The 119999-nt window shown below is 37.3% G+C and overlaps 2 protein-coding genes and 1 long non-coding RNA gene across 6 annotated transcripts in view; all 3 read left to right on the top strand.

Moving 5' to 3' along the window:
- The first annotated feature begins 6441 nt into the window (after positions 1-6441).
- IFT57 (intraflagellar transport 57) lies at positions 6442-62110 on the top strand. 4 transcript variants are annotated; one of them, XR_014026437.1, is made up of 14 exons: positions 6442-6645; positions 11167-11329; positions 17749-17867; positions 30090-30180; positions 31738-31806; positions 32569-32688; positions 36688-36759; positions 38059-38190; positions 38397-38459; positions 45492-45558; positions 46557-46727; positions 48129-48462; positions 52265-52400; positions 62092-62110. XR_014026437.1 is itself a non-coding variant. In XM_081327649.1 (12 exons), the coding sequence occupies exons 1-12, from the start codon at positions 6473-6475 to the stop codon at positions 48221-48223; spliced, it is 1335 nt and encodes a 444-aa protein (XP_081183775.1). In that variant the 5' UTR covers positions 6442-6472; the 3' UTR covers positions 48224-49389. The 4 variants fall into 4 exon arrangements, 1 of the variants encoding a protein (XP_081183775.1); XR_014026438.1 differs by lacking the exon at positions 52265-52400 and having other exon boundaries at positions 62092-62109; XR_014026439.1 differs by lacking the exon at positions 62092-62110 and having other exon boundaries at positions 52265-52694.
- A 962-nt stretch (positions 62111-63072) lies between these two features.
- Positions 63073-64170, top strand: LOC308667179. The gene is made up of 3 exons (XR_014026244.1): positions 63073-63103; positions 63898-63945; positions 64099-64170. It is a non-coding gene; the product is annotated as an uncharacterized lncRNA (long non-coding RNA).
- Positions 64171-119911: 55741 nt separating this feature from the next.
- The window catches only part of LOC308667407 (rab-like protein 3), an 884-nt gene continuing 796 nt past the window's right edge, over positions 119912-119999 (top strand). The window contains exon 1 of the mRNA XM_081326617.1: positions 119912-119999. This exon is cut by the window's right edge and continues 796 nt beyond it. Coding sequence (XP_081182743.1) covers positions 119913-119999 — 87 coding nt within the window. The 5' untranslated portion in view covers position 119912.

The following is a 119999-nucleotide window of genomic DNA, read 5'->3' as shown; positions in this document are numbered from 1 at the left end:
ATAACAGTATCTTAGAAGTCTAATTTGGGTTTGGGTTCATGCTTGAATCCACTTAGGGTATGATAACAGTATCTTGGAAGTCTAACTTCCAGCATTCATTGGAGTTGAGGAAGGGGGAAAAAAGCTTTTAAAAGAAACTTGGCAAACAAGGAAAATCCTAGTGTAGTGTACTGTGATCTGTTAAAAAAAATCCTTAAGAAGTCTTTAAACAATAATTATTGCATTTCATCCACGTAATGATCACATAAGAGATAATAGACTAAAAGAAATAGCTCATTTCTTCATTAATTCACAAATGCAGAATGACACTATTTTATGCTAACAAAGATTGAGATTTAGTGCAGAAACACATTAGGAAGGATGTTTAAAAGAAAGTACTATTGTAAAAGTCATATATACTATATTTCTTAGTTGACCTTTTTCTATTTTCCCAACCTCCATTCCACTGAACTGGACATATAAACCTGAGATCTGCATTTTTACTGATGTCTGACCTACCGGCATATGGTCCACAGTTATATTCCTCAATGACTATAGAACTTCTCATAGATTAATTTTGGAAAATTCCTTCTCTTCTTATTATTCTTTTATCACTACAGAACAGATGCATTTTTGGCAGCAGTATATAAAGCACATGTTGGGCACAAGTACTACTGATATAGGTTATTCCAGTTGTATTAAATGTGCAACAATTCGCTTTGCTTGATGGTAACTGAATACTACTGATGTATTCAGTTATATTATAACAACAGCTGCTGCCACTCAGCCCTTATATATACCCTGAGGGGTTTCTTTATGAGGGAGAGCTGCAGAATTTTTATACTTAGGTTTTCGATCCAGCAGCCAATCCTGTTTGTAGCAATGGCAGCACACATTTCTTCCAGTGAATTGCTTTTGTCATTTCTAGAAGAATAAAGCCAAGAGGGGTGCAGTCTTCTGTCAATTGTATGGTACATTTTGACAAACTAAAAGGCAATATGCATCTGGAAAGCATTTACAAAAACATGATGGCAAACATCTTCTGCTACAATCATTATTCTGAATATGTACTGTCGATTGGAATGATGAGGTTTGAATGCCACTGGGTACATAATGGGTGTTTTAATAGGACATATGATGGAGATTCAGGCTCTTTATCTGACCACAACCCAGCTTTTAGACAGAAGGTTAGCTGGTCTGCTGATTGTCATCCTAATGGGCATTGCACAATTGGTATCAGGGAAATATCTTCTTCTAAGACTTTGAAGGATATTATATTATATATTTGATATATGTATATCAAGCGATAGTTGGGGGGAGGCTTTTAGAAACCAACTGGAACTGCTTTCCATTATTAACTGATCAGGATTCTCATGTTATTCTACTTTATGCCCATATTTACTGTATTTCATTAGGCTGTATTAAAATAAATACTAATACTCAAATCAGGTAATGAAAATTATATGAAACATAGTTGCTTTGATAATGCTTTATTTTTCTAATTTTGAAGGCAATTTCATATGAAGGGCATAAGGGAGTTGCATCATTCCTTGTTTCAATGTATGTATTATTCTTGGATCACAACTAGAGCATCTGGTAAAATTTTTAGGTCCTCTGTTTTTGTTTGTTTTGGTTCAAAGGCAGCCATCAGACACCGTCGGCACTTCCATAGTGCCATCATTTCCACTCTCCAGTCCTTCAAAAGCAATTTGAATTTAATGTAGGATCATTTTCATTAAGAAGTCAAAGTATGACTGCACTGTCCTAATCTGAAGAAACAAAATTCTTTCATCCCCGTTCATTACAAATGGGAAATTAAATTATACAAAATATATGCGGGTTAGTAGGAAAATCGTCTTGGAAAATGACATAAGGAAAAACATATAACAATTTGAAAAAGGTTATAGATCATTGACTAGTTTATTAGCATGCATCCCACATTTCTGCTAATTGTACATGTTTCTGATGTGTTTGTTCAAAAAACAAAAAATGTACAAGGTAAACCTGGACAAAATCCATATTGTGAGACTAGATTTTAGTCATACAATGGTACTTTGCATTGTGAATTCTCAGTACACATTTTGTTCATAAATCTGCTCCAGAGATCTTTGTCTTGTGGAAGAGGTGCATTTCAGAGGGAGCAAGGGAGGTCAAATGACAAAGCCAACACTGCACCACTACAATCCCAGCTCCGTTCCTTGTATAAGTCTATCATAACATTCTACAAACATATGTTAAGGGCAGAGATGATGGGACAATGTTTGTCATTTTGATAAAATTGCAGTTGGGAGCAGATGCCTCTTTGTACAAGAGGGAGATGGAATCTATTGCATTGTGTTCATTTGTAGCAGAAAAGTATTTGATTTTGTCCATTGTTAAGTGCTTCTCATAGTGATGTGAAGTTCTGATCATAGAAAGCAAGCTTCAATTACTTGAGAGAGTCTTATTATAGTAGCTTCTCACAGCTATTGTGAGACCTCTGCTGTTTTCCTAGTAAATATATTGAGGATCTGGTAGAAAAATTGCCCGCTCATCAAACCACTGATTGTTAGCCATGCCTACTTATCTATCAGAGCACAAATTACTTTGGCAGGCAAGGACAAATATTTCAGAGGCTTTGAAGAAATTATAAAGTGGAATTCTGAAATGAACAAGTAAGAATGTGATATTTGTAATGTATTGGCCTTTTGTATATGTTGTAAGTGTTTGCTCGTTGCACTGCTTGCTAATTGCTTGCATTTAATTGATAAGTGCTAGTTTACGTGTATGTTGTAACAGTTGCTAGCTGGCCCAGACTGGTTGTCTCCAGCCTGCTAAGTAGGTCTTTGGGCAGCAAACCTCTGCTTCAAACCTATTGGTCGCCGCCTATCGGCCAACTGTATAATTAAGCTGCACAGCAGCTCCCTTGTTGCTTCTGTTTGTTCTGACCTTCAATAAAGCATGTTGCTGGTTTGAACCTTTCGTCTCGCTCAATGCCTGCAAAGAACCGGCTACACAACTACTGGTGACGAAGGTGGGATGTGCTGCTTCATCGTAAGAGCCTGAAGTCACTAGGGGGTGAGACCAGCACAGAGCCTGGTAGGGAGCAGCATTCCCCCCCCTCGGTCTGCCTAGCAAGCCATGCTGGAGACCACCCCGCCCTGAGGATCAGTCCCAGGGCCTACGAAGAAGCCAGCAGCACGAGGCAATGCGAGACATGAACCATGAAGTCTTCTCACCATGGTGAAGGTCGGAAAGCTCGAAAAATTCAATGTAACACACTCGGAGAGATGGTCATCCTACATTTCCCGCATAGAGAACTACCTGTATGCAAATCAAGTCAGCAAAGACGGGCTGAAGGCCGCGACCTTCCTCTGTGTGTGCGGCCCAGCCACCTTCGATGTTGCAGAGAACTTGGTTGCCCCTGCGCCATTGGAAACCATCACATATGCAGACCTAAAGAAGAAGCTGCACGACCATTTCAAACCAAAGCTTTCAGTGATAGCGTGGAGGCACCTTTGAACAACGTGAACAACAACCCGGCGAGTCGGCGACAGAATTCATCAGAGCGCTTTGTCAAGCTTCGTGACTCTGCAATTTCTCTGACCTAGAGGAGTGACTAAGAGACTGTTTAGTCTGTGGACTCAGGAACAGAGAGCTCCAACAAAAACTCTTTGCGAAGGAGACTCTCTCACTTCAAGAAGCTTTAAAGGAAGTTATGGGAGATGAAGCCGCCGGAGGGGCCATGAAGGCATTGTGGCCCTCCAAAAGTGTGCCATCTACAGAAACCGTCCACCACAAGGACGCCAAACACATGGAAGACACAGACTCCGAAGTCGACAAAATTCAGTGGCACCACGAAAGAGGAACGAGGCCGGCTAACAAGGCAGTTCTGTTCCCGAGATGTTTGGGCTGCGGAGGCCACCATCAACGTGTGGATTGCCATTTCAGGACAGCCACGTGCCAGGCGTGTGGAAAACCAGGCCACATTGCCATCGTCTGTCGAGGTTGCCAGAGGGACTGCCAGCCGGACGAGACTTTTAGGACAGGTATCGGGGCAACACCGAGTAGGGTTCTGCTCCAGCCGCTGGAGCATTTTTCGCATGGGTGCCCATCGACCTCTTAAACAGAAGTTGCAACTGCAGGTCGAATTTCAAGGCGTTCCATGTAGAATGGAACTGGACACAGGCTCCACTGTAATAATTGTATATGGAGAAGGCAAAAACTGCTGTATATTTTCTTTGCATTAATGTTCTCTACTTCTGGACAGGAAATAATAAAACATATAAATACAGGACTGGGGAGATCTGACTTGGCAGTGATACATGTGAAAAATAATTAGAAATAGACCACTTACTTCTATTTGAAATGAACAAACAAAATGGTCAGTAAAATCTTGGGCTGCTTTAACAAAAACTTTGTGTCCATATCATGGGTTTGAATATTCTATAACACTATGGCTCACATAATACTATGTCTAGTTGATGATATGGACTTTACATAACAGGTTTATAGGAATAGGTTGGTGAGGACTGTAAAAGCTATGCAGTTATGAGAAATAGTTAAATGAACTGGTTATATTTACCTTGCAAAAAAGAAGACCAAGATATTGAGGTGGTCTAGAAATACCTGATAAGTTCTCATATGCAGGAGGGGTGATCCTATTCTCTGTTGAAACCAAAGTGGGACAAGGAACAATAGGATGAAACTGAAAGAAGAGTCAAGGTGACTATTTAGAGCTATTTACCTAAAATAGTGATGGATTCTCCACTTTAGAGGTTTTCAAACAAGGGCTGCTAGCCTTCCTTCAGAGATAATTTAGCTGAATTCTATAGTATGTCAAAGAACTGGATTTTATTTATTTTTTTTATTTTAATTCCATTTAAACCCACAAGGTTCCCTTCTAACATATTTTCTATCCCACTACAATGGAATGTGCCAGAGGAACACTTACCAGGATGCTATAGTTGAAAACAAATCAGTGTAGACTTTCAGTAGTTTAACTATTTACAACTTACTGGATAGTGTTTGTAACTCCAATTTAAAACTTACTATCATTTGATCCCTAAAGGGCTGCCATTAAGAATTCATTTAATTCAAATGTTAGATTCACTGTTAAAGGATTAAAGAAAGTTCTGTTTGAGATTCAAAGAAGTCTGAGATTCAAAGAAAGCAGTAACCTAAAGAATAGAAATCCTGCCAGTGTTCAAAATACCTGCTGGCAGGACAAAAAGTAATTAGCTTTGCTTTTCTGTCACGAATGTGAATGGTACCTTATGGGTCATCTGTTTAGCAGCCCTTTGTTTAGCTTACCATCCACTAGATCAGGGGTCCCCAACACCCGGTCTATGGACCGGCACCAGGCCCCATCCGCGGGAGGCAGGCAGTACACGAAACCACGCCCCCTCTGATCTATGGAAAAACTTCTCCATGGAACTGATCCCTAGTGCTCAAAAAGGTTGGGGACATCTGTACTAGATGCCTTATTAACTGTGCAGCTGATTATGTGGTCATATTGGAGGAAAGGTCTGAAATCTGGAAAGAGCTTTCTTAAATCAGATTCCAGCGCAAGATACATGCAGCTCAAGGTGTGATGTCAAAAACTATCACATTATGCCATTTTTTTTACAAAAGTTGCAAATGGTGTGATTTAATAACTGTAGGCCCAGCTATTATGTAAACACAGCCTGTATAACATCTGATTATCAGCAGGTTTCTCTCTCAGTAGCTTTGTTCTTTCTCACCTTCAGCTTAATTATTATAGGAACTCTTCTGAACCAGATTAGTTTTAATCTAATATAAACAGTGCTGTCAAATATAAGTTATGTTAGAGTCCTTTTTAACAAGAACTCCAAATGTAAAATCCATCACATCCAATATTAATTTCTGTTGGTTTCTCTCTTCAATTCTGTTCACAGTACACATATGCATGGTTTTATTAATATAATTTACTCATTATCCCAATTTTGGGGTAGCCACAATGTACTGAATAAATTCTGAGGGCTTAGATAGCACAGCCGTAATGGGCAGGCATCCAGATCTGAGTGGCAAAATCTGAGCCACTATCAGTCTCTCCGCACTCCCATCTCACTGCTCTTTATCCGGGTCGTCCGGATTATTGCAGCCCAGATCGGAGAGTTGTCAATTTGTATCTGATTAAAATTGCAGCTCCATGCATCACACATCAACCACTCCGGTTTCCAGGCGTGCCCTATAAAATCCCTGCGAGCCTTAGAAGTTAATAAAGAATTAAAGTTTCCGGGTTTTAGCTATCGTCCCGAATTTTCGCACCCAGAGCTGGAAGCCCTGAACGTACGCCGCCTCCAAGAATCACTTCGGGTGGAGCTGATTGGTCGGACCGATCACGGAAGGGCTGGTCGGATTAAGAAGCGATTGGAGGGCGAGCGTTTGAGTAGGCGGGGCTGGTTTCCCGGGTGACGCGGGCGGCCTTGATGCTCCTCGCGTCGTGCTGGCAACAAGTTGGAAGCGAGGAGCTGCAATTGAGGTGTGTGTCATGGCGGCCGCCGAGGAAGGGGACGCGACCGGGGAAGCAGCAGTGGTGGAGCGCGGGCCGGGGGCGCTTTATCACATGTTTGTCATGATGGAGGATCTGCTGGAGAAGTTGAAACTACTTAACTACGAGGAAGACGCGGCGTTGCGGAGCCACAACATGAGGCCGCCTTCCCGGTAAGGCAAGCAAGTAGGCCTTGGTTGTTGGTTTTCTGGGGCGTGTGTATGTGGGGGTGGGGGTGTGGGTGAAGGTTGGAGTGTCATAGAAGATAAATCCCGCTTTTTCCAGTTGGTTGAATACATTGTCTCTCTAATCCCAGCCAGTAACTGTGTCAAGGGCTTTGTGGATTTAATAGCTAGTGTTCACGTGTGTATTTAATTTAACGAGTGTGTCTTGGGCTTTTTGCGGGCAAAGCTGGGGGTTGGGATTGTCGTTCGTGAACGACCCAGTCCCAAGACTATCAGGCAGCAAAGAACATTGAAATGGTTTTCGAGAAAACCTTGGGGAACGGAAGTGTTTTGTGCTGCAAGTTCAGTGTGTAATAACTTTCGTCTGAGACTTTTTATTCAATGAGATCCGGTGCCGAGTGAAATCAAGACACTTTTCTGTTTATATAGGCCTATTTCTGTATAGAGTTAAGAAAAAGTAAGAAATATATATATATATATATATATATATATATATATATATATATATATATATATATATATATATATATATATATATATGTTTCAAATGTTAACTATTTAGATTACCTTGCTAGGCCCCAAACATAGCTGACTGATGACGACTAAGGAGTCAGAAATGCATCTCAGTTTCCCTTTAATTCTTTGTTAGTAATTTACACACACACATTATATATATATATATATATATATATATATATATATATATATATATATATATATATATATATATATATATATATATATATATATATATATATATATATATATATATATATATATATATATATATATATAATCAATCATACTGTGCTGTTTCAGAATAACAGGTGTTAATGCAAACTGCAGAAAAAGAAATAGTAAAAAAAATTAAAGATTTGATGAGAAAAGGAGACATGAAAACTACTGTGCTGTATCTCTACATCTCTATTAACCTGAGAGTTAATTTTGTTAAACTAGTTAGAATTTATGACTTGCTCAGGAAACTTCCATGAAATTGTGCTGGAATAATTGATGATTTCTTCCTTGTTTTATTTGTAATCTTTCAAAAATATAGTATCAGATATATGACAAGCCTTGTTTATTGCAAAGAAACTTTTCCTAGAGATTCCTCCTCGAATTATTGAACAGAATAATGATTGTAATTCAATAGATAAAGTTCTTTGGGCTAGAACTTTTTCTTCCAGACTCATTCTAAAAACGGAAACTACCAGTATTTATAAAGGCAAGAATAAATGAGAATTTTTTTAGAAATGTCTTTTATAGAGAGCTGGTGATATAAATGTATGCAGTCTTTTCTAATATACATCTGTGTTAAGGCCACAGGATAGGCATGCATCAAGCAAATGTGTTACATGTAAAGAATACTATTCATGTTATTTAGAGAAGTTGCATATTCATTATAATTTTATATTGGCAATATACCTAAATTTCTTTTTTCTGATTTCTCTAAATGTACTCTAAGTCATGGGATTCTTGAGCAACTATTTATTATTTACTTAGGGTTATAGAGCATTTGGGTAAAAAGCTATATATAACTCTTAAAAATGGACTATAGAGATATTTTCACATTATAAAAACTGAGTCTGCCAGACTATGGCTATGATTGCATTCTTCTAAAACATGTGACAGGCTGTGTAGCTGTAAGTTTAGGATTTTATCATGAATATTAAAATAGGTGCCATTTTTCAAGACATTCTCTTAAATTCTGGTATACATTAAATCCATCTTTAAAATGCAACAAATACTTTTAATTTTCTTTCAGTTATAATATTTTCCCATCTATAGGGAAAAACAATGATATACATATTAACTTGGTTTGCTTATGCAGTTTTTCTTCTGGGATAACATGGCAATAGTTTAAATGTTGCCAGTAAAAATTTCTTCCAATCACTGTCTACATTTTTGTCAGGCAAGTAAAAATTATTTATGGTGTATATTGTTTATATACTGTCAATATGGACTGCAGTTCTATTTTTGTGACTTGGGCGTCATATAATATTCATGTAACAGTCTCAGAATGTAGAAATGAGCCCATTTATTTTGTCAGGATTACTTGAGTAGACACATGTTTGTGTCTTGACTTGCATTTTGGTCTATAGTCCAATCCCTTTTACAACATAGGAATTTAAATTAAAACATTTCCAAGAGATGACTGTCCAGACTCTTTGCATCCAGTGAAACAAAGCTTGTCATTTTCCTGAGTAATTGGTTCTACTGTTGAAGTGTTAGGATGTTTTTCCTAACATTCAACTAGAAATATCCCTCAGTCAGAATTTGTATGTATTTGCCATACTGATTTCTTTCAACAATATAGAAAGCTGGTGAAACAGTGTTTTTAAATGTCTAGTTATAATTGTTTATTTTTAACAAACTGTATAATTTTAAATAATTGTTGTATTCTTAAGTCACAAAGATATATATCCAATTTTGTTACAACTTTAATGCAATCAGAATATATGAAGATAGATTAATAGGTACATAAAAATGGAAAAATCAAATTCAACATGATAAAACATGATACAGAATAACATTATAAAAAACATTAAAAAATGTTCCAAATCCTTTTTCTTAGGTATTAGATTAATATACTTAATGTGAAATTGCAGAATAGTGTAATGTCAAGGTACTAAAAAAGCAAAATAACTCCAATTTGGAGCTTTCTAATATTTCCTATGTAATCGATTGTATGAATTTCTTTGTTAAAAATATAACGTAGATAATAGATATTTTGGAATTGTTCTCAGAGAAGCTTCTTCTGAAGAAATCCAAATCAATCCGAGAACTCAGAGTAGAAAATTAAGTTTAAAAACAAATCTAAACTATTATGTTCAGATCCAATTATCCCCTGGTATTAAGCCTCTAATATTAAATCAATCAGCAAACCAATAGGCCCCAAATAGACAGATGAAGTAGATATTATCTTTGGATAACTGTTAACCTGCTATTTGGATATCACAAAAGATCTTGTTAAAAACTGCCTTAAATGAGTATTTGCTGATCATGAAGATATATGGAATTGAAAGTAAGTTATAAATTACAGTTAGATTTGTTCATTATTGTAATATATGTTATACGTTTAAGTTATCTTATGTTACATATTATAAGTTATGTATAGTATAATGTCTTCAATATTACTAAATAAGTATATTAAAATAGTTATTTTTTCTCTGGTCTTAATAAAAATTCTTATTTGTATGAATAATGAGCCATTTATTTGTATTTGTGTAGTACACTGGATGCTTCCATAGAAGATCAGATAACAATGTATTTAATAATCTGCTAAATAGCTTTATACATTTTGAACAAAGCTCCTGCCATTAATTATTGTAGAGTATGAGAGCACAAAAATATGGTAAAAGATGAAAACTGCTTTTAAAAGCTTTGATTTACATTATTTTTCTGTAATGTATACATATAGTTGTGACATAAAATTCTGAAAGCACTGCAAGGAAAATGGAAAGGTATTAAGAAAATTATCTCTCAGTGAAATATAGTATGTTAGAAAAAAGATTGTGGGCATAGATGATGTACAAATCAGGGTGGATAATCATGATTTTTTTAAAAAAATAAAATCAGATTTAAATCAGATTTTTTATCAAATTTATTTTAATAAAATGCTTTTGGAGTAAAAATCTATCTAAAGATAATTTTTTATTTAAGATACATTAATAATTTAGTTTATTCAGTATGAAATGGAGCTTGGTTATGTAGCAGGAGGCTGTATATTCTGCATATTTACATTTTTGGTAAACTCATTCAATGAATCCAAGCTCTGCAAGCTGAGATAACATGCAGTGCATTGATGCTTTCACACAATTTCACAGTAACCATGAGATAAATCATAAAACAAAGTTCAGAAATATTCCTTTATCCCATTGTTTTGCAAGTCTATGTACACTACAAACTCTATGATTGTTTGAAGTGAGTGCATGTGTACCAGGCTGTAAGTATTTTAGTTAAAGAATTTGAGTAGTTCTCCAACTATGTATGATTAACCTATCAACCTAAAATCGGTTCTGATATCACTGTTCTACTAACCCGACAGCTTATTATTCTAAATAGGAAACCTTCATTTTGTTTGCAAGTAATAATATTAAGGAATCTAACTACCAGCAAGAATGAGTCCTTACATTTAAAGAGCACCTGTCATTTCAGATCCATCATGGCAGCGACTGTTAGCAGACATCCACTCACTTGCTGCCCGCCACGTCCCTCATCTTGTGTCACTGCCGCATCACCAGCCATCCCATTAAAGTGAATGGGACTGTTGGTGAGTCAACAGTGGGTCAGAGGAGGAGCTGCTGCGGGACAGAGATGACAGTTGCTCTTTAAAAATTATGATTTAAATCAAGTTGATTTAAATCAAGCCTTTTTACTAGTGATTTAAATCATGATTTAAATTGACTTTTTAAATCAAATCCACCCTGGTACAAATAGAGAAATTGTCTTTTTAGAACATTTTTTTCAATACAGGCATACTAATTTCTGCTCCTTTTTCTTTTAAAACAGGCATTATTTTGCATTACCTATTAACCCGGGTGAACAGTTCTACATGTTTTGTACACTTGCTGCTTGGCTGATTAACAAGGCAGGGCATCCTTTTGAACAACCACAGGAATATGATGACCCAAATGCAATAATATCTAACATACTAGCAGAGCTGCGGTCCTTTGTAAGTAAACTAGTTTACCACCTCTGAATTGTTTTGATGATTCCTAATAACTTTGTAGACTGCAAAAGAAGCTTTTTCTTACATTTTAGAAAAAATATATTGACTTAAGAAAAAATGGATGACTATATAGAGTAGTGGTGAAGTATAAGAAGCATTATAGCTGAGCAGCTAACTGACCTTGAAAGCTAAAAAGATTGGACCTGATTAGTACTGGAATAGGAGCCTACTAAGAAATGAGCAGTAGGGTGAACTGGAAAATAAATAAATACATTAAAAATCACAGGAAAAGGCAGTGACCTGTAAAACTATATGGACGTTGATGAAATCATCTGGATAGAAGCTTGACTGGATGATTGAGAAAGCCAGAGAATATTAAAAAGTCAGTATGTGTTCCATTGATTATAGAAAGACCTTTGATTATATCAATCATGTCAAGCAGTGGAATGTTCTTAGAAAAATTCTAAGCATATAATTCTATTCTGAAATCGCAGAGCCACTGATTGTCCTGAAATATGTGAAATCTAGACACAGATCAGAAAGCCAGAGGCCAGTCGGAACATGGTGAAACAGAATGAGGCCAGTTGGCAAAGCAGTGAGAGTGTAAATTCTCCCCTTATTTATTCTATCTGCATACTGAGAGAAGTTGGCTTGGAAGAAGATTAGCATGGTTTTGGATTGGAGGAAGAAGGTCAGTAACCTGCACTATGCTGATAACACTGAAAGCTGAAAATACAAATCTACAGGGTTTGGTAATGAAAATCAAGAAGCACAATGAAGATAATGGGCTAATATTATAGGTAAATAATATCAAATTTATGACAATAAATAGAGCAATGAACAGTACAAATGACAATGAAGAGATTGAAATAGTGCATAGCTTCTGCCTTTTCGCATGGACTGTGAACAAGTAAAAGAACCATCGGTCCAGAAATACATTGCAGACTAGTATTTGGTAGAATGCTAATAAAGGACTTGAAAAAATTTATTCACCTACCATGATCTATCTATAGCTACAAAAGTCAGAATAGTGCAGGCAATGACTTTCCTTGTGATGAAAACAAGCTTTTGTTTGAAAAAGCAGTATATAAATTATATTGATGCTTTTGATTTTTTTAAAAAAACATTTGAGTGTCAAAACTTTAATAATAAAAGAACATCTTTGCTGTTGGAGAAGACTCATGAGGATATACACATAGCCAAGAAAACAAACAAATGGGTCATCAAATCAATCAGCCCAGAATTTTCTGTCAAGGCACAAATGACCAGATTCAAATTACCCTACTTGGATGCAGGAGGCTGCATGTTCATATTGAGTTTTTTTAATTGAAGCACACAGCATCAGTATCAAATAATGAACTGTGATAAGCTAACTTATTATAGAATGTAAACTAAAGGTGAAACTGCAAGTGTTTTAACTCACAAAAAATATTTCAGCTCTCTGAACTAACTGCAGGAGGATGAAAGAATGATTGAGAACATAAGAAGGTTGACTCCTATTATTATTTAAATACTTAAAATGTTCCTCACAAGATATGGCTATCAGTGATTAGGAATAAAATTGGAGTAGCAGAACATTATAAACATGGAGGAAGCCAAGCCATGATTACAGATTTTTTTTCTTTCAATGAGACTCACCTAACTCTTATTTAGACAGTGGTTTCATTACCCCAGTTGAAGGTATAGTGATCTCGTGACTAGTCATTAGGGTTTCACCGTATGTTTACAATAGAGCCAGTTGAAATTGTAGTAAACTTAGCCAGTTATCCTACTTTGAACACATTAAGATCTAGCTCTCTGGATAAGTCTACAATGCCAGAAAGGTGGAAGGAAGGGGGATGACCAGGTGTGTGGACTTAATTATAGTGGTGATAGGTGCAGTAGTGAAAAGATTAGCTACAGATTGTATTGGAGAAAATCTATGTTGTCAGTAATGGTTGCACCAATTCGATGCCATATAATCAAACTTGACTCAAATTAGACTTTAAGAAAATTATAGAAATAATTGGTTTTGCATATATTTTATTTATGATAAAAGATAAGTTACTAATTATACATAATCAGTGCAAAAGGTAAATACTATCAAACTATATTAAAACTTTAATGTAATTAAAAGAAATATAAATAATATAATACTTGTACCCTCCAAAACAGCAATCACTATAGAATATGATTTAGCAACTGTTCTAAAGATGACTATTATTTAGTTCTGTTAGTGATTGGAGAATATGCTACTCATTCAAGGTGTTTGATTAAGAAAGGTGTTATTAAAGATCTACCAAGCCATATACAATGGGCAGCATTTATGTATGAATAATTACCTTAGTTTCTCCCTCTAGGCATGTACATAAATCCTCTTGCACTGCAATATTAAAGCAGGGGCTTTTTAGTGAGGTGAATGCAGAATTTTAATTAGATAATTAACTGGAGCGAAAAATGTTCCAGACAAAGCCACCACCATATGAAATCAAACCATAGATGATAGTGCGGATCTTTTCTAATCATCAGTAACAATTACACATTACCCCAACTCATTATTGCTTTCTTAAAACCCACAATACCAGGTTGAGAGTCTATAATATCTTCGATTTTATAATGCCATTTTTCTAGGTCAATAAAAAGTTATCCAAAAAAACCTGAAGACCCAAATGACCCATTGCTGAAAATAAATTTTAGCCAGAATTTTATATGACACCCTTGAAACAAGCCTCTAAAGCAGGTACCGTATTTTCCTCATAAATAAACCGACCAGCCCAACTGAGGCTGAGGCTCCAGCTTACCGGCGTCCTACGGCAGCAACCCTTTTTTTTCTGGAAGGGAGCGGGAGTTAAGCATGTGCCGAGCCGCTGGCGCTCCACGAGCACAAGAGCTCAAGGGAGTGCAGGAAGCCAGGCGGAGGCTGACCTGACATGTTCGTGCAGAGCTAAGCTTCACCTAACCCTGGGAGTTTGACTTCAGGGTGTGGTGCCGCGGCAAACCTACAGCAACACCCACCCGGGAAGGTGCAGCTCGGGAATTGCGACAGGCAGACCGCAGCGGAAAGCTGGCGCTGGGGCTTCAGCAGCCCGGGGTCGCCCCTCCACCCTGAAGTAGAAGGCGGCCTTGGGGATGGTGTGTGTGTGAATCTTAAACTTGCGGCGCAGGGCTGAGCCCGTTTCTTTCCCCCCCCACTCCTCCGCCGCCCTGTTCATTAACTAACCTATGGAAAGAACCGCCTTCTTTCAGACCTGGTGCCTTCCCGAAGTGTTGGGCCACAATGCTCATCGCTCCTGGTTGAAACAGCCAGCGCATGTGACTGAAGTAGAAGGGGGTGCCAAGGCGAGAGGAGACGAGGTTTAGGTGAGGCAGAGCAAAGCTGATCTCGAGGCCAAAAGCTCTTGATAAACCTTCACCTAATTGAGAAGCAGCCCTGACTTCCTACTTACCCGTATTTTCCGGCGTGTAAGACTTTAACCCATGAAAATCATCTCAAAAGTTGGGGGTCGTCTTATACGCCGGAAAATACAGTATACCATGTTCCAGATATAATAATGAACTGGAAATTTTGAAGAATTTGGGGCATGACTTTTAGAAATATAGATGATGCTATTTTTCAAGGTCTTAAAATTCATTTATACAACCAAGTGGTTAATCACCTATGCCTTAGAAATGTAGAGCAGAAAGCATAGCTACCACTTCTGTTGCTAGCAAAATAGCATTAGCAATCAATAGCAGTTCTTATTTGACGTGTTCAAGCAATCCACAATTGTAAACTAACTTACAACGTTTAAATAATTGGCTCTGTGCAAGTATTACTGATTATCTGTAACTTGCATATCTCGTACTACTTTTGTTTCAGCATAACTGATGCTTTCCTATTAGCAATACAAAGCAAGAGCTGAAATGTTCTAGCTTACATATGTTGTAGAAGCATTAAAAGAAGTTTATTTGGCATAATTTGTCCAATTAAGTTATTTTCGTACTTTGTAGTATAGAACTTATGTAAATATTGAAAACTGGGAGCCCATACCACCTAGCCCTTGTTTGAATTGAGGCAGAAAAGCAGAAAAGCTACAATAGGTAGCCTGAATTCAAGTATTTTCCTGCCATCTGGTAATTAAAAGTTCAGGTAGTCTTAACAATCACACTTGGAACCAACAGTACTATTGCTAAGTGACACAGTTGTTAAATGAAATATCTTATGACTGATAGATTTACAACCCACTGCAATTGTTTAGCAAAACACCTACAGTTCTTAAGTGAGACCTCATGTGTCTCTGACCTGCAGTTTTACTGTTGACTTATCTATTATTGGAATGCAGTTGTGAAACATGCAAATGGCAGTCATGTGTTGCAGGAAGCTGTAATGTTTGTAAATGTCCACTGCTTGCTCAAATTTTGATCATGTCATTGCAGGGATGCTGTGATAAGTGCAAGGACTGGTTGTAAAGTTACTTTTTCAGTTCTGTCAAAACTTCAAACGGTTGCTAAGTAGGGCAGTTGTTAAGTGAGGATTACCTATAGTCCTTGAAAGTGAATAGAAAAGCTGTGGGCAAAAATTCATAGCCTCATATATCAGGACAGAGTCAGATGTCTTTAGTAAAACAGTAAAAAAAGAAAGAGGACCATGAAGGCAATTAAAACACCATTTAGCAAGATGCTGCAAAAACATGCATTAATCAAATGTTTTATGCATTCTACTCCAGACTGAGTTTACTCAACCGGTAGATGGTCCTGTACTAGCCAGAAACCAGTTTCTAATATATACGACTAGTGTATAATTTACTGATCTTCGTTAGACACTAATTGGGCGAAATTTATCAAATCATCTGTCTCATCTCTTATAAATTGGCCCTGTAATTGATTGATGCATCCCTTGGGAATTTGTAATGGGTGGTCAATATGAGTAAATAAAGATGCTAATATTGGAACCTGCATAATATTTCAGCTGAACCCAAGTGTAATCTAGTTTCTGTACTATTTTCCAGTTGCCAAGTAAGATCAGATATCTCAGAGGAGAGAACCAAATGCAGTTTCGAGATCAGATTTAATTCTGAGTTATTTAATTTTAATCTCATAATATACTTGAAATTTAAACAGACACAAATTTGTATTTAAATGACTTGCATCTACATTTCTTCTGAATCAGCTGTAATACAGAATTTTAACTACGGCATGAGCTTGCAAGTATACAAGTTTTCAGTAGCTTTTGTTTCTTTGCCTGTTTGGATTCATCAGTTGCTTTCTGCTTGCATAGTAAAACAGTCTGCCTTTGTCTATGCACTCTTCCTTTGCAGAGTGAAAACAATTTTAATGCACTTTGCAAACACAGTTAAAATCATGCCTAATTTTGATTTGAAAGCGAAAGCTTGATTCTTCAATTCTGACACCATATCAAATCATGGCTAAATTTTCCTAAGCATGTTGTGATGTAATGTATGAAGTAAGACTATGTTCTGGTTTGGTTGTGTTCCATTACAACAGGGTTGTCAAACTGCCGGCCCGTGGGCCAGATGTGTCATGTGAAAGCCACGCCTACCCCATTGCCACCAATGGCAAAACTGTCGCGAGGTGTTGAGCGACGTCATGTGATGTCCCGAGTTTGACATGTCTGCATTACAATGAAAAATCTCTAGGAAGCTGACCCAAATATTTTGAAATACTTTGGCTATTTCTTTTATTTTAGAATAGTGTATCCAGTTAGAAAACAAAATTAAAATAGTATGGATAATGACTATAATCATGAGTTTGCTTTGTACAATTTACTTGATTAGTGTACATATTGGGTTGGATTCTTATGATTTGCTATTTGCAGCTGAATGTATAAATTGAAAACTGCTGTATTTGAATTCATGCAAATTGCATATTTATTAAATTCTCAACAACTTTGGGTGACTCACAACAATCAAAACAAATAAATTGCAACAAACCTAATGAAAAGTAAGAATAAAAGATAAAAGATGGCAAAAACTATACACCAGATGGAAATGAAACGAGGTATAATTTCTTGTCTGCTTCCTCTTGTGCTAGTTGTATGAAATAATAAAGCTGGAACAATAGCAGTTCAGATCCAAATATCACTTCTCTTTAAGCAACAATAGACTAGGGTCCATCCAGATCTTGGGAGGAACTTTATTCCAGAGGGGAGGCACTGCTAAAGGGACTTCTGGCACTTCTGGGGCCCTGATAGATAACATTGTTTAATTGAAGGAACTGGTTTAAAGATTTAATTAATTCAACCCTGCAAGATCAAATCAGTGAGACAGTTTTTATAGTAGATGCGTTTCCTCAAGTAACCAGCCCTATGTGCCATATTGATAATATTTGGGGATTCACATGAACACATACTTTCTTGTGACAAAAAAGGACTTTAGAGAAGCTAGACAATATTACTTGATTGAATGCTACTTTGTCTCTATAAATGATGTTTACTTCTTCTTCAGGGAAGAACTGTAGATTTTCCTCCCTCAAAGTTAAAGACCGGTTATGGAGAACAAGCTTGCTACGTTCTTGATTGTTTGGCAGAAGAAGCCTTGAAATACACACCCTTTAGCTGGAAAAGGTATTGTATCTTACCCTGACTGAAATGGGTCTAGATAATCAGTTACATCCCAGGTCCTCTGAAGCTACCATGCAACCACTTTCTTTACAACCTTCCTAAAAAGGAAACTGGACAAAAACTGTCCAGAACAGTTGAGCTGAATGATGGTCCCTTGAAGAGAGGGTGCACCATTACTTCCCTAAGAGCCAGTGGACCTCTCCCTCCCTCAAGAAAAAAATTACATGTCCTCTCCCAGGCAGCCTTGAGTAGCCAGGAGGGGCACTCATCTAACTTAGGAGTGGCCAAATTAGTAGCTGTAGGAGCACATATACAGTAGACATTTTTGTAACTGCCCATATTAACACATTTTATATGGTATATAGAAAGATATACTATAAGCATCTCTAACACAGAGTAAAATAATTCCTGCACCTCCCCCAAATCTATATAAAAACATAGAAAACAAGAGAGAGCTTAAAGCCCTACATTGTTAAGCTTTGAAAATTGTTTTCACAGTCAAAATATCAGTAACAAGGCTAGATACATCTCTAGCAATAAGATGATCCAAATCATGGATCCCTGAAAAGACCTTCTCTAGATTACCTAACAACTGTCATTTTAAAGAAGTCATTTCTTATAACAACCAGGAGCCATGTTGTAATGCAGTGGATTGAGCGGTAGAAACCATTATTAGCAGGTGCTGAGAATGGAGGTTAGTAAAGTTAGATGTTAGGGCTGTTTTGTTTTAAATCTTACTAGATAGCAGGGGTAGCCAAAATTGTGGAAACCTTTTGGGAAAAGTATTTTTGAGGTTTGATGGCTAATAACACCACTGTTTTTGGAGTAGTACCATAAAATTATATATCAATGGAAAGATAATTTAATCAAGAATGAAATGCAACATAGTTTGTTCAATTATCTGTACTATATTCTATGAAAAGCTATAGCCAAATAACCAGAAAAAGGAAGCACAACTTGCTTAGGTTGATATCAGGTAGCTTTCCTTCATCTGATTTTAGCCAATGAGCATGAGTGTTTAGAGAGCCAATCAGGTGTCATCTTGTTTTGGCAATGGGCCAATCAGATCAGTAGGATTCAGTTATTGATGTCATGTATTGAAGCTGAGGAGAGGACATTTGTCAGTGTGTTATGTGATCGCTATCAAGTTGGTAGGTTCCCCCCCCCATTTCATTTAGTGAGTTTGTAAAACGTAATAAAATTAGAGTAATGGTGCAGAGTTGACTGGTGGCCCAGAAAGCGATGTAAAATAGTATTATTAAGTGAACAAGGCTATAGTTATAAAGAAATTAGAAGAAAATTGATGGAAACTTAACCAAAGATGGCATTTCTACTGTATACTTTTCTCAAAAGGTTTCCACAATTTTGGCCACTACTATATACATACAGTGAGGGGGGAAAGTATTTGATCCCCAGCTGATTTTGTACATTTGTCCACTGACAAAGAAATGATCAGTCTGTAATTTTAATGGTAATTTATTTTAACAGTGAGAAACAAAATAACAACAAAAAAAATTCCAGAAAAAGGCATTTCAAAAAAGTTATAAATTGATTTGCATTTTAAAGAGTGAAATAAGTATTTGACCTCTTCGCAAAACATGACTTAGTACTTGGTGGCAAAACCCTTGTTGGAATCACAGAGGTCACATTTCTTGTATTTGGCCACCAGGTTTGCACTCATCTCAGGAGGGATTTTGGCCCACTCCTCTTTGCAGATCCTCTCCAACTCATTAAAGGTTTTGAGGATGACGTTAGGCAGCTCGAACCTTTAGCTCTCTCCACAGATTTTCTATGGGATTAAGGTCTGGAGACTGGCTAGGCTACTACAAGACCTTAATGTGCTTCTTCTTGAGCCACTCTTGTTGCTTTGGTTGTGTGTTTTGGGTCATTGTCATACTGGAATACCCATCCACGACCCATTTTCAATGTCCTGGCTAAGGGAAGGAGGTTCTTGCCCAAGATTTGATGGTACATGGCCCCGTCCATTGTCCCTTTGATGTGATGATGTTGTCCTGTCCCCTTAGCAGAAAAACACCCCCTAAGCAAAATGTTTCCACCTCCATATTTGATGGGGTCACAGGCAGCATTCCTCTTCCTCCTAACACGGAAAATTGAGTTGATGCCAAAGAGCTTGATTTTGGTCTCAGCTGACCACAAAACTTTCACCCAGTTCTCTGAATCACTCAGATGTTCATTGGGAAACTTCAGACAGGCCTGTACATGTGCTTTCTTGAGCAGGGGATCCTTGTGGGTGCTGCAGGATTTCATCCCTTCACAGTATAGTGTGTTACCAATTGTTTTCTTGGTGACTATGGTCCCTTTTGCCTTGAGATCATTGACAAGATCCTCCCATATAGTTCTGGGCTGATTCTTCACCATTCTCATGATCATTGAAACTCCACAAGGGGTGATCTTGCATGGACCCCCAGACCGAGGGAGACTGACAGTTATTTTGGGTTTCTTCCATTTGCGAATAATTGCACCAACTGTTGTCACCTTCTCACCAAGCTGCTTGGCGATAGTCTTGTAGCCCATTCCAGCCTTGTGTAGGTCTACAATCTTGTCCCTGACATTCTTGGACAGCTCTTTGATCTTGGCCATGGTGAAAAGTTTGGAATCTGATTGATTACCATAAGTGTATTACCATTACCATAGGTGTATATTACAGGCCACCCAACCAATCAGAAGAAATAGATGAACTCTTTGCCAACCAGCTAACAAATGTATGTAGGAATCATACCATAGTAGTATTGGGAAACTTCAACTATCCAGATATCAACTGGGAGACAAACTCTGCAGCGAGCGGGAGATCAAACAGATTCCTAACCAACCTAGCCGACAACTTTTTCATCCAAAAGGTGGAGGAGGGAACTAGACGTAAAGCCATACTGGACTTAATTCTAACTAATAGAGAAGAAGTGATAGAAAGAGTTGAAGTTGCCGGAACCTTGGTTGAAAGTGACCACGTCATACTGGAATTTAATATAACGTAAACACTAGCAACAGAAAACAGTCCAACCAGTGTCTTGAACTTCAAAAGAACTGACTTTAACAAACTCAGAGAGAACCTAAGAAAGATCCCATGGATGAAATTCCTAAAGGGGAAAATGATGCAAGAAGCGTGGGAAACTCTGAAAAATGTGATCATAAAAGCCCAGACCAGCACAATACCACTGAAAAAAACAAGAAATTCAAGAAGAAACCAGCATGGCCACACAAAGACATCTCTGACAAACTGAAAGACAAAAAGGACAAATACAAAAATGGAAAGAAGGGCACATAACTAAGGCCAGCCAGAACATGCAAAAATGAAGTCAGGAAAGCAAAGGCTAAGAACGAACAAAGACTTGCAACAGAAATAATGAATAATAAAAACGTTTCTTCCAATATATTAACAACAAGAAAAAAGTCAAACTGTAGATCCACTAGAGAGAGAAGATGGCAAGGAAATAACAGGCAACAGGGAGAAAGCAGAGCTGCTTAACTCATACTTTGCATCAGTCTTCACACAAAAAGAAACTACAGCCCAACATACCAAAAAAAAATTGTAAAAGACAAATTAGAAACAAAAAATAAAACAAGCAAGAAAATGGTAAGAGAACACCTATCTGACTTTGACAAATATAAATCACCGGGGCCTGACAGATTACATTTCAGAGTTCTGAAGGAGCTGGTAGATGTTATCTCAGAACCATTTCACCACATTTTCAAAAATCCTGGAGCACCGGGGAAGTACCTGAGGATTGGAAAAGGGCTGATGTGGTTCCCATCTTCAAGAAAGGAAATATGTGGGTCAATACTGGAAGAAGGAGGAACTGCCGACTATAGAAGAATGGACTTTAAAAGTTTCTAACCTGGCGGAAATGGCAAAGATATCGGCTTATTTGAAAGACCATTCGCAACAACGTTATATTACAGAGTGGAAAAAGTGGATTGATTACATCCAGAACAAATATGGGACCAAAAAGTTTCACTTAGCATTTGCATAAGTGTCGACGTGATAATAGTATTGCTTGTCATTTTATATGAGCTAGAGTGCGATAGACTTAATAGCTTATTGTTGTTAGCATATGGTTGTTTATGTTTGCTTTTATTTTTATACCTTGTATTTAGCTCTGGGAAGTCGGGGAGGGGGGTGGGGGGAGGGGAGGGGGGAGGATTGGGAAGGGTTGGGGGGGTGGGGGGGATTGTTAAAGATAAAATGTATTGAAAAACTTTTCAATAAAAAAAAGAAAGGAAATAAAAAAAATGGACCCAGGAAACTGCAGACCAATCAGTTTAATATCAATACCTGGGAAGAACCTAAAAAAGATAATAAAAAAACAGATCTGCGAACAACTAGAACCAAACAGAGTTGTAACTAGTAGCCAGCATGGGTTTGTAAAAAACAGATCATGCCAAACCAATCTTATTTCATTCTTCGACAAAGTGACTAAACTAATAGACCAGCGAAATACTGTAGACATAGTATACTTAGACTTCAGTAAGGCATTTGATAAAGTAGACCACAACCTATTCCTTGGTAAGCTAGAAAAAGGTGGAATAGACAACATCACCACCAGACGGATCTGTAGCTGGCTGGCAAACCATATTCAATGATTAGTCCTCAATGGCACTACATCCACATGGAGAGAAGTAAGCAGTGGGGTACCACAAAGTTCCGTCTTTGGCCCAGTAGTCTTCAATATCTTCATCAATGACTTAGATGAGGAAATTAAAGGGGAACTCGTTAAATTTGCAGATGACATCAAACTGTCAGGAGTAGCCAACACCCCAGAAGACAAACTCAAGATCCAAAAAGATCTTGACAAACTTGAACAATGGGCACTATCCAACAGAATGAGTTTCAGTGTGGAGAAAAGCAATGTTTTACATTTAGGTAGGAAAAATGAAAGGTACAAGTACAGATTGGGCAAGACCCGGCTTAAAACAGTAACACTGAGAGGGACCTTGGAGTCCTAGTGGATGATCACTTAACTATGAACCAGCACTGTGCGGCGGCAGCAAAAAAAGCTAATACAATCCTGGGTTGTATAAACAGGCATAGATTCAAGATCACATAAGGTATTATTACCGCTTTATAAAACCCTAGTAAATCCACACCTGGAATACTGTAGCCAATTTTGGTCACCATATCAGAAAAAAAATGTTGAGAGTTTGGAAAAAATTGAGAGAAGAGAAACTTAGATAATTAAAGGCCTAGAGACGAAAACATACGAAGAACAACTGCAGGACTTGGGTTTGGCTACTCTAAAGAAAAGAAGAAATAGAGGAGACATGATAGCAGTATTCCAGTATTTGAGGGGCTGCCACAAACAAGAGGGGGTCACGTTATTCACCAAAGCACCAGAGGATAGGACAAGAAACAATGGTTGGAAACTGATCAAAGAGAGAAGCAACCTGGAATTAAGGAGAAACTTCCTGACACTGAGGACAATTAACCAGTGGAACAGCTTACCCCCAGAAATCGTGGGCGCTCCATCACTGGAGATTTTTAAAAAGAGGCTAAACAGTCACTTCTCTGAGGTGATATAGGTTCTCCTGCTTGAGCAGGGGGTTGGACGACCTCCAAAGTCCCTTCCAGCTCTATTCTATTCTAATCTTTGAGCCATCTAATTTACAAAAAGAAATGGTGCAAAGATAGAAAAGAAGGGAACAGATATTAGATGATTGATTGGTTCTGTGGACAGGTGTCTTTTATACAGGCAACAAGCTGAGATTAGGAGCATTCCCTTTAAGAGAATGCTCTTTTTTTAATTGAAAAGTTTTAAAATACATTTTTGAAACATATACCCCATCTACCCCACCCCTCTCCCCATCCCTCCCATCACAACACACACACACCCCGACTTCCCAGAGCCAAATACAGGGTATTACACCATACAATCTTACTCTAAAATATTCTAATTACTATAATTACTCTTTAAACCCTATCACACTTTAACTCTCCTTAGCCATAGAAAAGAAAAATAATATAGCCTCTAATTACAATAACTAATAACTATTCAAATGCTAAATGATACTTTGTAGTCCCATATTTGTTCTGAATAAAATCAATCCATCTTCTCCATTCCACTATATATTCTCTTGCGAGTGATCTTTTACATATGCCGAGATTTTAGCCATTTCTGCCAAGTTTGAAACTTTCAAAGTCCAATCTTCAATTGTTGGCAGGTCTTCCTTCTTCCAATATTGTGCTACCAAAAGTCTTGCAGCTGTTATTAAATTCAACATCAATTTAGTTTCTATAACAGTACAATCAGTGATAATACCCAACAAAAACAATTGTGGTAAAAAAACTTATCTTTTTCTTTAAAATCTTCTGGATGTTCCACCAAATTTTAATCCAAAAAGCTTTAACTTTTTTACAAGTCCACCATACATGATAATACGTTGCATCATCACAACCACATCTCCAACATTTTGGCTGACAATTTGGATGCATACATGCTATTTTTTTGGGATCCAAATGCCATCTATAAAACATTTTATAAAAATTCTCCCTTAGATTTTGTGCCTGTGTGAATTTAACATTCCTAACCTATATTTTCTCCCAAGTATCCATTATTATTGGTTCTTGAAAGTTCTGGGCCCATTTTATCATACAATCCTTAACCAGTTCTGCTTCTGAATCAATTTCTATAAAAAGTAAAATCCTTTTCATCCACGTTTCTTTCTCCAAATATCTCTCAATTCCAAATCATCTTTCAAATCAAAAAAAGATCTAGGCAATCTAGCATGATTAGGAGTATTTTTAAAAACTCCTTTCTTATCCTTCTGCGTGTCCATCACACCATTCCAATCCCCCATTAAAATACAAGATTTGTAATCCCATTGAATTATTTTGTTATGTAGCAATTTATAAAATTCTTGTTGTTGATTAGGAGCATATATTCCAATTAAAAGTATTTTCTTCCCTTCAATCAAAAGTTCAATAAAAATATATCTTCCTTGTATATCTGCTTCTATTAATTTGGCTATCAAACCCTTCTTCACATATATTACTACCCCATTTTTCTTCTCTGGAGCAGATGCAATAAATTGTGTACCTAGTCTCAAATTAATCAAATATTTCTGATCAGATACCCAAATATGCGTCTCTTGCAAACATACAACGTCATTTTTAAAATGTTTCAAATACTGAAATATTTTCTTCCTCTTTTGTGGTGAATTCAAGCCATTAACATTCCAAGTCAGGAATTTTGTCGCCATCCTTTACTACTTGAAGCCTCCGGAGCGCCGCCTGAAGATCTTCAGAAATCTGCCTCTTCGGCCTCGCTCCTCCCACTGCTTCACTTGATTCTTGAGTTGTAATCATCAAACATTGATCCTGTTGCCATTGTTGTTGTTGTGCCTTACGTCTAGATGCAGCCCGTGTTATTCTTTGAGTCGAAGTTTCTTCTACTAAAGCCAAGGGTTGCACAATTTCTGAAAATTGCTGTTTTTCTTGTAACTGTTGTTCTCCTTCATCCTTTCCTTCTTTATCTTCTGTAGAGGGCGGTGAACCTGCTTTCAATACATTAGTATAAAAAATCTCGTGCCTTCAAAACTGTATTAAGACGATATCTTATTCCAGCAAAATTCACCACAATCCCCATTGGTATCTCCCATCTGAACTGAAGCTGTTGTTTTTTCAATTCTTCTGCCAAAAAAGCAAATTCTTTCCTTTTTCTCAAAACTTTTGGGGGAATCTCTTTCAGAATCAACACCTCTTGACCAGCAATTGTAAATCTCTTATTATAAAAAATTTGGATAATCTCATTTCTTATCCTCCTCTTCGTAAAGTACACTACCACATCTCTTGGCAATTTCCTCTGCCTGGCAATCCAAGAGTTAACTCTGAAGACTTTATCTATCTCCCCAAAAAATTCTTCAGGTTTAAACCCCAAAATAGGTGCCAGAGCATCCACCAGCATCTCTTGCAAATTCTCCTGAGAGTTCTCCTTCAATCCTCTGATCCTCAGGGCAAACTCCATATCTCTGTACTGTATCATCAGAACCTCTTCATCCGTTTTATCCATTTTAAATTCAGCTTCACCCATTTTAGCCTCCAACATCAAATTATTTTGTTTCACTTCTTCCACCCGTTCATTCAGAGTCTCAATACATCCTGCCAGCCCCTGAAGTGCTAAGAGTATGTCCTCCCGCATTTCCGTGTTCTTATCCTCTATAAGCTCAGCCACCTGTTCAGTTATTTTTTCAGACTGAGTGGCTAAGACCACTTTTAAAGCATCTTGCAAGTCCTTTAACGTTACAGGTGGAGAAGCTGCGGGGGATGATGTCAAAGACTGCAGTCCAGATTGCTGAACAGGCGATGTCCCTGCACTTTTAGTAACAGGGATTCTAGGAGGCTTAGAAGCCATTTTATAGCCACTTATCACACTTTCACTTTTCTTCTCCTTTAACAACTAAAACCAAATCTTGTAAGTTCAGGCAGAACAAATTTAAAGTCCAGTTCCTCCTCAATCTCCCAGCAAACACTTTCACGATAAAAAAAGTGAGAGAGGGGAAAGAAAAAAGAAAAACCCCTTCACCTCTTATAAAAAAGGAAGAAAGGTTCTTCCCCCCTCTCTTCCCTCTTCACTCAGATGCCATTTTCCCTTTCTTTTCCAAATAATAAGCAAGACGAAAGAAGAATTGTTTTTCGAGGGTTAAAGCCTTGTACTTGCTGTTTATACGCTCCTGTCTCCGCTCTGCTGCAACAATGTTTCTAGATGTCAATCAAATCTGGCAGGAGTGGATTCAGCGTCTTGTTCTGCTAACAGCAGAAGAGTCCTCCGCTCCGGAGATTCCCAGGCTTTGGGGGAGCCCTCACCCTTCAAGCCCCAGAATAAACGTTCTGGGGCTCTAAGGGGGCTCTACCCCTACCTGGGAACTCCCCCTCCCCTCTTCACCTGAGGAGTGGGGTTTTCACACCGCAGAGCAGCTGATTGTCGGCTGCTCCACGGTTTAAATAGAAACGAAGGGCCGGCAGTCGATTCCGACCGTCTGCAACACTGGAGAGCCACCCGGAAGTCAAGAGAATGCTCTTAATCTCAGCTCATTACCTGTATAAAAGTCACCCGGGTGCCAGAAATCTTCCTGATTGATAGGGAATCAAATACTTATTTCACTCATTAAAATGAAAATCAATTTATAACTTTTTTGAAATGCTTTTTTCTGGATTTTTTGTGTTCTTATTCTGTCTCTTGCTGTTAAAATAAACCTACCATTAAAATTATAGATTGATCATTTCTTTGTCAGTGGGCAAACACAAAATCAGCAGGGGATCAAATACTTTTTTCTTTCACTGTATGATGGAGTGTTATTTACAGTACTGTATATGTAACCCTCAGACAAGCGCTGGCTCTTGGGCTTTGAAACAATAATTAATTTCTACAATTAATATGTTGGTAATATATTTCTTGTTCCTCTCTTCTTGTTGTAATTTGATCCTGTAACTCCTAAGGAAGTGGACAGGATTATGAGAAGGTTGAGCTCCTCCACATGCTTACTGGACCCGTGCCCTTCCTGGCTGGCCTATGCAGCTCGAGAGGCGACACGAGGCTGGTTCCTAGCGGTCATCTCTGCTTCTCTGAGTGAGGGTCACTTCCCCACCGCCTTGAAGGAGGCGGTGGTGAGACCTCTCCTCAAGAAGCCCACCTTGGACCCATCCTCTTTGAATAACTTTCGTCCAGTCTCCAATCTTCGCTTCCTTGCGAAGGTTGTTGAGAGCGTGGTGGCGCACCAACTTCCTCAGATCCTGGATGAAGCGGTTTATCTAGACCCGTACCAGTCGGGTTTCAGGCCGGGCTACAGCACGGAGACGGCATTGGTCGCTCTGATGAATGATCTCTGGAGAGCCCGGGACAGGGGCCATTCCTCTGTCCTAGTCTTATTAGACCTCTCGGCGGCTTTCGATACCATCGACCATGGTATCTTGCTGCGACGCCTCAGGGGACTGGGAGTGGGAGGCACGGTTCTGCGTTGGTTCTCCTCCTTTCTCCAGGGTCGCTCGCAGTCGGTGCTGACAGGGGGACAGAGGTCGACCCCGAGGCCTCTCGCTTGCGGAGTCCCTCAGGGGTCGGTCCTCTCGCCTCTCCTGTTCAACATCTACATGAAACCGCTGGGTGAGATCATTCGCAGTTTTGGAGTAGGGTACCATCAGTATGCTGATGACACCCAGCTTTTTATCTCAACTCCTAACAATATCAGTGATGCCCTAGACGTGATGTCCCGCTGCCTGAAAGCGGTCCGGGAATGGATGGGGAGAAACAGGCTTCAACTGAACCCGGACAAGACTGAATGGCTGTACGTATCGGCAAGCCAGGAGATTCAGAACGTCCCACTGCTTAACATTGGGGACAAGTTACTTCCCCCTGTTGATAGGGCCCGCAACCTGGGTGTCCTCCTAGACTCGCAGCTCTCCCTGGAAGACCACATTGGAGCTGTGACCAAGGGGGCCTTCTCCCGGGTTCGACTAGTTCGCCAACTACGGCCTTATCTGGACCTGGATTCCTTACGTACAGTCACCCATGCCCTTGTGACATCTCGCCTAGACTATTGTAACGCTCTCTACATGGGGCTGCCCTTGAGATCCACTCGGAAGCTTCAACTGGTGCAAAGTGCGGCGGCACGGACACTCTTGGGAGCCTCCCGATACTCCCATATCACACCTCTCCTCCGTGCGCTGCACTGGCTTCCGGTTGCCTTCCGTGTGAAGTTCAAGGTGCTAACAATGACATTCAAAGCCCTACATGGCATGGGTCCGGACTACCTACGGGAGCACCTTCTGCCGATGTCAGCACCCCACCGTCCTGTGCGCTCCCACAGAGAGGGCCTCCTCAGGGTGCCACCGCTCAAGGAATGTCGGCTGGTGGCCCCCAGGGGGAGGGCATTCTCAGTGGGTGCGCCAGCCCTCTGGAACACCTTACCAACCGAAATCCGGATGGCCCCTGACCTCCGTACCTTCCGTCGCGACTTAAAAACTTTCCTGTTCCAGCAGGCTGGCCTGGCATGATAACGTTAATTGGGGTCCCAGTTTGTGTTCATTAGTGTTTCTTATTATTTTATTGTTCGGTCTGTATACCTTCCTTCCTCTGTACACCGCCCCGAGTCCCTCGGGAGAAGGGCGGTTTATAAAAACTAATAAATAAATAAATAAATAAATAAATATTCTTCTTTTGTCTACATTAAACAAATATAATTCTTAATATTTTCAATATATACCAAGTTGAATGTAAACATTTTTTATTATTTATGCATATAATAACATCAACATGTAACATGCTTTTAATCAACTTGTTTGCATTGTATTTATAAAAGTCATCTTATTAAATCATTATATGTCCTGTTTTCAAGATTCTTATTGAAGCTTAGTTTCCCCTCAGTATTCAGAACACTCCTATCACTCATAATTTTCTCAAAATTCATTACCTGTAAATATCCAAACTTTTCATTTAAATAGACCCTCTCAATGTTGTAACATTTCATATATTCTAAAAATACTATACTACTTATATATCTTATTCCTTTTACTATAGGGCCCCTTTACAATTTTTATCTATTCTTTTGGACATATTCAAACAATATTTAATCCTATAATACACCATCTAATAATCTTTCTCTAGAGTTATTTTTTTTCTTTTATATATATATATAATTTCATCAATGCTTTTTCATGTATAGAGTTTTAACAATTTTCTTAGCTTTCAAATTTATCCAAACTGTAATATTTTATATTTTTATTCCTCATAAGGGTTTAATTCACCGCTTCCGCCTATAGAAGGGTGAGGTAATCCCCCATTTTCTCACTTTGGGAGGCTTTTTGCTTCTTGGGGAACTTTTCCAGGAAATCAGATATAAAATAGAAAAGAGAAGATCAAATTCCTCACCCAGTTTCAAGCACGCTGTTCATGTTGGTGCTGGTTAGTGCCTTTGGACTTCAGCTGCAAATAGCTTGGGCTGGTCAACAAAATGTGACCAGCCTTTCTCCTGTCGGGTTAAAAGGCTTTCCCCGAATCGAGCTAAGTGACTGCCATCGTTTCAGAATCATTGGGGCACCCTTCTTCACCGCCTCTGAATTGCATCCAGTCATTATTTAACTAATTATGGAAAAATGATGCAGAAAGTTCTCCATATCACATAAATATAAAGCTATATTTTTAAAAGTGCTATATCGTAAAATTCAAACAAATATCAATCATAAGTCTCAGAGAATTGCATTTATTGCATATATCTTTAAAGGCCTACATATCCTACTGAGGAGCTAGAAGAAGAAGCAATAACAGAAGATGATGCTGAATTAACCCTTAATAAAATAGAAGAAATAATTGCGGTAAGTTTATATAACATGTATTGACTTACTGCCCACTGTTATGAAGGAAAGAAAAGTATGTGTTCAATAGTTCAGTTTTATACTGCTATGAGCACTCAGAAAAAAAACAATATTTAGTGCAACAAAACTTAGTTTTGAAACTGGATAGACAATTGATATTTAAATATAATGCAGGAAGCAAAATGGAAATTTTACCTATTCCATATCCCAAAAGAGTGGAATGATCAACCATTTTTTATATTGTTGCACACACACATACACACACCGTGTTTCCCTGAAAATAAGTCCCAGTCTTTTTTTTTGCCTCCAAAAGAGGCACCAGGTCTTATTTTCGGGCTGTGTCTTTTTCACAGTCTCACCTTGCGGCGGTGGCAGCAGCAACAGCCCCGCCAAGCCGGCCCACTTCTGCGGCCAAAGGAAATGCCGCTGCAGCTGAGAATGGAGCTCTGCCTGCATTTCGCCATCAGGGGCCTTCCAGAAAGGCCTCTGCTGCCGAGAACTGAGCTGCGGATTGCAGAAGCCTTTCAGGAAGGCCTCTGATGGCAACATGCAGGCTGGCGCTCCATTCTTAGCTACAGAGGCATTTCCTTCAGCTGCAGAAGAAGTGGGCCATGGTGTGTATATGTGCGTGTGTGTGTGTGTGTACACACACACACACACACACACACACACATATACATACAGGCGCACACAAACTATCAGACATGTATGTATGATGTTAAGGAGTAGTATGACTATTAAGAGACTTTATTTTTCACTCCCTTGTGGATTGTTTTCAATTTTAAATTTTTTAAAATACTTTTATAAGCTTTTGTATCTGGGAATTCAGTTTAGCACTAGGTTGAACTACAAGTGAGAAAATGACACGTATGGATATATATTTGAACTAAAATAAGTTAAATGTGTTTGAGGTAACAGAAAACAAATTAGGTTTGTATTTATAGGCAGCATAGAGATGTAATAGTCAAGTTCTAAAACAGAAGAATGGATTAGTGCTTTGTGAATTATTTTTTCTTGTTGGTTAATGCATTTTAAAACCTATGAATAGAAGTTAGCCAAGAATAATTTTTTAATTGGGTGTTGGGTTTTTTAACTTGTAAGTGAGCATTGAGAAATTCACTTCTTGGCCCACTATCCTAGCAAAAATATATAGGCTCCACTCTTCTCGTCCTCCTTCAAATTTAGCAGTTCAATGCAGTTGGCTTATATCTAAAATAAGGAGCTTTTGAATAGCAACCTCTACAATCCTTTTTTCACTGTCAGTGTGGGCTAGGGCTGATGTGAATTGAAGTAAAAAATACCAGGAAGTCATCCTTGTTTTACATGAACTGGCAGCAATGGGATATTTTAATGAAACAAAGAGCGCAAACTGTTTTGGGAATGATTACTAAAGTAGTGCTTTCGACAAAAAGTCCTGTGAGTAGCATATTGTATAGTTTTGGATCGTAATAGCATTTCAAACTTTTTTCATCTAAAATAACTTGTGATGGTGTTCAGAGAATAATATTTAAATCATAATGTTGATTGTCCTGCTAAAATATTTTCTGTGTTTTTAAGGAAGAAGAGACAGACAATGAGGAAAATTATATTGATCTGAATGTTTTAAAGGCACAAACTTACAAATCAGTAAGTGTTTTCTTCAGTTAGTACTAATATGCTAGATATTAAAGTATTGATTTGCAAACAGAATGCATTGCTGCTTGCGTGAAGAGTCCCCTTTCAGTAATTATGTACAATTTCCTATGATTATCTGGGAAGTGTTCACCATTCATAAAATTTGGACAGTTGTACAGGTAATCAAAAGAGCTATGACAAAGAAGAATGAAGGGAAATGCACAATTATATGTATGGCATTCTCTTCATTAATGGATGAATACCAGTATATAATTGGAATTCTCTCTCTTTTGACTCCCTCTGATACAATTTTTACAAAGCAAACAAAAAGAATACTTGCTATAAGAATAACATGCCTTGGCCATATCAAACAGTCAGTTGATATCCATTTAGAACAGCGGTCCCCAACCTTTATGGCATGGCGGCCGGCTGGGGGAGGGAAATGGGAACTGGGCTGCAAGAGCTTGTGTGCGCCACCAACTGCTTGCGTGAAGTGGAGCTGCGTGCAAGTGTGTGCACTGGTCTGCCGCTTACACAAGTGGAGCTGTGTGCGTAAGCTGTCTGCGTGTGTTTTCCCATGCTGCTTATTTGTGTTGCACTTTAAAAGCAGTTGTAAAGTGTTAACTGCTTCTACTGATACAACTGGCAAATCACCCTTTGGCCTTTATGTTGGCGAAACAGATTTGAAATTTCATATAGGTTGGGTGTTTTCTGTATCACTGCATTTTATAATGTGATAATTCATTAGTGTGTTTAATACCAATATCTTGATAGGACATGCTTGAGCCTAAACAGGAAGAGATTTTAGAATCTAAAATAGATGCAGCTGAGTGGAATCTTGAAGTGGAACGTGTTCTTCCTCAGTTGAAAGTTACAATCAGAACAGATAATAAGGTAAGGAGGATCTTGTTTAGTGTGTTCCTTCTAAGTTAGCACGTCATCTTTCAGAAACAGTCTACCTATGTGCATGCATACTCTGTTTAGGCATTATGAAAGTAAGTCAGCAACTTCACTGCTAAAAGAAGGCCTCACAAGAAAATTTCCACAAGTGCTTGTATATTAATGAAGCGCTATATGTGTGAAAATCAGGGAGAATTGCAAAAATGCTCATGTAAGAAAAAGGAAGAACTTTACACCTTCTTCCATCAGTTATTTTCATAATATCTGTGAAATATACAGGCTTTCAGAATTTGTCTTTTCCATTTGTCTTTTCCTCTGCTAAATAAGATAATTAAAAATAAAAAAACTTTATACTTGACTAATATCAGACAACTAGTAGTATAGGTAAGAATCTACAAATAAAGAATTTATTATTCCTGAATAAACATGCTGCGGTTGCTGAACACAAAGATTTTACTGAAAGCTGTGCAGATGTGTGAATAGATTTTTTTAGAGGCATTAAGATAACATTTAGGTACCCTAACTTTCATTACCAACTGAAGACATATAAATTTTATGAGTGTCAAATATGATTAGAATGATGGCTACATTACATGGCATGGGTCCGGAATACCTCGGGGACCACCTGCTGCCGGCGTCGACTCCCCTCCGCCCTGTGCGTTCCCACAGAGAGGGCCTCCTCAGGGTGCCCCCAGTCAGAGAATGTCGGCTGGTGGCCCCCAGGGGGAGGGCCTTCTCTGTGGGCGCCCTGGCTCTGTGGAATCAATTGCCGGTTGAGCTCCGGATGGCACCGGATCTCCGCTCCTTCCGGCGCGTGTTAAAGACCCATTTGTTTGAACAGGCTGGCCTGGCCTGATGGGGAGTTACTTAGGGTTTTAATATTTGTATATATTTTTATTGTTTTTACTTTGGGCAATAATTTAATTCTTTTTTAACTTTTGTACTTTTGTAGTTTTATGATATGCCCTGTTCACCGCCCTGAGTCCCTCGGGAGAAGGGCGGTATAAAAATTTAATAAAACCTAAAACCTAAACCTACATTTAACTTCAGTTTCCTTAGTTTCCCCTGAGGAAAAACTTGTTGATTTGCTAATGTTTAATATTAGTTTGGAATCAAAATGTGTTTGCACCTAGTTGTTTTTTAAACTTCTTCATTCTTAACTCCCCAAATTCGTTCTTTAAGATTTAAAATTACCGGAAATGCTCTTAAGCAGCACATCTTGGATTTTGATCTACTAATTAGCCTAAATCTACTCAGTGGGCTTAGAATATTCACTGACTTCCCATGGCTGCTATGTATAGGTAGTCATCACTTAACAACCCTAATTAAACCAGAATTTCCATCACTCAAGCAAAACATTGTGTGATTATACCACTTAGTGACAGCAGTTCCAGTAGTCCAGTTGTGATCAGTAGGTGAGGAGTGCACCATCATAAGGTGAGGACCTTACACTTTTCCTGCCTTGTCATGTTCCCCTTTGCTCAACGCCCCTCTGGCTCAGGAGCTGTCTCAGTCAGGCATGTTTTGTCAGCAGTGGAAGAAGAAAACAGTGAAGGTCAGCTGGGGGCAGTGGTAGAATGCAGGATGACCAAAAGGCAGAGATGGGGAGAGACAGGTGGTTGAGGGAAAGTTGAATCACACACTGTAATTGTAAATGCAGACAAGATTCCAAGTGCCCAAATTTCAATCTGCCATAACTACCATTATTTCAGTACCTTCGCAACTTCAAACTCTCATTGAATGAATGGTTGTTAAGTGAGGATTACCGCTTTGCCTAATATATTCTATTGAACCATGTTTTAACTCTACTGTCTTTATGCTGTTTACCTGTTTGCTTGTAATTGCTTGACTCTTCATTGGGGCCCTCTTAACTGAATCTTTTTACACACTCACCCCTAACCATCTCTGTCTAACTATGTTTAAATATACCATATCAGTTCCATTTATTCTGGTTTTTGTATTTATTTCTAATCAACATTGGCAATTCATCTTTTGCTCACCTCGCTCAACTGTCGTCTCTTGAATTGTAATGTCTCTCTTTTCCGTGGGGTGTTGAAATTATGTATTTGAATTATTCTGTGTCTATATATATATATATATATATATATATATATATATATATATCAAGGAAATCACTAAATCACTTTGCTGCTATCTTGTATGCCAAATGTGACTGTTTTGGCATCTAGTATTAAAGTTTTCATTGCTGTCCATCGTTATTACAATCAGTGTAGGCAGAAAAAATAGTGATTGCTCAAGCCCTCATTCCACGCAGTCAGTGGATAACTACAGCTTTGCAGAGTATATTCTAGGAAATCAGAGTAGTTATTATTTTAGATAGTAAAGAGATTACACTTTATCCACTTTATTCAAGTATTGCAATTTCTTTCTTGCTGCCTTCCCACACCTCCAATTATTATTTTTTATTCAGAATATTTCTGCTAAATTGTGTGACTTCCTGTTACTATAATTATACTTGTCATCTTTAAAACGTACCCTTTGAGTAGTCAATTGAGGCACTATATATTGAAGATTTTTCTTTGCAAACCTGTACCATGTTACTTGCGGGTTGGCATGGAGAAATGTTGAGATGTGTAAAAAGTTTATAGCCAAAATAAGTAAGGTGGAATTATGAATTTTATGATTCCAACAATACATCTGATTTTATATTCTTTCTTGTTTGTCATTTTTATTGTTCAAGGAATGTGCAGGAAACTTTTCAGCACCACAGCTCAAGTAGACTGTTGTTTTTTTTCATGATACAACTTTTGCAACTGCAGATGCATACAGAAAACCCAACTGGGTGAACTAATCTGCATTTAAGTTCCAGGCTGATGTGCTGATGTCTACCTTTACCATACTCAGTTCATGCTCATCATTGCTGAGCAACCAACTGCAATTCAGTGCTTTATTTCTGGACTGCGTTCACTGCTTTGATCAATCTGCAATCCTAGGGAAAATGAATTCTTACATGCTTCACTATCAATTGTTATTTTGATATTTCCATTTTTCGCAATGGTTATATGGTTTTTTTGTTTTGTTTTTGATGTTCAGGAAGAGGCCAAATTCTTTTTTCTTTAATCCTTCTGATCAGATGTTTCAGGATTTTGTTTTCTAAGAGGAAAGTTATATCATCAGCATATCAAAGATTGTTAGTGATCCTTTATCCAATTTTTACTCTGATTTTTTAATTCTTCCAGTTCAGGCTTCCTTGTGATCACTTCAGCATATGTTGAATAAAAAAAAGTGAAAGATTGCAACCTTGCTGCCCTCCTTTCTCTATCCTGAACCAATAAGTGTTTCCACATGGCACAATAGTTTCCTGATTTGTGTACAGCAACTACAGCAACTTAACAGATGTGTTGTTACCTGCAAGTCTCTCTAGGACTCTCCACAACTTGTCTTGATTGACACAGTCAAAGGCTTTCTTGTATTCTTGACATTCTTTTCCACGATCTAAAATAGACTTGTAATACGGTTATGAGTGCCCCTTCTGAAGCTATCTATTCTTGACATGTCTTTGGTCAGAACAGTTTTTTTCGCTTGCTTGTTTAAGATGATGTTCAAATCCTTTTGATTTTCACAAATGCATTCTTGGCATGGACCGTCATACAGTCCTCCTTTAGCTGCTTGCAATTCTGGTTCCAGTAAACTTTGCTGTCTTTCCTTGCTGCTCTTTGACAATCTTTATTCAATCTCTTTGCTTCCTTTTATTTTGTACTGCTTTGACTGCTTTTCCTTGGTTATTCTGATGGTTTCATCTGAGAGCCACTTCTGCATTTTTCTGGTTTCTTGTATGTGTTCAACTGTTGTTTCAGTGATAGTTGATTGAGTTTCTCACTACAGTACACCCGGGCATCTTCTCAGCCATATCCAGCAGTTCAAACCTATGCATCTCAACTGCATACTTAGAAGCGATTTCGGTGATGTTAAATTTCTCTGGTTGTTTAGTAGTTCTTTCTAAATTCTAAACTTTTTCGAATTTTAATTTAGGATTGGCGAATCCACGTGGATCAAATGCATCAGCACCAAGATGGAATTGAATCAGCTTTAAAAGACACCCGTGTAAGTCTGATGTGTAATTCAAAAGTGGCATTCTGAATCAGATTGTGGCAATTCAGGTACTGCATGCTATTAAATAGTTGTAGTATGTTGTTACATTATTACAATATTGTTACAACATTATGTTACTATCATTTCCATCAAGGATTGTCAAGGCCTATAACATCAGCTTTCTCTCTGAAACCACTTCTAAAGAATAAAAAGTATTTTTTTCCCTGAGGCATCTCTTTTTATTTGGAATTGTCTCTGCCAACAAGCTGTTTTTATATGATGCCTTTTTTAGGAGATTTCTGTAAGTAACTGGTTTTGGACATGTTTGCAAGGTTTTGCTTACATATGAAATTTCTGCACTGTTTTGAGATGTTTTCAGTGTTTTCCTCTAAGGCAGGGATGTCAAACTCATCATGTGACGTGTCACAACGTATTGCAATTTTTTTTTCCTTTGCTGGAGCTGGGGTGGACATGGCTTCTGCATGACGCATCCGGCCCATGGGCCAGCAGTTTGACATTGCTGCTCTAAGAGATGTTAGCTAATAATCATTAAATGGTGCTAACCTCCAAGGTGAAGGTGTGATCTATATTCAGGTTTAAAACCTTAGGATTCCTAATAATTGAATTTAATGTTTAATATTAAGTTTTTGACACCTGTGAAGAGCAGATGAACACTACAACACTGTACAACACTGTTAGCTCTCATTCTGAGATACAGACAATTGCAAGACCTGTTTTATTACAATATTCATTGATTTAATTTTAAGCAGAGCAACAAATATGAATAATTGCTGAGGCTACAAAAGTGTTTACGGAGTCCAGGTACAGTGATTATTTTGCACTCATAATTAAATGACTCAGAAAGTCTTAACAACTTACATCCCATTTCATTATTTAAACTTTTCAAGTGCAAAATAATTGAGAAACTAGAGAGTTTAATCTTGTTTTAGTGTTAGGATTTATTTTATGTTTCTTGAAACAAGTAAACTTAAGCTGGATAGAAAAATATCATTATTTTGGATCCAGCGCTGGATATTTTTAGTATTTCAAAATTTGAAATATTTTTTCCAGCATAGTATTACTGTGCTCCAAAAGACTTTCCAAAATGTTCTTGTATTTTGTATTTCTCTAATGCCGCAGATCTGAATTTAAAATTTGATTACAATTTTCAAAGCTAATTTAGACATGGAACATGGGCTGATGTTCAAATAAAGTGTTAAAAGAAATTCCATTGGACATGTTGGAACTCAGCAGAGCTTTAGATCCCAATTGATTTCAGTGATAATTAAATTGCTTGTAAAACCTTTACAGGGCTACCTTGACAAGCTTCATAATGAAATCAGCAGAACCCTGGAAAAGGTTAGCAGTAGAGAAAAGTATATTAACAATCAGCTGGAGCATTTGGTTCAAGAATATCGTTCTGCGCAGGCACTTTTGAGTGAGGTAATATATTTTGCTTTTTAAAGTATTGTGCAGCTGTTATTGCTAGCTGAATCTTTTATATTATATGTTTTATATTATAACTCAACTCCTAAAAATATAGCAAATGTTCACATTTAGCATTGTTCCTCTGAAAGGGGACATTCTCATAGAAATTCTGCACCTGATTAAAATACTGAATCCTAATATTTCTTCCTTCCCACAAACAGGCCAAAGAGAAATATCAACAAGGAAGTGGTGGTGTGACAGAGAGGACAAGAGTTCTGTCTGAGGTACAACTTGTTTATCTTGGTATTATGTCAGATATCAAGTGAATTCATATGTGTTTCCCCTCATATTTAAATTTAGTAAAAATAGTAGTGTAATTGTGGAGACTGGGATTTGTTATTTCCAAAAATCTAGTAGAGATTGCTAGTCATGGAGACTGCACTTTCCAACCACTGGGGGGTAGTTTTTGGTACAGCTTCTGAGTTCAAGAACTCCATGGCAACTATGGGCCTGTTCCAAGTAATCTCAGCTTCGTGACATGTGAGTGGGATCCTGCTGTATCATCATTTAAGCAGATCAATTTGGAAATGGAGAATAGTGACATCTGTCCTTTGCAGTATTGAGATTGCTTCTTTGTTGGTGGATTTCATGGCTATCCTGGATTTCTGCATGGTCAGAGCTGATCATCCCTAGGCACCCGATGGCTTCCAAAGAGTTATTGGGAGTTTTCCTGACAATTTGTCAGGCAGTTCTATCTCAGATTTAGTCAACCTTTGGGATATGAAAACAGCCAAAATATTCAATAAAATTAGTCCTTGAAGGCTTCTTCTCAGTCACTGATCCCATATGTTTATTGCGCTGAGGGAAATGAAACAATTGAAAAGATGCCCAGAATAATGGTAGCACAAATCTGAAGTGACTGCAACTCATAAGGCTCAAGCTTCAAGGCTCCATAATTGTAATAAGAGTGGCAAAACATCGGTTCTTCATGCTTTCAGCATCCAAAGATTCCTGCCTGGTATCTCTGTTCATGTTATCAGGAACATTTAGGGAATGCTGTGTGGGAGGAGACACCTTTAGGTTTTTGGGCAGCTAAATTTGTTCATATATGTTCTGGGCTGGATGTAGACAGAATGAATCCAATGTGATTAATGAAATGGAATCTTGTGTTGTTATCCAGTATTTATTTGAGCTTATTGACTCCAAATAAGTGATTAAGATCCCCTGCTATCTCTCAGTTTGTTCCATGTTCACCTGATTCCTTCAGATGCTTGGTGAAGGATGATCAGCTGGATCAGGAAAAATGTCGATGTTTCTCTAGGACAGGGGATTATGATTTTTTTTTAAAAAAAAATAAGGAATTTCTTCCTTAACCTAGCTATTTTAAAACCTCCCTTAACCCAGCTATTTTTGATAACTTTCTCCTAGTTTCCAAGCTTCTTTTTTTAGAGGAAGGTTGTTGTTAATGTGGCATTCAGCTACAGATAATCCTGCTAGTCAGTCGTCAGATTTGGTCATGGGATAGAAACCCCATTAGTCACCCTGATGGATAATCTTCTTCTTGATAGGGGAATCCATTTCTCTTGGTCCCATTATGCTTTTTGGCAAATTAGATACAATTGACCATGGTATCTTGCTGGACTGTCTACAAGGGCTGGGAGTTAATAGTTCTGCTTGTCAGTGGGCATTTCCAGGCTGTAATCATGAGATGCCATGTTTGAAACCATGTTTGTTCCAGTATAGGGTACCATTGGATTTTATGATCTTCGCAGTGTTATTTAATTTCTGTATAAAGCCACTGAAAAAGGTCATTTGGCAGTTTGGGTGATGAGCCATCAGCATGCAGTGTCACTTAGATGTTGAAGTGAGTATCATTACCACCCCAGGCTGGATGGGGTGTGCTTGAACAAACATCTGAAGGGTGCCAGAGTCTAGGTGTGTTCAAAGTGCAGTAAAGAACATGAATACATGCTGTTCACTGAAGTGGTGAGCCAGGATATGAGCTGAACCAGTGTATATAATATTGTGTGGTTATTATGGTGCCTTGTTTAAAGGATGAGGTTTTTAGTTGTGTGAGGTTTCTGTGTGTATCTTTTATCAGATTTATATTGGATTTTTTTCCCATTAGCTGCCCAACGTTATATTGTATAAGATAGGCAGCTATATAAATCTTATAAATAAATAAAATTTCTTTGTATTAAAATAGTGGTGCTGGGCCACTACTTTAGTCCATAGTATATGATGTTTTAGCATGTTTGTGGCAGAGTTAAATGTCTAACTTTTGGATGCCTGATTGAAAGTAAGCAATGAATTTATTCTGAAGTATTCATGAAGGCTGAGTTGTTACATGTTGTACAAATTTGTAATTTAGAGCACTCTGAATGGCCACTTGAGAATTCCACTTCTGTCAGTTCCCTCCCTGAAGCCAGTTCACTGACCTCAATTAAATGATTTACTGTACTCTGCTTCTGTGAAATGGTTCAGGATGAATGAATTACTAATTTTCCTTTTCAAATAACTTAAATTTTATAAGTTCTTAATATTAAATAAATGAATATTTATTTAACTTCACATAACTAAAAGACAGGGCCTCTGGTGAGTGTTTATCAAATCAAAGTATATAGTAGACTTTTCTCATTTATCTACTTTGTATTCTTAATTATTCTTCTGCATGAAGAATTGAACAAGATGCACATGTGTTTTAGTTATGTCAGTAGACAAAGGAAACATTGGGTATGAATCCTTTTTTTAACAGAGCCATTAAAGTATGAGCTATTAAAGCAAGATTTCTAATTCATAGCAGCCTTGTGAAAAAGCCCCTGAACCTGATATTACCATCATAGATAAATGAAATTGATATTACCATCATAGATAAATGAGATTGAAAAGGTTTGCTGTGGTGGCATACTGGTTAGAATGCAGTATTACTGGCTAACTCTGCCCACTGTCAGGAGTTCAATCCTAATGGCTCAAGGATGGAAGCCTTCCATCCTTCCGAGGTCAATAAAATGAGGACCCAGATTGTTGGGGGAAACATGCTGACTCTGTAAACACTTAGAGAGGTCTGTAAAGCACTATGAAGTGGTATATACCGGTAAGTCTAAGTGCTATTGCTGTTGCATGTGAAATTCAGAGAGACAGTGCTGTTTTGGCTATGGAACCACTTTCTCTGACATAGTCATAAATTTCCAGTTTGAAGTAGTTTTGTCCTTCCAATGACGCTCTCTCTTTCAGTTATACTAAACTTGAGAAAATATATTAACTATGATTTCTGTATTTCTTCCACTTTAGCTATCACCTTAGTTTTTAGTATGTAGTAGGTCTTTCGTATACCTTCCTAAGTTTGTTGAATTTTTGTGGGCTTCAGTACGGTAGTTTGCAATATTAGAAGAGGGTTTTTTTAAAAAAAAAAAATTAAAATGTCATAGTTATGTATTCCTCAGCAAGGGTCAGTTGTACAAGTGTGATTCATTTACCCTTTTCCATTTTCACCTGATTTTAAATTATGTTTACTTTATTAAGCATTGAGGCAGAATCTCATATAAAAAAAAACCCAGTGCTGCTGCAGCCAGCCTGTTCTCCATCTGTTTGACTTGGCTGGATGCCACAGCAATACTGCTCTTTCCACCCACAGTCTCTTGCCAGCTGGAATACCTTGCTCTGAGGTGGTTGTGGTAGCTAAGTAATCCTTATTTATCTCCCACTTGAACTGGCCACTGCATCTTGCCAAATGGCAGATTTACTTTGGGGAATCTACTGAAAACAATGAAAAAGCAAAGCTACTGACATTATGTATATATGCATAATGTAACTTGAGTATCTCTAGCCCTCCTATAAACAGAAATTCTCAACACCACATACTGCATCTAAGAGATAAGAAAACAGACAATCATTACGTAAGGAAGGATTTAAGCAGGAAAGGATAATGGTCTTTTTTTTCTCTTAGACTGCAGATATTCTAGCAACTTTCTGTGCTTTCTACATTCAAGATTGTGCCAGGTTGTAGAGGTTGCTACAACAGCAACAGCCAGATGTTAGCCTCTCAAAGAACAAAATTTCTTTTCTCAAGCTGCTGTTGCTGATATTTTTTACAGTTTTGGCTACTAGTGGCTTTCCCATCTCTGGTATTCCAACACTCACACTGTTTCTATTTGAGTAGTAGTCCTCTAGTAGTAGTAGTCCTCAACTTATAACCATTCATTTAGTGCCTATTCGAAGTTATAATAGCACTGGAAAAAGTGAGTTAGGAGCATTTTTAATGCTTAAAACCGTTGTAGCATCCCCAAGATCATGTGATCAAAATTTGGACGCTTGGCAACTGGCATGTATTAATGACAGTTACAGTGTCCTGGGGCCATGTGATCAACTTTTGTTAGCTTCTGTCAAGTAAAGTCAGTGGGGAAGCCAGATTCACTTAACAACTGTTCTACTAATTTAACAACTGCAGTGACTTACTTAACAACTGAGTCAAGAAAGGTTGTAAAATGGGACAGAACTCACTTAACTGTCTTGCTCTAAAAAATTAAATATAATTCAAAAAGGCTACGTGGTTTACAGAACGCAACCCTAAAAAACCACCTTATTATGTATGTGTGATAGTTGAACCCAGAGGATTTCTTGATCTTTGAGAACAAACAACTTTAGAGATGAATGATGCTGGTTAGGAGATAGTTTTCAAAACAGAACTTGATTCTTCAGTAAGTGAAGCTTTATTTTTAACCTGACCTGCTTCTTCTCTCACTTTTAGTTCATGAGAATACATTAAAAAAAAATAGAGAAAATAAAGCAAGTCAGGGTCCATTCTCCATAAAGTTTTCAAATGAGTAGGAAATACATTTATATTTATTTGAGAATATATAAAGCCACACAACTCATAATATGTGACTCTGGATAGTGTATATCAATACAAATAAAAAGCAATCACAATTTTAAAATAACTTTTGTCATATTAGTTTCATAACACACACATAGTTAAGGCTGAGCATAATAAGCACCTGGTCTCAAAGCAAAAAAGTCTCAGTTACCATCCTGGCCCAATGTGTGAAAGAAAGAATAAAAACAGGTTCTCATGGCTCCATGAAAAACTAATAGAATTACCGACACCCAAATATCAGTGGGGAGCTTGTTCCAGAGTAAGGACACAGCAACAGAAAAGGCACATCTCATGGATCCCATTAGATGACATTATCTGAAAGAGATGATCTCTGGAGCATCCCCATCCTGTATTACCTAGAGCAGGGGTCTTCAAACTTGGCCCTTTTATGACTTGTGGATTTCAACTCCCAGAATTCCTCAGCCAGGCATGCTGGCTGAGGAATTCTGGGATTTGAAGTCCACAAGTCATAAAGGGCCAAGTTTGAAGACCCCTGACCTAGAGGAACAGAAATAAATAAATGGAGATACTGGAGAGCTGATGGCCCAGGTTTGAGACCCGAGCTCCATGTAACAGGATGCGCTCCTGTTACTTGTCCCAGCTCCTGCCCAGCAAGCAGTTCAAAAGCATGGAAATGCACATAGATTAATAGGTACCACTTGGGTGGGAAGGTAACAGATTTCCATGGGCCTTTGGCGTATAGCTATGCTGGCCACATGTCCACAGAAATTGTCTTCAGACAACACTGGCTCCCTTGGCCAAGAAACGGAGATGAGCACTGTGCGCTAATATTGGACACAACTGACAGGGAAACCTTTTGTCAAATAAGCCAGCCTGTGCTATGTAAGACTTACTATAAATTTGTTTTAGTTATTTAATTTATAAAATTCAGAAGCTGCCCAATTCCAGATGACTTTGGCAGCCCTATATTTTAAAAGTCAAGAACAATATAAACAAAAGAGAAAGATAATGAAAGTCTGGAAGGAAGTAATGCAATACCTTAAAAAAAAACCTTACTCCTACATTTTGGAGCAAAGTCAAGTTTCAAAGACTTAAAGAACATGGGGTGGGAGCCATATAGATTTTTGAGGTGATGCCTGTCAGCCCCACATGGTTATCCAGTCTCTTCTTAAAGACTTCCAGCATTGGAGCATTCACAACGTCTGGAGGCAGGTTGTTCTACTGATTTATTGTTCTGTCAGGAAATTTCTCCTTAGTTCTAGTTGCTTCTCTCTTTAATTAGTTTCCATCCGTTGCTTCTTGTCCTGCTTTCAGGTGCTTTGGAGAATAGCTTGATTCCCTCTTCTTTGCTCTCGTGTCACCTCTCGTCCTTCTCTTCATTATATTAGACATACCCAATTCCAGGAACCGTTCCTTATATATTTTAGCCTCCAGTCCCCTGATCATCTTTGTTTGTCTTCTCTGTACTCTTTCTAGAGTTTCAACATCTTGTTTTACATCCTGGTGACAAAAACTGGATGCAATATTCCAAGGACATGATTTAGAAGTGATTACAATTTGAGCACAAGATAAAAGTTGTGCAAAGCTCTCCTGGCCATGTCTCCCATCTGTTCTTCAGGCAATATATAGAATCTAGGACAGACATGTCCAACTCACGACCTCACGTGACATCGCGCAACGTATCAGAGCTTTTTCCCCATTGCCGGCAATGGAGTGGACGCAGTTTCCTTGTGACGCGTCCGGCCCGTGGGCCAGCAGTTTGACACCCCTAGGAGGACTTCTAAAATTGTACAGAGGTCTGAGAGAAGAAGTAAAGCCCCACCCAGAACCAATCTGGAAAGTCTCCAGATCTGGATCCCTGGGGATCATAAACTCACACCTCCCCAGTCTTGCTAGGGTTAAGTTTTATTTTATTTTATTTTAATCCCATTTATATCCCGCCCTTCTCCGAAGACTCAGGGCGGCTTACACTCTAAGCACAAATCAATGTGCTTAGCAATAGCCTTCATTGAAGCCTGTTCTTCCTCACCTAGACCCTCACAGCTTCCAGACACATTTTAAATCAAAAACTACTTTTTATTCTTTGAACTCAGCAGAATATACATGCTTTCCTATTTTCACAGTACAATTTTAGCACAATTTTTTTTATTTGTGTTGCTCTGTATATGGGGACTGTACTCCAGTAAGCTGAGTCTCATTATTTTCAGTAAGTTTAGTATTTCATCATTATGCTCTATTTTATACTCCTACCTGTTTGCTCTATGATGAATTTAGGTTGACTTAGTTGGAACCTGTTACCCTGTTTTTGAATTGTGATATTAATAAGATTTTTATATTAGGCTTCACAGAGCAAAAGGAAGTCAATTTAACCCCAACAACAATTTAATAGGGATAAGAAATTTAGGGTTTTTTGTGTAGAAGAGAAGGAGGCATCCTTAACTTCAAAGTGAAAGTATTATAACCTGTTAATTTTTTTTCTAAGATTACTGAAGAATTAGAGAAAGTAAAACAAGAAATGGAAGAAAAGGGAAGCAGTATGACTGATGGAGGTAAGGCATTCTGAAGTATTTTCTTGAGATTTTCCCCTCAAATATAGTAAAATATCATAATGTATTTGCTCTTGATGGACACACCTGGACTATTTTCTTGGCAACATAATAGAAATGCTTTGACACTGCTGACTTCTGGGCTGTTTTAATTTGAATAACAGGTACAAAAATAGGCTATTCAGCTGTGAAAAATAAATAGAAGATACTGGTTGCAGTTTAATTCTATTTTTATAACTCCAGAAACCTAATTGTTGTCTGGAATTAAGATGTAATAGGTTTCTTGTTTATTGCTGAATCATCTTTGTAATCTTTTTAAGATTGAAGGGGTTATTTAATTCTGAAGACATTGATAAAAGTAAATAAAGTTGATAACAATACAGTGACATAATATGCAGGTGTTTTTTAAAGAGAACATTCTCTGTTATCTCTATAACTGCTGGGAATATATGTACATTTTTAATTTATTTTTATTTTATTTTAATTCCATTTATATCCCGCCCTTCTCCGAAGACTCAGGGCAGCTTACAAGCTTAGCAGTAGCCTTCATTCTATGTATATGCCTGCTTATTAGGGCTTTCACACACACCCCAAGCGGCATTATTACAAAGTCAGCTTAATTGCCCCCAACAATCTGGGTCCTCATTTTACCTACCTCGGAAGGATGGAAGGCTGAGTCAACCTTGAGCCTGGTGGGATGCGAACCTGCACTAATTGCAGGCAGCTGGTGTTACTTAAGGAGGCATTAGCCCACTGCTCCATCAAGGCTCGCTCTCTCTCTCTATATATATATATATCTTCAGTTCTAAAATGTCATTTAGATGGAAAATACATTATGTTTTATAAGTAGGTTTGATATGAAATGGAAAATGATTCCAGAATGTTGTCATTCTTCTGTTTATTTAACTTTGATTAAAAGAGATTGAATCATAGGGGAATAATAACTTTGTGCAGTAAACTGAAAGAAAAAATGTACTTTTTTTTACATTTTCCTTTAATAGCTCCATTAGTGAAGATAAAACAGGCCTTAACCAAACTGAAACAAGAAACCATTCAGATGGACATACGAATTGGCGTAGTGGAACACACATTACTTCAATCAAAGTTGAAAGAAAAATCAAATATGACAAGAGACATGCATGCTACCATAATTCCAGATTCTTCAATTGTTGGTACCTATTAATTTTTAAAATAAATGCCGTGCTAATAAAAATTTGTACATAATATATTTTTGCATTTATGTATGACATGCTGCAAATCTATTGCTGTGATAAACAAAGATTTATGTTTTACAATCAAGACCTATTGTGTGTGTGTTTTTGTATGTATGTGTATCTGGAAGTGTAGAGAGAGAGAATAACAGGTGTATAATATATAAAAAGTTTTGGATTACATTGCATTGAAAGGAAAAACTATTCAAAAGCAAAATCCTATGCAAAAATAAATTGTTGCAAAACATCTAACTGTAAACACCAGCCTTCCTTTTTTAAGACAATGAGCCATCATACCTTTATGGACTGTATCAGGCTCTGTCAGCGCTACCTGTCTCATCCAGATTGTACTTTGCTGTTTTTGAGCTAGGAAATTACTAGAAAACTAATTTCGCTCAAGAACTAACTTGTTAGGTTACATTGCATTATACTCTATGTCCATAATCTTAATGGATTTAAGTTGGATTCTAACCTAATTATATAATATGTTAGATTTTTAGGTCAGTTTGTAATTGAATATTATATTTGCATACCAATGCCTTTCAGGATTTTGGAGTCCTTAGTGCTCTCTGAACTTGTTTTCTTGCAGATGTTTCATTGCCAAACTAGATAACATCATCAATGCTAATAGGGTGTGGTCTTGTTGGCCCTAGTGTGTGTGTGTGTGTGTGTGTGTGTGTGTGTGCGTGTGTGTGTGTGTGCTGGGTGCAAGCTCCATCTCAATTGACAGGTTGTGTTTTGTTTTGTTAGAATTGCTAGTTCTGTGAGGGGAAAATCCATCTGGCTATATGATAGGGTATAGGAGGGTTGCAAAGTGAAACAGGAGGGACATATGGAATGACGAGCTGTGCCTCATAAATGGAGAATAATTGATGATTGTTTTTTCTGCCAACTGGTGACATTGGCTCAGAGAGAAAAGAAGTTGAATAATCCACCAATTAGTGCCTTGAAGCTGTCCTTCATTAAATCTGTAGGGACACAATCCCTGATCTCCATAATTGATGCCCTTTAAATCATCTATGGTGGCAGTAAAAATTATATCAAACATACTTTTCTGTTGACTCAAACTTGGGGAAAATTCCTATTTATGCAACCATAAGGAAGTACATCTGGTAATCAAGCAATAATTAATATACTCAGTTATGACTCTGTTTCAGTTGTCTGCTATCACTTCCCCCATCCTGTTCTTCTTATTTAGGTGTGTTTCTTCAACACCAGAAAATATTTCTACATTACATTCTCTTTTCACTGGGTAATTTGAAATTTTCCCTAGTCGCACATTTTCTGTAAGAATAGATAAGTTGTCATTCTGGCAGTAGAAGAGTAGTATCGTTCTAAGATTTTTGTTTTGTTTTTTATTAGCTTCTCCAAGCCAGCTATCTGGGCTCAAGGAAGTAAATTTGTTCTCTGAGACTCAAGAGTTTAGTAGGATGCAGGTCTATAAGAGCAGATCTTGAAACATGGACATAGAAGAAAAGAAAAGAAAAGAAACTAGAGTGGAAGTAGGACAGCTGCAGGAAGAAAAAGTATTGGTCTTATAGGTAAAAGTATTAAGACAATTGAATCTGGATGTAAAAAAAAGAACGATGTGGAAGCTGCTTGGAACAGAATGAAAATGTGTGGTTATTCACATGAACCATGAAAAGGACTTCTGTGAATGATGAAGTGAAAAAGGGAATCAGCGGATGAGAAAAATGTAAGAGGATGGTTGCTGGAAAAAATGAGGATGAAATAGATTGTACAATGTATTTTAAAAGAAAAAATAGTAGAGAGATGAACAGAGCTCAACAAGGAGACTCCAGCAGAGAAAATGCATTTAAAAATTCAAAAAATGATTTAGAATAAAACTGAAATTTGAGATTACTTCAAGAACTATTTTAGTAATTTCTTCTGTAGGAATGATGATGTTAAGCTAAAGAGTGGAAAGAAAGAAATGTTGTACATGGGAGTATCCAAGGAAAAAGGAAATCATAAATGCTATGAGAACGTTGAAAAAATAGTAAGGAACCAGGGATAGATTATGTAATTGTTCATGCAATTCTTTTATCATGTGTATGAAAATTGTAACTGTGCAATAATTGAAAGAATACATTTATTCTTCCCATATAAATAAAAAAGAAGCAAGAGTGAATTCAAAAACTAATGGAACATTAGCTTATTAATTGTCCTCAAGAATGTTTTGCAGAATTATAATTAAAAGAAATGATTGTGAGCAAAAATGTAAATAATGCTGGGCAGCTTATTGCAGGTACAGAATATACAGAGCAGTTTTTTTTCTTTAACGAATAATTCTAAAATATACAAAACCTTATATGTGTAATAAATTTTGTATGAGAAACTGTGTGATAAAATAAACTTCAATTATGGAATGTTTTGCTTGAATGTGGAGTTGGGGTTGCTTGCTGAAGCAATTAGAATGGTATGTAATGGAAGTGAAGCATATACAATAGTTCATCCATGTGTATATAGAAAATGTGTTACAGAAAGTTTCTGATGAGTTAGAGGTATGGTTGATTGAGAATGTAAATGAGTAGTTTTTGTATGATTATTTGCAGTGAGTGTGAAGCAGATTATATGATGCAGCATGGTGTATACATCTGAAAATTAATCTGTTGAAAAAGATTAAAACAGCTACAAAGACTCCTCTACTTATGACTGTAATGGAGTCTTCCCATCATGGCCACTATCTGGTCTAATGAATGCCAGCCGCCATGTTCATTAAGCAAATGCTGCAGTTAAGTAAACCAGTGGTTTGATATAAGCCAGTTTTGCCAAAAACCAGGAAATCAGTGCCAGTTTTTAGCAAATAAAATGCAGTCACATGAGTGTGGGACACTGCAGATGATCATAAATGCGCCCGAGTTGCTGAATGTTCAAAGGTTGGTCATGCAGCTGCTGACGATAGGTGTCGGAATTTCAAATCCAGGTTGTCCCCCAGGTACGTCTGTCATAACTTAGAATATCGCTAAGCAACCAGTTGTAAGTCAAAGATTACCTGTATGTGTAACTGCAGGGTGTGGGTGTAGCCTCTGCCCCCTCGTTCTTGTTGATTGCTCATAAATGACTCAAAATTTGATAGAGGAAATGGCATGAATTATAACAAGTTATAATAGTAATTGAAAAATTAGAGCAAGCAAATGAATTATTGTTCTTTGGTATAATGTTTACTGAAGGTGGGAAAATGGATGAAGAATGCTAGTAAAGAGGTAGTGCTTACTGAGCGGGGCAGCAGTAGTGAGCAATGAATGTTTCTAAAAAGAAAAAAAGTTTTGTGTACGAGTGCATGCTTCTACCCATTTTGTTATATGAAAATAAGAGTTTGGGAAATCTGCAGAAACATAATGGAATGCAGAGGAATGATGAAGGTGAGAAATGACCTTTTGTGTTCAGAACTAAATACTTGAGTTTCTTCTTCAGAAACTATGAAAGAGGTCTTTTGTACTACACTAAAGTATGCCCAGAAGGGACAACTGTAGTAATTAAACTTCAATAATTTTGCTTCCTGGAACCACCTGTTGTGCTTTCCCCATGATTCATTCTGCTGTCTGGAATGTACACCATGAAGGTTCCAGGAAAACTAATCATCAACTTTGCTGCAGTTATACTTCCTGCTTTATTTTAAATCTTCTGATGTCCTGATCCTTGAAACATTTATCTACTCCAGAGTCAGTGCAGCAAGCATATATATAGTTCATGCTGGACATGAAAGATGTTGTTTTCTTTCTAAGAACTATCCTTTGCTTCAGTGCCTTAATAAAATTCTCTCACTGACTTCCTGGAGTTTAAGGGATTCTAATAATTCAGATGTAACTAGGGCTGAATTCAAATGATCACTACCTATTATGTACTAAAGGGTTTATTACATACAACTACCGTATATACTTGAGTATAAGCCGACTCGAGTATAAGCCGAGACCCCCAATTTCACCCCCAAAAACTGGGAAAAGTTGTTGACTCGAGTATAAGCCGATCCGCCGTTCTGCATGCCTCGGAGGCTGGATCCGCGCTCTGCAAGCCTCTGCCGCCAGGCAGGTCTCCGTTTTGTTCTGGGACTAGTTCCCTAGCCTTTTGGAGCTTTTGGTGTTCGCCCATCAGCTGTCTACGGGGAGGCAACAAAGCTGCCTCTCTAGGCTTTGAGAAAAGGCCCCTTGCACAAAATTACTTTTAAAAAAAAAAAAAACTTCAGAGGAAAAACAGCTGCAGAAACATTTTGTCTCCTTGCTGGCTTGGTTCATCTACTCTTCAGCCAGGAGGGAGTCCAAGGCCTAGAGAAGGAGAGCTTTGCAGCATCCCTATGGACAGCTGATGGGCAGACAGCTGATTAGCGGAGAAGGCTCTGAAAGTAGCACCAAAGCCTCGGCCGCGCACAAGTCCTCGGTAAGTTTTTTTGTTGACTGGAGTATAAGCCGAAGTGGAATTTTTCAGCCCAAAAAGTGGGCTGAAAAATTCGGCTTATACTCAAGTATATACGGTACCTTTTCATAATGAGAAAGGGGATCGGTACATAGCCAGTTTCTTACTTTAAAACAACAATAGATAACTGCAAGGTTTTGCCTCCTTCCTTCCATTCTCAATTCAACATGGATTGAAAGCTTGACGTGGAATTGTACAACTAATGCCAGATGTTCTATCAAACACTGGTGTTTAATCTTAGAACCAGGCAAGAATTAGCAGCTTGCTTCTTGAACAAGATTTTGAAAACTGTTAAGGATCATAAACTGTCAGTGGATTCATTTATATTGTTAATCACAAAACAAGGGGATCTTTTGGTTCTTTTCTCTTGGCATGCTTTGTGATACCTCAAACTGGGACCAGGGCAACTTAAATCTTGCAGTGCCATTTGCGTTGCTTGCTAATAATTTATCTGCGTGTGCTTAATTTTTCCTTATTATTCATATTAACATTTCTTTGATTTAGCCACAATACTTGCTAGGTAAATTGAATTAATTTCAGCAATTTTTTTTAAAAAAAAATCTGCCTACTTAAATCCTCCCAATTGTTCACTCAGGAATTCTATTGCCATATAGGACTGGTATAGTTAACTTCATAACGGCTTTGTATTTTTCTGCTAAAAAGATTGCTTCTAATAACAATAAAAATTTGGAATAATTTGTGACTTAAAAAGTTTATTATATGATAAGGACATGGAGCTTCCATTCCTACTTTCCCAAAGTGATTATATATGTTAAGAATTGAGGTCAGAAGAAATACAGAATTATAACATGAGCCCCAAAATATACATAACTTTGTTTCAAGAAAAAGTAGAACAGAAAAAAGCACTCCCTAAATGACTTCTAAAGCTATGACAATCCTTTCTATATTTGTTATTTGGCACACTTATTTGCAGCACTGGGTATCCTCAAAATATTAAGTGAATTATCTGGCCATAAAAAAACTGTCAAACTCTTTTGTAAGCAAATAAACCCATCTCTCTCTTCTTAATGGGTAGGCAGTATTAGTAATATTTCAGGATGAATAATTTTGAATCTTTGAAATAGGGTTGGATAACTGCATTCCTGCCTACTCAGATGCAAGTTCCATTATGTTTAATGCAATTATCGTCATGGAAGTTGGTACAGAATTGTAATGATGTCTCAGCAGTCACATTGTCCAAGAGGAAAATATCATTGGCATGTAAGAATTGCTTACGTATTTTAAAGTCCCTTTGTGGCAGTTGCATCTCTGTTACCTGTATAATCTATAGCTAGTAATGTTAACTCCATCCTGCACTATGTTTATGTTTTATGAATACATGCCTATACAAGGAAAACACTATGAATAAGAGTATGGCGAACTCACATTTCACAAATTTGATGGGTGTTTTTCCTAGGCTAAAGGCAATGTAGTTTTACCATATTGTAATGTACACTATTATTTAGCATCTGTTATAACTAAAGAAGCAAACGTGAGTATCTTTGTAAAGTAATAGTAAAATTCAGAATTGGAATGAACTTTTGATGCCATCTGGCTCTTCCTTGGAAACATCCCTGTGGCTGGTGGGTTTTGTAACTTTAACAATTTAGGAAAACTAAATTTCATTTATATTCATTTTACTCTACTTAGAAGATTTGGTATTCAAAAAAATATTTTAGTACAAAAAGGGAAATTTTAAAACACGAAGAGTCTAGAATTCAAACACTAAAAGACAGCTATGATACAGAAGTGACAATCTTCAATATATAGATTTGCTTTCTAGAATTTGTAGGGTGCAAATTCTTGTAATTTCTATGGTATTATCTGTTATCAAACTTTTTCCCCAACAAAGAGTGAAAGTATTGACATTAGATTTTTAGGAATCTGTCAAATTCCATTGTATATGCAAGATTAAATATTGAGCAGATTTTTAGCAAGTATTACATGGAGATGACAGATGTATTTTTCCTGTTCCTCAAGTGGGAATGATACTAAAACGTTTTGGTCTTTTTCTGTTCCAAACAAAAAGTATTATTTCTGAAACCACCTACAGCCAGACCAAAACAATATAAATACGATGAAATTATTAAATCTGCAAATTAGGAAGCTGGAAGAAGAAGAAGAACAAATCCAGAAGCTATTCATGCCCTTCCTCTGAAACATACCCAGTGATGCTATAATAGCTGTTGAGAGATGGAGCCAGTTTATTTTGGACAACAGATTTAAATAGTGTTCTCCCAGAGTGACTTTTTCAGGGAAACTCTTTGCTAATTAATTAAAACTAAACAGGGGTTTTGTTTGGTCTGTTTTGATCCTCAGTTAACCCAATATATTTATCCATCCAATTTTGAACTCATGGGCAGAGAAAAAAATAAGGTAGCACATGAAACAGGAGAAAAAAATATCCAACCATTAATTTGGAACACACACGTACACATATTCCATCTGCATTACTTGGAATATGCAAAAGATCATGCCTCGGCTATCAAACACAAGTCCAGGCCCTCACAGCCCAGAGAATCCACAATTGTGCCATATACGTTCGTTTGCCGCCCACCCCCCATCACCTTTTTTCTTCTGGAGGCTTTCAGAACCAAGGCTATCAAGTGGAAAAAGCTTCTTTGCACTGAATCTGCATTATTTTTAAAGCTAATAGAAAGAAGGAAAAGGTGCTAATGTGATTTTGGAGATGTGGGGACATACAGGGAAAATAGGCAAGCTATATCATTACAGTGAGAGAGACCAAATAAGGTGGGGATGAATGAGAATAGTGAGTGGCAAGAGGTACTTACTATTCATCCTTATTTAAAAAAATAGGATTCAATTCTAGTATTTCTTTTCAAGTTAAAAAAATGCAAGCCTCCCCCTTTGGAGGCAGCTTATAGGAGTTATTTCACTTACAAAAAGCAATTTTAATTTAATCTGCCATCTTTATAATGGGTCAGTATTCCAAATAAATTATTCTGGGATAAGCAACATTACTGAAATGATTAGTCACCAAGACCAACTTAAGTCATATTAACTTTAATGAGATGATAAATATTATAATCAACATGTTTTGAAGGGCAATATGGAAAATAAATTTGTTTTTTTTTTAAAAAAAGGTCATTCATTACTATAACATCTAAATAAATAAAATGTTTAATGCAACATTTTTATGAAGGCGTTACAGTAATACATCATTTTTAAGGTCTTGGAAGTATTTTTGACACCATATTGTTAAGGTGTTATTATGTAGCTAGAAAGATTTGTAGCTGTATAGTGGATTAATTCTTAGTGGCTTCCTGGCTAAGGAACCTTTCTATATTCTCAAAACATAATCACAGTCTTCTCTAACTTGAGGGAAGAGTGGGATTCAGGAGGAGAGGAAGTTAAGAGGTCCATTGTTCTGAGTAAGTTTTTGCTGTCCACTTACAGTATCAAATACTAGGTGAATGAACGATTTTATACAAAGAGTGAAAGATTGGGAACCAGTGAGAATTCTGCAATGGGTGCAAGTGATACGCTTGTGTATAGGACTTCATCATGCATATGCTGCAACTTACAAAACTGGTTCAGATGTCATGATGAAACATAATCATGACAAGGTGTTTTAACAGCTGTTGAGAATGTTCAGTTATTCAAAGGTGACTTTAAAAAATAATGCAGTATGTTCAGTTTGGAGTGGTTCTACATCTGTTGCAATCCTTTGTATTCAAAAATCTTTATATAGACCACTGAATACTGGTTTTATATCAACTTTATGTGAATTACAGCAATTAAAACTGTTCTCAAATCTCAATTTCATTGTTTTAATCAGGTTTTTTTTTAAAAAAAACAAAACAAGGTGTAAGATTATTCCTGGAGATTCCAAGTGAGGAAACTGCCTCAAGAGCAGGTGGTGGCAGTAGATTTACCTGCGTGGGTGAAATTACTTCACCTGGATAAACAGCCACACCCAAATACTCCAGAACCAGACAGTTGATGAGTTTAGGCAGTTGGAACTGGGTGTGGTGATTAGCATATTATTTTCTTTCCTCCCTTTAAGAAGAGTTCTTTACTTCATTTCTCTGCCTCTGCTTGTCTCTCCATTCTTATATTTTCAGACAGAATAGTTTGTTGTAGTTTTCTACACTAATATCTTGCTTGGCTTCTTGGATTTTTTAAAAATGAGATAATTTAATGAATTGTAGACTTATCAGTCTCTTCAAAGTTGGTGAATTCAGGAAACAAGAACCATTTGGATTTTCAGAATAATATTTATTGTTAGTGTCAGGCGCAAGAAATCAGCCAAGGCAGTTCAAATGAATGCAGATTTAATGCATACTAACACACTCTACAACAGGGGTGTCAAACTTCTGGCCCATGGCAAAACTGTCCCGATACATTGCATGTCACATGACGTCTCGAGTTTGACATGTCTGCTCTACAAGAATCTAAGCTACTAATGGTCAAAGCAAATTGGTGGTTCAAGGTGGACTGAACTTAGATCTCTTGTGGGTGCGAAGGAACTTGAGCCTGATGATACGCTTGACCTTTCCCTCAGGCTCAGCCTAATCATCTCCTACAGTTGGTAGAAGGGTAACAAGGTCTTGAAAGCCTGCCAAAGCAGTTCTCCAGATCAATTTATGCCCAGCATAATTAAGATGGAATTACTCTGAATCTCTTTTTCATGTTATTTTTAATCCCATTTATATCCCGCCCTTCTCCGAAGACTCAGGGCGGCTTACAATCTAAGCACAAATCAATGTGCTTAGCAATAGCCTTCATTCTATGTATATGCCTACTTATTAGGGCTTTCGGGGGCCCCCAAGCGGCATTATTACAAAGTCAGCTTATTGCCCCCAACAATCTGGGTCCTCATATTACCTACCTCGGAAGAATGGAAGGCTGAGTCAACCTTGAGCCTGGTGGGATGCGAACCTGCACTAATTGCAGGCAGCTGGTGTTACTTAAGGAGGCATTAGCCCACTGCTCCACCAAGGCTCCACCCCCTCTTCTCATTATAAAGGGAATCTTTTATAATGGTCTTGCTCACTCCTTCACATTCCAGACTCTGTTAAAAATTCTATCCCAAGCCTTCATGTTATGTTTACTATACCAGACAATATGTCTTGTATATACAGAACTGGTATGCAAATAACCATGTGTATTTCCCACATTTTTCTCATAAATTCCTTTTTTTTTGTTAATAATTTAATTAAAATATTTGGATACAGTAACAAAAGATAATACAAACTGAAAAAGAAAAGGGGATGCAAGAAAGCAAAAAGGTAAAAAGAACCCCCACCCTGGAAAAACATTTCCCACCTTATCACAAATATAAACAATTTCATAACCTATTCACCTCTTCTTAATTAGCAAATATACTGTAAAACTCTTCATCCCATACTCATCTCTTAACTATAGTTACTGAAATAAATAAGACTTCTCCAATCCAGGTGTCAACAAAATAATATTAATTAACACATATAAAACTCCACATTCCATGTTTCAAATCTTAGCTATAAGCAAAATCCCATTTAAAAAGCATAAAATAGTCCCAATAGCCAACTATAGACAAAAATTGCATTAAAGTTTAACAAAGGGCGATTATTTTTCTAAAAAAACCCACCTAGTGTTACTGTATTGATGAGATGAGGGGCATAGAAAGGAAAGGAAGGAAGGAAGGAAGGAAGGAAGGAAGGAAGGAAGGAAGGAAGGAAGGAAGGAAGGAAGGAAGGAAGGAAGGAAGGAAGGAAGGAAGGACAAGCATCAATACACAATTACCCTATTCCAAATATCAGCAATTCCAAAGAAAATAATATGATCAATACAAACCACCTCAAAGATAAAAACCATTCCAAATACCAATATATCCCATTCATATAAACATTCTATATTTCAACTCTATAAACAAATCTACATTTTGCAACTATAAAGTAATCCCAGTATCTTAATATAAATAAAACACTAAAATTTAACATAGCAGAGAGAAAATGTTGTTGTTAGTTGCGAAGTCGTGTCCGACCCATCGCGACCCTATGGACAACGTTCCTCCAGGCCTTCCTGTCCTCCACCATCCTCCGGAGTCCATTCAAGCTCACACCCACTGCTTCAGTGACTCCATCCAGCCACCTCATTCTCTGTCGTCCCCTTCTTCTATTGCCCTCAATCTTTCCCAGCATTAGGATCTTCTCCAGTGAGTCCCTCCTTCTCATTAGATGGCCAAAGTATTTGAGTTTTAGCTTCAGGATCTGGCCTTCTAAAGAGCAGTCAGGGTTGATCTCCTCTAGGACTGACCGGTTTGATCGCCTTGCAGTCCAAGGGACTCGCAGGAGTCTTCTCCAGCACCATAGTTCAAAGGCTTCAATTCTTTGGCGCTCAGCCTTTCTTATGGTCCAGCTTTCACAGCCATACATTGCAACTGGGAAGACCATAGCCTTGACTATACGCACTTTTGTTGACAGGGTGATGTCTCTGCTTTTTAGTGTGCTGTCTAGATTTGCCATGGCTTTCCTCCCCAGGAGCAAGCGTCTTTTAATTTCTTGGCTACAGTCCCCATCTGCAGTGATCTTGGAGCCCAGGAAAATAAAATCTGTCACTACCTCCATTTCTTCCCCATCTATTTGCCAGGAATTTAGAGGGCCAGATGCCATGATCTTGGTTTTCTTAATGTTTAGTTTCAACCCAAGTTTTGCACTCTCCTTCTTCACTCGCAACAAGAGGCTCTTTAGTTCCTCTTCACTTTCTGCCATTAGAGTGGTGTCATCTGCATATCTTAGGTTGTTGATGTTTCTTCCGGCAATCTTAATTCCAACTTTTGATTCATCTAGCCCTGCCTTTCTCATGATGTGCTCTGCATATAAATTAAATAGGCAAGGCGACAGTATACAGCCTTGCCGGACTCCTTTCCCAATTTTGAACCAATCAGTGGTTCCGTGTCCAGTTCTCACTGTTGCTTCTTGGCCCACATATAGGTTTCTCAAGAGACAAATAAGATGGTCTGGTATGCCCATCTCTTTAAGGACTTGCCACAGTTTGTTATGATCCACACAATCAAAGGCTTTAGCATAGTCAATGAAGCAGAAGTAGATGTTTTTCTGGAACTCTCTAGCTTTCTCCATGATCCAGCGTATGTTAGCAATTTGATCTCTAGTTCCTCTGCCTCTTCGAAATCCTGCCTGTACTTCTGGTAGTTCTCGATCCACATACTGCTGGAGTCTAGCTTGTAGAATTTTAAGCATAACTTTACTAGCATGAGAAATGAGTGCAATGGTGCGATAGTTTGAACATTCTTTGGCACTGCCTTTCTTTGGAATTGGAATGTAAACTGATCTTTTCCAATCCTGTGGCCACTGTTGAGTTTTCCAAATTTGCTGGCAAATTGAGTGTAGCACTTTTACTGCATCGTGTTTTAAGATTTTGAATAGCTCAGCTGGAATACTGTCACCTCCACTAGCTTTGTTGTTGCTCAGCTTTTCTAAGGCCCACTTCACTTCACATTCTAGGATGTCTGGCTCGAGGTCAGTGACCACCTCATTGTGATTGTCAGGGATGTTAAGCTCATTCCTGTATAGTTCTTCTGTGTAATTTTGCCACCTCTTCTTAATCTCTTCTGCCTCTGTTAGGTCCCTGCCATTTTGGTCCTTTATCATGCCCATTTTTGCATGAAAGGTTCCTTTCATCTCTCCAATTTTCTTGAAAAGATCTCTGGTCCTCCCTATTCTATTGTTTTCTTCTATTTCTTTGCATTGTTCATTTAAGAAGGCATTCTTATCTCTTCTAGCTATTCTTTGGAATTCTGCATTTAATTGGGCGTATCTTTCTTTTTCTCCCTTGCCTTTCGCTTCCCTCCTTTCCTCAGCTATTTGCAAAGCTTCCTCAGACAGCCATTTTGCTTTCTTGCATTTCTTTTTCTTTGGGATGGTTTTGGTTGCTACCTGTTGTACAATGTTGCGAACCTCTGTCCATAGTTCTTCAGGCACTCTGTCTATCAGATCTAATTCCTTAAATCTATTTGTCACCTCTACTGTATATTCAACAGGGATATGATTTAATTCATACCTGACTGGCCTAGCGCTTTTCCCTACTTTCTTTAATTTAAGCCTAAACTTTGCAACAAGAAGCTCATGGTCTGAGCCACAGTCAGCTCCTGGTCTTGTTTTTACTGACTGTATAGAGCTTCTCCATCTTTGGCTGCAGAGCATATAGTCAATCTGATTTCTGTGTTGACCGTCTGGTGATGTCCATGTGTAAAGCCGTCTCTTGGGTTGTTGGAAAAGAGTGTTTGCTATGACCATCGTATTCTCTTGACAAAATTCTATCAGCCTGTGCCCTGCTTCATTTTGTACTCCAAGGCCAAACTTGCCTGTTATTCCAGTTATCTTTTGGCTTCCTACTTTAGCATTCCAATCCCCCATGACGATAAGGACATCATTTTTGGGTGTTAGTTCTATAAGGTGCTGTAGGGCTTCATAGAACCGGTCAATTTCATCCTCTTCAGCACCGTTGGTTGGGGCATAGACTTGGACTACTGTGATATTGAATGGTTTGCCTTGGATTCGAACTGAGATCATTCTGTCATTTTGAGGATTGTATCCCAGTATTGCTTTTCCTACTTTTTTATTGACTATGAAGGCTACTCCATTTCTTCTGAGGGATTCTTGCCCGCAGTAGTATACCTGATGGTCATCTGAATTAAATTCACCCATTCCTGTCCATTTTAGTTCGCTGATACCTAAGATGTCGATGTTTAGTCTTGTCATCTCTTGTTTGACCACGTCCAGCTTTCCTTGATTCATGGATCTTACATTCCAGGTTCCTATGGAGAAAAAATCTTTACAGCATCGGACTTTCCTTTCACCACCAGACATATCCACAGCTGAGCGTCCTTTCGGCTTTGGCCCAGTCGCTTCATTCTTTCTGGCGCTACTAGTACTAGCCCTCTGTTCTTCCCCAGTAGCATATTGGACGCCTTCCGACCTGAGGGGCTCATCTTCCAGCGTCATATCGTTTTGCCTTTTGGTACTGTCCATAGGGTTTTCATGGCAAAGATACTGGAGTGGTTTGCCATTTCCTTCTCCAGTGGATCACGTTTTGTCAGAACTCTCTGCTATGACCTGTCCGTCTTGGGTGGCCCTGCACGGCATAGCTCATAGCTTCATTGAATTACGCAAGCCCCTTCGCCACGACAAGGCAGTAATCCATGAAGGGGAGAGAGAAAATACTTCTGCTTTAAAAGGGACAAGTTCATAAAACTTCGTTTTTAATTGCTCTAAAAATAGAATTCATGAATTAACTGTAGGGAAAAAGTTTACACATTTAAATGTAAGCAAATCCAATAAACCACATTTTTACAGTCAAGACATCAACATACTTCTCTGTAATCCATTCAGATAGTGATTGATCTTGTTATGAATTTCTTCAATATTTTAAGCTGTCTCTTGTAAATCCAGCAAAAAGAAATTGTTCTAATTTCTCTGAGATTGCCATTGTTTTTTTAATTTTCTTTTTAAATTTTTAAAGCCTTTTCTTGTTTTTTCTTTAAATCTGATGATAAATTCTTATTCAAGTCTTATTCATGCTGTTCCCATGTAAATTTTGTTTCATATCTTTTTTGTAACATTTTTTGAGAGCACACTGTTCCCAAAAAGACAAACATCGCTAACATAATTGATTCAAGCTCACGCTGCAGTTTTTGGTGCAGTTCCTCAAAGACAGACATGTCAAACTCTTGACGTCATGTGATGTCGCACAACGTATTGGAACAGTTTTGCCATTGCTGGCAATGGGGTTGGTGCGGCTTCCGCATGATGCGTCCGGCCCATAGACCAGCAGTTTGACACCCCTGCTCAAAGAGATCTTTGAATGCCATTGTAAGTTATTTATCTTGTTGTTGTTAGTTGCAAAGTCGTGTCTGACACATCGCAACCCCATGGACAATGTTTCTCCAGGCCTTCCTGTCCTCTACCATCTTCTGGAGTCCATTTAAGCTCACGCTTACTGCTTCAGTGACTCCATCCAGCCACCTCATTCTCTGTTGTCCCATTCTTCTATTGCCCTCAATCTTTCCCAGCATTAGGCTCTTCTCCAGTGAGTCCTTCCTTCTCATTAGGTGCCCAAAGTATTTGAATTTCAACTTCAGGATCTGGCCTTCTAAAGAGCAGTCAGGGTTGATCTCCTCTAGGACTGACCAGTGAACACCTTGCAGTCCAAGTGAGTCACAGGAGTCTTCTCCAGCACCATAGTTCAAAGGCCTCAATTCTTTGGCGCTCAGCCTTTCTTATGGTCCAACTTTCACAGCCATACATTGCAACTGGGAAGACCATAGCCTTGACTATACGCACTTTTGTTGGCAGGGTGATGTCTCTGCTTTTTAGTGTGCTGTCTAGATTTGCCATGGCTTTCCTCCCCAGGAGCAAGCATCTTTTAATTTCTTGGCTGCAGTAGCCATCTATGGTGATCTTGAAGCCCAGGAAAATAAAATCTGTCACTACCTCCATTTCTTCCCCATCTATTTGGCAGGAATTGAGAGGGCTGGATGCCGTGATCTTGGTTTTCTTATTTATCTTACTATGTCTCTAATATTTATTTTTAAAAAATAATTTCAAAGTCGTCTTATTCAAAATTCAATATTTGTCAGAAATTATTTTCTGAGCCCTTAATCTGTTTAAAACTTTCTATAGCCGATGTCTTGTTTGCTGTTTATTTTAAAGTCTTAAAGATTATAAAAATAGATCTTCATTTTCTTTTATTAAGGATTGGAGGCACTCACCCCCAATGTTTGCAATCTTGTCACTGTGAACGTGTCTAATTCTTTGAAGCAATTAATAAGCAATTTCCAAAAGTGTTTATCAAGGGAAGTGTGAACTTAGTATCCTTTAAAAGTTTATTTGCAGCTGGAGCAATTATGGCAAATTACCTCATCTCCTGATTCTCACCCTCCCTCCAGAAACTGCTGTCTTGTGGCCTCTTTGCAAGGAGCACCTGGAAAAAGAACAGCTTGGCCAATTTCACATGCTCTTTTATCCAGAGAGGGTTATAGGAGCAAATCACTTACAGGCTCCCTATTTGTGGCTGCAAAGTTGGATTCTACTTTTTGAACAGCCATCTTCAAACCACTAATGAGAACTTTGGGACCTTAACAAGGTGACTACTATTAACATCTGCAATTCAACATTATCTGCAATAGCAAAAAAAATATTAAAAAACTTGCTAACATTTTCTGTTCAAAATAGCAATAGCACTTAGACCATTATACTACTTCATAATGTTTTACAGCCTACTCTAAACTGTTTGCAGAGTCAGCATATTGCCCCCAACAATCTGGGTGCTCATTTGACCAACCTTGGAAGGATGGAAGGCTGAGTCAATCTAGAGCCAGTCAGAACTGAACTCCAGGCAGTGGGCAGAGTCAGCCTGCAATACTGCTTTCTCAACACTGCCACCACAGTTCCTAAAGCCACGTTAACATTTTCTGGCTTCACTCCTCATGGAGGAAATGACCCTAAAATAAAATCTTGTATCTCCTCTTTATATTACAGATGGTCAGGTGGCCATTGTATACGATCAGCTCTAGGAGGGAGAATAATGATTCATACAATTAGTGAGGCAATTGTAATACCTTCTATTATTATTCTGGAGAATGAAAAATAGCGGCTTAGACATATAAAATAAATTAATGAAGCAAATCCTTCAAATTATACCTAGATGTTTTATCTGAGGTAAACTGCGACCCGATAAAAAATTATGTTTATTTATCAGCTCCTATAGTTTAAAACGATTTTCCTGTATTAATATAAGCCTATTTTATATATTATTAACAGCTATGAGCAAAACTTTATAAACTAATCATAACATATTTCAATATTCACTAAGCTTTCCATTTTCCCCCCACAGAAGTGCTGATTTGTCCGTTCTGTGGTGGTTTATTGTTTTCTGTGATTCATCTGGAACAGGAAATGGTATGCAGTATTCAGACAGCCTCTTTCCTTTCCTTTCCTTTCCTTTCCTTTCCTTTCCTTTCCTTTCCTTTCCTTTCCTTTCCTTTCCTTTCCTTTCCTTTCCTTTCCTTTCCTTTCCTTTCCTTTCCTTTCCTTTCCTTTCCTTCCTTCCTTCCTTCCTTCCTTCCTTCCTTCCTTCCTTCCTTCCTTCCACTATCAATCTCTTTCTCCTTTATCTGTTCTCCGTTGTCTTGATCTGATCTTTAACACTGGGATTTACCACTTTTCTTGATGCAGGGAAACTTTTTAAAGTTACGATATTTGATACAATGCTGGCAAATTAGCTTCTATTCATGAACTATCTCTCAAACTTTTATTTTAAAAGGTGTACAGCTGGGTCTATGGACTAAGTGGCTTAAATAAAATATGTACTATTTTCCTGTAGCTGGAGGACCATACATTTTATTTTAAAAAAAGATAACGCCTCAGAGGTGGCAAGGTTATAGTCACTGAGGCAATGTTTTGAGGAGGTTGGAAGGGTCAATGGACAAAATGAATGCCTTAAGCCTTGCACTTATTTAAAAGATCCATTCAATGCTATTTGTGCAAATGCAGCTACTAGATTTGGAAGTGACTTGGTTAAGCACATTTTATGATCACAGCCAATCTAATTCCTTTAATATAGTTGTTTACGGCTCATTTCAAATTTGTACTTTTCAAAATCTATAAAATATCTCAGTCCTTTTGTCTTTTTATTCCATACATGGCATCATCAGTGAATCTATGATTATATATGATTTTGTATTGCTTTCAAGACTTTTGACATCTTCAGAAGCCTAAGATAGCAGAATGGCACTCAAATGGTCAGTTTCTTTCATTGTTGTGTTATCCTCTTTAAAAATACATTTGAACCATGACCCCAATCTACCCTGAAAAAAAATTGTGTAATTTATCTGAGAAATAGAGGCAGCATTAAAATTAAATCATTTCAAATTATGCTCATTTCAAATTTTCAGGTCTGAAGACAAGACCTCAAACTATATGCATAGTAACATGAAAAAACACTTTTCATACTGTTATAATGAAATGTTCTGCAAGGCTAAATAATGTTGGGCAAAGTGGTAAAAGAATGCATATAGGATTTGGAATGGTTAGAAAATGAGGGGGAATCTATAGCATTCAACAAAAGCATCACAATACAATATTTGGCTAAATTGTGGTCAGGCAGCTGAAAGGAAATGGAAGAGTGGCTTCCCTCTTCATCTTTCCACCCCTTAAACTTCTTGGAATTCCTTCAACAAATATAGCCTGGATAATTTGTAAGATTGTAGTATTTCTGATGAAAATCTTCACTATGAGATCTGAAGATACACTCATATTGCACGTGATTTGCTGATAAAACCACAATGGCTATATTCATACATCATGTTCTAATTGCTGGTTAAACACAAGCTACGTTGCACCATCATGAATCCAACATAATTTGACTGAGAGCTGCTTTTACTTTTTTTTTAAAAAAAGTATCCACAGTGCTTCAGGTCACAAATATGTTCCTGTGGTTTATATGACTACTGTGATATCTTCATAGGGCTGTGGCTTAAAATCTCTTGACATTCTAGATTCCTTATTGTCTTTGACTGTGTTTCTTTGACCATATGACAAGTTTTAATTCTCAAGCAGTCCTGCCAATTCTTAACAAAACTAAAGAGAGGATCTTCAAATCAAAAGGATAAACTTCTAGGCAGAATGGAACTTAGTTCTCTAATACCAGATTCATTTACATACAATAGCAGCACAGTCTTAATCTATTGATCGGCAGAATAATTCTCTTTCTACTTCTTGCAACAAGCTGATATGCACACATTAAATCAGAAGGAAACTGTATGCATAGCAGCACTGATACTTTGGGAGTCAGAAATAGTCCAATTAAAGTGCTTGCAAAATCTGGTACTGGCTCCAATCTTCATCCTTTTTAGTGATGTGGGGACAAGAAATCACTGTGGTTGGGACTTGGCAGAACTAATGTCCATTTAGCTGTCTAATTTGCAAGTCCCCTGCAGAGCATAGCTGCATAATATATATGCAGACTATTTGCTGAAATCTGATTACTGTTTTAATAGCACCTAAATCTAGTAGAATAGAGTATGTAAAGAGTGAATGAAATAAAAAAATATCAATATAATGACTGACATATTTCTTGCTTCCTAAAAAATAAGGATATTGATGTAACACAATTAAGACAAGGTACCAAACAAGGATATTAACAGTTTTTCTACAACTTGGAAGTGATTCAAAATAAGGAAAATATGCAGAACATAAGCATTCAAAATCCTTTCCAACCTTTTACTACAGAGGCCATAGAACGGAGGTGAGGGGAGGGGGGGTGTCTGCTTTGTTCTGTGTAACAAAGTAACATATTTCCTCCTCCTCTGTGTTTCTACTACCTTCTCATGTTGCATGCATATATTTGTTTATGCACCCTGGGAAGTGAGCCGCATGGGCTCCTTGCCCCATGTGCTGTTGACTATGGAGGAGTTAACAGCATCTTGAGCAATTGTCTAGCTGCTATTCGCCACAGGGAAAATGTTCTTAATTTTTTTTTCTATAGCAGCCAGCTGGATCCAGTCCATTTTCAAACCTAAACTTTTCTGGGCCAGCTTCTTCCCCTGTAGTAAATTTGGTTTCTGTTCTGTTCAGTCTTTGAACGTTCCTACAGAGAGGCAGCCATTTGGACAAAGTCCCAAGTCTCCTTACATAATTTGTTTCCCACAGTCTCTTGGTTTTTTGAAAAAAATAACCTGGAGTTTATAAAATTAAATGTGATTGTTAACAAGCAGTTTAGGTAAAATATTCCAACACAATTGTCTTGTGAAAGACTAACTCAGCCATTGAAAATTAATTATGGAAATAAAGTAGGGTTTTTCCTTCCCCCTCAAATTGCTGTACATACATTTGGGGAAAATCAGAAATAAGATCTAGGAGCTGTTGAGATGGCCAGCTACTTACCATAGGACACTCATTATATTACTTGTCATTTCTAGAAAGCAAAAATTCACCCAACACCCCCCCAAAAAATAATGATTTCAAAAGAAACAAATTCTCACTTACTGTAAGAAGTAAGTTGACTTCCACAGAGATGAGCCAGATACATCACCAAAGTGAAGAGCTGAAAAATATGGCTTAAATCCAAAGCAAGCAGAAAGCTATATAAGCAGTTCAGGCAGATTGATTGATTGAATGATTGATTACATGCCAACAAGTCATTGTCAACTCTTAGTTACCACATAGATAGATTTTTTTTCCATGATGCTCTATCCCTAACCAATCTTTCAAGTCTCCCAACAGTGCACTGTAAATTGAGTCCATCCACTTTGCTGTTAGTCATTTCTTCTTTTTCTTTCCACCTTTCCTGCATTAGACCTTTTTCCAGGGAATTGGATATTCATATAATGTGTCCAAAGATATATAATCTAGGTTATTTGTATCTAGAGCAGGAACACTCAGTTAAAGTTCAATCTGATTGCCACCCTTTCACATGGTATAAGAAAGGGTAAGACACAGAACAATCAGACTTCCACGATTTTGTTATTATGGCCTTTCAATTAAGTAACCTGTGAACCTGCTGGAGCTGACCATTATGCCTTATTGCAAGCAAACAAGCATGTTTTATTGCTGATTGCTAAATTTTAAAACACTCAACTGAAGCATTAATAAAAAGCATAGCCAAGGACTAGAGTGTACGTCTCAGGACAATTTCAAATATTCAGCAATTCAGTAGTTATGTTATAGCACTGTTTGCTTTTCTTATAGTCATGTATAATAATCAGAGGGTAATTATGATTATGAACCATCCATCCAGAGTCAAAGGATACTTGACTCCAAGAAGAAAAATATTGAACTTACTCCTACATTTTCTGAAGGAAAAATCATCACTATTTACTGGGAAATAGAACTGTTCATATTTTATTTTTAAAACAAGCTCTAAGTCTTCAAACAAATGCTGCGTATATTGTGTGATCATGCTAAGAACTGCTATAGGAGGGGTGATACACTTATCAATTCTATCTTGTTCTACTCCTCTGCCAAACAGTAATTAACAATCATGGATATCATCTACAAACATTTAACCACAGTATACACTTTGACACAAATTCAAAAGAAAACCCACTGTGACATTTAATTAGGACTATTGTATTTGGGTTGTAGAAATCCTGGTAATTGCTAGATGGCAGCAAAGAGTTAGAATGTTCTGCATCCCTTTGTCAACATGTATTGGTGTCTGAACTTTTGTAGCCCAGATATGGTAGCCCAATATTTAATAAACAGTTTGCCTATGAACTGTTTTTTTAAAAAGGCAAACAAAACCCAAAACCAATCACAGTGCAAGAAGCAGTAACTTTGTTTTCATAAAATAAACATGATTATATTGGGCATAGGAAATCATACCTTCACTCTACATTTAATTTCTTGACGTGCCCCAACTATCTTAGTCATCAACATTTTAATTTGATAGGGAAGGGCCCATTAATCAATTCATTTGAACATAAATGGAAACCATGATATAATCAAGAACCTAATGGTAGCGGAGGCACCCTGATTCCACAAATTTCTACTCAGTGCAATGAAATAAATGATAGGTTGGCCATTGACTGTGAAGATTTATTTTCAAGTCTCCACTCAGCCCAGAAGCTCACTGCATGATTGGATCTATTTATCTTCCTCTGTCCACTTTATCAGACACAATTGTTGGTGAAGGGAAAAAATTAAGGGAGACATATAGTATATATATATACCATCTATATTGGTATTGGTATCTGTAGCCTCAATTTTCTAGAAGAAAAAAGGGATATGAATATGTATATAAAACTGGCATTGCCTGTTATATTGTTTTTAAAGAATATGTTATGCTTACTCATCCCTACAATAAAAGCAGGGCATACAATGTGGTATCTACAAAGCATACTTGAACTCTGATGTTCTCATCATATATAATTGTCTTATGTTAAGTGGTACCATATGTAGCTCTTTGTTGATCATTTCCTACAACAAGAGGGAAGAATTGTAAACATCTGGATGAACAGCAGGTTAATCTAGAAGGTTTTCAAAGAATGAATACTGACATTTTAGTTACTGTCTATTGGCAAAAAGTAATCCTAATGTAAGTGCCATGATTATAAAATATATATTCATATTACTTCAGTTAAGCCATTTTGACACATAAAATATTTTTAAAAGGGAAAAATGGACAATTTTAGGAATTTAGAAAGGGTTTTAAGGAATACAGTGAGTGCTTTGGGCTTTTAATAGTCAACTGTAGGTAATTTATGCCTTGTGAATCAACTCTGAATGTCTTCCTTAGAATCAAGGAGCAAGCATTCTGAGAAGACAGATCTCAAGAGCTCTTGTACAAGAAACAAGAAACCCTTTTCCTATGAATTAGTACTCTACATAGGACAAATGAGCCACCAGCCAATGGATAAGAGTTTAGGCCCTTGAAATGGCATTGTTCAACAAAGACTATTTCAACCTCCCACATTGTCACAACCATATGATGGTTATTCTTAAGCAACAGAACTGGAAAAGGAGAGTGCACTTTGAAACCGCTGCAGAATAATATATCAAGAGGTTCTACTGGAGCAAGATATTTTTCTTATATTTTTAATGTGATAAATACTACAGACATATATACATATTATCAAAAATACTTTATGAATTATTAGTTCTAACATTATTATGATTGTTATTCTGCTTTGTCTTTTTCAGTTCTATCTTCCCCAAACACACATTCATGCATACATATCTATTTGTCTGTCGCTACAAGATATGCAATAACCATCCAGAGTCAGGTAGCATATAAATTTAATAAATAAATATTGCTCATATACCAACCCCCCTCTTTTAATCTCCTTTGCTCAAGAATGTCCAGTTTGGTCTAGTGGTTAAGACACCAGGCTAAAAAGCTAGAGACTGTGAGTTCTAGTCCACCTTAGGCATGAAAGCTAGCTGGGTGACTTTGGGCCAGCTATTCTGTCTCAGCCCAACTCACCTCACAGGATTGTTGTGTAGAAAATAGAAGTAGGAAGCTATGTTGGATATGTTTGCAGTCTTGAATAATTTGTAAAAATAATAAAAGCAGGGTACAAATAAATAAATTCAAAGAGCTATTAAAGTTAAATCATGCAATGAAACAAAGGAATTTCCAATATACATTAAGTGATATACTTGAGCTTAGTCAAGCAAATGAAGACAATCTTACTTTCTGTCCATTCTCAAGATGGAATTATATATTAGTCATAAAATCCTTCTTTTAAAACCACACATTGTAGTACACATTGATGTTCTATGTGAGCCTTATTATTATTTAAAGCAGAGATTGGGCAAATGGGAAAAATAACTGATCATCTATCATACTACCATCTGTATTGCTTCTACCAGCCAGAGAATAAAGCATACCATCATACATTCTATCCTGAACATATTTGCAAAAATAATCTAAAAAAAACCATAAAGTCTTTGGATCCAGGGAGCGTTAAACCTCATGGCCTCTCAGTCTTGCTGAAGACTGTTCTTCCCCATTCAGACCATCATAGTATTCAGCCAAAAGGAAAGAACCATAAAGAACCTTGATAGCATCAATTGGTTGACTTGGGACAGTGATTCATAGTTGGATATCATTAGCATATTGATAATACTTCACCCACTGTCAATAGATTATCTCCCTGTAGCTTCATGTTAATGCTAAATAAGAGCAGGGAGAGTGTAGAACCTGGATAAATACCACAAAGCATGGGCCTTGGCCAAATTCTTCACCACTATCCTCACCAACTGGAAACAGCTCTAGAGAAAGAAAGAGAACCACGGTAATACTGTGCCTCCCACTCTCAATCTTTTGAGGCAATCTAAAGGGATTCCATGATAAATGACACCAAAAGCCTCTGAGAGATCAAGAAGGGCTTGGATGGATGTTCTATGTCCATCGTGAGGTCATCCACAAATATGGCCGATGTCATTTCAAGGCTATAACTAGCTCCGAATTCTGACTGAAAATAATCAAGATAAACTGCTTCATTCAGGATCTTCTGGAGCTGCAAGCCAAACCCTTCTGTGAAAATTGTCCAGTTTCGCTAGGACCACTACTGGCCTTTGAGAAAAAGACAGATAAACTCTTTCAAAGCATTTGGCATCATTCCCTCCCATAATGAAAAAAAAAAAATCTTCCCAGATTATCTCATGCACCTTTATAAGACCTACACAGTTAAAGTGCAACTTGGAGTGAATCCAAACAACTTCATGTGGAAAATTGATGACAAATTGTGTGCTTTTAAGGGTTCAAGTTCCTGTACCTGATTGTCTATATGAAAAATACATTCTCAAATGACAAGATATTGACATACTGTAATGTATTGCATATATCATACATCATTTATCATTTAAGATGATTTTACATTTCGTGAACTACCTGGGTAATTTACAGGGTCATTCCATGGAATTTCTATTCTAAAGGGTACAGCAGATAGAGGATAAACATAAAGTTGCCATCAAGTAAAATAGATTATCTGAAATTGAAAGAAAGTATATTAGGAAAATTTAAATGACAGCGTCATAACTTTTTAAAACTATTCTTTTTTCCAATGGCACATATTCAATGCAAGCTACTGCCATGCACTGTTGCTAGACATGACAGAAATTTATGGATTTTCCTTTAATAATGTGTGTTTATATACTCATATAGATAAACATTGTAATCCACAGAGCAATGTAAGAGTGCCACTTGCTCTGTACTATTAGTAGTACAATATTAAAATAGTAGTCATTAGAATAACAATTGCAAGGAGGAGAAAGAGGAGGACGACAATATAATATTCTTGTTTCTCATTTATAGTTTCCACCTATTAAAAATTAACCAAAATTTCTTCCGTTTCAACATTTAATATATCCTCTCATGTCACTACATCCAAGTACTGTATATTAGTTACATTCTATCATTTTAACATATATACATCTTAATCCATATCATTTAAGGAACTCAATATTTCAATGTTAGTATTCATACATCTATGTTTTATTTTTATTTTTTTTAATTAGTCAGTATTTTTATCTACTCATCAAAACAATCTCTCATAATCCAAGTACAATCCTGTCTATTTTGGTATTATCTATTTCAGGCCTCTTAAGAATGTCCATATTTCTTCAATCTTATTCTTGCTTTCTTCCTTTGCCATGTCGTTTTTTGCTTCTTTGCCTCAGGGTCATCAAAGCATTCTTGTGTTATATCATATTGAAGTGGCCCTCCAGTCTCCACTTTTGAAGGATTGAGGAGTCTGTTAACAGCACCAAATCTTCTCATTATTTTTGCCTCTTGATATAATTGTCCTGGTCTGAATAGACTTTTTTCCACCTGTTTTCCATTATAATCTTCAAAAGTCTGTATTTGTTGACTATTTAATTCTTCTGCCAATGTATTTGATTGTTCAATTTCTTCTGTTAAGTTCTGTCCCAATAAAATATTAGTTGTAGTCACAGTTGGAGTTTGTTTCTTTGAGATGCTTTCTAGTTCTTTTCCAAAAGCTCTTATTTCATCGCCAGCTGAAGAAAGGAACTGATAAGTTTGGTAAGATATTTTCCACATAGCATAGATTTGTTTTTGAAGCTCTTCCATAGTGAAGTTTCACATCTGGTGTTCAAGGTTAATCTTATCTTGTTTTTATTAAATATTTTCTTGATTTTTTTAAAAGAGAAAGTCAGATTACAATTTCAGGCTTAGCCACTGGGTGTCCCCCAAGTAATTTGAAAATTCTTTTAGTCCGTTTCTTTTTTCAACATTTTTTTAAAAAACACCCCTGGGCTTGCTTGCCGCTTATTTGAAGGGAGGGTTGAATTCCCCCCTCCCTCTCCACAGGGGGGAAGGTACTTAGCAGCTTATTTAGGTGAAAAGAAGAAGATTAAGGTATAAGACAGGAATCTTACCCCTGTCTCTTCCACACTGCTTTAATGTTGCCTGATGGTAAGTTTGACTTTGGCTGTCTGCAGCCTAGTAACTGTCCATATTACTATGGCCAGTCTTTCGTCCGCCGGTACAAAGGGAATGCAGGCACCAACGAGGGGGGTTGTGGCTTCCCCGCATTTCTGCAAAAGCCCCTTCTATCTGGTCACCCCTCCAAGGTGGCTCTTTGGCCCTTTTAGGACCCCCCAGCGATGCAAAACTGGACATGGAAGACGAGAGCCGTCCTCCAGACGTCTAAGTCGGCTGACTTGGCAAACCGGAAGCCTCTTTGATGTTATTAAAACAGAAGTTTTCATGGGAACTTGAAGAGAACTAAAAAGATGATTGCAGCTTTAATGTTCAATGACCAGTTCAAAGCAAACAAACCATCCTTTAAAATTAGTAGATAGATATTTTGAGTTAATCTAACATTTATCCAGATATTTTAAATTATGGAACAACAAGATTTTAGTACAACTGTATATGCTAGCATAATCCCAAACACTGGAGAAAAATACCTGCTGTCATTTTTTCCAAAGCCAATCCTATCCATTCGGTGGCCCCAGACATTTAAATAGAGGTTTTGCTACTATTGTTTCCATTTATAGCAATTGTATGGTTACACAGAAGGTGCAAATTTATGCACACTGACTAAATTTGGATTTAATAAACATTTGGATTTAATGAACCACTCCTTCCACCCAAATGATCCCTTCAATTAAAGCTTTACTGTACTTAAAATATACTTTTATTGGTTTAATACTCATATTAAAATGGTAGAATGGGGGAAGGGGAAGAAGAGAAAAACTTGAATAGATGCAAGTCCAAATTTTATTTTATTTTTTTAAAAAAAAATATAAATACAAATGTCTGTGAAATACAAATATATGCAATTTGCATCAATTTATCTAATTGCTTAAACATATAGTTGATGTATATGCTGTCATTTTTTGCAAATGCTGTCATTTGCCCAATTCAATGAATTTTTCAATGTCAGGTAGCTAACAAAGGAAAGGGTTAATTATGTTTCAGGTTATATAACACTTGGAGAATAATTATGGATACTAAGGTTAGGAGGAATATTTACCACACATTGTTGAATAGTTTTTTAAAAATTTCTTCAAATGCACAAAGAGTTAAATTATACTGAAACAAACAATGCTTACAAAATAAAGCAAATGTTCCAGATGTTCACAGCACTGTCAAAAGTATCATTTACATAAAAAATCCAGCTGTCCTATAAAGCAAAAGCAGATTGCAGCCTTCCTTCCTTCCTTCCTTCCTTCCTTCCTTCCTTCCTTCCTTCCTTCCTTCCTTCCTTCCTTCCTTCCTTCCTTCTGACTATGCAAAATGTATGGGTAGATGTTGTTTCTTTGAACCTCTTGTTTTCTTTCCCATGATGGGAAACATTAATGATATATATTTAAACTTCTCCTTTTTTGGCTTAGCAAGCAGCTTCCCATTTCAGTTCAGCTCTGAACTTCACATTTTGTTGCCTTGGGAAGAAGCCTTGTAGTGTTTTAGTTTCTGTTTTTATTTCTCTGGTTTCTTCATACCTAGTTACATGTTGTGCTAAAAAGAATCACCTTTTGAAATCCTACTTCCCTCACCTTTCTTTGAACTTGCTTTCCATCCTCCTTGGTTTCAATGAATTTCCCATTGACTGTGATTTCCCTATTGTTCCCTCTTTTTCCCTGTCTTGCTCCCTGTTCGGCCTTTTCATTTTCCTTTCAGTCTATCTAATACATTAGTGCTGTATTATTTTGTATACGTGTCACTTAGCATTATTAGAATGTTTTAGATTAAGAGCAGGCTGTTAGCGTGTATCTCATTAGCATCACTCTTTAATAATTTGTGTTTGATCTATTATTGATTAATTAATTTCTGAACAAATAAACCTGTCCATCCTCTGCAGAACTGCCACCGCGGGAGGGCTATAATTTGGAATACCAGGAATATGTAAAGGATTAACATACCATCAATGCCTTATAATAGTGGAAACATTTGGCATCAATTTTACAATGGGTGAGCTAATGCTTTTTTGAAAATTGCTTCTAAGTGTACTTTTACCTGAATTCCAGATAAAATTATAAAAATGGGCTCTTTTCAAGCCTTTCTTGGAAAAGAATTAGAGACTTCTGAAAGAATAGTCAAATAACATTGGGTCATCAAAATTCTTTGTGTTGCATATATAATAGAGTGCAGTGTTGAAGTGAGCCTTAGATGCTTAATTTTATCTGCACTTATTCACTGACATGATTTGGAGAGTAAATTTTTCTTATTATTTTTCTTTGTTACGTATATTTTCCTTGTTAGAACAAGGGACAAAGTTTTTTACGCCAAAGACTTCATTTTGAAAAACAGGACAGGCTAGGACCAAAATTAAAGTAATTATATTGCTTCTTGGGTTTCTCATAATGTCCTTTTCACTCACAATAAGCATTACAATTTGGTGGTATCATCTGAGGGCGGTCATAGAGTTCTGTGAGATATCACAGGTTGGAGGATCATCTAGCAAAAAATTTTAATATGGCATTTTTATATAGGAGACATAAATGACTTTGAGAATGAGAGTTTGCCCACTTATGTAAACATGTGATTGTTGTTGAAAAGAAACAGAAAAAAGGAGTCATATATAATTCAAAATGGAGACTATTTATAGTTCAGAGTTGAAATGACGCATCCTTGGTACACTCTGAGTTTGCTTGTTTTCTTGCAGATGAAACTAGGTATCATCATCAGTGCTGATTATGTTACCTGGTTTGGGTAATGAAACATCTGCAAGAAAACAAGCAAGCTCAGAGCGCACCAAGGACCCCTCATAATTCAAAGAAACATTCTATTTAATATGTCCTGAATATTGGAATGAGAAACTGAAGCAGGAATTGCATTAGGTTTCAGATGAAATTTTACTCCCATAAATAGCTTTCAATCCCTCAAAAGGCAATTAGATTCTCATAATCAGGGCTTTTTTTGTCATAGAACGCTCAGAACGGAGTTCCGGCACCTTTTTTGGATGGCAAGGCAGGTTGTATGACGTGTGAGTTCTGGCACCTTTTTCTTTTACAAAAAAAGCACTGCTCATAATACATAAAAGATCTACACTTGGAAAGAAACAAAATATAATAACTTTAAAAATGGCATATACATTTGGAAAAATACCACATCTACTATAGGAATGGGCACAAGAACTAATACACAGTTTTTGGTAGCCATGTGTAAGAAATTTGCTAGCAGAATATGAATTAGAATTCTCAGCTGACTTACTACTGAGAAGAAATGCAAAGCCTTACACATGAAAAGAGCACTTTCGACTTCCGGTGGTGGCGCGGCGCCGGAGACAGCCGTTTCGGGCTGCCCGCTGCTCAGCTGAGTTGTTTTCACCCGAAACAGCGCCGATCAGCTGTTCGGGTGGATTTGAAGCCCCCTCCTTGGGAGAAGAGGAGGGGGTGAGGCCCCAGGTAGGGGTTGAGTTCTCCGGGGCCGCCTGAGCTCAAAGCTTGGGCGGCTGAAGGATTGAACTCCCCCGTAGCCTGGGTTGCTCCCAGCTGTTCAGCGTCTCTGCTCCGGGATTTTTGGAGCAGAGCCAGGCGTTTGCGACCACCCCTGCCAGAAGGAAAGACCTTGGAATAAAAGGAGCAGGCAGAGCGGTACAGGAGGTCAAGGTGAAGAGGACTTTTATTTTTACTCTCTAGCTTAATGGACTTTGTAAACTTAAAGTGAAAGTGCGCAACAAGTGAAAGTGAAAATATGGCGGCTAAACCTCCCTCAAAAACTCTTCGGAGTGCGGGAACTTCCCCGGTGCAACAGACATCGTTGCAAGCTTTGCTTCCTCCTGCTGCACTGACATCGAAGGATTTAGAAGATGCTTTGGAAAAACAATCCCAGGTAATATCAGAAATGCTGGGTGACAAGTTGGCAAAGGTGGAGGAGAAATTGGAGAAATTGGAGGAGAGGATAGAAGAGAAGTTTAGTGCGATGAGGGTAGACATTTTGTCTATAGTGCAAAGCGTGGCTGAATGTGTGCAAAGTTTGGACGAAAAAGTGGAGGATCTGAGTCAAAAGAATGCTATATTAGAAGTAAAGGTACTGGAGAATGAAGATTTAAGGGATAGAATGGACGGAGAATTGAGTCTTGTCCAGTATCACCAGATACAGTATGCTATCAGAATCGGGCTTAAAAGAGAATCCTAAAGAAGACCTAAAGCAGCTGATTTCTGAGGCTTTGGAAGAAGTATTGGGTCAGCCAGCATCTGAAATAAAGGGATGCATGGATAAAGTCTTTCGTGTAAACTCATGGATTGCTAGACAGAGAAAGCTACCTAGAGATGTGGTGGTTTATTTTACTAAGAGAGAAACCAGAGATGAAGTTATTCAAGCCGCTTATGATACTAAAGTTGTGATTGCTGACCAAGAAGTTTTGGTTTTAAAAGAAATTCCTCCAAAGATTTTAAGGAGAAGGAAGGATTTTGCATTTCTTGTGCAAGAACTTAAGCAACGTGAAATAAAGTTTAGATGGGAGATTCCTGTCGGATTGGTGGTGATGTATGAAGGTAAAAGATACCGTCTGGTTACTGTGACACAGGCACGTGACTTCTACAATAATGTTTTAAAAGCGACCCCACTATCACTTCTGGAAGCTGCAAAGGGATTTGGAGAAGGGAAATCCCAAGAGGCTGAAGGTGGACAGAAAGAGGAGAATGGTGCTGGAGGGGATCAAATTATAGCCTCGTTGGCTGTTGCTGGAGAGCAGAGGGTGACACGTGCCGCTTTAAAACGAGCAAAACAAATAAAAGAGCAAGACCAACAGAAGTTTATGGAACTTTCAAAGCGTACCTACAGTGAAGCATTGGGAGGAGCGCGGCCCAAAGAAGATAGAGGGGCTATTAAAGATGTGCTCCAACAGCTTCGGGATGCCACGCATGGCGACTAAATTTCTAACCTGGAATGTTAATGGACTAAATTCACCACAGAAGAGAAAGAAAGTTTTTCAATATTTAAAACAATTCAAGATTGATGTTATATGTTTGCAAGAAACGCATATTAGGGCTATGGACCAAAAGTATTTATCGAACTCAAGATTGGGCACGCAATTTGTTGCATCTGCGATGAATAAGAAAAATGGAGTGGTTGTTTATGTTAAAAGCGCTTTATCAGCGGAATTAATTGAAGCAGATAAGCATGGAAGATATGTTATGATAGATTTGCTGCTTGAAGGCAAAAAAACGCTTTTAGTTGGACTGTATGCTCCTAATCAACAGCAAGCTGATTTTTTTAGCTCACTTCATACAAAGCTTACTCAATTGGATTACAAATTGTTTATTTTTATGGGGGATTGGAATGGAGTTTTGGATGTACAGATGGATAAGGCTGGTTCTTTTAAGCGCTCTCCGAGTCATGCCAGATTGCCTAAATCTTTTTTTGAAATGAAGGATGATCTGGAACTGCGAGATATTTGGCGTGACACTCACCTGCATGAAAAGGATTATACTTTTTTTTCTGATAGACATCAATCTTTTTCCAGGATTGATTTTATTTTGCTGACTAATGATTTTTTTTCTAGGATTAACAAGGTAAAGATCTGTGCAAGAGCTATTTCTGACCATAGTCCAGTTTGGTTAGAGATCAATAAGGACAATAGAGATAGGCGCTCGTGGCGCGTAAATGAGAACTTGTTTAGAAATCAGAGAAATGTGGAAGAATGTAAACAGCGGATGAAGGATTTTTTTGAAATTAATATGAATAAGGATACTTCTATGGATATGGTTTGGGATGCTAGCAAGGCCTATATGAGAGGGGTGTTGATATATATGAATAACAAACACAGACGTACTTTGGAAGCCAGAAGGAAAGAATTGGAGAACGAAATTAGGGAAAAAGAAAAGGCCTTGATCTTGAACCCATTGGATGTGAAGGCTAAGGAGCTTATTAAGCTATTAAGAGGACAATTTGACAAATTAATGGCTGACCAAGTGGCAACCAATTTGCGGTTTGCTAGGCATAATACTTTTTGCAATGCTAATAAGCCAGGTAGATGACTAGCTTATAGACTTAGGAAAAAGCAAAGGGCTTCTAATATAGACAAAATTGAACATAAGGGAAAGGTGGTGTTTCAACAGGATCTTATTAAGGAAGCCTTTCTGGACTTTTATTCTAAGTTATATGCTAAGGAGAAGATTAATGAAAAGGATATTGATGTATATTTGGAGAATGCTAGCATCTCGGTTCTTACGCAGGCACAAAAAGAGGAGATTAACCAATTAATAACAGAAGAAGAAATTCTTACAGCAATTAAGGAATTGAAGTTGGATAAAGCACCAGGTACGGATGGTTTGACTGCGGTTTATTACAGAAATTTACAAATGGAGTTGATAAAGCCATTAAAGGAACTGTTTCAGATAATTCAGAGAGGGGGAAAGGTGCCTCTGTCTTGGAGAACTGCTTTTATTTCTTTGATACCGAAGGAAGATCAAGATGCTACTCAAGTAAAAAATTATAGACCGATATCACTTTTAAATACAGATTATAAGATATTTGCTAAGGTGTTGGCTAATAGACTGATGAGGGTTCTGCAACAGGTGATTCATGGGGATCAAACTGGGTTTATCAGTGGTAGGCAAATGAAAAATAATGGGAGGCATATAGTTGATGTGTTAGAGTTTTTGGAAAGGAATAACCAGATCCCTGCGGCGCTAATTTTTTTAGATGCGGAAAAAGCTTTTGATCAATTGAATTGGCAATTTTTGATGAAAGTTTTAGATAAAATGAATTTTGGGGATAAATTTTTGCAACCAATTAGGGCATTATATCAAAAACAAACTGCCCGAATAATAGTTAACAATAGTTTGACTGAAGCTTGTAATATTGAGAAGGGCACAAGGCAAGGGTGTCCGTTATCACCTTTATTATTTGTTTTAACATTGGAGATATTATTGATAAAAATTCGGAACTCGGAAAAAATTAAGGGTATTCAAATTAGAGATCAGGATTATAGATTGAGGGCGTTTGCAGACGATCTGGTTGTTACAGTGACCCAGCCAGAGAATTCTGTTGTGGACCTGATGGAGATAATAATGCAATATGGGAAGGTTTCTGGATTTAAAGTTAATGCACAAAAAACTAAAATTCTGGCCAAAAATATGACAGTATCGCAAAAGGCTCTTTTAGAAGGACTAACTGGATTTGAGATTGTTAAAAGGGTCAAATATTTGGGGGTGTTTTTGTCACCCTCTAATACAAAGTTATATAAAAATAACTATGAAAGATTGTGGGGAAAAATCCAAAAAGAAATGGAGAGCTGGGAAAAATTGCAATTGTCTTTGTTGGGGCGAATCGCAGCAGTGAAAATGAATGTCCTGCCTAAATTTGTATTCTTATTTCAAATGATACCGGTTCTTAAGAAAGATTCTAATCTGGAGGAATGGCAGCGAGGTATCAATAAATTTGTTTGGGCAGGGAAAAAGCCACGAGTTAAACTTAAGATTATGCAGGATACTCGTGAAAGAGGTGGTCTTAAAATGCCCAATCTTAAATTATATTATGAAGCTGCTGCGTTATCAGGAATAAGTGATTGGATTAATTTGACACAAGAGAGATTATTAAATCTTGAGGGCCATGACTTGTTGTTTGGCTGGCATGCATATTTGTTGTATGATAAAAAGGTAGATAATGTGTTTAAAGCGCATATTTTAAGACAAGCATTGTTGAGAGTTTGGAAGAAGTACAGACATAAGTTAGGTTGTAAGATACCATTGTGGGCAATCCCAAAACACGCAATAGAAAATATAAATGTTGGCTTCAAACATGATGTGACTACGTATAAGGAGATTTTAAGTTTGGAAAGAAATGTTTGGTGTCTGAAACCGTACAGTCTCTTGCGAGATGAGAAGATTGTTCAAACTTTGTTCCAATATATTCAGTTACGGGCCAGGTGGAAAGAAGATCAGAAAACTGGTTTTACAATGACTGATGAAAATCTGATAAAGCAAATTAGAAAGCAGGGTCCAGCACATATCAAACGGATATATCTTGCATTGATAGAAATTGACTCAGAAACAGAACTTGTTAAAGATTGTATGATAAAATGGGCCCAAAATATTCAAGAAGTTATTACAATGGACACGTGGGAAAAGATCTGGGTGAGGAACGTAAAATTTACACAAGCTCAAAACTTAAGAGAGAACTTTTATAAAATGTTTTATAGATGGCATCTAGATCCTAAAAAGCTTGCAAGTATGTATCCGAATTATCAGCCCAAGTGCTGGAGGTGTGGCGATGAAGATGCAACATATTTTCACATATGGTGGACTTGTAAAAAGGTTAAGGCCTTTTGGATAAAAATTTGGTGGAACATGCAGAAGATTTTCAAGCAAAGGATAAAGTTTTGCCCGCAATTTTTTTTGTTAGGTTTAATTACAGATGCTGCGGTTGTGGACACTAAGTTGATGTTGAATTTAACTACGGCAGCAAGACTCTTAATAGGTCAATATTGGAAGAAGGAGGAACTGCCGACTATAGAAGAATGGACTTTAAAGGTTTCTGACCTGGCAGAGATGGCAAAGATTTCGGCTTATTTGAAAGATCACTCGCAAGAACGTTACATTATGGAGTGGAGAAAATGGATTGAGTATATCCAGAACAAATCTGGGACTAAAAAGTTTCATGTAGCATTTGAATAAGTCTTCCTTTCTTTTCTTTTTTCTTTTTTTATAGTTAATAGTAATAGTGTTTGTAGTTATCCTATATGAGCTAGAGAGTGATAGATTTTAGAGTTTATGGTTGTTAGCATTTGGATGTTTATGAGTGGTTTTTTTTGTTTTTATACCCTGTACTTAGCTCTGGGAAGTCGGGGGGGGGAGGGGGGGAGGGGTAGGGAGGGATGGGTGTGGGAGGGGGAGGGGGGATTGTTAAAGATAAAATGTTTGTTAAAACTTTTTAATAAAAAAAAAGAAAAGAGCACTTTGTAATCAGAATTACAAATCAGATCATGTAATCAGAATTAGAATAAAATTTTTACAGTAATTATTTCTCCCATCTTGTTGATATTTGTGGGGTAATTTAAGCAGCAAGTAGGGATGAGCAATGGATTTTGATAACAATCACCATCTAGATCTAGATCAGATATAACAAGTTAATAGAAACAAATCAAAGGAGCAGAAAATTCCCATTCAAACACCTTCTTCACTATAGTTTTCATTTTCAAAGAATTTACAGCATTGTTGCCCTGAGTGCTGTTAAAATAGATTTCAGTGTTGCTAAGATTTCAATTTTAGCTTCTGAAACCGTATGGGAGAAAACTTTGAATCCTGAAGCTAACAATGTAAGCCACCCAGAGCAATGTTCACTCTAATTTCAGACAGGCTGTGTAAAAAAACAACTCAAAATAAACTGATGCACCAAAATATAAGTATAACAGTAAATTGCAAGTACAAACAATAACAGTAGGTTAAAATATGTACATATAGGAGCTATCAAATATATTACTATGTCAGATGCATGCTTAAAACTTTTGCCTTCAAGTCATTTTTGATTCCTGACAATTGCCTCTGCAGTTTTTAGCTTACCATTACCTTCTTCCTGAGGCTGAGAGAATAACTGGCTCAAAGTCACCTGAGGTGGGGCATAAGCTCATGGTCTCCAGATTTCTAGCGTGGTGCCTTGCCATGACACCAAACCATGTCTGTATATCCATTCTTAAAGATTACAATATAAACTCACTAAAAGGTAAAGGTAAAGGTTCCCCCGCACATGCGTGCTGGTAAATTCCAACTCTAGGGGCCGGTGTTCATCCTCGTTTCAAAGCCGAAGAGCCAGCGCTTGTCCGAGTACGTCTCCGTGGTCATGTGGCCGGCACGACTAGATGCCAAAGGTGCACAGAACGCTGTTACCTTCCCAGCGTAATGGTCCCTATTTTTCTACTTGCATTTTTACGTGCTTTTGAACTGCTAGGTTGGCAGAAGCTGGGATGAGTAACAGGCGCTCACTCTGTTACGCGGCACTCGGAATTCGGCCTGCCAAACTGCCGACCTTCTGATTGACAAGCTCAGCATCCTAACCCACTGAGCCACCACGTCCCTATATAAATTCACTAGTCACTGATAATTGATAATTATTTTATATGCATTGTTTGTGCAAAGCAGAATCTGGGGTGATGGCCAGCCTCTCTCTAGCTGGGTCTGATCTAGAACAGGTCAGTTCCATCTGCAAGACTAGGAAAGGATCACCTGTGTGCTGTTCCAGATAACCTCCACTGAAGCCTACTAAGTGACTTTACTGCTGCAGTTAAAACCAAGGTGGTCAGTTTGTGCAGGGCTCCTCATGAGTTGCAACTTGTCATCCTACAGTTTTATGGAGTATAAATGTATTATTATTTTGCGGTAATAGAAATTGGTGTGTGCTCAAGTTTTACCATTTGTGTGTGGGTTTCATGAGTAGCGTGCATACACATGCATGTGGGTGTGCACAAACACATACACCGCTTAGAGAGAACATACACCCACTTTGGAATTCAGTATTGCTGAAAGCCAATAAATGAATAAAGGTACTCTTCTTTAATACACTTTTGAATGTTTGGATTTTATGTATTTCAGTCTCATTTTAGGCAGATTCCTCATTTTAATCAATTCAGTACAACCTGAAAATGCATCAGTCTAACAACATCGATCTTAGCGAATGTGAAGCTGATTTCTTGACATCTGAACATTCATTCTAACAGGCAGTGAGATACTGGGCAGTTGCTATGGAAAAACATTGAGAGACTGCAGCTGTTTTCTTTAAGAATAGACTCTCATCCTATTTCTGAATTCAAAGGGGGGAAAAAACCCTCCACTTCTGAAAATAAAGAGATCAAGAACTTTTTTCACCCTATTCATATACAGTATTTACGCATAAGTTCATTGAATTAAATGGAAGATGTGGTTTAATAGACCAGTATTAAAAGTCTACTTGGACAGTTTGGCATCTTATTTTGTTTTAATACTACAGAGGCTTCAAATGAATTGTGTTACATAAGATCAATTTATAATTTTTATTCTCTTTGTCTCGGTTCTGGGCAAAATTCCAGGTTCTATGATGTACCTTCCAAGTTAAGAGGAATCATGTTATATAAGATTATTTGGCATGCATTCTTACTGAATTTGAGCTCCTGATATAAATAATGCTTGAACCATAACCCACACGTGTTAAAGGTAAATTATTTATATATTTTCTTGGAGAATAGTATAAGGATGTGAGAGAGTTTTAACAGCTTACTTTGTTCTAGTCAAGTTCAATACCTGTGACCGCATGAACATATCTCTGTAGCTTTCTTGAGAGCAATACATAAGTTAAATCAATGTATACTAAAGTAATATGAAGTCAAAGTACAATGAAGGTATTTCAGGTATATTTCAGGTATTTCTTAATATAGTGATTACCATGATAGGATTTCATGATGGTTTTCCATCCAGGTATTTATCAAATTTAAATCTTGATCAGCCTTTTTTCAGATCAGCCAGAGTCAGGTGTGAATGAATGAATGAATGTCTATTAATCTGAAAAGTTATTTAAGTTTCTGATATAGAAACATGATTTTTCCTAGTTATGGAGTAGGGGGAAACAACTATCAATTTCCTGGACACCATTCAGTCAGAAGAGAAAACAAATAGTACCACAATTTTTTAAAATAAACATATTGTGAAAAGTAACATATGGCTGCTGGTGGAGCTAAAAGAGACAAAAAAAAAGAATTATGCCCATTCAACCATTACCAATGACTTCTTGAGCTGCAGGAAAGATAAAATCATGTTATACTTATATAGTCTAGGCTACAATTACAATCAAACAATTCTTAAAAGAAGATATATTTGCACTTGCAAGAGGATGTTTTGGAAATTGATACGTTGAAAAGAACCAAAAACATGTTCGCTTTTCAAGAAAATACATTCAAATATAAACATTTAAATTCCCTTTTACATAGAATGCTTTTTTAAAAAAAATACATTAATACAGAAATGAGAGACTTGTGAATGAATAAATGGGAAATTAATATAAATGGGGGAAAGACAGATTCTTTTATTAGGATACTTCCATAAACTTTACAGTATCAATTTCTGGCACTATTACCAACATAAAAACACTCTTAAAATTATTGTGCTTGGGTAGTTTGAGTTTTTATAGCATCTTGAGACTGCCAAGTCTTTAAAGATAAAGGTTTTTCAAATGAGTTCAGGTATTGTAAGGAAGCTATTCAGTAAGGGGGAAAAAAGCATTAATAAAACTAGATTGCATGACTTGTTAGCAACAGAACAGTTCAAGACCCACAGTAATACTAAAGAAAAGATATAATGAAGACAGGGATCTGCAGGGGGCAGGAGTCAAAAAAGGCACATAGAGGTGTGACTGTGCAATCAAATGCCTAATACACACATTTTATATTCATCTCTCGTTCAAAAAGGATTGGAGTGTAATTGTGAAGCCACCATCTTGAGTTTCTTTTGTGGATAAACTCTGTGGATACCTCTATAATCTCGACCCAAATATTGTCCACATAACTATCCCAATGAGTGGGTGAAATTCCTGTGAAGGAATTTAGGGCTTTGTTTTCTATCTCTTCCATGTAGAGATTGGGCACAATGGGGAACACAGGTGAACTCATGGCACAGTCGTGTTTTTGTCTGTAGAAACCTTCATTTAAAATAGGTAGGGGTCAGACAGAAGTCCAGCATGGCACATATGTGGTCTGGGCTGAGGTTGGTTCTGTCACCTAAAGTGCTGTTTTGTAGCAGTCGTTCTTCACTGCTGGAAGCATTCACCAAACATCTCAACTCTGTGGACAGATAAATCAAATTCACATGGGAAGATATAAGGAAAACGGTATAGCCTTCTTGGACTGTGCAGGACACATTAATGAAGACAGAAGCCATAACATTAAAGTTTACACAAAACCCCTACACACAGATCAATATTTACATTTTGATTCTCACCACCCACTGGAGCACAAAATGGGAGTTCACCACAAGGCTGAAGGCCTGCCTACCAGCAAAGATGGGAAAGAAAAAGAACTAAAACCCAAGAATACACTAAGGCAGAAGTTTGTCTACCCCAAGGATAAAACACCCAGACACAAATTGACCAATGTGGTATATGCAATATAATGCAGTGAGATATGTGCATCGGGAAACAAAACAACCACTTCATAAACTCATGGCACAACACAGGAGAACAAACTTATCAGAACAAGATTCAGCAGTCCATCTGCATTTAAAAGACAAAGGTTTGAAGTCAGCAAAGTCCACATTTTGGACAGAGAGGACTGCTGGTTTGAAAGAAGGGTCAAAGAGGCCATCTACATCAAAATTGAACAACCCTCTCTCAATAGATGGAGAGTGATACAACATCATCTATCTCCAGTCTACAACACAGTCCTTTCAGCAGTTCAAAGAAGATTCCACACCCATTTGCACCACTCAGGTGACCACGAGGACATAGATAAACCTCCAACTGGCCTGAATGACTCTCTAAAACACTGGTGTCAAACCTGCTGTGTCACGTGACGTGTCACGATGTATGGTGACTTTTTTTGCATCACCGGAACTAGGGTGGGCGTGGCCTCCATGTGATGCAATGGGCCCGTGGGCCAGCAGTCTGAGACCCCCTGCTCTAAAAGAATGCAAATGAGCAGCTATCTGCAAGGAATATAAATCCTTCCATTCCCCACAATCCAGTCAATGCTGAAGAAGCTTTTTGGATGAGAGGCAAAACATCTTCAAAGAAAAACAAGGAAGTCTAGTTGCATCTTGAAAAGCACCTTTGGGACAACCATGACCTGGATGACTGAGAATCTCTATAGATAAACAAACAAACAAACAAACAAACATAGATGAATTGGTTGTATGACAGAGAGGCATATTCCATTTATTTCTCAGGAGGGAACTGCTCTCTCAATCACATGGGAACTTCTGAAAAGCTCTTGATTTTCTTCAGATTGTACTCCTCAAAATTTGGTGATAGTTCCAGAAAACCTTCCAAAAATTGCCATCTTATTTTAATCTTTAAGGTGACTGATTGGAAAAATCAGGAGTGTTACCTAGCTAATTCAGTCTATGTTTCCCCATGTAATATGTTATTTATAAAGGAACCATTCCTGCTTCATTTCAGTTTAGATTTTTGCTGTTAATACAGGCAATTTTTTTCATTGCCACATAATCCTAACCAGTTCAGTCTAGATAAAACTGGCTGTTCCTTCCCCCTCACATTACAACTTATTATTTTTTGTCATTCTGAAGAAAACATTACGTTTGGCTTTTGTTGAATGCTGTTTATTCTCCCCTCTGTTAACACCTGATGTGAGACTGAGTCATCCTTGTCCCCACAGTACTGAGGAACATTAGCATGGAATTTCAAAATCCACCCCCAGAAAGATCTCAATTGATCAAGAGAGACTCAGATTCCTGAGAAGAGCAGAAATGATAACAGAACATCACAGCATATCTCAGACATCTCTTTTCATCCCTGTAGCAAAAGCAGAGGTAGATGTAGAATTTTTGCAAAAGCCTCCTGGGTACTGTGCTTGTGATTTACCCTAAAGTTCATTGCTTTTTCAGCCAAAACATATGAACGTTTTTGTTTTTTAAAAAAAAAGAATTTTGAAATGAAATATGGCATTTCAATAAGTATAAAACATTCAACATAGCTCATCTTAGATATATTTGTTAAGCGAAGTTGAAAATAGTAAGATACAATAAACAAGGGAATAAAACCTAAAGAAACAAGCACTAAAAATAATGAGACCTGTGCTACTGATCACGAAGCATCGTACAGTGCTATATTTATTACCTGATTGCTGGATATCAGAATAGGCTAAATATTTCAGTAATCAGAACCTTGATAAGAAGTACAAACTGATTTTATTTTTAAGTTGCGAAATGTGCACAAAAATATGTTCTGTTCTTGGTATGGTTGTAAAAAATGATCCTATCTCACTGCAGTGACAAAGAATGTTTGTTAGTGCAGGTGAAACAAAGGCAGCAAAACAGCCCTTGTTGTAGGGGAAAACGACATAGTGATAGTCATCCTTAAAATAGGATTGGGTCAGCATTAGAAAATGCTGATAGGAATGAAATCTCTAAAGTTTTTGACAAGTGCAATTTTCATGAAGTGTGGGAAATAATTCTTATTTTCAATACTGAAAAAAAGAATAAACCAATGTCAGATATTAGTCTATATTTTTGTTTGATGGCTATTAAAGTAGTTTCTCACAAGAAATAAGGAAAGAAATATTCAGCAAAATGGTTGTAATTATTATTATTATTATTGACAAAGCCTCAACTATGCTGTGGCTATAACAGGCGACTTGGATCACCGGTGTTAAAAGTAAAATAAAAGAAACAGAAAGCCCTGTAAATAATATTGAATTACAGCAACTAATATGGAAGCAGTATTAAAAATGGGCTTTCCAACTGTTTATATAAAAGGTAAAGGTTCCCCCGCACATGCGTGCTAGTCGTTTCCAACTCTAGGGGCCGGTGCTCATCTCCGTTTCAAAGCCGAAGAGCCAGCGCTTGTCCGAGGACGTCTCCATGGTCATGTGGCCGGCATGACTAGATGCCAAAGGTGCACGGAACACTGTTACCTTCCCACTGTAGTGGTCCCTATTTTTCTACTTGCATTTTTATGTGCTTTCGAACCTCTAGGCTGGCAAAAGCTGGGACAAGTAACAGGCGCTCACTCTGTTACGTGGCACTTGGGATTCGACCCGCTAAAATGCCGACCTTCTGATCGACAAGCTCAGCATCCTAACCCACTGAGCCACACTTTGATAATTCTTTATCTAGTTAGATATATTATCAAGTTAGATATCTTCTTATCTAACTTGATTGTTTGGTACTTATTTTCACAGTACCAATAGAACACTAGGTATATATTGCCCAGAAGTACCCGATCTTTGCTGAATAGCATTACTTCAGTCATATATAATATAAACCATATTAACAACTTCAAGATATTTTAGACTACCTATATTCAATGTATCATCAATCAAATAAGTAATATTGGTATCCTATTATTTGCAAACTTTTTGGAACATGAAATGAGTGTAAAGAATCAAAGAAAGACTACAATCAATGTTATCATCAATTTGGCACTAATGATTGAGTTCAGCCACTTAAGAAGTTCTAAAAGAGCATAAGGTCCTTTGCAACAGTAGACTATTATATAAAAATGATTATAAGAGCCACGCAAGTTATCGGAAAGTTATCTACAGTTTATCTTTTTGTACAGGGCAGAAAAGTTTTTCCCCCAAGATTGGACAAGAGAACTGTAATAATAAAAGTGTAACTAGTATCAACAGTGTTTTTAAACACAATGTTCCTTGCTACATGTGTGAATAACTTGCTTTAATATACTAGAAATAGTTACTTGGCCTGAAAACATAATTTGCCTTTGGTATAACAGAGAAAACCTACTTAAAATCTTCTCATGAGATGAATTTTGACATTTCTACCAATAATATTCATGACTTCAACATATAAAAAGAACTATAGATTCAGAATCTATAGTTAGAGCCAATATGATAGTATGTGCTATATGTGCTGTTGTAATTAACAGTGCTGAAGCAGAATGTGGGCTAAATGACATTTCAACAAAAGATAGAAACTTGCACCTGATATGCAAAATATTCATCAACATTTGGAAAAACATATCAATCACTTCAGTGCCTAACCAGAGATAAAATCATGGTTATGCAGTCAACAAAGATCAGCTGCTGAGCCACGTATGGAATATTCTGTAGACAATAAATCATTCAAAATGAAGAGAGTATCTGAAAATTATTATTGAGATCATTTGTCAATGATGAAATTCCAATTTTTTAAAAGACAGGTTGATACAATCTGAATATCTATGTTGATATTTTTATTTTGAAGGGTTAACATTATGAGTTTTAGTCATCTGTTGCCTAACTTAGATAACCCAAGAGAGAATGATTACATAATTGAGGAATAATCATATTTGTTGTATTTAATTTAACAATATTTAATATTTATCCAAGCCCTGCCTATATCCTTATCTTGGTTCCACCCATTTTTGAAGTACAGCCCTTAGCAACTTATTCAAAGACCAGGTTTCAGCACAAAAAGGAATGTGTATAGACTACTAGAGCATTATTGATTAAGAAGCCCTTTGTTTTTTATTACAATTGAAGGTAGCTACTGCAGATGAAAAGATTTGTTCCTGTTTTGCTTTTCAACCTTTTTCTTTCAGTCTTCATTTTCTCCTCTTTCTTCTACCTGGATTGATGTGTGACTCAGCTTTCTTGTAACATCTTTCAATCTAGCAATCTCCAGATTCATTAGACTACAATTTATAGTAATTCCAGAAGGGTTATAATTGTTCACTGTGGGAATCCAGTCCTTCAGAAAAAGCTCCTGAAAGGATCCAACTCAATTTTAAAAGGAGCAGATAAATCTTCTTGGCTGTCTTCATTGACTCCCATCTCTTTCTTTTATTTCCTGGCCATCTATGTTATTTTTTTTCTCCTGATCTTAAAAAGAAAAGAAAAAATATCTGGAAGACTTCAAGCGCCAGCAAATTCCACTGATTTGTGTTGTGATAATCCTCTGTAAAACCAAGCCAGTAACAAAAGAAGTGATGATACAAAAAGAATAGATAATGACTAAAATACTGAGAAATGTAAGCAACTACAAAACTGTCTCTTTACTTCCATGCCACCCACCGACACAATTTTAGGTGACATGAAGAAGTGCAAGGGGTTCTTATGGAGGAAAAGATGTTGAATTTATATATATTATATAAATCATATAATATTTTGAGGCTGCTGAGAAGCCCTTGCCACTTTCATCAGTTATAAATTATTGTTCATTATGTATCTAATGGGAAAATAATTTCTTTGCCTAATCTGCTTCACACTTTCACTCTTGTCTCATTGTTAATTGTTTTCTATTCATATCATATGTTTTCTTCTGGATACACACACACACACATCAGAGACAATGGTGCCATTACTTACTTGTTCCATTTGGCATGCAAATACAAAAGGAAAACAAACGGGCTTCTGTTTTCCAGTGCTCGCCAGGTTAATCCTGCACACCACTCACTGGTGCCTTTCACCCAGTGTTGAGACGCAGCTGCTTCTCAGCAAATCAAGGTCTTCTTTCATTTCATGCTGGCTTGTCCATTAGGTAGTAGTTAAACTATCTTCTGATTGACATGGCTTCGGTTCTAGATTTGATTTGTTTGCTTTCATCATTTTGGGCTTTGATGTTTTTAAACATAACATTTTCCGGATGGAAGGCTTTGTTGCAAAAGACAATGTTTTTTTTCAAAAAGAGAAACTTTTCTTCTGCTGCTTGGAGTTCTGCAGGCATATATCATGTGTCTGAAAACTGAAAGGGGGAATAAAAGGCACTCTGCACAAGTTCAAAGACACTTGCCAGTGTTATTACTTTGTATCTTTTTGTTCAAATCCTGTCACTGAAAACAATCTGAGATTGAGCCAGAAGTGTTCAGGGAACACTTATCTAAGGGAACACCTGCTGCCGGCATCAACTTCCCATCGTCCTGTGCGCTCCCACAGGGAGGGCCTTCTCAGGGTGCCGGCGGTTAAGGAGTGCTGGCGGGTGATCCCCAGGGGGAGGGCATTCTCTGTGGGCGCGCCTGCCCTTTGGAATGATTTACCGGTGGAACTTCGGACCGCCCCCGATCTGCATTCATTTCGCCGGGATCTGAAAACCTGGTTTTTTGATCTATCAGGCCTGGACTGAAGGGGTTTTAGCTTTTAATATTGTTTTAATTGTTGGGCTTATGTAATTTAATCTATTTTAATTTATACTATTTTTATATTATATTTTATGCTGCCCTGTAAACCGCCCTGAGTCCTTCGGGAATAGGGCGGTATAAAAATAAAATAAAATAAATAAATAAATAAACAGGGTAAAAAAAACAAAACAAAAACAAAAACAAAACCAAGATAGTGGCTCCAACTATATGAAGTCCTACCTCTTTTATACATCCAGTACATGTATGGCACTCATAAAATGAATGGGGTTTCAACGACATAATCATGGATGCTGTCTTGACTTTTTTATATATATTTGCCTCCTTAAATGTCCCTAGGTTGAGCAGTCCAATCTAGTTGTGATGTACAATCATATAGATATGATGTTGTAAAACCAGCATGATGCAAGCTCTGACGTTACTTAAGATCTGGACTCATAATTCTTTTCAACCATGACAATCAACAGATGGCATTTTGCCCACTAATGGTTCTCAGCCTAGTCTATCTCACAGATAGACTGTAAGGATAAGGCTGAGTTTTAGTCCTGAGTTATTGGCAGGGCCATAATGGAGGAAAATTATATTGAGACATATTTTGTGAAAGAAATACAACTCATGGAATACACAGGCCACCTCCCATATTTTAACATTAAAAAAGAGACACTGATGATTTCACTGGACAAATATGTCCAAATATACATGCTAAGCAGAACAATGTATTAGGAATGGATAAATGGCCAACAGGGAAGCAGCCTGCAATTTTAATAAGACTTCATGAAGTTTCCTATGCAAAGGCAACAATGTTTGATCTTGCTAAGAAATAAACTCTAAGCTACTCATAAGCTCACAGCTAGTAGCTACATCTATTTTTGTTGACATTAATTAATTAATAGTAAGCTTGGCAGGAATCCACAATTTTCACTGAGACTGGAGGACATAAGATGACAGTTTTTACAATCCCCTTCCTTGAGTTGTGATCTAGACTAAAGTCCCCATCTTCACCCATGCAGCAATTAGCCTGAAGGGAAAAAGTTCTATTGGCATCAATGTCAGCTCACCCCATTCCCCACCCTGCTAATTGCTGTGTGAAGGGAAGGAGTTTTCATTAGGAGTGTAGGGGGAAAAAGGAAAGTTAGAAACGTTCTTTCACATACACTGTAGTTTCCAGTGAATTTCCCCAGTTTATTATTCATTTAAAAGAAAAAGAAAAACCCACATGTAGCTGCTAGCTATGCAACCAATGTCAGATGTAAGGGAATGTGTGCTTCAAGCAGAATTTGATTTCTGGTATATTCATAGACATAGACCGTTGAAGTTTCTTGGTGATATTACCGAAGGGGTTTGCATTTCCTTCTTCTGGGATTGGAAAATGCCAGGATTTTAGGGAATTTTTCTTTTTTTTAAAAAAAAACAAACCTCTCTAGTATTTCCGGATGGTATTATAGTAACTAAATCCAATTCTGCTAGCTTTCAATAACAGCTAAGAGCAGCTAGTGTCTTCACTTAGCTGAGCTATGTGAAGTGTATCTGACCTTGCCTTCCACTGTATTCAGATCTGGAGTATTTTTAATAGTTCCTATTATTCTTGTTCTGGATGAAACAAATTTCATCTTAGTTTTCTTTCTTTAATCATGTTCTTGCATATTTTCAAGTTCTTAGGGAAGTTCCATACTTTATAATTATAGATCCTAGATAATAATACAGAAAGAATTTCTATTAAATTAGCGTAAATAAACACAGGTAACTGACTAATACAGCATATTTTTTTGCAAATAAAATTATAAATCCTGAGTAAGAACATGGAAATAATTTCTATAAAATGAGCATAAATAAAAATATATGCTGAGACAATTGGAAAAGATTTTTTGAAAGGAAATAGATTCTAATATACATGGTATTTAGAACCCAAAAACCTGGTTTACTAATTTCATAAAGTACTATATGTATAACATGCCTTAATAATATAATAAGCATAAATAATATTTTAATATACTGGTATACACACAGATACACACACGTATTTATATATACACACATATACATATATACACACATCTCTGTCTTTGTCTCTACTCCATCTCTCTATTTCTTTACATTCAAATTTTAATCTTATTCTCTCAGTTTACATCTATCCTGTTAATTGATAAGATACTATCAAATTCTTTTTTAAAATTACAAGTAAGTGGCACTAATCATCTTTCATGAGTTTTGTAACATAACTATCCTAAAATAATTACTTAATCTTGATGCTTAAGTGATTTCTGTATTTGGCATGCAATTACATAGAATTTTGCTACTTGTGAGGTAATTTTGGGATCCTTCTCTTCAAACAGACAGATTGATACCATCTGGACTATTCAGGAGGCTAGTAAGTTCTTTCAATATCTTTATACAGACAACAATGCAGAAGAAACATGGGCATGGAAACATAGAACTTCTATTGTCCCATTCCTGTATGGGCAGCTTCCTCCTCCCTCTCCCCATCCCCATCTCCCTCTCCCTCCTGGGATATTTGAGGGGGAGTGATTTGTATTACCGGTATATATTGGGTTGATTGAAGGATAAACACTAATTAGCAATCGCAATTGCAGAAAATCTGCTTTGGTCTTCCTCCTTGCCCATATCAGTTGGTCTCTGTCTCAGCATATCTCATGTATGGTCATATCCCATTTCCAAGAGTATCAAAGGGGGGTGGGGGTGGGTAAATTGTATCATCTTTTGCTTTATCTTAACTTTTCAGGGTGCATGGATGGAGCATGTCTGTATCAGTAAGACAAGCCTCCTCTTCTTCCTCCTCTTCCTGCTTTCTCTTTTTCTGCTCAATTAAGTTAGGTCTAGCCTTCTCTGGCCTTAAAAGAGTCACTAAGTGATACATTTATGTCTACCTGATTAGAAGCATTACAGTAACAGTCTCCTCTTCCATTGTCATTTGGCTGGGTAGTGTTCTCTATCCTAAAGCAAAAGTGAACATAATGATTGTTAAACATTCAAAGGTAGCTAAGGTGATTTGAATACCCATTAGAAATTCTTTCAGCTTTATGAGCATTAATGACAAAGTAAAATGTTTAAATACTAATATGATTCTCTTCAGTTCATAGCAGTGAGGCAGCTATATGATTTTGTTCAATTACTAGGATGGACCTGACATTGCTGTGGTTATCTAACGGAATATTATTACTCGCCTGTTGCGCCTTATGCCCTTGTTCATATCTTTCAAGGCCATCTGAAGCCTCACACTGTTTAACTGAAGCACATGAGTGCTGCATTCTGTGTAAGGCTTTGAAGTAACAACCTATATGGTTAAGGGAAGTGAAGGGAGGGAAAATTCTTGTGATTTGCCATCTCTTTTTCTCTCCTGATTCCATCTACAACCCAGGAATCCACATTCAGGAAATAGTTATCTTTTCAAGCTTTAGAAGAGAATATTTGTAGCTGAGGGTTGAACTGGGGGTCCTTGGTGCTCTCTGATCTTCGTTATTTTCTTGCAGATATTACCAAACTAGTTAACATCATCAATGCTAGCAGGGAGTAGGGTTTGCTCTCATTTTATATACTACCCTGTTGATGGGAATGGTCTTGGTAGTTCCTTGATTGGGATATTATTTGCTTCTTGATTGCTGGTCTAATGTTAATCTTGGTATTAATCTCTGCTCATCTGGGTTGTGAGGAGGTGTTTTGTCTTTTTGTTACTTTTTTGGCTTTTTTATTTTTTTTATCTCCTTTGAATGATATGTAGATGTTGTTTATCTGTATGTGCCTGTTGATGGCCAATTTGTTTAAGTGCAAGGCTTCCAGGAATTCTCTAGCACTTTTGGATTTAGCTTGGTCTAAGATGTTCTCAGTTTCCCAGATGAAACTATGGCTAAGTCTGCCCATTTCCAGACTTACTTGTTTTTATGTCTGGGGTTCTTTCTTCTAATTTCATCGTACACTGTTCCATTTACCATTTGCCATACACTGAAATTGCTATCCTCTGAGCCATGACAAAATGCCCCACTTCAATTGCCCTTCATGTCTGTTAGATAAATAAAAAAAACATTAAGGTCACTTGTTGCTTCTTTATGTAGCAGTAACTAATCTATTTTGAGTTATTTAGAGCATTTGGTAGATGTGAAAGATTAGTAGCTCTTCCTGTGATGCTTCATTCCTTTGTTCTTTTTGTTCTGAAATTTGTTGCTATTCCTCCTGGTGTTGTTATTTATGTTTTCCATTTACAAATAACAGTGTCCACTGAGACAGTTGTTTCCAATCAATTGCTTTTATTTCAAGACTTAGTGTGGAATTGCTTTGAAACACATCTATTTCTTTGGGATCTACCTTGCAACCTTAAAATGCAGAAAGTAGGCAAAGACCTGCACAACTCAGTCAGTACTCATCTATTTTCCCTGATATTAACCAAAGAACAGGCATGCCATAGCTAAGCTTCAACATTCTGACTGACTTATCAGATGGCAGCATAGAGATAGTGGGTAAATGAGTATGTCTAATGAATCTCAGAATAATTATTGGTCTTCCCTCTAACATCAGTACTACTGTATCTGGTTAAGGCTACCAATTCTGCATGGCAAAGCACTAAACTATCTCTAGATGGCACAAAATGGACAGAATTTTATGTATCTCTTTGCAACCATGGAGTTATTGACTGGATTTTTGCAGCCCAGATTAGTATGTCTACAAAAGAATGTCACTCAACCAGTATCCTACACCCATAGTTATCATCAGTTCTTGAATAACAAAATTTCATCATCTGTCCACAGCACTCAAAAGGACTAAATTGTTAGTAGTTCACCTTTTTATCCATATTTTTATTTAGAACATTTCTGTGCTTTGTATTTTGCCTGCAAATTGGAGTTTTTCCAAAAACTGAGAGATTGCTGACAACTTCACTACTGTTACTCTGGTGCATTTAAAATCAGTTTGAATTATGAGAGTAAAATATTGACATGCTTGAAATTTGGCAGATAGATGCTTTTTTGAATACTTCTGGCCATCATTGTATGCTTTTATGGCAATGTTTCTCAACCTTGGCAACTTTAAGTTATATGTAAAACTGTAACTTTAACTTGTTGCCAAGGTTGAGAAAAACTGTTTTTTGGGCATCTCATCTGAGAAAGGCTAAATAAATTCTAAACTATATAAACAGGAAGAGACAAGCTTTAGGAATTGAACCCAGAGATTGAAGGTAGAGGGATTAATGGATAGCATGACCCAAGGAGGCAGTTGAGGCATGAGAATATAGATTGCACACAAAGTCTGAAGAATGATGGTGATTTAAAGAAAAATATCAGCTTTAATATTTTCAAATAAACTGGAGGAAAGTCAGAAATACATTGATCATCCAAAACAAATTATATAATGACATTGACAAGTCTGAAGCAGACCTTATGCTTGAAATAGCATAAAACAAATAAGAAGTAAAGTAGCACAAAGACAAAAAGAGAAGGGTCTTTTTTATTGTGGCACCCACCCTTTGGAACATCATTTCAGTTGAGATTGGGTTAGCTCCAACTCTGCTGACCTTTTCTGAAATTGGGTTTTCGGTCCAGATCTGGGATCCTGAGAATGTGATAGAACCCATCTCTTGACTTCATTGATGATTTTTTATGAAGCTCAGCTACTATGTCTTTTTATGTTGCATTGTGTATTTTATTGTTTTTATATATTTGATTGTAAGCCCCTCAGAATCACTTATGGTTAGGTGTCTATATAAACCAAATAAATACATTAAAACACTACAATGTAAAAGTGTCCTTATTCAGAACCAACTTGTCCTCTTTTCTGTTTATTTCAATAATTAATATTTTTTTACCATTCCAATAGTATCTTATACATTGTTAGAAATTTTTCTCATAGTTATATAACTTTATTTTTTTTCCATTGTTGATTCCTAAGTTCTGCAGGTCTGCCTTCCACAGTGAGGCATCATTTGTTGCCTTGTTCACATTAAACTGTTCCTCCTTCTGTTGAAGTCATTATTTAATGTCCTTTACAGTGTGATTTTGTTCATACAAATTACTTAGTATTCCAGATAGTTCTATCTCTTTATCAATTCACATGCTTTTAAATCCATTGAGTTGGTTTTTTGTTTTGTTTTGTTTTTTTGATAGCAACAAATACTCTGATGGTGCTTGGTAAATGGGTAATAAGATGAGTGAAGTCAGAAAATAGCATTTTTATGTAAACTATAGAAAATTAGCTCTGAAGTCTATTTTTGTATAGGGGTGTGGAGAGAACAGAGAAGAGCCTAAATGAAAGAGAGAGAAAACACATGACCATTCAGAGAATACCAAGCACAAATTGGTGCAATTCCTGTTTTCTGATAGCAGCTGCAGTAGGAAAGGCAGAGGAGATTTTAAGCAAGTGTGAAAGAAAATGTTTATGAAAGAGAGTGGAAACATAGGAAAATGCTCATGAAAGAGAGTGGAAACATAGGGGTTAGGTCAGGACAGATGCTATCAATGATCAGAGGGAGAAACACTGAAGTAAAAGGCATAAGTAAAGAAAGAAGAAGAAATGGGAAAGCTAAAAACTGGGCAATAAGGAAGCTTTTCACACAGCTCTTTCAGTTCTTTTCTCTGAGTTGTTGAAAATGTTCCAGTTAATGTGAAGAGGGATATTACATATCTGCCACAATCACAAAGAGTCTGTTAAGTGTTGGCTGATACAAGATGTAGCCTTTTTCCAGTGTCTGTAAGCTGAGATAACACTCCCATTGTTTGCTTGATCTTTTGCCCTCTTTACCTAAAAAGAAGAAAAGGGGAGAATCCTCAGTTGCACTTTTACCTTACTTTTTTTTTTGCTCCTCATGTTTTCCCTGTAATACTTTCATGCTTCTAAGAAGCACAGGCTGCAGTTTTATTCAGCAACAATATCAATTCAAAGACAGCAATTCAGATTTGATTTCCAATAAAAATGCAAAATTATAAATATAGAAACATATAATTCAATTTAGCACTATCACCCCATGGTGTGACAGGGGTCGGCAACCGGAAAAAGGAAAAGAGCCACTCGGAACCGGTTCCATCACACAAACAAAAAAGTGGGAGCCGCAAAAAGTGCGCGCGCGTGTGTCCATGCATGCGCATGCGCAAAAAACATTTTCCGCATGCACAAAATGGCAGGCACCTTTGCGGCGACGGGTCTCCCATTTGGAGAGGTGCGCGCGCACCTCCGCCCGAACGGGCAGTGGCGCCGCTCGTTTGGAAAGCTGCCGTGGCCCGTTTGCAAAGCTACTGCCTTCGCCTTCTCCAAAGGTTTGGAGAGCTGCACGCGCACCTCTCGGAATGGGCAGTGGCGCCGTCCGTTTGGAAAGCTGCCGCGGCCCGTTTGCAGGCTGCCGCCTCCGAAGGCGGTAGCTTTGCAAACGGGCCGCAGCAGCTTTCCAAATGAGCGGTGCCACTGCCCGTTCGGGCGGAGGTGTGCGCACACCTCTCCAAAGGTTTGGAGAGGTGCGCGCGCACCTCCGCCCGTTTGGAGAGGTGCACGCACACCTCTCCAAACGGGTGGCGTCAATCTCTATTTGGAGAGGTGCGCGCGCACCACTGACCGTTTGGAGAGGTGCGCGTGCACCAGGCGACTGGGAGCCGCAAGAGACGGCTTAAAGAGCCGCATGCCACTCCGGAACCGCGGGTTGCCGACCTGTGGTGTATGACATTATATGGCATAATAATTGTTATAATATTGACATATTCTCATTTATTTTTCATTGCTAGTTTTATTCTATTATTTTGTTCTATTATTTGTTTACGCTCTTTTCATTTTTTTTCTTTTTATTGTTGTAAGCTGCCTAGAGTAGCAGCATGGGGAGATAGGCACCAAATAAATTTAACAAATAAAGTAAAGTAAAATAAATATATAGACTTCTGGTTTATCACGCAGCTGCTATGGACGGCTGGGAGACTTGCTCTCTCTCCCTCGTCCAGTTTCGCATTGCTGGGGGCCCCTGAAAAGGGTCAAAGGTCACCCCGAAGAGGTGACCAGCAAGAAGGGGCTTTTGCTAGATTGCGGGAGAGCCGGAACTCTCCCATTGGATCTGGCGATCCCACCAAACCAGGAGACGAAAGGACAAGCCATTACGGCTTGTCTGTCACTGCGTGTTTTTTTAGTTTTTCCAGCTTCGCTCATTTCTGTCTGTACATTTTCCCCTGCTCTCTGCACCTGTGTTACTATCTTATCATGTAACCATAGTGATTGTCACATGTCCAGCCATGTTATGGTTTTACTCTGTTTTGTCCTACTAAGTGTGCATGGCTAGAAAAAGTTTTTCTTACTTTTACTTTGTATTTTGCCTGATGAGAGAATGTAGTCAGTTTAGGTCTTTTGTTTTCTCATTAAAAGTTTTACAGTAGAATATGCCTCGGATTTCTTTCTTTGATGTTCACCATGCATCAAATGAACCATGGTCCATCCTCCTCTGATAGGAAGTTTAATTCTTCCATGACATTGTCCCTAGGCTATGAACAGCTGAAGTCACATTTTCCACCAGGCAACTCTTAAAGCAGCGCGGAAGAGGCTGGGTGAGATCTACCTCTTTTACACCCTAATTACTTTCTGTACCTCCTTAAGCTGCTAAGCATTTTCCCCTCTGTGATGAGGGAAGGGGGATTTCAGCCCTCCCTCCAGAAAGAGCAGCGACTAAATACCCAGGGGCATTTTAAACGTTGAAAAAGTAACTGAATCCCAATTGGAACTTTATTTCTCAAAGCATGTGGATTGAAAGATTTTTTATTTCCTATTGTTCATTGTCTACTTGGAAATCTGGATTCTTTGTTATGAAAAAAAGAAAGAAAAACTGAAAAGATTAAGACAACTTTGGGACTCAAAGGGAAGTTTTAAAAAGGGCCTGGCTGACTGCCCAGGGAAATATATAAGATACATAACCTTGAGAATTTTGAAACAACAGCTGTGAAAGGCTTTGTGTTCCCTATCTAGAAAAAAAAATTTCTTTTGGATTTTCTAAGTGTAAAGCCTTTAGTTTAAAATACCAACATGGAAGAACACCAGGAACAAAATTAATTTATAGATGAAGATCAACACATTCTTGCTATATTAAAAACACTAATCCAAATTCTTACCACAACCAATGAAATAGTAAGAGGCTATGTGAAGGAACAAGAAGACAGCCCAGATATGAAAGCCCAAACAATTAAAGAATCATCTATACAAAATACAATAGAAAAAATGAAACATTCAAGTACCATGACAGAAGAATCTACTATTAAACAAATATTGATATTTGAAAATCCAGAAAAGACATTGACAACCTGGAAAAAGGGAAAGGTTTCTTATACAACTCAGAAGGAACTAGAGGATCTAGAAAAAGAACAGTTGGATGAGAAGACAAACAATTCAGAACAACTACGTCGATATGGAAGAATAAAAAGACAACCCACTAGACCTACAAGTCCTCTCAAAAAAATGGAGATTGGATGGTTTTGCCAATATCAATTAATATACATGATATTACAAGGAGTTTGGTTCGATGACCCAAAAACAAGGACATGGAAGATGATTTGGCAAAGGAAAAAAGCTAGAATAAGACTCAAGAAGAATGGAGTTTCGATCATCTTATTGAAATCTGAAACAGAATGTACTTAAATAAATAAGATGTGTATGTTGAACACAAGATATTGTTATGAACTGAGATAAAGAAAAAAAATTGGTCATTAAAATTTAGCAGCATAAATACTAATAGCTAATTTGAATACTGATTTGTGCATAAAGGTCATGTAAAGGTGAATAATGTAGATAAGCTAAAAACCTATTGTTGAAAGTAATAAATAGGTCTATATGGAATGTTAAAAATGAAAATTATCAGTTTAAGCAAGAGATAGCAGATATAAAGAGGAAGAGAGGAAGCATTAAATATTGAAATAAAAAGAAATTTTGATTACTACTTAAAAAACAACTGAAAATTAGGTCATTGTCTAAAAGATTGTATGTTAAAACAATTAGAATATGTGCAAACTAAAAACTATGGATATATGTAAGAAAGTTATTTTCTGTGTGATGGATAGGATAAACCTTGTCTTTTAATTTACAAATAGACAATATATATAAAGGGAAAAAGAGAGGAAATATTTATGGTAGCAATCTGAAATCTGTACTAATAATATCTGTATGTAATTGAATTACTACTACTCAGCTACCACGTTGCTTTTCAAATATATCAGAAAATCAGTAAAGGAAAAGAGCCACTGGGAACCGGTTCCATCACACATAAAAAAAGTGGGAGCCGTGTGCGTGCATCCATGCACGCGCATGCGCGGACGCGCACGGTTGCCATTTTTTTATGTGTGATGGAACCGGTTCCCGGTTGCGTGACGGCGACGGCCCATTTGCAGAGCTACCGCCTTCGGCAGCCTGCAAACGTGCCACGACAGCTTTCCCAAAGAGCGGCGCCGCTGCCCGTTCGCGCGGAGGTGCGCGCGCACCTCTCCAAAGGTTGGGAGCTGCAGGAGACGGCTCAAAGAGCCGCATGCGGCTCCGGAGCCGCGGGTTGCCGACCCGTGATCTAGAATAACATATTCCTCAAGAATAAGGATTCTCCTGCAATGGGTGGGAATTATTTGTCCAAGTAGTATCTTTGCATTCCACTTTTGCTTTATAAAAATAAATGCACATAGATTCAGCTTGAGGGGTGATATTAAACCAAATTAGAACAAGCGTGCTCTGGGGAATTTAGGTTTTATTCTTACAGAGGTTCTAAGGAATAAAAAGAGAATTCTTTTAATTTTGTTAAAAACCTTTCATTTGAAAAAGTTTATCTTCCATTGTCATTATGGAAAACATCCTATGAAACCTGCATGTGAAATGCAGAAATGTATTTAAGCCCATATGAGCTTTGGTCTATAACTAACAATCAACTGAACAATTAAACAGAGAATAAGCTGCTTCAGGCATCAGCTTTTAAGTGCTAAATTAGGGAAGAAAAGTCTCTTTCTTACTAAAAAGGAATTCGTGTTTACCTCCATCCTTGCTTAGGAATGGAGACATTTGTTAGTCCTTTGGGAAATATAGACAAGGTGTGCAACTATATTGGAGAGTATTACCAATAAAAGAGAATATAGGTAGCTCAGGTTGAACTATGGAGTTCTTGGTGTTCTCTGAGCTTGGTTGTTTGCTTGCAAATGTTTTGTTATCTAACTAGGTAATATTTTCAGTGCGAGAAGGGAGTGAGGTTTACTCTCTGTTTAGATGTGTACTTTTTCCTGCCAGTGTTGGTGGGTGTATAGTGTTCTCCTTGATATTATTATTATTATTATTATTATTATTATTATTATTATTATTATTATTATTATTATTATTATTATTATTATTAATAATAATAATAATAATAATAATAATAATAATAATAATAATAAGAAGAAGAAGAAGAAGAAGAAGAAGAAGAAGAAGAAGAAGAAGTTGGAAGGGACCTTGGAGGTCATCTACTCCAACCCCCTGCTCAGGCAGGAAACCCTATACCATTTCAGACAAATGGCTGGCCAGTCTCTTCTTAAAAACTTCCAGTGTTGGAGCATCCACAGCTTCACAAGGCAGGTTGTTCCACTGGTTAATTGTTCTAACTGTCAGGAAGTTTCTCCTTAGTTCTAGGTTGCTTCTCTCCTTGACTAGTTTCCATCCGTTGCTTCTTGTCCTGCTTTCAGGTGCTTTGGAGAATAGCTTGACTCCCTCTTCTTTGTGGTAGCCCCTGAGATATTGGAACACTGCTATCATGTCACCCCTCACCCTTCTCTTTGTTAAACTACACATACCCAATTCCAGCAACCGTTCCCTATATGTTTTAGCCTCCAGTCCCCCAATCATCTTTGTTGCTCTTCTCTGTACTCTTTCTAGAGTCTTGACATCTTTTTTACATCATGGTGACCAAAACTGGATGCAGTATTCCAGGTGTGGCCTTACCAAGGCATTGTAAAGTGGTATTAGTACTTCATGTGATCTTGATTCTATCCCTCTGTTAATGCAGCCTAGCACTGTGTTGGCTTTTTTTGACAGCTGCAGCTTGATTAGGTTGTTGTTTACTGTCTGGTGTTAATCACTGCTTATCTGGGTATTGATTGCTGGCAAGAAGGTCTCTTTTTTCACTTTTAGCTTTTGTATAGTATCTTGAATTGTGTGTGAATATTTTTTTACCTCTGTGTGCCTTTTGATAGCTAATCAACCAATTGATGAACAAAACTGTTGATGGCCTATCAGATGGCCTCTTAATGTCTGATGTCTGATGGTGAATGTCTATGCAAACACATGCATGAACATGTACAGAACCACGAGGAATGGGACAAAATATAGTATGAAAATTACCCAATTTATTTAACTGAAGAAATAAGTCATTCTTGCAATGTATTTGGGTTAGTTGGAGATGGATTTTTTTGAATTAGAACTAACTTTTAAAGCTTACTTTTTCCTCAGAATGGTTCATTTTTGCTGGATTAAGTTGCAGGTGTGAACTTCCCCTCCTTGTTTATTATCATAAAGCCATCATGATGTAAATGTAAATCAGTGCATGAATTGTATGAGCCAAAAAACATCACATCCTAAATTCACAAAAGTATTCCATCAAACATTCTTTTAAAAGTATTTTAATCCCCCACATTGCCTGAGACCAAAAATATATCAAATTATTTTTGCCCCTCAATTTACCTGTTGCCTATTCTCTGTTGCCCATTCTGCCTATTCCTATTCTCATGGTCTACATCAAGCGAGTTTTACCACTAGCACTTTCTTCCAAATGCCAAGACTGAGTATAAATTATTCTTTACATATAGGTAAAGGTAAAGGTAAAGGTTCCCCCGCAAATGTGTGCTAGTCGTTTCCAACTCTAGGGGCCAGTGCTCATCTCTGTTTCAAAGCCGAAGAGCCAGCGCTTTTCCAAGGACGTCTCCGTGGTCATGTGGCTGGCATGACTAGACGCCAAAGGCGCACGGAGCGCTGTTACCTTCCCACCATAGTGGTCCCTATTTTTCTACTTGCATTTTTACGTGCTTTCGAACTGCTAGGTGGGCAGAAGCTGGGATGAGTAACAGGCGCTCACTCTGTTACGCGGCACTCGGGATTCGACCCGCCAAACTGCCAACCTTCTGATCGACAAGCTCAGCGTCCTAACCCACTGAGCCACTGTGTCCCTTCATTCTTTACATAGGCCATATTTATTTGTTTGTTTATTAATAGAGCATATTGCTGTAGTTTTTAATGGGAGATGACCAGGACATGAGTAATTGAAAAAAGGACTTCTTTATCCAGAAAAGGTATAATGGTGCACAACATAAAATTGAGCAAAGGACCGCCTAGCTACAACTATCACCTGCTCCTCAAGCAGGAGTTATGAGTCTAGGAAGACCCCCAGATTACATACCAACCCCAACCAAGAATAAGATGGTAAACACCAGATACAAAGGAGCCTTTTACCCATAGCCATCCCATCCCATTTCAGTTGAAGTCTATTCAACTCCACAGCATCACTTACTTCACCTAGGACAGAAATATATCCCTAGGTATCATCCATATACTGATGATACCTCATCCTGTGGTAATGGATGATCTCACATTTTACTGATAAGTAAAATTACTGTAAAATATTTTACATGTTTTACTGATGAGCTGTGGTGCCATGCTAGTATTGTAGTTCCCTGCAGCCTCATTTCTTGCTATTTCTAACTCTCTGCTGATTATTGTAAATCAATGCAAAACTCTTTAGTCTTCTTTAAGTGTTTGATATTATCCCTATCACTTACATGAGATTCCCCAGTGTTTATTCCTGCCTCTTTAGAACAACTTACCAAACAGTTTAATTTGGAGTCTTGTGTAATAAAAATATATTTGAGGCAACCCAAATACACGAAAAAGGAAATTGTGCAACAATGTAACTGTTAATGAAACCACATTAGAGTAGTTCATGCAGAAAGTGAAACTGCATTGCATAACACATAAACAGTATGTGCCCATTCTTATGCTCTTCAAGTTGTCTGTCACTATTACTTTCTGGGTAGCAATTAAAATAATAAAGAGTCTTGTGGCTTAAATATTAAGGACTAGAGACCACTGATCTCACTGCATAGTATTAAATTACTGTAGCAAAGCTAACAAGATTATAATATTAATCCCAAGAGTTTCTAACATTGGGTTGCGGGTTTTGGTTTTACTTATTGTGTTATATAATTTGTTTTAAATGCAGGTTAAGCTCTGGCACTGTCTTCTTAAAATTCCCACTGCAGTTTCAAAGTCTGAGAGTTGTAGCTATAAAACAAAACAAAACGCATGAATATCCCTGCTGGATCAAGTACCCTGATGTAAAGGAATAGACTCTTGTTGGTTATCAGGTTTTAAAATGTCTTTATATTCTACAAATTAGAAGTTGGAGCAGTACATTTCTCTATGGTTTAGATTTAATGACAAATTTAAAACTAAATTATTGTTATAGTGTGATTATATGGATTTTCCTAGTTTCTTTCTTCTTCCTTTTATGTTTTATTCATTATGTTTCTCTATAATGTATGAAGTTCTTTTAACCTTTCATTGAAATCTTACTATGATTTGCTTTTTTGCTATACTTCATGAATAAATATTATGAAAAATATAAAAATGTGAATGATTTAGACCCATCTAGACCAGCATTCTCTCTCTTGTAATAGTCAATAATATGCATTCAGGAAGATCACAAAAGTGGATCAATCTTCTAATCTAGCATCCAAGCACATTGCTAAAGTTCCAAAAGTAGGAACGACTATTAAGACTGCCAATAATTGATAGACCTTCCTGCATAAATTTGGCCAATCCAATTTTAGAAATGTCTAAATTGGTGGTCATCATCATTTCTGATAGATCCCTCTATTCTTGTAATTAAACCCAACTTCCTTTAAAACCCTTCTGGATCCTGAATTTCACTGCACTGAGTTACAATGCAAGACTGAGATCTAAAAAAGACAGAGCATTTTCTCTGAATAGATATTCTCCATTCTGTGCATGATTTTTTATATATCACTATCATGTTTCTTCTTACCTTTCTTCACTTCAAACAAAACCCCTGGACATTTTGCTCTTTTCACAGAAAGCTGCTCTAGTCCATTAATCATTTTTATTTCCTCTTTTTGTACCTTTTCTAGTTCAACTACATTCTTTTTCACCCAGAGAAATATAGATGGAGCTGTCTCTTATTGTAAAAAGAAAAAAAAGTGATGTCCACATTATAGCAAAACGTTTGAGTGTCTGTAGCAAAAAAGGAGAGTAATTTGAACGGAGCAAGTGTTTCTATATTGGTAATTATCCCCACTTGATTCAAAATGATATATTGTATGATGACTTCATCAGCCCTAATAAGCAGGCATATACATAGAATGAAGGCTATTGCTAAGCACATTGGTTTGTGCTTAAATTGTAAGCCGCCCTGAGTCTTCGGAGAAGGGCGGGATATAAATGGGATTAAAAAAAAAAAAATAAATGTAATTGTCATAATTATTACCAGGCTTTAAAGTGTCTGATACATGTATCAGCATTTGCATTCTAAAGCTATAATGCATATGTCATATTTTCCACATATTGCTCACACAAATCAGAATTTAATTGTTCTTGTTCTTGGAATAAGTAGGTAGAGATCTTCAGTTATATGGACATCGAATAATAAGAAAAACAAATTAATAATCAAACAAATTAACCCAAGGTACAAATGACCAGGCTAAAATTATCCTACACTGAGCACATTATGTGAAGACCTAGCTCTCCAGAGAGCTATAATGGGAAAGGTGGAAGAAAAGGGAGAAAGGGATGACCAGCATCAAGGTGGACGGACTCAATCACAGGGGTGATGGTTGCTCCATTGGAAATGCCGAAGGGAGAACATCTATCTATGCCATCACTAGGAGCTGATACTAACCCAATGTTATACAACCAGTGAATCTTTCTTTAAACCAATAAAATATTTTTTAAAAAGAAACAAATAAACAAAAAATAATGTACAGAAACAAACAGAAGAAAAACTGTCATGATGCTAGCCTAATCAGTAACTAGGGGAATAAAAAAGGCTTTAAAAGAGAATTTTCTTTAAAGGCAGGCTCAGCTCCAAATGACTTTCTATACATATCAATACCATTTGCTTGACAATAATTCAGAAATGCTTTGCTACAGAAAGACAGATTTATAAATTTACTTACCAATTTTGCCTACAGACCTGGTATAGCCACCATTTTCACTCTTCAAATGCTAAGATTATTTCAAAATTGTCCTCATCATTACATACTGAAAACAATGAAAGACTGAATAAACAAATTCGGTGCTGAAAATGCTTCTAAACCATTTTTACCCTTCCTGGAATATACAGAGAAGGAAAAAGCAGAAAAAATAGAGAGGAAAAAGCTATTGCTACAGATAATTTCAGAATAGAAAGCAGCTGAAAACCAGATAGGCAAGGACTAAAGTATCGTGGCTGATATATTTGGCAGATATAAAAGAGATCCAGTTTCCATTCCATCTGCAGGGATAGTAGCTCATTCAATAACTTTTAACCCAACCTACCTCACAGGGTTGTTATGAAGAAATATAGGAGAATAGAGCACCACTATATATGCTCTTTTATTTCCTGAACAATAGTGGGATATAGATTCATATGCATGTTTGTATACCAGGGAAGGGCACATAACCTAATAAAAAATATCTAGGCCTTTCTTCATAAACCTCAAGTTGTTGCTTCTTTAAGAGCCACATGATAAATCAATTCCTTGCTGCTGGGTGGGGAAGGGAGCTAGGGATTGCAAGACTGACTGGGAAACTATCACTAAGCATTGAAAATGAAGATCGAGTGACTGCAGCAGCAGCAGCAGCCCAGCAGCACAACAGCAGTTAATAGCACTGAAACAATGACAACCTACTCAATTTTCATTCTCTTGGGAGTCATGGTTCCTGAATTATGGACACATTCTGCAAGGTAGCCCATTGGTATCTTGGCTTAAAAATTGTTACCCTATGATGCACAGTTTGCCCAGGTAAAGGTCACGACCACAAGAGCTTTAGCTTCAGTAACATTTCTAGGGTCCTGACTTCAATGTACTGTATATTACTCTGAAACCAGACTGCAACCTAAAATTATAGTAAGGGATTTACTTAAGACATGATGGCACAATCCCCACAGGGTAGCTGTGTATAATTTGGGATAGCAAGACACAAGGTAGCCAGGATTTATGCAAGGCTTTAGTAAGAAATCCTGGGATGCTGAATTTAATTCATTTGCCCTCCAGGCAATCAATGGAAAGGACACCCAGAGAGAGTTGTTTAAGTCTGTAAAATCAGTCATTCTAATGCCACAGGCTGTATGAGATGGAAGTGGCAAAAAGCATTGTCAGAAGCTTATAACAGAGAATTACACATAATAACAAGGATACATTTCCATGAATGTTGATTTGCTTCAAATGGGATTTGCATCTGAAAGTTTCACTCTTGGCTCTCTGTAATATATGTTAGGAGACTATCCTCTGCTCCAAATGTTGTTTATTTTGGATAAGAAAGGCTAAAGGTCAGGACTTGCCTTTCATATTTTTGAATTTTAGTCTGTAAGAATTAATTTGGGTCCCCATCCTGCCTTTCTTCTATGTTATAGGTTAGGACAGGCAGCTGGCCTTTAGATGCTGGATTTAACTGGTTGTTTACCATAATTATCTGAAATCATTTTGTTGTCACAACAGCTGTTGTTTCTGTCAGTTTAATTCTTCTTTAAAGCATTTGTTTCTAGAAAAAACATAATATAAACATCATGAGAGTTTACATCATGAATTATGCAAATGTTATAGTTATTCATAAAAACAATTACAAAGAGTTGAATATTATCATCAAATAAGTTACACACAAAATGACTTTCTCGCCAATCGCTCACTATTTTTTCCTCTTTTGATCTCAGATAATGTAATCTTAAATGGACACAATATACTATTTATTTCCTTACTGTTCCAAAGCGTAACAGCATCATATAGAGAAGGACAGAGACAGAGATATGCACACCCTTACTATGGCTATGCAAATCTTTGAAGCAGTGATTTGATGTAAAGGAGATTATGTTGAATCACCCTTTCTGACTGAATCTTTGAACAAAATCTTTGAACCGCATCAGAGCAATGAATTGAATCAAATACTTAAAAACAACTCTTTGGCAGGGCTGAAGATGATTGAGAGATTCAACTTTATTTATTTTTTTAGCTTTCAAAAGCATCAATCATCACTGCATCTTTTCTTCAATAATGGACAAATGGGGGAATGAAGTAGCACAGTTGGCTCTCTCTGATGCTGATATGAATAGATGGTCAATGAGTTTTATCACTTCCATAAACTCTTCCTATCAGGATGCCTAGGGGAATGTTAATTTAGTGCTTGTGTCTTACTTTTCTGCTAATATTTAATTAATCAGGTTCACCTGGAGGAGGGATCAAAAGACAGGAAATGAAAAGTGAGAATTTATTCAACCACAAAAAATTCAGTTGGTCTTCTATACACGGTTTTCTAGCTTTTCCCAAATCCAATCATTTTTATCCTTTTGTTTCATTAATGTTTAGTCTGTTTGTCTATTCTTTAATATATTTCCTATTCATCTCCATATCCAGTCTGATATATTAATCTTTAGCACTTTCACTGCCATTCATTTCTCTATATTCCCTGTTCAGCCTGTTTTCAGTTACTTACCCGTCCTTCTTGTTTTACAAATATAGAGTGCATCTTCTTCACTCCATGAATGTGTCTGAGATAGCATGCTTTCCATTGGGCTATTGTTTATAATATTGACTATTATATGTAGCAATGATAAAACACACTTTTCTCAGTCTTAATTGCTGTACATTTAGAAAATAACACATCTGTCTCAGAGGAGGTTATGAATTATGCTAGTAAAACTGCAAGCCTAAAAAACAAGTAAGCCAAAATATGGTACACATTTCAATTTCTAGAGTTATTTTTAATTATAGGACAATTTCTGCAATAATTTGGTACAATTTCTCTATAGATTTTTTTTGCTGGACAATGCAGAAACTTGCATTATATTATCCTTTCTTCATTTCTGTAATCAGAATGGGACAACTCGCCATGGGACAATTTAACAATTCAATTTAATTATTTAAAATAAAAAAAATATTTTAATTTTTGCATCCTTCCTTTAATAATTCTATTCCAACTGTTCTTTGATATTAGTGTAACTCTTGTCCTGCAGTGAGTTGTCTTGTGGCACAAGTTGTCTTGTGCCATGGCAAGTTACCCTGCAGCAAATTGGCCATGGCAAGTTGGCCAAGGTGAGTTGGCCTGGTGAATTGTCATAGACCATCCTGTAATATAGACACTGAATATTCAAAGAGGATTTTTCAACAATGTATTGTGCTTAAATCCTTTATTGAACAGAGTCTTAATTAACCTTGCTTTGCTATGTATTATTTTCAATCCAAACCTTCCAAATTTGAATAAAATCTTGCAATATATTATTTCCAATTTAAATGTAATTTTATAAAGATTTTATGGACCTGGAATTGTCTGCAGAAAAATGTGGAACTAGTATTAAGAAAGGGAAAACTGAGAAGGATTTTGAATCAAAAGCTCTTTTAGCATCCCTCACATTTAACTCCTCAACAAATCATAGGACGAAATTGATTTTTAAAAAACAAAATTGCTGAAAGAGGAAAGCAAAGACTTTTTTCCCCTGCCATATCAGTCTTTCATTGGCAGACTGCCATATTTCTCAGTGCCTCTGGCACTTTGAAAAGATGAGTTAGGTTTCTCTACCAGCTTGCAATTATATCTGCGATGCATGGAAACTTCAACTCTGCAAATCTTATAGATTTTAGGTACTGTCTCTTTCCTCCCCCCCACCTCACATTGGTTCATATAATGTAGGAATAAACAGACTCAGGAATTAAGCTGTTCCTTTATTTCAGATTTTATTCTTCTGTAAAATCATTCTTATAAAATCATTTCTATTTTGCAATCCAAAGACCATCTCATCTCTTCAATGTTACTTATTGGAGGAGAAAATTATCATGCTAATTTTGTACAAACCTTCCTCATTTTGAATAACAAAAACAAAACATAAGCTACAGTACCATCAATGCTTGTTTCATAAAATTTTATGCTTTGGAATGAGAATGGCAAAAATCCAGAATCATATAATTAAGTCAATACAGTAATTATGTATTTGTGAAGCTTACTTTAGAGGTTAGCAGGTTATATGAATATAGCCTATTACTTACTGTACTTACTTACTTACTTACTTTTAACTTGTGTGGTAGATATATGGGGTGTGGTATGGCACAAATGACTGATAATTGAAATTAGCAGGAGCAAAATGACTTAGAAAGTCTTTTTCTAAAAAGGAAAAAGAGCATGAAGGACTTGAAAGAAGCTCTCCATGAAGGTATTTTCACCAGAGCTGGGTCTGCTCAATCTTAAATATTGACTTTGCCTGGAAGTTAAGTTGATTTGTTGCTGGCCTAACTGCAGTGTTTCTTAAATCACATCAGTTGGTCTTTTCACTTGAAGTGCTGCAGCTTTGTGGAGCTCATAAGTAGTTTGTTTTCCTCGTGGTGAGAATTCATCCTCTCTCCCCTGCAGTGTTAAAGCTCCGTGTGTTTTCAGCCATTTTGAGTTTGGCAGAAGTGAAGACAATTAAGGATAGATTTCATACTGCTTTTGAGGGATTAGGGGAAAGAAATGGTAATGATGAAGAAATGCCCTTGCTCTATAGTGTAAAGAAAGTTAAAATATTAACCAGTCTAAATCATAAGGAATTGGGAAAATTCAGAAATTAAAATGGTGATACTAGTCTTTATGGTTTGACAATTGAGATTTTAGTTCAGGGGAAACCAACTAAAGAAGATCCTTTGTGAATTAGGGCTGCAAAAGCACCTTGGGTTTTGAAAGGAAAAGGTGCTTCAGATGTGCCGGATTCTCACATAACCCCTGTTATAAACCCCTTATGCAGCAGCATATTTTCCCAGATTGCATGAGTATCCTCCATAGTTGCCATACAATCATGGAGAAAGGCTGATTTGATTTAATGATCTACCAATAAATGATTCATGTATACCCACACATACTCTGAAACAGATTTTTCCCTTCAAATCCAAATCACTGCATAGCTGTTATAAGACTATCTTAGAAGTTAAGTTATAACTATCCCCCAAAACACTGTCAAGAAATACATGGAAACTACAACCTTTATAAAACCAATTTCTAAACCAATAAGCATTTGAGTGAGATGAATTATCTTGCAAGCATGATGGTTCAGGAATTTATAAATAACAAACTTCTAAAATACAAAACAAGAGGCTGTTTTATTTTTATTGTTTTACTTCATCTACTTATTCTTGGGTGTGCTCCAAGAGAGTTTCTGAAGTACTTCAGTATTAGACAGCTAAACATCTGTCTGTCTCTGTCTGTCTCTCTCTCTCTCTCTCTCTTCAAGACCAAATCCTTGATTTAAAAATGAAGACAACTATGTTATGTCTCAGAGTTGACATATATTTATGAATAAAGGCAGCAGCACTTGAAATGAAAGATGTTCACAAATATTTTCTTTTAAATACTTTTATTTCAGAGATTGAAAAAGGAAATAACGACAGCAACAACAGCAACATTTGCCTACAAGCGAGGACTGGTGGGACTACAAAATAGACAAAGTCATAGAAGCTAAAGTGCTCTGGGACTTTAGAATACAAATAGATAAACATCTACAACAAAACACCCAGGCTTAACAATTGTCAATTAGAAAGAGAAAAAAGTCTGGATAGTGAATGTGGCAGTACCTGAAGAGAAAGCACTCGAGAAAATCACAAAATACAAAGACCTGCAAACAGAAATAGAATGATTGTGGCAAAAGAAAGCAAAGGTAGTACCAATGGTAATAGATACCTTGGGTGCAATCCCAAAACAATTGTAGCACCTGTTGGGAGTCAGCACCCACCCACTCTCCTAGAAAAGGAAATATTTTGGGGGATATTAAAAAGGCAGAATATTATATTTCCCCAAAGGATCTTAAAGGCAGAAACCACTGGCCCCAAATCTCTCTACCCCAAGCAGAAACCAGGTCTGTAGAAATGCAGATGTGATAATCCTTTCAGAAAGACTGGAGCCAGGAAGCTTAGAGCTGATGGGATTAGAAAGACAAAGTTCCCTAAAGAAGCAACAATCCTTCACCCAAAAAATCCAACACCGGACATAGTCATCAGCCACAGCCACAGGGAAGCAGGATATGACCTTTGGGACATAATAGCATTAACCCACCATCATTAGAATACCACAAAGGACACACTGAACCTTGGTCAAAGTTCATGCCACAGGAGCAGGAACTCCAAACACAAAAGCTGAAGAGGGTATAAAAACTCACCACTCTCAGCAACTTGTGATCAGCTTTCCCAGAGCCACCTTTCTGTCTGGCTCTGCTCTTCAATCAACTACAACTTTATTTCTAAAGCAGTCATCACTTTGTTTATTCCCAGCTTGGACTGGACCCTGATGAAGATTTTTCTTTCAACACACCACTTGACCACCACTGGCATTGACAAAATTAGCATCAATCAACTGCCAAAGATAGATTTACTTGGAAGAGCTCACATCCTGTGATGACACTTTTAATTCCATTAAATAACAACATCTGCCTATTCCAATTCCTTGGGAATGACTCAATAAGTTGGTAAAAATAACAAATCCAGTCTAAACTTCTGGCTGACTATACCACAAACCATAACAATAATAATCCTGAGTGAGGCACTATCTTGGTATGATAATAGGGCTTGTGTGCTCTGAGGAAGATGAAAGCTATACCAGAGATTTAATCATACTGGATAGAACTTATCAGAGGAGTCAGACAAAGAGTGATTCTCAAATAAATAATATAGTGAGACATAATTTACAGAAACCCATACCAGTTAGATTGGGCTCAGGTCAACAAATACTGTACTTTGTGTTGGAGTTCCTGGACATCTGATGACAAATGAGCTACAGAATCAATACTGCTGACTGAGCAACCTGAGTCAGTAGCTGTAGGGCTACTGGAAGAAAAAGTCTTAAATATGAGCCAGCAGTGTGCTGCAGCTGACAAAAAAGCGAATGTAGTCCTAGGCTGCATTAGTACAGGGATATAATCAAGATCATGTGAAATATTACTACTACTTAATAATGCCGTGGTAAGACCACACTTGGAATAATTATCCAGTTTTGATGTTGAGTCTCTAGAAAGAGTGCAGAGAAGAGCAACAAAGATGATATGCAACTGGAGGTTAAGACATGAAGGTCAGTTGCAGGAATTGGGTATGTCTACCTTAATGAAAAGAAGTACTGGGGTGACATGGCAGCAATGTTCCAATATCTCAGGGGCTGCCAGAAAGAAGAGGGGAGGTCCACTAATTCTGCAACGCACCTAAAAGCAGAACAAAAAGCAATGGATGAAAATTAACCAAGGAGGGAACCAACCTAGAACTAAGGAGAAATTTTCTGACAGTTAGAACAATTAATCAATGGAATAACTTGCCTACAGAATGTGTGGCTGCTCCATCACTGGAGGTTTTTAAGAAGAAATTGGCAACTATTTGTCTGAAATGGTATAGGGTTTCCTGCTTGAGCAGAGGGTTGGACTGGAAGACCTCCAAGGTCCCTTCCAGCTCCATTATTCTGTTATGGAATCATTTTCATTCCCAAACCAGACATCCTCTACTTTGCCTTTTCTTCAGAAAGAACAAAGTCCTCTAACAAAAAAGAATTAAAACAAAGAATAACTAAGCATCTAGAACAGCACAAAACAACAGAAAAAAGTTCCCTGCATTGAAGCTAGTACTAGTATTGAAAAATGTCAATACTGTAATATCAAATATAAGCAACAGCTCACTGCAAGAAACAAGCCAACTAATATAAAGCACAGCTGCAGTTAAATCCCCTAAATCTTGTTGTGAAAATTCTGTTTTTTTTTCTTACCAGCTAGATGGAAAATTGTGCATAAAGTAACACATTTAGTCTAACATACAGTGTATCACATATTGTGTAACACCCAAGAGCTCTTTCTGGCAATCCTATTCCAATACATTTGAGAAATAAAACTGACTTGGAACTCATTGGCAACTGTACTAAACAAATGAAATTCTCACAATCAGTCTTTATGTTCCACTTTTATTTGATTTCTTTGATTTTTTTTTTAAAAAAATCAGTTGCTGTTCAATTCCAAAGTGACTCTGGGTAGCATTTACCAGAGTCCTTAACTATAGTTCTTTCAATCGTTCCCACCCCCACCCCCAAACAATGATGGCTTTTCAGATAGTCCTCAATTGAGCACAAAATTTCTACTGCTAAGCAAGACACTTGTTGAGAAATGCCCCATTTTACAATCTTTTCACCAGGGTTGTTAAGTGAATCACGACAATTCTAAAGTTATTCATGCAGTCGTTAAGGAAATCTGGCTTCCCTCTCTTTGACTTCGCTTGTCAGAAGCTCCCTACAAAGGTTTCAAGTGATAATCCCAGGACCCTGGGACAACACAATCATGGTAAGTGCATGCCAGGTGCCAAGCACCTGAACTCTGATCGTGTTACTGTGCAGATGCTACAATCGTCATAAGTATAGAACTGGTCATGTCACTTTTTTTCACTGTTGTATCTCTGAATATTCATAAAAGTACTGAACGGTCATTAAAGAAATGGTTGTAAGTCGAGGCCTACCTGTATTATTTGTTTTATATCTTGTCTTTTTATCTAATAATATTCTATAACCTGATTTGAACATATGAAAAATGATAGGTGACATAGAGATGAAAAATATTGCACATTTTTATTTACTTTCTTTCTTTACTTTCTTTCATCTTGTTCTCACAATCCATAAGCATTTTGCATTGACCTTGGATTCCAAACTTCCTCTTCTCCAGAACCTTAAATCTGTTTCTATTATAGAAACTATTGTTTGATCCTTATTGGAGCCAACATCCATAGATTAATGTTTGATGTATGAATGAAGTTTCCTTGATGCCATGCTTAATGTTTAAGCCCAGGCATTCTAAGGTTTGCTAGTAGAAGATGGCATCTCTTTGAAGATGCCTGATTAGTCTGAGAGATCACATAGATACAGAAAACTTCCAGTTTTAAAATTTTGCAACATGAATAATGTAAGCAAGTTGGCAACAGAAACAATGTAAGGATAGGTGTACCACTCAACATGTGAAGCTTGAATACAACAAGAGGCTTGCTCTCAACTTATCATGTAATTGTGAATTGCTTATAGTGCACCTGCTTTTATAATTGTTTAGTAATCATAATTCTCATTTCTGCGTACTATGATCTTAGCAGTCAAACCTATCACTGACAAATGCCAGTGGCTTCACTCCAAGATAATGCTACAATCTGTAGACTTCAGTTCTTCTGTCCTTAACATTCCATTTTCCAAGCAATTCAATCTCTGATCTGCCTACACATTGTTACATAGTTCAGTACTCCACCATGCACAGACTGGCTAAAACATGTTTTATCTTTATTTATTAGAATTGTATAGGATTATATCACGTATAGGTTTTTCCTCTTAGATCTGTCTAAAATGGTTTATTAAAGCATTAGATGCTTTTTATCTTTTTTTTCTTGTCAGTGATGTTTCAAGGATTATGATAAAAGCAGTGCAAAAGAAGAGGGGAGCAGGAGAGGTTACATATGTTGACAACTCCTCTATGCTAAGCAGATTATTATTACTATTATTTTAAAAAAGATAATTATCCAGGTCATCATCAGTATTCAAAGAACAGCTCAGCTATGAAAGTCATGGTCAAACTGAAATATTGTGTGATTATGAAATACATAATAAGCAAACAAATGAGTGGCAGTGTCTCAAGTTGAGAGGCAAAACTGCAGTGTTCGTCAATCTGTCAACCTTTGGACATGTTTACTTACATATTTCTTAGATTTAAATCCTTCAAGAGCTTGAAAAGGTTTGTATGAGATTATCTGTTATTTTAGTTCAATTGACAGCAATTCTGAGTGACAGATTAGACATCTTAATACGATAACATGAATAAAATAGAAAAGAAAGTATACTTAGTATTCCAGAAATCTAACGTAAAGGACAATGTTAATCTATTGAAATAAAGAACAAAACAGAGATTTTGCTGTAATCTGAAGCACATCTTAAGGTGTATTCACCTATATCAGGTAATCCACTGAGACACAAAAGTACCAATATAAAACTACATTAAGGATGAGCTTGAGGAACTTAATTGCATTTGCCCAGGTTCGCCTGGTGCGCCAGTTGCGCCCCTATCTGGACCGTGATGCCTTACGTACGGTCACTCATGCACTCGTTACCTCCCATGTAGATTACTGCAATGCTCTCTATATGGGGCTGCCCTTGAAGGCCACCCGGAGGCTTCAGCTGGTGCAGAATGCAGCTGCGCAGGTTGTGATGGGAGCATGCCAATACTCCCATATTACACCCCTCCTGCGTAAGCTGCATTGGTTGCCGGTTGCCCTCTGGGCGAGGTTCAAGGTGCTGGTTCTTACTTATAAAGCCCTACATGGCTTAGTTCTGGGATATTTGCAGGACCATCTGCTGCCAGGAACGACTTCCCATTGCCCTGTGCACTCACACAGAGAGTGTCTTCTCAGGGTGCCGTCGGCCAGACAATGTCGGCTGGCGACCCCCAGGGGGAGGGCCTTCTCTGTCAGGGCGCCTGCCCTTTGGAATCAGCTCCCCCGAGAACTTTGGATGGCCCCAGATCTCCGGTCCTTTCATCGCAACCTAAAGACATACCTTTTCCAACTGGCCGACCTGGACTGACGTTGGGGGTTTTAATTATGTTTTTAATTTGTACTGGTTTTTAGTGGGGCTTTGTAAAATTTAATTTGTAAGAAAACCAAGATCATGGCATCTGACCCTCTCAATTCTTGGCAAATAGATGGGGAAGAAATGGAGGTAGTTACAGATTTTGTTTTCCTGGGCTCCAAGATCACTGCAGATGGGGACTGTAGCCAAGAAATTAAAAGACGCTTGCTCCTGGGGAGGAAAGCCATGGCAAATCTAGACAGCACACTAAAAAGCAGAGACATCACCCTGTCAACAAAAGTGCGTATAGTCAAGGCTATGGTCTTCCCAGTTGCAATGTATGGCAGTGAAAGTTGGACCATAAGAAAGGCTGAGCGCCAAAGAATTGAGGCCTTTGAACTATGGTGCTGGAGAAGACTCCTGCGAGTCCCTTGGACTGCAAGGCGATCAAACCGGTCAGTCCTAGAGGAGATCAATCCTGACTGCTCTTTAGAAGGCCAGATCCTGAAGCTAAAACTCAAATACTTTGGCCACCTAATGAGAAGGAAGGACTTACTGGAGAAGAGCCTAATGCTGGGAAAGATCGAGGGCAATAGAAGAAGGGGAAGACAGAGAATGAGGTGGCTGGATGGAGTCACTGAAGCAGTAGGCGTGAGCTTAAATGGACTCCAGAAGATGGTAGAAGACAGGAAGGCCTGGAGGAATGTTGTCCATAGGGTCGCGATGGGTCGGACACGACTTCGCAGCTAACAACAACAACAATATTTGTATTTATTGTTTTTATTGTTGTTTTTATTGTTGTTAGCTGCCCTGAGTCCTTCGGGAGATAGGGCGGCATATAAGTCCCATAATTAAATTAAATTAAATAAGCCAAGATGTGCATCCTCTTCAAGGGTATCTGCAGGAAGGGTAGAAACAGACAAGAGGAAGATTGTTTCATCATTATCAAAGCCTTATTATTATTATTATTATTATTATTATTATTATTATTATTATTATTATTATTATTATTATTATTATTATTATTATTATTATTATTATTATTGTATATGCATGCCACAAAAGGGGAAGGTCTTCCAATCTACTGGCACAACTTGTCATCTTGACTTTCTTGCAATCCCACACCACTCTGCCACTCCAATAGATACATCTGCTGCTCTTATTGAATTCAATTGTTGAAGGGAACAATACAGTATTCAAATATTTAACATATTAATACACAAATGCTTAAGTACATCTGCTCCTTTTTTATTTGACAGTGAAACAAGTATTAAATCATCACGGCAATCTGAAACAGATGACAGTGCTATCATTGTTACTGTTATTGCTATTCCTAACATTAATGATAATATAGGGCAGCTTTTATGGATTCTTTGCAGGGTAGCTTATATAACTGTAACACATTTATCTGGTATATTTTAGTCTGTACAGATACAAGAATTATTTAAAATATTATGAAATATGGGAAACAAGCATCCTTAATTAATAGAGGGCAGTCTTTTAGAGATTGGCCACATGTACTCTAGAAGAGTGCTTCTTGCAAACAAACCCACAGGATGTAAAGAATTGCAGGTGAACGACAAGTAGTCTGTCAGGAACTGAGGAAGAAACATAAATGAACCAAAGTACATTGGGCTCCACCCAAAATCCACTTTCACACATATGGAATATAATTATTTTGCAAACTTCAGAGATCTTCTGAACAGCACAGCAACACATGGTGAATGTTCTTTTGAGTTGACACAAGATTAAAGTGAAATGTAAAGAAATAATTATAAGGATTTAAAATTGATTGAAAGAAAAAAACTAAGAGTTTAAACTATGAAAATCTAAAATGGATTAAGAGATCAGTTTCATTTGGAATTTCATTATAAAATGCTTTGGATTTAATTAAACAAAGTAGTATCATTGTGGGATTTTTAAAATATTTTTAAGAAAAGAAATTGCATCAAAAACAAATTGCATACTTTTGGACAGACAAGTTTGTTTTTCTATCCTTCCACCCCCCCATTTTTCATTCCATTTGTCCTTAACCTCACTTGTTTCAACAATGTTTTTAGATATCTTTAAACCTCTGAAACTAATTCCATTAGTTTATCTGGAACTTCTAAATGGAAAAGAGATATTGCTGCATGCCATCCACATTATTTATAAATGAGCCCAGCATGTTTATTCAAGTTCCTCTGTATTTAATATAGTTATTAAAACTCTCTCTGTGAAGCAGAGGTGCTCCTATGTGTGAAGGAGTTGGGCAGTATTACTAATCTCAACACTGGAAAGAATAATGTTGTTGTTTGTTGCCATCAGGTCCCAAGAATGTTTCCATGAAGAAAAAAAATGGCTGCCTTAGAAAGGGTGAAGGTTCTTGTGTTGGGTGATTCAGGTGTGGGAAAATCATCACTTGTTCACCTATTATGTCACAAT

The sequence above is a fragment of the Vipera berus genome (assembly GCF_964194415.1).
Source record: "Vipera berus genome assembly, chromosome: 4".
NCBI classification, from domain to species: Eukaryota; Metazoa; Chordata; class Lepidosauria; order Squamata; family Viperidae; genus Vipera; species Vipera berus.
The sequence above is the reverse complement of the archived record's forward strand: the minus strand, read 5'-3'. Positions and strand labels throughout refer to the sequence as shown.

Coding starts and splice junctions, on each gene's coding strand:
- IFT57 (XM_081327649.1), top strand. CDS start 6,473: ATGGCGGCCGCCGAGGAAGGGGACGCGACCGGGGAAGCAGCAGTGGTG. Junction 11,330..17,748: donor TAGCAGAGCTGCGGTCCTTT/GTAAGTAAACTA, acceptor CTTCTTCTTCAG/GGAAGAACTGTAGATTTTCC. Junction 45,559..46,556: donor AAGCAGTATGACTGATGGAG/GTAAGGCATTCT, acceptor TTCCTTTAATAG/CTCCATTAGTGAAGATAAAA.